The following is a 101265-nucleotide window of genomic DNA, read 5'->3' as shown; positions in this document are numbered from 1 at the left end:
GAATCTGCCCAATCTATAGGATATAAAGTTCTTTGGGAGCAGCTTCAAGTACATAAATAAGCAAGGAAAACTTCTAAAGCTGATGCTAACTGACCCTTACTGATGTGCCCTTAGCATACATTTTCCAGCATAAATCATGTTATATCAAAACGAGTCTTAATAAATGAAGACTAGATTTGGGATGTAGCTTAGTGGTAGTGTTCTTGCCTAGAATATGCAAGGCTTGGAATCCAATATCTAGCACTATAAAAATAAAACACTGCGTGGCCTAGCAGGTGGAGTGTTTGCCTAGCATACACGAAGGCCTGGGTTTGATTCCTCAGTATCACATACACAGAAAAAGCCAAAAGTGGTGCTGTGGCTCAAGAGGTAGAGTGCTAGCTTTGAGAAAGCTCAAGGACAGTGCTCAGGCCCTGAGTTCAAGCCCCAGGACTGACAAAAATATAAATAAAACATTGAATCCTGTAGACTACCTTTTCTGGCAACATAGAATAGAAATGAAGTAGAGAAGGGAAAGTAGAAAATTCATAAATATGTGCAAATTAAACAACATATTCAACCATTGGGTCAGAAATAATGTAGAAAATCAGAACATACGTTGTGACAAATGAAAAAGAAAACAGCATAAGAAAACATATGAGATGCAATGAAAACTCAAGAGAGAAATTTAGCCAAACCTAATGCCTCTTGCTTATAATCCAGCTAATCTAGAGAATCGAGGTTGGTGACCAACCTGGGCAAAAAAGTTTGTAGGATTATCTCAATCAATAATAAATGTTGTGCATAGAGTTATATATCTGTCATCTCAGCTACCTGGGAGGAATGAACGGAATCATAGTACAGACTGGCCCAGGCAAAAGGTGAGTCCCTATTTGAACAATAACAAAAGCTAAAAGGGTTGAGGCACAATAACTTAAGTGGTAGAGGTTCTGCCTAGCAAGTGTGAGGCCCTGAGTTTAGGCCCCAAAACTAAATATATAAGGAGAGAGCACTTAAAAGTTTTATTGGGCCACTGTGTGACCTGGTGGTAGAGTGCTTGCCTAGCACCCTGGGTTTGATTCCTCAGTACCATGTATATAGAAAAAGCTGGATGTGGTGCTGTGGTGACTTAAGAGTTAGAGTGCTAGTCTTGAGAACCCGAGGACAGTGACCAGGTTCTGAGATCAAGCCCCAGGACTGGTAAAAAAAACACTGCATTGTTATTAAAATGGTGATGTACAGAGGGGTTACAGTTACATAAGTTAGGTAAAGAGTACATTTCTTTTTGGACGATGTCACCCCTTTTCTTGGGAGAGATCACTTCTTTACTTTTTTATTCCAGTCCTGGGCTTGAGCTCAGTGTCTGAGAGCTGTCCTTGGACTTCCTCAAGGCTAGAGCTATTGTACCCGAATTTCTAGTACCCCAAAAAGACCACCAGAGACCACAGCCAAAGCTAAAAAGCAGGGGTTCGTTTATTTTCGAGTCCAGACTTGGGCCTCCGCGTACCAACAGCCAGCAATGCTGAAAGGCCCTGAGCAAGAACTTGACACCGCTTTTAAAGGAGAATCACAATTAACCACTGGTCGAATTAGAAATCAGGTGTCTAACTGCCAAGTACCAAGCTGTTATCACCTGGGGTTCAAGTACATGGGCCCTAAACAAGGGGGGAAGGGGTCATTCCCAGAACTTGGAACAATCTTGGCACAACAGAGCTCTACCACTCGAGCCTCAGCATCATTTCCAGCTCTTTGCTATGTATGTGGCACGGAGGAATTGAACCCAGGTCTTCATGCATGCCAGGCAAGCACTCTACCAATAGGCCAAACTCCCAGCCCCACTTTTTTACTTCTATAAGGCTAGCAATACCCCAATGCCAAAGACATTCTAGGGAAATTATAGACCAATATGCCGCATGAGCTTTTACACAAATATCTTTAACAAAATATTAGTAAAATACTAGCAAATAGCTGGGTGTGGTCGCTCATGCCTGTTATCCTAGGTATTAGGAGGCTGAGATCTGAGGATCCCAGTTCAAAGCTAGTCTGAGCACTAAAGCCCATGACATTCTTATCTCCTATTAACTACCAGAATACTGGGAGTGGTGCTGTGGCTCAAGAGATAGGGAGGTAGCCGTGAGCTGAAGAGCTCAGGGTTATTGCCCAGGCCCAGAGATCAAGTCCCACGACTGTCAAAAAAAGATACTCGCAAATTATATTCAACAAAATACTGGATTATGTATCATTGGCAAGTGGGAACTTTTCTGGAAGTACAAGAATGTTTTAATATAAAGAAATCAGCATAATATACCAGTTAACAGAATGAAAGGGGAAACAGATAAGCATATTGTGATACTGAAAAAAAATGGAGGGCCAGAAGTATGGCCTAGTGGCAGAGTGCTTGCCTAGCCTCCACGAAGCCTTGGGTTCATTTCCTTGGTGCCACATATACACAAAAGCCAGATGTGGCACTGTGGCTCAAGGGTAGAGTGCTAGCCTTGAGAAGCCCAAGGATAGTGCCCAGGCCCTGAGTTCAGTCCCCAGGACTAGCAAAAAAAAATGAACACTGATTTTAAAAAACCATTAAGGGCTGGGAGTGTAGCCCAGTAGTCTGGCATGCACAAGGCCCAGGGCTACAATTCCTCAGTACCACATACATAGAAAAAACCATAAATCGTGCTGTGGCTCAAGTGGCATGGTGCTACCCTTAGGAAAGCTCAAGGACAGTGCTCAGGCAGTAAGCACTGAGTTCAAACCCCAGGACTGGCAAAAACAAAACAAAACCCTTCAATATAATAGAAATAGAAGGAAACTTCAACATGTCAATGGCCATACTTGATAATAGACTAAGATCAGAAACAATACCAATATACTGCTTTTACTCGACCTAGTTATCTTCTGGCTAGAGCAGTCAGGAAAGGAAAGGAAGAGAAAAAGACATGCAGATTGGACAGGAAGAAGTAAAATTATGTCTGTTCATAGAGGACATGGTATTATATGCAGAAAATCCTAGAACACACATAGACACACACAGCTAATAAATTTAGCAAAATCATGATATGAAATCCAGTCATAAAACATCACCTTCAAGATACTTTCAAAAGGGTCTTTTATTATTTTGAAAACAAATTCATTGTATAGGGTTTGTCATATTATCAGAAAGTTTATAACTAGGATTCTACTTCAAAGCACTTTTTGTAAGACCCCTGTACATAGCCTTTTTTGCCAGTGTTGTTCTTGAAGTCAAGGCCTGAGCACTGTCTTGGGCTGTACCACTTGAGCCACAGTACCACTTCTGGATTTTTTTTGTTTTTTTTTCCATATATTTTTATTGTAATTAATAGAAGGGTTACATGATATTTTCCAGATAGAAGGTGCATTAATTCACATACATTGATACCCTTTCACATGTCTTGGTCCTCATTTCCCTCCCCCCCACACCCACCCCTCATCTTGTTTTCCCCCCTTCCCTATCCAATTTCAAATAACCTGGATTCTTTTTTCTATGTATGTGGTACCAAGGAATCGAACACGAACCCCAGTCTTCGTGCATGCTAGGCAAGCACTTTACACTAGGCCAAACTCCAGGCCCTGTACATAACCCTAATAATTGTAAAAAAAAAAAATTGAGCCAGGCACGGTGACTCATGCCTGTAATCCTGGCTACTAAGGAGGATGAGATCTGAGGATCACTATTCAAAGCCAGCCCAGCCACTAAAAAGTCCAAAGACTTTTATCTCCAATCAACCATCAGAAAACAAGAAGGGGCTCTGTGGCTCAAGGGGTAGGGTAGACTTGAGCTGAAGAGATCAGGGACAATTTCCAGGCCCAGAGTAAAGTCTCACAACCGAGAAAAACAAAACAAAACAAAACTGAGGGGCCAGGAGTTTGGCCTAGTGGTAGAGTGTTTGCCTACCATGCACAATGACTGGGGTTTGGTTCCTTGATACCACATACAGAGAAAAAGCTAGAAGTGTGTTATGACAAGTGGTAGAGTGCTAGTCTTGAGAAAGCCCAAGGACAGTGCTCAGGCCCTGAATTCAAGCCCCAAGATTGGCAAAAAGAATTTTTTGAACAGCATTTGTACTGTAGATTATCAGTATGTCTACAGTCTAAGTTCTATATAATACAGAAGAATTTGCTTACTTTTAAGGTAAACTATAAAACAATACATTTATTTGTAAAAACTTTGGTTTATTTGATTTGTGCCAGTACTTGAGCTTGAACTTGAGGTTCCTCACTTTCAATTTGCTTTTTTGTTCAAGGCCAGAACCTACTACTTGAGCCACATCTGCAGTTCCAGTTTTTGCTGGCGAACAGGAGATAAATATCTCATTGATTTTGTTTCTCCAGACTGGCTTCAAACCTCTATCCTCAGATCTCAGTCTTCTGAGTAGGGACAGGTGTGTGTAACTAGCACCTGGCTCAATGTTACCTCCTTGAATACGCTGTGTTATTATTGTCTTTAAGTGGTAACTGGAAACCTTGCTTGAATTACCCGGTCATTTGAGTGAGGTGCATGGATGTTGCATACATGTATCCATATTCAGTTGGGCTTGTGTAGGGTATGTCTAAGAGTAAATAACTAGAAACATGACTCAAGAAAATGGATGTATTTATTTTAAATGTGCTTTTTTGTGTGGGGACAATTGATTTTAGAGAAAACTACAATTTTCAAAAATGTCACCTATTTATAGCACAATGAAATATGAAAACATCTTTTTAGGGCATCTATATCATTAAAATTCTAAATATTAATACAGGTCATTTAAAATTTTGTTATGGAGCTGGAAATGTCACTTGGTGGTAAATTTTTTTGTTATGCACAATACAGATTTATTTATTTATTTTGCTGGGCTCGGGGCTTGAACTCAGAGCCTCAGTATTGTTCCTGAGCTTCTTTGTGCTCAAGGCTACCACTCTACCACTTTTGGCTTTTTCTGTGTATGTGGTACTGAGGAATTGAACCCAGGAATTCATGTATGCTAGGCAAGCACTCTACCACTAGGCCACATTCCTAGCCCAATACAGATTTATTTTTAAAGTAGATTTGAGTAAGGGCTTAAGTTGTTAAAAGCAGAAGTATTAATTTACCCATTTACAATCTGTGTATAAATTTAAAATCTAAATGGAAGTGCTAGATTCTATAGCTCAGTGGTATAATTCTTACAATCACTTGTGTGTCCTGGATTCAATCCCCAATGCTTCAAAATACAAAAATATATGGATTGTATACTATCCATTGCTCAGAAAATAAATACATTGTGAGAACTCACCTCAACAATATTTGCTTATGGTCACATATACTTAAATAGGTGAACCTGTTTGACTTGGACATGCATGACACCTGTTAGATAAAGTAAAAATATTCATTGTGCTTTTGAAGAAGGAAGGGGTTGGATGTGTGTATTTGTTTTCATGTTCTTGGGTGATAAAGATCAGTTACAGAATACAGAGTACTTTGTAAACCTGTTTTATAAAGATGATGAGCTCTAAGTGTTCATGAGCATGGTGTGAATTTTAGGACCAGTTGAACAACTAATGAGTTCCTATCATATGCATGGCAGGTACTTCTTCACTAGAAATGAAATCACACTCTGTATTATGTTTGAACAGAAGTACTTATTTTAAATATGTTCTGCTATTACAGCCTAACATTATACACTGTAACGCAGTTAGCTTTGCATTCAGTTTTTATTTTTATTTTTTGCCAGTCGTCCTGGGGCATGAATAAATGTATTGTTTTATAGTTTACCTTAAAAGTAAGCAAATTCTTCTGTATTATTTAGAACTTAGACTGTAGACATACTGATAATCTACAGTACAAATGCTGTTCAAAAATTTTTTCTTGCCAGTCCTGGGGCTTGAATTCAGGGCCTGAGCACTGTCCTTGAACTTTCTCAAGACTAGCACTCTACCACTTGAGCCAGAGGACCATTTCTGCGTCTTTCTGTTTATGAGGTGTCAAGGAATTGAACCCAGGGCTTCATGAATGCTAGGCAAACACTCTACCACTAGGCCAAACTCCCTGTATTCAGTTTTTAAAGATGAGCATATAACTTCATTGAGTCCATTGAGAAAATATTTTTGCTAAAAAATTATTTAGATACCATTCTTTTTTTTGGTATTACTAGGTTTGAGCTGAGCCTCATGCTTGATAGGCAGATGCTCTATCACTAAAGTGTGTCTCCAGTTCTAAATATTAGTTCTAAGGAAAACTAACTTTCAAGGTTTAAACGAATAAAAACTGAATTTTTCAAACTCATAATCAGTCAATGCTGATGATCAGATACATGCTGCTTGTGTCTTTTTGGTAAAAGCATCTCCTGCATTTGAGTACATACAGCTAAAATAAAATTGGTACTAAGAAAAAATACATTTGCATTCCTTTCTCTTTTTTTGCCAGTCCTGGGACTTGAACTCAGGGCCTGGGTATTGTCCTTAGGCTTTCTCATGGCAAGCACTCTACCACTTGAGCCAGAACAGCACTTCTGGCTTTTCTATGTATATGGTACCAAGGAATCAAACCCAGAGCTTAATGCATGCTAGGCGAGCACTCTATCACTAGGCCAAACTCCTGGCTCCACAGTCGCATTTCTGTTAAGACATGAGCAAAAAATAAAATTATGACTACAATGACAACTTAATTATAATAAAACAAAATATTTATGAATAAATGTAATACAGAAGATAAAAGACTACAAAACATCCATGAAATAAATTAAGAAAAGAAATAATGAAAAGATATGTTTGTGACCTGGAAGACATTGTTAGATATGCTACCTATAGTGAATGGCATTCAGTGCAATCCTTATTTAAAAAAAAAATCACAATAGGGCTGGAATGTGGCTTAGTGGTAGAGTGCTTCTTAGCATATATGAAGCCCTGAGTTCAATTCCTCAGTACCACATAAACAGAAAAAGTCAGAAAGTGATTCTGTGGCTCAAGTGCTTGAGTGCTAGCCTTGAACAAAGGAGGTCAAGAACTGTTAAAGCTGGCGCAGTGGTGGAGTGCTTGCCTATCATGCATGAAGCTCTAGGTTAGATTGGGCTGGTAAAAATATTAAACAATATAGATCTTAACCTAAGATCTGAACATTTGAAACTTTTATGGAGAAAACCTGCAAAGACATAGGCATGGAAAATCACTCTATATGGGACTCCAATAGCTTATGAAATAATTGCAAAAAATATCAGAGTATGGTATTAAAGCTTCTGCAGAGCAACAGGAAATGGCAAACAGAGTAAAAAGAACCTACAAAATGACAGAAAATCCAGGCAAGGACTAATGTCCATTGACAGGGTATTAATATCCAGAGTACTTTTACGAACTCGCAGTATGTTGAATATCAAAGGAACAGATAAGACCATATAGGTGGTTCACACCTATAATCCTAGCTGCCTTGGAGGCTTAGAGTGGGAAGACTGAAGTCCAAAGCCAGCCTGGAGGAAAACAATTCTTGAAACTCCATCTCAAACAATAATACACAAGAAAGGGCAATGCAGGGGGTGAATCGGGTCAAAATATACTATGTACAGGGTAGAAATGGCATTGTGTCACCCATTACCTTTTACAACTATTACACAAAATGCAATTAATATACACTAAATAATATAATTTCTCAATATTTGTTGGGTGATTGGATTTTAAGGGATGCTTCCTGAAACCATTTTTGTTATTTAATGAAATTATCTAACATAATTGATGATTAAAATTGTGAGTAGTTATTAGTGTTATATATTTATCTTATTTTACTTAAACATTTTTGTGTGTCACACTGGGTCTTCTGATCATGGTTTGGGCACTGTGAATCAGTTTTTAAGCTCAAGGTTGCCTACTACTGGAGGCACAACTCCACTTCTGAATTTTTGACAGTTCATTGAAATGAGAGTTTCACAGACTTTCCTGCCCAGGCTAGCTTCAAACCATGATCCTCAGATTTCAGCCTCCTGAGTAGCTAGAATTAGAGGCATGAGCTACCAGGGCTAGCTTATTTAATCTTTTTTGAGGAGCTGAAAATGAGATTTATTTCTTAGCACAGGCACGTTATGATAATTTAGTGTTGTTTCTACATTATACAGGATATCCTATTTTATGACATAATATGCTGCATATATCATTAATTATATAGTTTATAATGTGTCATATAGAATAAATAAATATTAAAATACATAATTAAGAAAAGTAATGCAAAGATTGACACATGCTCATAAAATTTGTAGTTTTTAGAAATGGATTTATAGTTTGGTTTTAAAGTTCCTAGAAGTCACTGTATAAAAGGTTGATTAGTATTTCAATTTGTCCGTATTGTTGAAAACCATTACCATCTTAAAATAGAAATCTTTCCATAAAGTTCCTCAAATTTTTATCTTTAAAAGGTACCACATACATAGAAAAAAGCCAGAAGTGGTGCTGAGGCTCAAGTGGTAGAGCTCTAGCCTTGAGAAAGTCCAAGGACAGTGCTCAGACCCTGAGGTCAAGATCAGGACTGACAAAAAAAATGTCTTAAAGAGAATATTGTAATATTCAATATATGTAATACTGGTGTCTTCGTGTATTTTTTTTATTATTGCCCTCAATGTGGATCCATGGCAGAATGAGAATATAAAGATTCCTACCAAGCTTAACTAAATGGAAATAAAATTCAGGTGTCTAGAAGATTGTAAAATAACTAGTCTTTCAAATGTATTCCTTATAAATATGTTTAAATCCATTGTCTACAGGTGCCTAGAAGCACCCCTTGGGTAATAATATTTAATATTATGCCTGTACCTTTAAAGAAATGACCTTTTGCAACATTATCTGAAAGTTCTGGAAGTCTCGTACGTACACACTGGAAAACACTTTACGTTACCCGCCTCTCTAGTTCTCATTCTCGCGTGGATCATGGAGAGTGAAGAGGGAGCACCGATCAGCGTTCCCGAAAGTGAACCAATACATTCTACGTTGTCAGGAATTGAGGACAGAGAACCCCAAGTTCCTGTCGACAGTCCTATCAAGGATGTTTGCGATAGCAGCACCGACATAATGGGGGGCACTGAAGTTGCCGTGGAACATGGCGGCTGGGCCGAGGCCTGTACTAGCAGCATGGAGGACGAGAATAAAGCGCCACCCAGCGAACCACCAAGCGAACTAGAAAGCCAACCACCAAGCGAATCAGAAAGCCAACCACCAAGCGAATCAGAAAGCCAACCACCAAGCGAATCAGAAAGCCAACCACCAAGCGAATCAGAAAGCCAACCACCAAGCGAATCAGAAAGCCAACCACCAAGCGAACCAGAAAGCCAACCACCAAGCGAACCATCAAGCGAACCAGCAAGCCAACCACCAAGCCAACCATCAAGCGAACCACCAAGCGAAGCAGCAAGCCAACCATCAAGCGAACCACCAAGCGAACCAAGCGAAGCAGCAAGCCAACCATCAAGTGAACCACCGAGCGAACCACCGAGCGAACCAACAAGCCAAACATCAAGCCAGCCAGCAAGCGAACCAACAAGTGAACCAACAAGCCGACTGGGAGGGAAAAGTCAGTGTCTTTTTATTTCTCTATTCTAAGGGGAGGAGGGGGGTCTCTGGGCAAACTGAAATTCTAAAAGTGAGCGTTGATCATTGTCCTGTGAGGAATAGAGATTCCTTAGTCACTCAGCTGGGGAAACTCGTGCGGATTACTGAGCCTGGACGCCATATTTATTTAGTGGTGTTTTACGTAGTGGGTTTTCTACGCTGATTGAGTCGTAGCAAATAGATGATGAATCTGATGGAACACATTTTAGAGAACAATGAAATAGGCCGGCTTAGCTGGGAAAACTCTTCACGAGTCCCCAGAGTCGGCCCTGTGTAGAAAGTCATGGGATAGAAAGTAGTGACCTTGCTCTCTAAGCGTCCCCTCCGCCAAACGCCCACGTGCTCCACACATTTTTGTGCCTTTTAAGCTTTCCCGCCTACTGTGAGGAGAATGCTTTGTAGCCACATTTGATTGGCCAGGAGTCTTGGAAGGCGTTTTTTAGTTGGCTCTGAAGCCCTGCGGGCTGGGAGGGCGGGGAAAAAGGACTATTGCGGCTCCAATCAGTTCCTGTGCTGTGTGAATGCTGCACACAGGCCACACCCTTCTTGGCTGAGAGGAACCTGGGCTCCTACAGCCTTAAGAGAATGGCGGCCATGACAGTGACTCTTTAGTCGGCTGACTTTTGCTTTTTTAGTTTTTCTTTTGCTTGTGCCTATCCTTGGGCTTGAATTCAGTGTTTGGACATTGTCCCTAAGCATTTTTTGTGCAAGGCTCGTATCACTTGACCTGCAGCACAACTCCAGATTTTTAGTGGTCAATTGGAGATAATACTCTCATGGACATTCCTGCTAGGAATGGCTTTCAACCGTGATCATTCTGAGTAGCTAGTATTACGGGTGTGAGCCACTGGCCCCTGGAAGGGTAGTTTTTTATATTTATTTATTATTATCATTATTCTTATTTGGAAGTGGCACTGTGGCTCCAGGGGTAGAGTAGTACCCTTGAGCTGAAAAGCTCAGGGACAGCACCCAGGCCCAGAGTTCAAGGCCCACGACTGACAACAAACAAACGAAAATACAGAATATTCGGGCAGGTTGGTTTAAGAGTTGGTTTCAGCCTTTAGTTTTCATTCTTTCCTTCGTCCTAGAAGCCATTTAACTTGTATAAATAGCAACCACTGTGTGGTTGAATTTTACTTCTTAAGAGTCAAAGAATATCTTTAAGTTGGCTAAATCATGTTTCTAGCAGCTTAGCTCATTTGGTCTTCAAATTATTACATCATAGCATTTTGCATTGACTTTGGAAGAACTCTGCCTATTAGAAGGTAGATAAATGACTTTAGGAACAATCAAGACATTACATAAGATATTGGACTTTGGGTAAGGTCTTGCATAATTTAACTATTGACTACTAAAAGTAATCAGCAAAAAGAGTAAAACCAGTTTTAAGTGACTTTCTGTCAATTTTGTTTTCTATGACCTCAAAAACAAGAGACGGGCAAAAGTGTGACCGAACCTCCTTTTGAACTTGAGAACCATTTTATAATGCGTCTGCCTATGGTAAGAAACCTTTCCATCCCTGAGCTAATATCCCTTTACAAAAGTGTGCTTCTGAGTGAATTCACTAACATGTATTTCAAGCCATAAGATCTCAGAATAAAGCTGGGCACTGATGGCTCACGCCTGGTATCCTAACTACTGAGATCGCTGAGATCTGAAAACTGCAATTCAAAGCCAGCATAGGCAGTTAACCACTAGGAAACTAGAAGTGGCACGGTGGCTGAAAGTGATAGAGAGCTAGCCTTGATCAGAAATACTCAGGGACAGCACCTAGGCCCTCAGTTTAAACCCCACAACTGACAAAAACAAAACAAAACACTTTCATTCACAGCAATCATAGTCTATCAACTAGCCATAATTGTTATGTCTACTCTTCTAGGAACATTTCTTTCTGTATGCACCAATGATAACAGAGGTGATTTCCTGGCAGCATATTTGTGATAATGATGGATCCTCTCACTTAGCACAGACACAGCCCATTCCCTGAGCAGCCAAGAGAAAATTCTTGTAAATTATTTTTTCTTTCACCTCAGAGGGACTAGCACTGTCTTCTAAAAGTTCATTACCATGCAGGGCTGCCAGAGCTCATCTAAACATTGTATTTTAAGTCTATTTCCTACTAAGACCTATATTCAAGCATTATTTAGTTGAGCCATCTATGTTTAGGATGGGTTCAGAAAGCTCTTTCTCCATTGAAAATGTATCCAGTAAAGCTTAGCTATTAGAAGTACTTTTTTTAAGGCATGGATGTTTTTCTTTAGTATTGTCTATTCTAGCTTCCAACTGACAATTATTACTTATCAATTTACATCCTTTCTAGGAACATGCTTGTACTGTTAGGAACCTAATACATTCCAGAAGTGTCCCTATGAAGAATAAACTGAAACTTGATTTATCTTGTAAGTAGCTAATATATTTAACAACAATTTATTAAGAGATTATTACATGTCAGACACTGTACTAGATGCTGAAGATATGAAAAAGAACATGATCTCTGTTTTGAAAGACTCATTGTTTAAGGAAACTATTCACTCAATGCCTCATTGTTTTTTGTTTATTTTTACCAGTTCTGGGGTTTGAACTCAGGGCATGGGCACTCTCCTTTGACAGTTGTTTTTTTGTTGGTCATGAGACTTGAACTCTGGGCCTGGGAATTATCCCTGAGCTCTTCAGCTCAAGGCTACCACTCTACCACTTGAGCCACAGTGCCACTTCTGTTTTTTTAGTGATTGGTTGGAAATAGAGTCACACAGACATTTTACTGCTGGGGCTGGCATTGAATCATGATCCTCAAATCTCAGCCTCCTGAATAAGTAGGATTATAGGCATGAGCCACCATGCCTGGCTTTGGATACTTTTTGTTCAAGGCATTCTGCCACTTGAGCCACAGCATCACTTCTGGCTTTTTCTGAGTATGTGATACTGAGGAATCAAACCAGGGCTTTGTGCATGCTAGGCAAGCACTCTACCACTAGGCCACATTCCCAGCCCAATGCCTCACTGTTTTTAAAGGGGAAAGAAAGTAAGAATTATGCAACTTGTGGTAATCATAGTGTGCATAAGGAAGATCTTGGAGATCAATTGCAGTTATCTCATATAGCTGATAATCTATAGCTAGATTCTTTATGATTTCTGAATGTCCAAGAGAATGACAAATGAATATGAGTTCTTTGTAAAAGTCTAGAACTCTCCTTTAAATATTTTTATATTTGCACACCATATGATAAAGGATCAATATCCAAAATATGTAAGTAACAACTCAGTAGCAAGAAAACAAATAACAATGAAAATGGGCAAGAGGACCTGAACATACTTCTCAAGGAAAGAATTGTTTCCTGGGATAGAGGCTCAGGCTTTTTGCCTAGGCCTAGCCTAAGAGCATAATCCTTTTACCTATACTCTCTACATAGCTGTGTGTATAATGTGAAGCACATACCTTGCTTCCTTCTAGAAATAGGGGTTTCATTAACTTTCGTTTTCTCTGAGCTGTAATCTTCCCAATCTCTGCCTCCTTAGGAGACTTTTACAATTAAAAGTGAGCTGTTGTAGTAATTCACTGCGCATTTTTTTCAAGTCCTGGGACTTGAACTCAGGGTCCAGGCAATATCCCTGAGCTTCTTGTGCTCAAGGTGAGCACTCTTCCACTTGAGTCACAGTGCCACTTCCAGCCTTTTCTGTGAGTGTGGTACTTAGGAATCAAACCCAGGGCATCGTGCCATGTAGACAAACATTCTACCACTAAGCCATATTCACAGCCCTGGGTACTCTTAATGCTTGAATATGAAATGTATACACGGGGAAAGGAAATAAAATTGCACCTTATAAGTACTGTGATATAAGTGGAAAATACAGGGTCTCCTAAAGCATTTTATCTTGTAGTATATTCTTCCAAATTATCTTGAGCTGAAAAATATTTGTGTCTGTGACATGTGGACAGACTTCAAAGTTCATTGTGGCTGTTGGATAGAATATAATCATTATATAGATTTATATAGAATATAGCCATTATATAGATTTATATAGAATATAATCATTATATATTTATATAGAATATAATCATTATATAGATTATATAGGATTTTTCCACTTGAAACTTATTAGCACCATTCCAGAACCACTCCTCCTTTCATCCAACCTTTTGAAAGTACACAGAGTGAAGCAGTTGAATGTTTGTTTAAAGGAATGTATTTAAGTGAATGGAATTTTCTTTTTTATTTTTTCCATCTCTTTTTTGGGGGGTGGTGGTGGTTTGAGCTTAGATTCGAATTTAGAGCCTGGACACAGACTGTGAGACTTTTTGCTCAAATCTAGCATGATACCATTTAAGCCACACACTTCCACTTCCAGCCTTTTGATGGTTAATTGCAGATAAGAGCATCACAGACTTTCTTGTCCAGGCTGACTTCCAAACTTAATTTTCTAATTTCAGCCTCTTAAGTAGCTAGGATTACAAGTATGGGCTGCTGGCCCCCAATTGTGTGGGGACTCTGGACCCCAAAACAATTGGAGTTTTCCTTTCAGGACAAAAGTGAAATAGTTTCTATTTGTCTATATTTAATTAAAAAACAACCAAAATCTTAGCTACTTTCCAGGAGGAAACATAAACTGCGAGTGGGGTGGGGAGAGCTCCACATGCTCTCCTTTCATTTTCTCTAAGTTACTAACTTTTATCACTGCAAGAAATAGCAGGCTTCACAGAAAAACTCTTCTGTCCAACCTAACTCTTCATTATTTAGGAGCTTCATAGTTCATTGAGAAGATGTCAGCTTTAAACTTTTCTACTTCATTTTAGCTGATGGACGTCATGGGATAGTTCAGATAGAAAATGTCCGGCTATCTGCTAAGATGGTTGATTTGCCTTGCATTATTGGAAGCTTGAAAACTCTTGATAAGAAAAGCTTTTATAAAACAGGAGATATTTCTCAGGTATGGAATATTGTTTTTCTAAATCATCTTGTGCTGGTTTCAGCAGCAGATTACAGGGTGACAGATGTAGAGATGGCTATGCAGTGATATCTCAGAATATTATTCATTAAATAATTAATATTCCAGTTACCATCAGAAGGCAAGGAATGCGTTGAACTGACAGAGATGATTAAGCTGAAGTTCTTATCCCCAACTCTGCTATAATAGGCTCACATTTGCCCAGGGAAAGCTTATTGAGGTTACAGTTACATTCCAAGGGTGGATTATGGAAAATCAGGAAGCACTTAAGCAATTTTAGTAAAGGATGCGGGAATTTCCTCACTAAAGTAAGTAAATACAGGGACTGCTGTCTTTTGGCAGGAATTAATGCAAACTGTCAAACATTGATTTAAAAAATCCGTTCAGACAGAGCCAGTGGTTTTCCACTGTTATCATTCATACTTTAAACACATAGTCCCCATAGGGCTCTATGATTCCCACATCATTCTCACATCCTTCAAGGAATTCCTTTCATTTCTCTTATTTTCAATATTCCTTTTCACTTGTCGAATGGCTGATGCCTTTTCTATTTTCTAGATAGATTGTACAGAAATAAAATGTCAGAATTCTGGTTCAGTGTTTGATGCTTAACTTTTCACTACCTTGTTTAGTCCAAATAACCTGCAGAACCCTCTTTTGCTATTAGGAGTAAATTAAATTAATTAAAAAAGCATGAGCAATCAGGATGTTATTCTGATGTTTTGCTAGTACCAGTATGTTAAGTAAAGATTTTAATTGGCTCATATTTATCATCTCTACTAGTCCCTCCCTAAATCAAAATACTAAAACATATGTTTTCAACACATTACTTTTGCAGTAATCAATACTGTTAATTAAAAAAATCAGCTTTTTAGTACAAAGCTACTAGAAGTGAAAGGGGAGAGGGTGAGAGAAGAAAATGAAGAGAGAGAAATAGGGAGAGAGGTGACAAGAAGGGAGACTGTGGATACATACTACACAATACTTGGTTTTCCTGGAAATATCAAACATCAGTCTTTTCTGTGTTTCAGGATTTGTGGTAGTAATTATTTATTACTAACCCAAGGTTTAGAACCATAGTAAACTTCTTTCTTTTTGTTAAATGTAGATGCTTGTGTGCAGTGATGATGTTGTTCAGCCTTCTCCAGAGGAAGTGGTTATTTCAGCTAACCATAGTATAACTGGGAATAATGAGGAAAAAAAGAAAAAATATGCCTGGAAACATGGTAGTAAGTCATTAACAACTTTTTCATTTTCGGTGACTACATTTAAATACTCGGTCCTATTCCCAGTGTATCAAGGACCTATTGTCTGGTTCATTAGGCTCTCAGACACTTGTTATGAAGTCTTTTTGTTTATCAAATTCAGAGAGATATGTGACTGCTATTTTTTATGTGTATGTTTCACACTTGTATTTATTGTAGTTGCTCCACCACTTAAGAACGTCAAAAAGAGAAGGTTCCGGAAAGTCAAAAGAAAGGTTAGTCTTATGCTGTTTGTGTATCTGCTGTTGAATTAGATGATTAAGAGTGCGAAGTACAGGCAGGAAGTCAGTTGGGAATTAATTTGTTCATTTGTTTATATGTTCAGTAAACAACTCCAATACTGTATGTTAGCAGTTGTGAATATCTGATGTTTGACAGTATAGGTTAATTAGGGCACTGGAGCTCATGTTTTTAGCTTTCACTTACAAGATTTAGCTTGAAAATGAACATATCCTAGCCAGGCTCCGATGGTTCACACTTGTAATCCTAGCTACTCAGAAGGTTGAGATACGAGGATCATGTTTCAAAGCCAGGTCAGACACAAAAGTCATAGAGACTCTTATCTCCAATCAGATCTCAGCCTCCTCAGTTGCTAGAATTACAAGCATGAGCATCCAGTTTGAGATTGTCCTTTTTTTTAAGTCTTTGTTTAGTCTGATCCTTGGGGCTCATGCCTACAATCCTAGATTTGAGGATTGCCATTCAAAGACAGCCTGGGCACAAAAGTCTGTGAGACTGTTAACCCCAATTAACCACCAGAAAACCGGAAGTAGTGTTGTGGCTCAAAGTGGTAGAACACTAACCTTTTGAAGAGCTCAGGGACGGTGCCCAGGCCCAGAGGTCAAGCCCCATGACTGATTAAAAGAAAAAAGAACATATCAAGAATATGAGAACTGGGACCTGTGCTTATATTTCTAACTTTGCTGCAGGTTGGTAGGAACATGGGCAGGCTATGGGAGTGCTATGATTCTTCTTTCTATAGTAATTTTTTTTGCCAGTCCTGGGCTTGAGCTCAGGGCCTGAGCACTGTCCTTGGACTTTCTCAAGGCTAGAGCTCTACCACTTGAGCCTCAACACCACTTCCGGCCTCCGTGCATGCTAGGCAAGCACTCTACCACTAGGCCAAACTCCTGGCCCTCTATAGTAAACTTTTTAACTTGTAGCACTTGTAAGAATTGACAGAGAGATGCCATGTGCTTTTTTCCCTCAGTTTTCTCATTGTAACATTTTATAAAATTATAGTATAGTATTACAAACAGGTAAACAACATTATTGGAAGTCATTGATTTTATTCACATTTCTCATTCACTTCTACACATGTGTATGTGTATGGTTAATTCTCTGTAAGTGTATATTTGTGCATGCACACACGCACGCAAGTGCACACACACACACACACACACACACACACACACACGTGTGCCAGTACTAAGACTTGAGCTCAGGCTCTGTGTGCTGCTTTTTAGCTTTTCTACTCAAGGCTGACACTCTACCACTTGACCCACGGCTCCATTTCAGCTTACTGGTGGTTAACTGAAGATGAATCTCATGGATTTTCTGCCCAGGCTGGCTTCAGATCACCATCTTCAGAACACAGACTTCTGAATAACTAGGATTAAGGCCAGTTGCTAACTGGCAGTTCTGTGCAGTTTTATCTCATGCATAGGTTCATATGCACTTACTCATTTAAACAATTCCACTACCACAGTATTTCTTGTCTTGTTCTTAATTATTCAAGTTAGAGGTCATTTTGGGAAGAGTTGATATCTACTATTTTTTCCCAGATAAAATGTCGCTTTGGCTTCATACTGTCAGTTAACAGTATTTATTTAATACCTCCTAAATATAAAACTAAGTATAGTTGTAGAGCTCTTTAAACATTACTAAAATATAGCAATTGCAATATAGCTTCATTGTTTATTTTAAAGGTCCCTGATGCCAAGTCAGCTGAAGAGTTGAGCTTTTGTGAGGTAAAGCAATCATAGTGTAATTTCATTGTTTAAATTGAATGTGTTGTATTTAGTATCCCACTAGTTTTTTCATATATTTTTACTGTAATTAATAGAAGGGTTATATTATATTCACCAGATAGAAAGTGCATCACTTCACAAGCATTGATATCCTTTCTCGTGTCTAGTAGCTCACTAGTTTTTAACAAATCAAATGAATTACAAAACTTTTTAGAACCTTTCTTCTTACCTCTAACCCTTGCTCAGGGTATGTATATGTCAAAAACACATAACCTGGATTTTATTCACTGAGAAGTGCACCCCGTGTTTAGTGTCCAAAAACTTCTAGAGAAAACGATACCATTTAGCCAGTGGTCCTTAGTATTACAAACGGATTTTTTTCTCTAATTTTATTTTCAAAGCATAGCCTTGCGATAGCATATATCCACACTATATTGATGTCTATTTGTAGATGATGAACTGGTAGCTGTAGAGACAATTCTCTAAAAGTAGATTCAAGGGAAAACACCCACCTAAGATCCAAATTTTGTAGGAACATTTCTTGAATTAATAATTTGGGGAAATAACTCTGAGATTCAGTCTAAAAAGATCAAATGTCACAAGTGATTTAATTGGAGAAAACAAGCTTACTAAATAAACATATAAGCCCTATTTAAAGATGCTTTTGTAAATAGCAGGGGTCATGGGGCTTGAACTCGGCTTAGGAACTGTCCCTGGGCTCTTCAGATAAAGGCTACCGCCCTACCCTTGAGCCAAGCTCCACTTCTCATTTTCTAGAGGTTAATTGGAGATGAGTCTCATGTCCCTTTGTGTCTGGCTGGCTTTGAATCATGATCCTCAGATCTCAGGCTCCTGAGTAGCTAGGATTACAGGCTGGGTGCTAGTGGCTCACACCTGTAATCCTAGCTATTCAAGAAACTGAGATTGGAGGACTATGGTTCAAAGCCAGCTCAAGAAGAAGCAAAATGCAAGTAGTGGAGGTGTGTTTCAAGTGGTAGAGAATCAGCCTTAAGCCAAAAAAAGCCAAGCAAAGCTAGGTACCAGTGGCTCATGCCTGTAATCCTAGCTACACGGGAGGCTGAGATCTGAGGATTGTGGTTCAAAGTCAGGGCCGGCAGGAAGTCTATGAGACTCTTATTTCCAATAAACTACTCAGAAAAATCTCTATGTGGCACTGTTTCTCCAGTGGTAGAGTGTTAGCCCTGAGCACAAAGAGGCCAAGAGCCTCAGGGATTGTGCCTAAGCTCCAAGTTCAAGTCCAGGAACAGCAAAAAATGTAAAAGCCAACAGGAAGGTATGGTTCTGAGTTCAAGCCCCAGTATTATGTGAACACACACACACACACACACACACACACACACACACACACACACACACACAAAGTAAAACTGGTGATTGGATAAGTATCTAGCAAGACCTAGTTAATTGGAATTCATTGGTTTATAGGAACTGGGTACTTCTCCAAAACACAGAGGGTTAAATGACAGTAGCAGTAGTAACTCCCAAACTCTACTTCAGTTCATTGATTCTCCAGAAGTGGAAAAGGAAGTGAAGAGACTGCTCTTTTCGGATGCTGAAGCCATCAATATACGTATCCTTTACAGCAAATATTTTCCATAGGATCTGTTCCACTCAATGTGCATATAATGATAAATCTAGGATTTGGTTTTTTTGCAGGCCAATGATCAAACTCAGGATCTTGGTAAAGCAAGTTTTTTTTTCCATTGAGTAACATTTTCAACCTTCACTTCTGTTACTTGTGTGCCAGTTTTGATGTGTAGAGAACATAGACATTTTAGAAATGTTCCTTTTTATACAGTACTAGCTCTTGAATTCATGTCCTCATGATCTTTTTCCACTTACTGCTCATAGCTAACACACTACCACTTGAGCTATAGTTCCAGTCTGGCATTTTATTCATTAATTGGGGACAGAGTCTGCCTGGCTTTTCTGTCTGGCTAGCTTCCAAACTCCATCCTCCAGATCTCAGCCTCCTCAGAGTCCAGTATGTATTTATGTGCAGCTGGGTGGGGGTGGCTCACACCTATAATCCTAGGTACTCAGGAGGCTGAGGTCTGAGGATTACAGTTCAAAGCCAGCTTAGGTACAAAAGTCTGTGAGACTCTTATCTCCCATTATCCAGCAGAAAACCGAAAGTGACACTTTTCCACTCGAAAGATATAGACAGAATTGGCTTACATTTGAACTACATTAAGTAACCTTTTTAGTAGAAGAACGTCTTCCTTTGAGTTTTGCTCTCTCCTTTCCTTCTGCTTTCCCTTGACTGCCCTACCTTTTAGGATGGGAAGTTGTTGCTGATGAGGAAAACAAGGAAACAGAATTTCAAAGATGCCTTTCAGACTCTCCAGTATCCCCAGGAACTGGTGACTATAAGGAAGATTATAGTTTATCAGGTATTTCAGTAGAAGCAGAATTGATGCTTCAGGTAGGCCAGATGCTAACTATATATGAGGTGTTTCCCTAGATTCACAGGATAAATCAATAAAAAGGACGCTTTTACCTTTCTTTCCTTTTTTTTGCCAGTCCTGAGTTTGGGCTTAGGGCCTGAGCACTGTCCTTGGACTTTCTCAAGGCTAGAGCTCTACTGCTTGAGCCACAGCACCACTCCTGGCTTTTTTCTATGTAAGTGGCACTGAGGAATTGAACCTGGATCTTTGTGCATGCTAGGCAAGCACTCTACCACTAGGCCAAACTCTCGGCCCTGCTTTTACCCTTCTTCCCTGTTATTGTTCCTCCAGTTGGAATTATAATTTCCCTTCCATCCTAGGTATTCCATTTCCTATGGACCTTTCTAAATAGCTTGAGATAATTTACTTTGTATTTCCTGCCATTGTTTCACGAAGGGAATAATTTCCCTGTTATAAAATTGATTTATAAAATTCTCTGGTTGGTAAGAGTTTAAGCCCCCCCCCAAAAAATATCTCTGGTTGGGCGGGGAACACAGCCTAGTGGTAGAGTGCTCACCTAGTATGCACGAAGCCTTGGGTTCAATTCCTCAGTACTACATACTCAGAAAAAGCTGGACATGGTGCTGTGGCTCAAGTGTCAGAATGCTAGCCTTAAGCAAAAAGTGTCCAAATACAGTGCCCAGGCCCCAAGTTCAAGCTCCAGTACTGGAAAAAAATTCTCTGGTTGCCTAGTAAATTTGAGGGTAAGGAGGAGTTTTATCTGGGGTGGGAGTCATTTGCAAAGCTTCAGGGTAATTTCATCTTCATGCTCAAACTCAATAGAATATGAGAGACTGCGGAAGATGTTCAGCGATTCTAGTAGTACCAGTGAAGATGATGATAAACATGACAAAGAGGAGGGAGACGATGATGATGAACTCATAGAGGTAGAAGAAGAGGAAGATGATGGTTTTGAAGAGGATCAAGAAAGGATACTACGAGCTAGAATTATCGAAGCCAGGAAGTATGAAAAAATAGAAGATATCTGTGAGCTAGGTAAGTCAGTAGAAAAAACAAAGGTATTGAATGGGATGGGTAGCAGAGATAAAGACTAGCTCCCAATATCCATTCCATACAAGTTTGAGAAGTTTTTGGTCAGAGCTTGATTTGGATCTTTATTCATTAGTTTAGGCTATATGTAGTTACATAAAAGTCTCTTCTCTACCTTTGTTAGTTTTGGAACTTCAGAAGCAGATTTATTTTAAGGAGAAAAAACTGCAAAGGATTCAGAACAAAGCAGAAAGACAGAAGACTATCATCAGGAAAGTGGATAACCTACCCCTCAAGGTAAGAACTCTTATTGACTGGCATTGAACACATCCTCATATCTCTGAAAATTCCCCCTTTGTGTTTCCACTCTTGTCACCATTATGGAGTGTTCTTGTCCATTTAAGAACCTAAACAACACCTGAGAAGGCTCCAATGAAGAATTGATGCAGAGTGTGTAAAATAAAATAGGTCGTTTTTGTGACTTAAATCATCTAAAAATCATCACTCTTGTATGGTTGACAGGTTTATTTATTTTTTTTGTCAATTGTGGGGCTTGACCTCAGGGCCTGGACACTGTTCCTGAGCCTCTTTCTGCTCAAGGCTATCGCTCCACCACTTGAGCCACAGTACCACTTCTGGGTTTTGAGTGGTTAACTGGAGATAAGAAACTGACCAGGACTTTTCTGCCCAGGGCGACTTCAAAGCACAATCTTCAGATCTCAGCCTCCTGAGTAGCTCGGATTATAGGCATGAGCCATAGGCTGATTGACAATTTTCTTTCTCTTTCTTTTTTTCTTTCTTTCTTCTTTCTTTTTTTCTCTTTCTTTCTTTCTTTCTTTCTTTCTTTCTTTCTTTCTTTCTTTCTTTCTTTCTTTCTTTCCCTTTCTCCCTCTCTTGGTCTCTGACTGTGTATCTCTGTATCTCTCTGTCTCTCTCTTTCTCTTTCTTTTCCAGTCCTGGGACTTGAACTCAAGTCTTGGGCACTGTCCTTGGGCTTTATCAAGGCTAGGACTCTGCCACTTGAGCCACATGCCACTTTGACTTTTTCTGTGTATATGGTTTGAGGAATCAAACCCAGGGCTTGATATATGCTAGGCGAGCACTCTACCACTAGGCCACACTCCAGGGCCTGATTAATAAATTTTTAAATCAAATTATTCAACAAATTATTCCATATTCAGTTGTTCCCTTTCATTTGACACACGGCATTCATTATTTATACAATTTATTTTCCAGGCTCATTTGCATTGTGTGCTGGAGCAGCTTAGATTACAGGAAAAGGAAAGGCAGAATCAGGTGAGTACTATGTTTATAAACAATAAAATACTTGCTTCAAAGAACCTTCCCTCCAGTGTCATTTGGGTCTTTATATCTCACAAGAATAGAGATCAACAAATGTTCTAAATACAATAGCAAGATGGATCTCTACGGAGTAAAAAGCACTTAATGTACAGTGTGGAATGAAATGCAATCCTTGTCTTTGATAAATAGCTAACAGAACCTGCAAAAAGTGATAGCAAACAAGTTATCCTACAAACATGAAAGTACAAACTGAAGGAAAGTACTGTGAAAAAACAGAAAGTCGCTGTTGTTAATCAGAATAAAGAGAATCCTGAATTCTGTTGATAGATCACGACAAACTTTGAGAGAAGAGTCATTTAAAACCCAGGCCTCAATACAGGGAGGCAGAGAGTGGGATGAATAGCTTTGTGGGCAGAGCATATTTGACTCACTTGGTCTCACTGAAGAACTCAAGTATTTATACCATGGAAGAGATTGGCTTAACCGAACATTGGAAAAAATATGCATAAGTCATAGCAGAGTAGTTCTTCTCAGGCTATGATAAGGAAGATGAGTTTTAGTCCTAAATGGGCTTCAAGAGGTCCTTGAAGAGTTTTTGAGTAGGTGAATTACATCTAATTTAAACTTTAAAAAACTGGGTGGGAGTGTGGCCTAGTGGTAGAGTGCTTGCCTAGCATGCATGAAGCCGTGGGTTCAATTCCTTAGTACCACATACACAGAAAAAGCTGGAAGTGGTGCTGTGGCTTAAGTGGTAGAGCACTAGCCTTGAAAAGGCTCCAGAACAGTGTGTTGGCCCTGAGTTCAAGCCCCAGTATTGGCAAAAAAATATTACCATAGGGCTGGGCATGTAGCTTACTTGGTACAATGTCTGTGCATGGCCCCAAGTTCAAACACCAACACTGAAAAACAAAATAGTTTGCTGGGCATGTTGGCTTCTGCTTATGATCCTAGCTACTCAGAAGGGTGAGATTAGTAACATTATGGATTGAGACCAGCCAGAGTGCAGGTCTGTGAGGCCCAATCTTAACCAATATCTATGTGTGGTAAGGCCCACTTGTCATCCTACATACAGTAGGTATCATAAAAAATGAGAAGGTTGTGGTTTTACGGGTATAGGCCCAATATATCCTGGCAAAGAATAAGACACTATTATTTAAAAAAGAGCAGTACAAAAAAGGGAGGATGATGTGGTACTAATAAATGACAATTGACTAAATGAAGTCATAAAACTTAAGTGTTTAGATGCATTGTTCATGCTTTTCTGCCTTTTCTTGTTTGCAGCTCTTTTTCCTTCAGGAACAATTGAGATACTTTCAGAAGAAGTGAGAAGAGTTCACCAGCTAGTCTGCAGACATGGTGAAACAGTGCATGTTTCTTCAGTTGCCTTATGATGAATCAGTTCCATTTGTTTCTTTTATCTTTTTTACTAGTTATAATACGTTCAAAGATCGTAGTCATGTAGACAGGGAGAAAACATAAATGTAACAGCTTTAAAGATCCCACTCTACCATGAGATTTTGTTTCTTGGTTAATTTGAGAATCTTGCCTGTAATTATCAAAGACAGTCTTTCCTAGAATGCCATATAGCTGGTTAGTATATTTTAAGACATTTTAAAAATCTTTTGTTTTTAAGTGTTTCCTACAAAAAAAAGAAAAAAATTCATTTTGTTTCTGAACAAAGGAAAAAAGTCAGTCCATTCCTATCAAAGGCTAGGACGAGCTACAATTTACGTGCCTGCCTCTCTGCAGTTAATAGTAGGTTCTGTCCTGCCTCTATTCATATAAAAGCTGCTCTCCCACTCTGGGCTAACTTCTTGTTGCTGCTTATCTGTGTTCTATTGTGTAATTTCAACTGTGGCTGGAAATGGTTAGGGCAAAGTGAAGAAATTCTGAGCTGTTCTTATTTTGAACTAACCTGCATAAGAAAATATAAGGAAAATTCAAATGTCTGTTATACCTATGAGAACTTGCTTTTAAAGCCCTGGATTGTTTTGGGGGTGTTTTTCAAGTTACATTATTAGGATTTTATTGTGTGTTTTTGAGCAAAATAAAAAATAAAAACTTTAAAATTCTGTCAACTATTTTGGGGGGATGTTGGAAAGGTTTTGCACATGTTAAGCAAGTTCCCTGGCACTGAGCTAAATTCCAAGCCCCTAATTGCTGGAATATTTTCTTTTTGCTAATTCTGGGGCTTGAACTAAGGGCTTGAGTGCCGTCCCTGAGCCTCTTTGTGGTCAAGGCTAGCGCTCTACAACTTGAGCCACAGAACCACTTCCAGCTTTTTTTGAGCAGTTTATTGGAGATATGAGTCTCACAGGGACTTTTCTGTCAGGTTGGCTTCGAACTTCAATCCTCAGATCTCAGCCGCATGAGAAGCTGGGATTATAGACATTAGTCACTGGCATCTGGCTTGGGTGCTTGGTTTTATTACTAGATGATTTCCTGACACTTCTGAAGGTGTAGTATAAAAAAGATTGTAAAATAGGGCTGGAAATGTGGCTTAGTGGTAAGAGTGCTTGCCTAACATGCATGAAGCCTTGAGTTTGATTCCTCAGTACCACATACACAGAAAAAGCTGGAAGTAGCACTGTGGCTAAATTGGTAGGATGCTAGCCTTGAGCAAAAGTAGTATGAGGACAGTGCCCACGCCCTGAATTCAAGCCTCAGGACTGGCAAAAAAAAAACCCTGTATAATATCTCAGTAATCGTTTTAATTTGTAATATTAATGGATTTTATGTTGAAAGGATTTATTTGGTTATCAAAATTTTGCCTATTTTCACTTTTAAACTATTTAGAAAATTTAAAATCATGCATATGATGTGCCTTTCTTTCTCTTTCTTTCTTTCTTTCTTTCTTTCTTTCTTTCTTTCCTTCTTTCTTTCTTTTTGTCAGTCATGGGGCTTGAACTCTGGGCCTGGGCGCTGTCCCCAAGCTCTTCAGCTCAAGGCTACCACTCTACCCCTTGAGCCACAGCCCCATTTCCTGATTTATAGTGGTTAATTGGAGATAAGAATCTCATGTTCTTTAGTGTCAGGCTGGCTTTGAACCTTCATACTCAGATCTCAGCCTACTGAGTAGCTAGGATTACAGGCATGAGCCACCATGCCCGGCATGATGTGTCATTTCTATAAGACCTAACTCTGTGGACTGGTGTGAGAAATGAGAGGTTGGTGATAGGGAAAGGGATAGAAAATGTTTTATTTTGCCATGAAATGGCATTTTAAAACTCTATTTCTATATGTGAAAATACAACAATAAAACCTGTTAAAATTTCGGAATGGTTTAATCACAATAAAAAATAATTAAAAAAATTTCAGAATGGGGAAGAGGAAAAGGGCGAGTGACAGAGGGGTGAGTTAGGGATACTTTGCATTCCTGTATTGAAGTGTCACAACGAAGCCCTCTTCCATACAGCTAATATATACTAATAAAAAATCATTATTAATAAAAAAGCTTCTGAGCCTAGCACTGGTGGCTCATGCCTATAATCCTAGCTACTTAGGAGGCTGAGATCTCAGTTCAAAGCCTGCCCTAGCAGGAAAGTCTTGACAGTCTTACCTCCAATTAACCCCCAGACAACGGGAAATGGAGCTGAGGCTCAAAGTGGTAGAGTGCAGCAGGGAGTTTTGCCTAGTGGTTAAAGTGCTTGCCTAGCATGCATGAAGACCCGGGTTCGATTCCTCGGTACCACATACATAGAAAAAAAGCCAGAAGTGGTGCTGAGGCTCAAGTGGTAGAGCTCTAGCCTTGAGAAAGTCCAAGGACAGTGCTCAGGCCCTGAGCTCAAGCCCAGGACTGGCAAAAAAAAAAGTGGTAGAGTGTTAGCTTTGAGTAAATTCAGTGCTCAGGCCCTGAAATCAGGCTGCATGACTGACAAAGAAATGTTTCTGCACAGCCATAAAAATGCTTGCCAGAATCAAGATATAACCTACAGAATGTGAGACAAATTTTTGCAAATTATTCATCTCATAAAGGATTAATATCCAGAATATAGAAAAAGCTCCAAAAATAAAGACAAAATAATAATCCAATTAATAATTGGGCCAAAGAATGAAGCAGCAGGTTCTTGAGAAGTACAAATGGCCAAAACAAACAGATACTCAACATTCTCAGCCATAAAGAAAATGCAAATCTAGGCCAGGCATGGTGGCTCACGCCTGTAAGCCTAGCTACTCAGAAGGCTGAAGATCAGTACAAAGCCAGCCTGGGCACTAAAGTTCATGAGGCTCTTATCTCCAATTAACCACTAGAAAACCAGAAGTGGCGCTGTGGCTCAAGGGGTAGGGTGATACCCTTGAGCTGAAGAGCACAGAGACAGTGCCCAGGGCCAGAGTTCAAGTCCCACGACTGACAAAAAAACCTGAAATCTATTTTCATGAGTGTATGTAGTATCCTCATCATGTTTTTCATGTAGAATATGGACCTTAGTAGTAATAAGAATAAGAATAAGATAGGACTGTTGGGAGGGAACTAGTGGGATGGGGCCTTGGAAAAGTAGAGGATGATGGGGGAAATGAAGTTATATGAATATGGAATAGCATAATGAAATTCAGTAAAAACTAATAAAAGATGGTTGAAATTCAGGTAAATAAGAAGGCTTGGAAATTTATCTAAGTATATCATTTACATGTGTGGAACTATCACAGTGAAACTCTATAGTCTACTAAAAATTTTTTCTGGGCACCAGTGACTCATGCCTATAATCCTAGCTATTCAAGAGGCTGAGATCTAAGGATGACAGTTTGAAGCCAGCCTAGGCAAGAAATTCTGTGAGACAGTTGTTTTGTGGGAGTGAGTGAGTGTGTGTGTGTGTGTGTGTGTGTGTGTGTGTGTGTGTGTGTGTGTGCGCGTGCCAGTCCTGGAGCTTGAACTCAGGGCCCGGGCACTGTCCTTGAGCTTTCTCAAGGCTAGCACTCTGCTACTTGGGCCACAATACCACTTTTGACTTTTTTTGTGTTTGTGATGCCACGGAATCAACCTGGGTCTTTGTGCATGCTAAGCAAGTGCTCTAACACTAGGCCACCACGCTCCTGGCCCTGTGAGACTTTTACCTCCCATTAACCACTGAAATGTTAGAAGTAGAGCTATGGTTCTAGTGATAGAGTATTAGCCTTTAGCAAAATGCTTAGGACAATGTCCAGGCCCTAAGTTCAAGCTCAGGACTAGAACAGAAGAATTAAAGGGAAATATCTATCTCCTATCATCCATTTATAGGGACATTTTAACACTAAATACATACATACCAAAATCTTAAAGAATAGATCCTTATTCAATAAATACAACTATATGGAAACTCACTGCAATGCCCTGGTTCCTTCCTTCCTTTTTTCCTTCCTTCCTTCCTTCCTTCCTTCCTTCCTTCCTTCCTTCCTTCCTTCCTTCCTTCCTTCTTTCCTTCCTTCCTCTCTCTCTCTCATGCTTGCTTGTTTGCTTGCTTTCTGTTCTTTTCTTTTCTTTTTGCCAGTCATAGGGCTTGAACTCAGGGCACTGTCCTTGAGCTCTTCAGCTCAAGTCTAGCACTCTACTACTTTGAGGCACAGCACCACTTCCGGTTATCTGGTGGTGAATTGGAGATATGAGTCTCACGTATTTTCATGCTCGGGCTGGCTTTGAACCATGATCCTCAGATCTCAGACACCTGAGTAGCTAAGATTACAAGTATTAGCCACCAGTACCCGGCTGTCTTGATTTTTCTTATGAAGATGGTGGAAAACTCAGATTGGTAAGAATGTAATGTAGGAACCATTACTGTCTAGAATTATTCTGTGAGGTGAAAACTCGCTAATTTGGGGGATGGTCTACCTATCCAGGTAAACATGGCAGATGGGACCAGTGAGGATATCTTTTATTGTTTTTTTTTCCAGGCATGGGGCTTGACCTCAGGGCTTGAGCATTGTCCCTGAACTTTTTCGCAAGGCTAGAGCTCTACCATTTGAGCCACAGCACACTTCAAGCTTTTTTTCTATGTATGTGGTACTGAGGAATTGAATCCAGGCCTTTGTGCATGCTAGGCAAGCACTCTACCACTAGGCCAAACTCCTGGCCCCATGGAGGATGTCTTTTTAAAAAACATTTTTTTTGCCAGTCCCAGTGCTCAGGGCCTGAGCACTGTCCTTGGACTTTCTCAAGGCTAGAGCTCTACCACTTGAGCTTTAGCACCACTTCCGGCTTTTTTTTCCTATGTATATGGTACCGAGGAATCAAACCCGGGCCTCCGTGCATGCTAGGCAAGCACTCCACCACTAGGCCAAACTCCCGGCCCCGAGGATATCTTTTTAATCCTATAGATGTTTCTCTTATCTGGTACCTCGTGTTTTTCAGTGTTCCTGTCCTTACTTGATCCAATCTTTCTTCTCACCCCCAAAGAAGAAAATGGTGTGAACTATTGGATCAGAAGAACTAAAAGAACCAAAGTAAACAAATACAAATTTATTCTTCAAAGCAGAATTCAAGGATAAAGGGAAAAAGCACCACTGTGAGTGGCAATCGAAGTTAACCAATATGCTCCAGCCCCACCTCTTCATCTCCAATCTTTTCTACAATTGCCCATACTTGCCTAGTTCCTTCCCCAATTCTCAACCTTGTGACCAGTTCTTGTAGCTTCAGTTGGCCCTTAGTCCTGCCCTGTGGACAAGTTCTTTTAGCAGGTGCCCTTTCAAGGACAGCAACTGTGGCAGGAGATGGACACTGGAAGTGGAGCCCAGAGTCTTTTGCTCTCCTACAGCCACTGAGGTTAAAACAGTGAGAGATCACTGAAGTATTTCTTTGTTGCCAAGGGCTAGGTTTTGCCAGGAAGGCCCAGAGATAGAGCTGCCTAGCTGAGGAGCTGAGTCTCCACAGCCTTAGGGCAGTGCCTTCAGTTTCTCCCATTTTTGTTAAAGTAGATACATTCTTCTTTGTCTGTCAAATATGTCAAGGGGAATTGGCTGGAATTCCTAGTCAGAAAGGTTCCCAGAGGCTACAATGCTTCCATTGAGAATGTAAGTTCAAAGAATACTCTACCCTAAAGCAGGTTGGACGTGTAGCTCAAATCCATTTAAAACATACACCTCAGGCAGTAGGGGTATTCTTGAAAATAAATCTCAGGACTGGCCTATGCTTAGCTTCTTGGTTCCTTATTTCCTCAGTCTATTACCAAGTTCCTAGGATACGAGAAACTGGAGTATACAATAGAGAAGGGTTTGGAAGAAAATGAGCACTTGCCAGTCTTGAATCCAACTTTTTCATTCTGGAGGAAGGACACATCTTCTAGGGTAGGGTACTTCCTAGGAAATCTTACCACAGCTTAATATCTTCCAGCCAGTTCGCCTTCTCAAACAATTGCCACCAAATGCAAATTCACTCTGCTTTATCTGGAAGCACAGGTAGGCTTACAATGGCTTTTTGGCCCCACTCAAATCCTGTCTAGAATAAATTGTCACTCTGAACTGTTATCTACTATTTAACAACAACTCCAGCAAACATTCATATTCCTGATCACTAAGACTAATTTCACAAGTCAGTAGACTATCAACCTAGCAACTCCATTCACCACCTTCCAGTACTGGGCCATACATTACATAGTACACCCTTGGAAGACATGACAGATATCTAACAACATACAATGCATTTTGGTAAATCCAACTGCAATGTGGATACACTCCCACAGATCCATTTGCCTCACTGCGGGCAGACTGCCCAAACATGCTGCAGCAACTACTGTTAGACTTTAGAGCAGTATACCCACCTCAGGCATTACATGTAAACACAAGACAGCAAAATGTCTGTGACTCCCTTAGAATTCAACTTTTCACCTGCTGCTTCGATTCACCTACAGCACAAATCCTACGTAACAAGATCTATGTCTTTTCTATCATGCCTGACCCATTAAAGTTGCCTCAGGCTCTCAGCAGCCCCAGAGCTCTTGGATGGGGTGGGATAGGGGTTAAAGAAAGAACTTTCTTGATACAGGATTGTTCCATATCTGTCCTTTACAAGTTTCTAATGGCTTACTCTGGCCCAGCTCCTACAAAGATGTCCCACTCTGACGGATACATGTAATGCCTACCTATCTTCTGCTCTCCATGCATGCCTAGAGACCTCACACACAGGGGCAGATGTTGGGATATACGGTGTGACAAGCCTAAACCTGTCGCTTAGTGAAGGAGGCAATCTTTAGCTTCTGGACCCAAGCTGCTGCCTTTCTTTCTCCAGATCATATTGATCTAGGTTCCCTATAGGCTACTGCCTGATTATAACACAATACTCGAGATGTATCACTCTTTGATATTGGTGGCAACCACTGCTTTCTTTAAGTCCCTGAGCTAGATTTTTAGGAACCGAAAGGGTCCAGAAGATGTATACTTCTCTTAGCATGGCTAAGTTTTTTGTTTTTTGTTTTTTCTCTGAATGAGAAGGCGGAAGCATAGATCTTCTCTATTTTGGCACCTGAATCATTGTTAAGGGATATCCAGGAAATTTCATCCAAGTCCAGGTGTCAAAGGAACAAGTTTGGAATGAGTGAAGAGAACAGAATGACTGTTCTGTTGATTCCTCTGTAGCCAAAGGCTCTTGTTACTTTGGTCTTGAGGGCACCTTAGCCCAAATATCAATGCAGGGACCTTCTAGGGGAACAGGCAAGTTGATTAATCTCTTCCTAACTAAAGGCTGAGTCTAACAATGAGCAAGGCAGGACATTAATACTTCAAGAAGTATTAGAATTTAATGTGTGAGTGAGGCTGAGAGAGCACTGATGTACAGTAGTTATATAGAATAGATATGAATGCATAGAAACTCAGGCAAATTAAGTCAACTGCAGGGCTCTGGGGGAAAAGTTCTTGGTAGAAAGCAGCCTAAGTAGATTGTCAGTTCCAATCTTCCAAGCCTATTCCCCGCACCCCCTACTCTCTACTTTGAACAGTTGCTAGGTAAAGGAGTCCCAGTATATGTGGCTTAGGAAGAGTTAGTTTAGTTTGAGGAATGGGTTCACTTTTCAGGGTTATTCACAAGAAGGCCTTGTTGTCATCTGAGTAGAAAGCACCCAGCTTTCTGATTCATGACCAGTGGCTCCTAGGAAGAGACATCTATTCAGAAGGGCTACTTGCAACTGCTCTATGATTAGCTGGGGGGTAACCCCAGTTGCCTCATCTGATTTAGACCTAGATAGAAAAGGGTCAGAGAACAGAGGATGTCAGGCAGCCCAGGGGGAAGAGCCCCTTGCTGAGCAAGCTGCCTCTGACCCCCCAAGTCTAGAAGAATATCAAAGAGTTTGGGCTGAGTTTCCCAAGAATCTCAGCCTCTTGAAATGCTGAGGCCTTTAGGAGAGAGGAGAGTGAGGGAGAAATTCCCAGCCCACACATATTTCTTTAATGCTTCCAAATGTAAGGTGGAAAGAGAAATCAGATGAACTGTTTCCCTCTCATAGAAGGTCTGCCGGGAACTAAGGCAGGAGGATTTGAAATTATTAGAGGAGGAAACAACATGGAGGCAGAATTCTAAGGGTTAGGGCTATACCCTGGAACTGAAGTAACTATGTCCATACTGCCCATACTTCTTTAGGGAACTATGTAGGGGAGTCTTAGAGATATCTTTTCACTTTCCTGAATTAGTAGGGCTGATCTCTGTGAATCTAAATAATACTGGTGCCCTGCAGTCATTAGGATTCTCTCTGTCCATAATCCCATAGAGGGAAAAAATAGGGGCCAGTGATCACTGCTTAGTTCTGCAAAGCAACTTCTCTGTTCCCAATTTGAATGAAAAAGTAGTTTGCTTGGGCAGCAACAGCAAGGTAACATAAGGGACAGGTCTCAAACTTGAGAAAGGACACATTTCTACAGTTGGAGGAATCATGTGTCTTTATCCCTTATCCTCCATCCCTTCTCCACCACATCCACTTCACATACAACAAGATCCCTGTTGCTGCCCAAATAACTCTGGTTGTGGAATGCAGGGCTAGTGGGGACTGGAAAGGGTGGGTGAAAACTGAGGGAAGGCTTTGACCAGAACCAGGAAAGGATTATGGACTACAGGATGGGGGTCATGCTCCATCAAGAGGCCATCAAGGTGTTGGCAGTCACATCAGAACTTCGTACACTGGGAAAGGCATGGCGGAGCTTCTCCATGATGTCCTCCAAGCACAGGCTGACATCCTGGCTCTTTGATCCCACATCATCTGAGTTGGAAAAAAGAGATTGGAGAAAATAATAACCTGATACTCCTTTATGGAAAGGCACAAGACCATAGTAGGACATTACCAGCTTAAGGGCCAACCCAGAGCAGGTACACCTTCCTATTGCAATGACTCTTACATAGGAGGCACTCTCTATCTCCTCTGTTTATAGGAGTGAGTCAGTCAATCATACAATCATCTCTGGCCCTAAGCTTCAACTCAAGATAGACAATTAGTCCCAACCCTAGCAGAACTTTGGGCAGGAAAACCCCATGCAGGAAGGGTCTAGGAGAAGCTGGGGAACTTACCTGCAGCCTCAGTGTCTGGAGTAGTCTGTCCCTTCTCCCGGCGGTGACTGCTTTGTGACTGCTGTGGAGAGGAAGCTAGGGACGAGCCCGCAGAGCCATTGCCATCTGACTCAGTGGGTGGCTAGCAAGAAGTAAGGTAAATTTAAGTGGCTTTGCCTCCCTGACCTACTTTGACAGACTCTTAAGCTTAGAAAGGGCCTTAGCAATCTCATGCTCATCTGTCTACCTTTGGGCTTTGAAAAGCTTTCACCTCCAGCAGTGGCTCCCTCTTTAGGAAACTTCTTAGAAATTCAATTGCCAATTAACTTCTTCCTTTATGTCAAAGGTTCCTAGTTTCTTATGAGATACCAGTACACCTAAAGGTGTCTTTTCAGCTATCTTTAAACTATTTAGAAGCCAATTTTCTCTGGAAACCAGAGTTGTACACCTGGTTTTTGGTTCATGACATACTAGCCTGGGCTTAGAACTCTCTCCAGGAATTCATTTAGAAAATATCCTTTGGAAGCTCTGGAGAGAAGGCAGAAAGCAAAAGGTACTATTGCCTGCTACACATAATGACAATAAAGGGTAACAACATTTATGAAGAGCATACTGTATTTCTGGCATAATGAATTCATTATCTCATAATGAGCAATTGAGGTTATTATAGTGACCATGATTCTGTGAAGTTGGTTTGTAATTATCCCTGCTTTACAGATAAGAAACTGGGTCTGAGTGAGGGTAATTTTCCTAATCCTCTACAGTCACTAACTGGCAGATCCATATTCAAATCCATGGCAGTCTGATTCTAGAGCTACACTATCTCTCAGAGAAGAAAGTTAGAGAGTAACAACGGATCCCTTTATGACAATAATCTTTCTCTTGCCAGACATGTCCAACTTGCTTCTTTCTTTCTTTTTTTTTTTTTGCCAGTCCTGGGCTGGAGCTCAGGGCCTGAGCACTGTCCTTGGACTTTCTCAAGGCTAGAGCTCTACCACTTGAGCCTCAGCACCACTTCTGGCTTTTTTCTATGTATGTGGTACCGAGGAATCGAACCCGGGTCTTCGTGCATGCTAGGCAAGCACTTTACCACTAGGCCAAACTCCCGGCCAACTTGCTTCTTTCTAATGGATGCCATACTAGCAAAATTAATGTTCTGGATGACTTTTGAGGTTTCTTCTATCAATACCAATTCCTAATGGAGTTGTGAAGAAGTGAGTATTTAAAAGTCCTCCCTCTCACCCTAGCCATACACTGGTGGCTCATGCCTGTAATCCTATATACCCGGGAGACTAAGAGCTAAGGATTGTGATTCTAGGTCAGTCTATAATAGAAAACTTCATGATGCTCTTATCTCCAATTCTCCAGCCAAAAGCTGAAATGGAACTGTGGCCTCAAGTGACTGAGCATCAGTCTTAAGAAAAAAAAAAAACCAAAAAACTAAGGGACAGTAGCCCAGGCCCTGACTTCAAGTCCCAACACCTGCAAGGATGTCCTTCCCTCTCACCCAAACCCTTCAGTAGCTTGTGACACATAAGCAGTGTGGAAATTAGAAGAAAACCAACACACACACACACACACACACACACACACCAACACACACGCACACACACCAACACACACGCACACACACACCTTTTAGCCCCTTCCTTCCCTAACTACCAGCCCTGTTCTCTTCAGAAAGTCACATGACAGCTATAGCGGAGAAGCACTTTTTGCTTCCTTTTTGCTTCACTCTCAAGCCCTATCCCCACACCCCTTTTCAGAACTGCTTAGATTCCTTCAGTCTCCAGCCTCACCTGCAAGAGCAATTCCCTCAAACGCTGCAGCTGAGATTCTAGCTGCTTGTTGTGGTCCTCGAGGATCTGCATTCGAGTCTCCAGCCGGCTCTTGTGCTGCCGGAGGATCCTGGCTTCAGCCAGAAGCTCCTCATTGCGATGGTCCTGGGCCTCAGTAGAACCCTCAGCCAGGCTGGGAGCCTCCACCGCCTCCTCATGCTGCCACTTCAGACGCCTCAGCTCTCCCTGGAGAATCCTGCCAAGGAAGGACAAAGAAGTCAAGATGTGTGATCTTAACACTCCCAAGGATGAGAAATCCCTGGGCTTCCTTATCCCACTCCCTGCTCTGAGCCATGCTATTTTTAAATGGCCACTTCCATTTCCTCTCTAGCACATGTATCATGTACTCTGCTCTCCTGAGACCTCTGTGCAGAGAGCTGACATTTCACATAAGAAATCACTCAAGGCTTTGGATGTGCTGCTTCAGGGATTAACTCTGACCTTCAAATCATGCAGAAATATGTTCTGCAACTAAAAGAAGCATTAGGACGAGTGACTCCTTTTCTAGACAGTTAGATTCCAGGGGAAGACAACATAAATAAGAGACCATTCTTCTTGCCTCTTTTCTCCATAACCCTCCTGTATGGCCCACTTTGAAGGCCCATGCTGGATCATCAAGGAAACAATTCCAAAAGAATAGATTACTTTGGGGAACATGACTCTTTTGGGGGGAAGGAGGGTCATTGTAACAGAATCACTGCTTGTCCAACATTTCTAAGGGCCTTCTCCCTGCTACTGTTTTTTGTTTTGTTGGTCATGGGGCTTGAACTCTGGGACTGGGTACGGTCCCTGAGCTCTTCAACTCAAGGCTACTGCTCTACTGCTTGAACCACAGAGCCACTTCTGGTTCTCTGGTGGTTAATTGGAGATAAAAGTCTCACGGACTTCCTTGCCCAGTCTGGCTTTGAACCGTGATCCTCAGATCTCGGCCTCCTGAGTAGCTAGGTTTACAGGCATAGGCTCTCAGTACCCAGATTCCCTGTTCCTCGTAAAGTTTCTCAAACTCTTCCTAGCAAAAAACTAGAATTAGTTTCCTTATTCAATTGTAGAATGGTGTGTGTGGTTCTCTTATACATGACTAGACCCACCAGTTTATATCACCTGTAGCCTGTTCACGATGATTGGTCCTGTAATTACAGGTTTGGACAGCATGGCAATGTCAGATTGTTATAGAAGTTTTGAAAAACTAACTTTTCTTTCTGTATTTAGCTTTGCAGATGTCCTCATTGGCACTCCTCACCCTAAAGAAAGACTTGCCAAGTACACGTTTTCAAGTGTGGGCTGTGTACCAGTGACATGGATATCTCCTGGCAGCCTGTGAGACACAAAGCAACTCAACCCCCTACCTGTCAATCAGAATCTGTTATTTTCTCATTGCTCTGAATGTACAGCTAATGTTTATGAAGTGCTGTTCTAAGAGGTGCTACAGATTCTACTTCATTTTTTTTAAACTGTCTCAAATCTTCTTCAGGTGACTGCTGCCACTTCCACTTTATGGAGATAAATTCCATTCACGTAATCGTCACTTTCCCTCTTCCAGTCCTCAAATGGTGTATGTAATGTCACAGTGTTCTGGGATACTTTATGTGATAAGTATCTCTCTACTTCCAGCACAGAAACTTCTTAGAAACCAGGGATGTGTTATATGCTTTTTGTATTTTGGGAGGGAGGGTTGTTTTTTGGAGGCTTGAATTTAGGATCAGGGCCCTGTTCCTTAGTTTGTTTTTTTTTTCACTCAAGGCTAGTGCTCTACCACTTGGTTAATTAGAGATAAGATTCTCATAGACTTTGCTTCCAGTACTGGCCTTGAACCATGATCCTCAGACCTCAGTATCCAAGTAGCTAGGATTATGACTATCAACCACTGGCACCTGGCTTGTATTTCTGTGTATATTCCCCATTCTTGTATCTAGTAGGAAAAATATCGAGTCCTTGCTATAAGCCAAGCACTGAGCTAACACATTATAGGATGATTTAGTCTGGTCTTCACAGATGAATTTGAGTTCAGAATGATTATCATTATCCCCATTTTACAAATCACGAAATAGAGGATCGTGGAGTGTAAGTAACCAGTTACACTACTATGATGCGGAAGTGCTTAGCTTTAAAATGAAGCTATCTGCCTCAAGAATTTATGCACAGTCTTGCCATGACCATACCTACCGGTTCTCATCTTCTAAGTGGGCCAGGATCTTCTCTAGCTCCCCCTTGCTCTCTGTGCCCATGCTGCATGGAACCTGCTGTCCAAAGCCTGGCTCCCGATCTGTGATAGGGCTGGAGTGTCTTAGCAGGTACTGGTCCTCATCTCTGCATAGGTGTGGGGGAGGAAAGGAAGTAACCAAGCATTGACTAGAGAAACCAATCAGGGGCTCAGTTCTCAGTTCCCAACTCAGGATACATGCCAGATAATTGGATTTCAATTCCCATAAACAGGGACATGCCTCAAGATTGTCCTTGGGGAGGGTGGAAGTGTTCAAAGGTGGCAGCAGCTGTAATTTGGGTAATGCGAGAAAATATTTCCAGAACTCTGTCTGGGGCTTTGAGCTCTCCTGAAATATACTGAAAAAAAATCGCATCCTCTTCTGCTCTCCTTTGCTTACCCACCTCTGAGAAGGATCTGATTCTAGTCAGGATCAGATCGTTCCATGCAACCAGCTGTCTCTAGATCATCTGGGCAAGCCAGGGACCTCCCCTAGAGGTTCAGAGCTCCTCCTTGGGACTTCCTTTGGCCATACTTGAGTCACATTGCTATGGTACTAGATGTTGTTTTGGTATCTTGAGCAGAAAAAAAAACACAGCTGCTTTCTGTGACTTAGATGAAGTTCTAATCATTCCTTGAAGTTGGCAGAGAATGTCTGGGTAGATGGCAGGGAGGGCATCCATCATTTATTGTTGATGGAGGGAAAGACTGCTTCTCTTACTAAATGCTGTGCCTAGGAAGCAGCCCATCTTCTCCCTGGTTCCCATAGCCCTAGGGATACACCCTTCCCAACCAGTGGCAGAAGGGTCCCAAGAAGAGCTATTTCAGAAAACATAGCAGCTGTGGAAACTCACATGCTGTCATCTGGGGACAGGCTGTCATTGAAGAAGGAACAATTTTGACTTTCCATCTCAGCAAGCCTGGAAAGAAAGGGTAGAAACAGGAAAGAAAAGTAGATACAGGGACTGCTTGCATCTCAAGCATCTTAACCCCACAATAAAATCACTGGATTTCAGGAGCTACCTCAACCACCCCCAAGTGTTTGGCCTTATTGTCCAATGCTTATCTTACTATATATACCCACTAGTCCTTATTCAATTCTCCTTCTCCTGATTTAAAAACAAAAACCAAAAATCTCTCTGTGGCTTTCCAACAACTCTACCCCTACCCCAACACATAATCCAAACCTACTGGTACCTGCTAGCAAAATGCTCAATTCGAGAGTGTGTGTCAGCATGTGGCAACATTGGGGACGAAGCTGGCCTGGAAGAAAGAAGCAAAGACAGAGGATGAGACAAATGGATACAGCCTGTTTCCTCATGACTCCCACTGACTTTGTTCCACATAGTAGAGATGGGCAAGTACTAATGGAACAAGAAAATGACTGGATTCTAGTCTATTTCTCAGGCCCTACTCTAGGTTACACCCAAGTTGAATTGCTTTGACACTGATGGGATTTACCCTGGAACATCTGTGAGCTCACCTAAGACTCAGCCCCTACATAGTTCATACACCATCTCACTGAGAGATCATCTCTGCCTGCAGCCCCTACTCAGCCACCTGGTACTCACATCTCACTGCAGTCGGCCTCCAGCACTGATTGCACAGGCAGGTAACCTCGCTGAGGGTGTTTGCTGAAATAATGCTTGGAGCGGAATTTGTTCTTTAAGGTTGTAGCAAAGTCCCTCATGTTTTCACTGGATGTGGTCTAAGGGGTGAGATAGGATAGAGAGACTCATCTTGGTGCCTTCCAGATGTTCTGGGAAGTTGTGTCTGCTCCACCAGAGCAGATAGTGAAATTAACATATATTTTTCCTATTTTTTTCCTTTTTCCCTCCTTCTACCTCCTCCTCCTCCTTTCCTTTCCTTTTTCCTTTCCTTCCTTTCTTTCATTTTCTTTTTTCTTTCATTTTGTTCATTCATTTGTTCTTTCTGTGCTGGAGATTGAACCCAGAGCCTCATATGCTCTATCAATCACTTGAGTTTACACCCCTACTATTTTGTTTGTACTTCTAAAAATTTCTATGTCGGTAGTAGGGTTCAAATTTAGGGATTGGATTTTGTCCCTTACTCTCAAGGCTGGTATGCTACCACTTGAACTACAATTACATTTCTGGCCCGTGATTAATTAGAGATAAGAATCTCATGGACTTTTGTGCCTGGGCTGGCTTTGAACCTCAATCTACAGATCACAGCCTCCCAAGTAGCTAGCATTATAGGCATGAGCCACCAAGTACCTGGCTGAGCATTTGTTACTTTTTAAGGTTTCTTTTCTTTGTGGTACTGAGATTTCAGCTCAGGGATCCATGCTTTGGCAAACACTTTACCACTGGTGCCACACTTTCATCCCTTTTCTGTGTTGGTTACTTATGGTATAGAGTCTTATATTGTGCCTAGGCACACATATGGCCGAAAATCTGCTATCATAGCTAGGATGACAAGTGCATGCCAACAAACCCAGCTTTCTTCTACTGAAATGGAGTATTATGGACTTTTCTACTTGGGTTGGAATGGAACCATGATCCTCCTGATCTCAGCCTCTCACATAGCTAGGATTACTGGCACAAGCCACTGGCACCTGGCTTAAATAATCTTTTCTATAAATTCTAAGAATGTAGAAGCAGAGCAGGAGGTAGAGAATCGGTAGCTTACTGCTACCACCTTTAAGCAGTTTTCTGTTTGACATTTCCAATGATTTCTTTAAAGTGATAAGAAAAAAGCAAAGGGCATTGACTCCACTCCCCTTGGGTTGCACATGTTTCTGTCCTGACAGAATTTGGAGAGAGAGGACAACTTGGAAAGCTAGATTATAGAGAAAGAGACTGAAGGATGGGAAGGTAGGGAGGGAGAGCAAGCTAGAGGTTGACAAATGGAATGTGTTTGGGGACCCTGGGAGAATCTGTGGGGCCAGAAATGGATAAAGACTTTGAGAGAGCATAGTCAATTTCTGAAGCTACATATGGAGCTAAGGATCTTGAGTGCAGCACTGGAGCAATTGTGTGTCTGGCATTCAGGAAAGTTGATTAGCTGGTTCTGGTGGCTAGTTGCCAATGAAATTTGTGAGCAAGCTAAAGACTATCTTTACATTTTTTTCACTGAAGGACTGTCTAATGAATTTGGTAAGAGACTTTGCTGTTAACTATAGGCATACAGGAGATAATGAAGAAGCAGAAAAAGATCTGGTAAACTTTTCTTGTTGCCAGTCTTGGGGCTTGAACTCAGGGCCTGAGCACTGTCCTTGGGCTTTCCTCAAGGCTAGCACACTACCACTTGATCCACAGTACCACTTTGGGCTTTTCTATGTATGTAGTGCCAAGGAATGGAACCTGGGTCTTTGTGCATGCTAGGCAAGCACTCTACCACTAGGCCAAACTCCCAATCCAGGTCTGGCAATCTTTAGAAGCAATATCAGAAATGGGCATAGAAACACTAAAGTCAGCAAGGGAAATTGAGGAGTCTGGAACTGCCTTGCTCAGTTCTATTCCTTAAACTTTTCTCTACAGTATGATAATGGGTACTTCTTAAAGGAGTAATGTGGTACAAGAGAGAGGGAAATTTTATTGTTTTTAACAAGTATGAAAAAAGCCAAGAAGCAACCAACAAAGCAGTTAAGCTTCCCTCCATTTAAATACTAAATTACAAGATCTAGGAGACCTAAAAGGTACCTAGCTATCTAAAATTGCCCCCTCCTTCAAACAGTAACAAGTTGTCAATTCTATCAATGAATAGATGTAGTAAGCTCATCTGAGAAAATAAAGCCATAACGGTCATTCATTGTCATGCTTAGAGACATCTCCATATTTTAGAATAATAAGTAACATCCAAATGATTACTCAAGTTCTGAGGATTTCTAGAAGGTATAACCATAATGTATTCCTCCAGCTCAGAAAGAGCAAAGACAGCAACTAACAGCTGCCATTTTGAATCTTTAGCTCCCATTCCTTGCAGGAGGAACAGGAAATATTTCCTTCTCTTTCTCTCTGCTTTACTCTTATTTTTACTAAAATAAACCTTCATAAAATTTTTACCTTGGAAGTCTCTCCTTACAAAAAAAAAAAAACATTTTGTGCCAGTCCTGGGACTTGAGCTCAGGGTCTGAGCACTGTCCTTGGGCTTTCTCAAGGCTAGTGCTCCATTACTTGACCACAGTACCACTTCTGGACTTTTGTAAGTATGTGGTACCAAGGAATTGAACCCAGGTCTTCATGCTTGGTATGCAAGCACTCTACTACTATGCCATGCTCCCAGCCTGTCTGTCCTTTTTTATAGATACCCTGAAATGCTTTCCACAGGAGGATGTCAATGACCTATAATATTGTGTAGAAACTGGGAAGCTGAGGGAACTCCTCATTGGTTCTCCAGTAACACTAAGAGTTCCTTTGGCCAACTGCAGTCTTAGCTTGGAGAACTTCTGGTACAAGAATAGAGACCTCATTCCTCAAGGTCTGAGAATTTCTGATATGAGAACAGAACACAAAGAATCAAGGCTGAGAAAAGTAGGTGAAGCCCTAGTGCCTGAATCTGCTTGCTCCTCCTTCCTTGCCCAGGAGAAGCCCCATACCGGTGTATAATATTCCATGATGGGGTAGTGCAGCTTGTTGCCTTTGCTGGCCCGGCCTGTCAAGAAGCAGGTCTGGCAGATATCCACATTAAATTGTTTCAGACTTCGGTACCTTAGGGAGAGGAGACATAGAAGGAAAGATAATCCAGTGTGCCATAGTAACCTTACCCATCCCCTCTATATCCAAATACATACACATGTGGAAAGGAGGTAGATCATGGAGTCATAATATTCTCAGTCTCCCATACAGAGCAGGGACTGAGCCTTATGCTAAACACCATAATCTCCATGAAATCACAAGCAGAGTTTCCTGGGAAATGGGAGGAAATAGAGCAGAACAGCCTATATATATATATACATATATGTATATATATATATATATTTTTTTTTTGGTGGGCCATGGGGCTTGAACTCAGCTCAGCCTGGGTGCTGTCCCTGAGCTCTTTATCTCAAGGCTACTGCCCTACCCTTGAGTTAAGCCCCACTTCCTATTTTCTAGAGGTTAATTGGAGATAAGAGTCTCAGGTCCTTTTGTGCCCAGGCTGGCTTTGAACCTTGATCCTCAGGTTTCAGCCTCCTGAGTAACTAGGATTACAGGCATGAGCTACTGCACCTGGCCAGAACAGCCTATTATTTAAAGGGTTGGAAGATGAACAGTGGCTCCAAGGCTCCATGACCCAAGGTTCTACCACCTACCTCAGAGAACTTAATACAAAGGCAGCATATTCTACTGTCTCTGGTTAAGATGGATGAAAGTTAGTTCCATAGGGTTTTTTTTATAATAATAGCTCTATTATTTCAGAGTATAGAAGAGCCCTTCATATTTACTTCCAAAGGCAACCTAATTTCCCAGACATAGCAGCACAGAAGAGTAAAATGCCTTACCTTAGAGCAGTCAGGTGAGCCACTATCTAGTTCTAGTGCTACCACTACTAACTGTGTGAACTTGGGCAACTCATATCCCACCTCTGTCGCTTGTTTACTCATCTTATTTAGAGCAGAGTGCTGGAGCCAGGAGTTTGGCCTAGTGGTAGAGTGCTTGCCTTGCTTTCATGAAGACCCAAATTCAATTACTTGGTACCACCTACATAGAAAAGCCAGAAGTGGTACTGTGGATCAAGTGGGAGAGGTCTAGCTTTGAGGAAAGCCAAGCACAGTGCTCAGGCTCTGTGTCCCAGCCCCAGGACTGGCAATCAATCAATCAATCAATCAATCAATCAATCAATGCAGAGTTTTGGCCAGTGCTGGTAGGTCATGACTGTAATCCAAGTTACTTAGGAGGCTAAGGTCTGATGATGATGTTTGAAGTTCCTGTAGAAAGGAAAGTCCATGAGAGTCTTATCTCCAGTGAACCACCAAAATCCAGAAGTGGACCTGTAGCTCAAATTGAACACCACTCGCCTTGAGCAAAACAGTTCAAGGACAGTACCTAGGCCCTGAATTCAAATCACAGAATACACACACACACACACACACACACACACACACACACACACACACACAGTAGTTGTACGTTATTGCTTTTAAAAGATAAACAAATGAGTTTTTTTTTTTAATGATGAAAGCCAAATTTAGGATATGGTTACTTTTGTGGAGGAAAGGAGAAGAGTGAAATCAGGGAACAGTTCAAATATAATCCTTGTTATAATCCTTCAATTTGGTTGTGGGTTTACATTGAGGGGTGCTGTTATAACTCTTACCACTTCACCAGAGCTAGCTGTTAAAATTTCAGTTTTTCCAAGTCTGCTGTAAAATACAGCCATTATTAAAAATTAAATTATAAATGTTCACAATAAATAACTGATGTGAGAGAGACAGTATTTAGAATTCATCTCTTCTTAATTATTTTAGCATTTTCTACCTTCTTGAAGCTATTCACTATAAGTTGAGGATCCTTTTATTTGAAATGCCTGAGACTAGAATAGCTTCAGATTTCAGAGTATTTCATTTTTTTGACTTATTTGTACAGACTGCTGATTAAACATCCCTACCTAATTTCTGATTGCTGGCTTTGGGATATTCAACTGGTATCTCTATGGTGCAGACTCTATAAAGATTATACATCTGTACGTCTTTTCCTGGTCTCTGCTCAGGAGCAAGCAGGTAGGGGGCTTCCGTAACAGAAATGCTGCAACTCACTTTTCTTTTTTTCTTCTGGGAAGTTGATTGTGGAACACTTGCTGATACACCATTTAATACACTGACATTTTTTTTATGATGTTCTCTATGCACTTTTGTAGGTCTATAGTAATTCAGATTATAACCAAAACATAATAGGACATCATTTCAAATTTTAGAAAATGTCAGATATTCCCCTCTGAAAAGTATTACTTCAATGTTTACTAACACGTAAAAAATGTGTGTCTTATCAATTATAATGATTAAACAATGTGTTGTTGTTGTTGTTGTGTTATACTGAATTACAGGTCTCATAACTTTTTGCTAGTCTTAGGCCTTGAACTCAGGGCCTAAGCACTGTCCCTGAGCTTCTTTTTGCTCAAGGCTAGCATTCTACTACTTGAGCCACTGTACCACATCCACCTTTTCTATATAATGAGGAATGGAACCTAGGGGCTTCATGAATGCTAGGCAAGCACTCTATCCCCAAGCCACATTCCCAGCCCTCTCATGATTATTATGATGATTATCACAATAGCAAGTATTGTTCTCCCTACCTGAACCCTTTGATGGGACACTGCCTACAGATAGAGCACTTGGTTTGATGCTTCACTTGCTCAGCAATGGTTACGCGATGCAGAACAGCCAGCCACACCATGGACTGGGGCTCCAGGTTGACCCACTCCAGGAACTGGGAAGCTTCAATGACTGGCTTCCCAGTGCTCTAGGGAAAGAAGAAATCCCATGAAAATCACTGAAGGCTGAAGTATCTTTTCCTTAGCTCCTAAAGAATCGGGGAAACCATAGCCGGGTATAGTGGCTCATGTCTGTAAACCCAGCTACTCAGGAGGCTGAGATCTGAGGATTGCAGTTCAAAGCCAGCTTGGGCACTAAAGAACCTAAAGAATGTGAGACTCTTATCTCCAATTAATCACTAGAAAATGGGAATTGGGGCTGTGCTCAAGTGATAGGACGGTAGCCTTGAGCTGAAGAGCACCATAACTCCCCTCCCCCACAAAAAAAGAAAGAATCAGGGAAATCAGAAGAGCCGAGATCAGCGTGTTCTCCAGAGCTGTCCACCTTCAGTTCTGTCTTACATAAGCTGGTATCCTTTAAGTTAGTAGTCCAACCCAAAATACCAAAGAACCCTCAGTCCCATCTTTTCACTCCCATGAACTATCCTACCCGTGAGAACTTCAAAACATAGATTTGGGTCCGTTCCTCCATCCCTGTTTATTTCATACTCACAAAACGAAAACAACTACGGACACTGGGCTCCACATTGCTTCCCCCAAAGGCCGCGACTTCACCCAGCTGACGGGGCACCTGAATGGCCTCATGAAGTAGGACACCAAGATGACGTTGGTCACACTGGCTGCCAGAGTTGGCCACTTGGCTGAAGAGGTCTGTTAGCCCATAATCAAGAAATGGCACATCCAATGTAGAAATGTCAGGAAAATAAGATGAGCGGATGAGTAGAAGAGGAAGACAGGGGAAGAGAACAACCATTGAATTAATGACTATTTATGGGGATGAAAGCAACTGGAGAATCTAACCCAGGATTACTGAGTGATTTCCACATCCATATTTGCTTTAAAAATTTTTAATTCAAAATAGGTTTACTGGTCCAGGAGGTTGGCTTAGTCATAGAGTGCTTGCTTAGCATGCATGAAGCCCTGGGTTCAATTCTTCAGTACTACCACATACACAGAAAAAACTGGAAGTGGTGCTGTGGCTCAAATGGCAGAGTGCTAGCCTTGAAAAAGCTCAAGGACAGTGCCCAGGTCCTGTGTTCAAGCCGCAAGACTGGCACGAAAAATAGGTTTACTAACTTTTACAGCTTGGCTTTGAACATAAAATCCTTCTGCCTCACCCTGATGAGTAGCTGGAATTACAAGTATGTGCTATCAAGTGCAAAATATATGGAGGTCCATCCTAGAAGTCAAGAAGGTTTTAAAAGGACATTCTTTGAGTTTCAGGAGCAAACATAAAGAAGAGCATGAGCCAGCTGCTGGTGGCTTACGCCTGTAATCCTAGCTACTCAGGAGACTGAAATCCGAAGATGGTAGAAAAAGCTGAAAGTGGCATTGTGGCTCAAATGGTAGAGTGCTAGCCTGGACCACAAAGAGATTCAGGGACAATGCCCAGGCCCAGAGCTCAAGCCCCAAGACTAACAACAACAAAAGGAGCATGAGAGAGAATGTGAGAGAGACAAAAAGAGAGAGAGTGTGTGCACACTGGCTATAACAGTAATTACAGACACAACAGATTCCTGAAAAAAAAAAGATGAGAGCCATGGGCTCCAGAATCCTTGAACCTACATTAGCATCAGATTTGCATCTGTTCAGGAGAGGGTATCTTCATGTGGCTCGTATAAAATGACACTGATAATGTCTCAGTTGTCCATACATAAGGAAGTAATGACAAGGATAACTGAAGAAGAAGGCCTAACTTAAAAGCATCTGACCATCTTAAATGACCTCCATGTGATTTCAGAATATACCACGGTGTGGGTAATTAAATAGAGACTATACTGGTCCTTTTAGGACTTACTCAATCCCAGGTCAATTTATGTGAATTTCTCCAGACCTTACTATCTTTCTCATATATTAGGTAAGGTTCAGAATATACACAGAAGCAAAAGGCAAAAATTTAGGTTTGAGCTCTGGATTCATTACTAACTAAATGTAGAATTTGGAGTTAGTCATAAAGCTCACTAAGGGTAGTTTCCTTGAAATTTGATATAAATAATCACTGCCTACTTCATATTTTTTGCTAGTCTTGGGCCTTGAACTCAGGGCCTAAGCACTGTCCTTGTGCTTTCTTAAGGCTAGAGCTCTACCACTTGAGCCACAGAACCACTTCCATTTTTTTTATTGTATGTATGGATATATACATAGAACCTGGGTCTTTGTGCATGCTAGGCAAACACTCTACAATTAGGCCAAATTCCTGGCCTCTGCCTATTTCACCATAAAGGGATATTGGGCAAAGTAAGTAATATCCTAGCTATCAACATGCTTGGAAATGTTCCTCTCCATAGAAATGGTTAGCACTTCAGATGTAAAGACAGCTATGCCTGATAGGCCATGGGGACAAGAAGAAGGAAGTCAGGACCTCCAGCAACTCAGTGCAGCATCTGACTAAGCACATGCATCCTATCAGAAGAAACTACCCCTGCCCCTAGCTTACAACAGCAATAAAAACCAGCCTTAGGCCCATCTTGGCCTTTGGCAATTATGTACTCTTTGCAATAGCCAGCATCAGGAAGCAGTATAAGGTGTACAAGCACCTGCTTTGTGAAGACATATTACCTTTCTTCTGCTTATCTTATATCCTTTCTCCTCCTTGCAATAACCCCTCCCAACAGCACTACTTAGGACTCTGGTTGTACTCACACTGAAGTTTTTCCTTCACTTCTGTGCCACACAGACATGCAATGCCAGTCTTAAAGGACAATGCCCGCATCTTTCCACTGCGACCACTAGGTTACAAAGAAAAGAATGAGAACATGAGAATATGTAAAGGGTTAACATGTTGACAGTCATTTTCTTGACTGAGTTGTCTCCAGTAGGACTCAGACTATCTGTGGCCCATGCTGAGTTGGGTCTAAATTCACCATGGCAGCAACACCTTCCCACCAGGATCACGGGAAATGGCTCATTGAATTTATCCAGAGGTCACAAAGACCTGAAGTCATTACCTATCAAACACATTGAGGAGCCAGTTGAGACTCATGTCTACACATAGTGGCACATTGACTAGGATTCCTCTCTCTTCCTCCAGTCGCTCATATAAGGCAGTCAGGCAGTGAATGACCTCCACCACATCCATAACATGTTCACTGGCTTGCAGATCATGCTCATTGAAGATCTCCAGGGCTGTAGTTAATGTTACCAGATCCACTGGAAAGGGGATGAGAGATGGACAAAAATGGAGCCCAAAGTAGAATCTTGGGGAATAGACTGAGATATAAAGATACCAGCAGTCCCAAACTTGAAGCAAATTTTAGGCCAATCATTTGCAAATATGGAAGAATGACATGTCTTTAGCAGTGAAATGGATAAATCTCAAAAATTATGTGAATTAGGTGAAGTAAGTCAGGCTCAGAGAGACAAAGGACACCTTTACTCTCAAATGTAGAAGTTAGGTCTAAATTATAAATATATGTATAAATATATATGAGGTCATATGCATACATACATAAACATGTTAACTAAAGAATAACATATACAGGAAATATTTCAATGGTATAACTTGTTTGAACAACTAACTCACAGTTTAAAAAAATGAAAACCAGGAAAAACAAACAGGGTGGGAGTATGATTGAGAGGGGGCAGGCAAATGAATGGAGAGATGAAGGATGACCAAATGCAGTCCTAATATTAAATGTAAATATGTGAAACTGAACTAGGTAAATTGAGAAAATGCATGGGAGTGAGAAAGATGGGACAGAATGATGAAAGTGGTGATATTATTTGGGGTGTATTGTACTTACAAACCGGTATGTTTACTTGAAACCCTTTTGTACAACTACTTAAGGATAATGATATGGGAGGGAAAAACATGGGGAAGGATATAATGAACAACAAGAAATGTACTCACAGCCGGTGCAGTGGCTCACACCTGTAAGCCAAGTCCTCACTACCTTAAATGTGTAATTGTAATCCCTCTGTACATTACCCTGACAATAAAATTAAATTACAAAAAGAAGAAAAGTATAATAATAAATAAAAGTTTTTCCTTTACCAAGGAAGGGGGAGGAAGTAAAAAAGTCCTCTAAATTAACCCAATATACTTCTTTCTCTTTTTCTTTTTTTTTTGTGGGTCATGGAGCTTGAACTCGGTCTGGGTATTGTCCCTGAGCTCTTCAGCTCAAGGCTACCACCCTACCCTTGATCCAAACCTCACTTCCCATTTTCTAGAGGTTAATTGGAGATAAGAGTCTCAGGTCTTTTACTGCCTGGGCTTGATCCTCAGATGTCAGCCTCCTGTTTAGCTAGGATTTTGGTGTGAGCCACTGCACCCAGGGTTTGAATTCAGGGCCTGATCACTGTCCCTGGGCTTCCTCGAGGCTAGTGCTCTCCCACTTGAGCCGCAGCACCATTTCCAGCTTTTTCTGTATATGTGGTACTGAGGAATTGAATCCAGGACTTCATGCATGTAGGCAAGCACTCTACCAGTAGGCCATGCTCCCAGCCCAACTCAACATATTTATATGTTATAGGTGAATAAACTCATTTCCCCACATTGTACAGACTCCTAAGAAATCATATTTCATCTTAAGTTTCTCTGTCTTTATACATATTTCAACTGTAAATAGGTTTGTCCCTGAATTTTATAGATACTGGCTGTGAAGGCTCAGGTATGGCTGGGTAAATGTGATGTGTAAGAGGCCATTTTCATTTTCTCCAGTGCTAACAGCCTAGCCAGATATTCCTAGGCCAGGAAGTTTGAATGAAAAGTGCCTCTAAGGGGCCGGGAGATTGGCCTAGTGGTAGAGTGCTTGCCTAGCATGCATGAAGACTAGGGTTCAATTCCTTGGTACCAGATACATAGAAAAAAAAGCCGGAAGTGGTGCTGTGGCTCAGGTGGTAGAGTTCTAGCCTTGAGAAAAAAGACAAAGGGCAGTGCTCAGGCCCTGAGTTCAAGCCCCAGGACTGGCAAAAAGAAAATTCCCTCTGAGAAAGGGCCACATTGCCTTCAAAACCATTGGCCACATTGCCTTCAAAACCATTGGCATTTGCTGTTAGATCAAATAACTCCATTAAGGCACAGCATGAACTTGAGTATTTCCTGTCAAAAAGCAGTTGTTTGATTTTTTCTTCTCTTTTTGAGTGCCAGTACTGGGACTTGAACTCAAGGCCTTGCACTCTTGTTTGGCTCAAGGCGGTTGTGCTAATACATGAGCCATAGCTTCATTTCCTGCGTTTTGGTGGTTAGTTGGAGATAAGCCTCTCATGGACTTTCCTGCCTCACCTGCTTCAAACTGCAATCCTCAGATCTCAGCTTCCTGAGTAGCTAGAATTATAGGAGCAAGCCACTAGCACCTAGCTGTTGCTCCATTTTCCATGTTGGTCAAGGAAAGAAGTCAAGGAGTTAGATGGCTATGGGGTTAATTTTGAAACAAGTCTGTGGCTTGAGGAAAATGAAAGAATCCTGGAAAAAGCACATGTCTATTCCCAGCATAGTCTCCAATTTTGGATAGTTCCCATCAATCCATTCAACACTCCTGGGTAAGATGAGATGGAAGTCGGGGAAAAAAATCCAGGTGACTAGCAGAAGGATGTGAGTATAAGCCACAAAAGAGAGGGAATGGGTGAAAATGAGGGAGGGGGTAACACTGTTCAAAAAGAAATGTACTCATTACCTTACTTACGTAACTATTACCCCTCTGTGCATCAGCTTTACAATAAGATTTAAATTAACACAGGAAAGTAAAAGGGACACCTACAGCGCAGGGCCTTCTGGACTCGACGGAGCTTCATGGCAGTGCGATATGCCGAGAACTTAATGTTGTTCAGATCAGCTGCAAAAAATGGAAAGAGACACACTCAGATCAGGGAAATGCAAATTAGAACTACATCAAGATACCATAATACACTCACCAGACTGGCATAAAATGTAAGTCTGATGCTAGCAAGTGTGAACAGGATATGCATAAATGACAACTGCCAGTGGAAGTGTAAACTAATATAATCACCTTGGAAAACTACCTGATATTATCCAGTAAAATGGAACACTCACCTATCCTTCTACCGAGCTATACACAGCCCAAATGAATAATTTGTAAACATCTTTGTAATCAAGACTCACTGTAGAAAGTTCATTTTCTATCATGAACTAGTGTGTACATATATATTTCAGAAAGCAATTCATTAATAGATTTAATAAAACAAAAATGTAAATTGAATACCAAATCTAACATTTGGTAAAGATGTTACACACTAATATTTCCTATTCTATTTTAGTTTTTTCAAAAGCTTGTTACAACCCATTGAAATGTTTTTATTTTTCTTCTTTTTTTCCAGTCCTGGGGTTGATCAGGTTCTGTCCTTGGGCTTTCTCAAAGCTAGCACTCTACCACTTGAGTCACAGCACCACTTCTGGCCTTTTCTGTGTATGTGGTACTGAAGATCAAACCCAGGGGTTCATGCATACTGGGCAATCACTCTATTGCTAGGCCATGCTCCTAGCCTATTGAAATGTTGTGTGACCTGCAGACCAAAATCATGCCTTGAAGAAACCCTTGAATCCAGGTAGCAGAAGACATGTACAAGAATTCCTCCACAACATTATTCTTTGAACTCCAAACCAGAAACCTATGTATCTACCATCAGTAAAATGGATGCAGACACTGCTGTATCTGATGACAGCAAAAATGAATGAACTACAATCACATGCATCAAAAAAGACAAAATTTGTCTTGTAACATTTTTTGTAATACCAGGACTTAAACTTAGGGTCTCACACTCACACTTGGCTTTTTTTGCTCAAGACTGACTCTACCACTTAAGTCATACCTCTACTTCTGGCTTTTTGCTGGCTAGTAGGAGATAAGAGTCTTACAGATACTTCTGTCTGAGCCGACTTTGATCCATGATTCTCAGATCTCAGCCTTTGGAGTAGCTAGGATTATAGGCATTAACCTCCAGTTCCTGGCTTTAGGCTGTATTTTTATAGGGTCTCACGTTTTTGCTACGGCCAGCCTCAGACTGTGATTCTCCTATTTATGCTCTCTGCTTAGCTAGGAAGACAGGAACATACTTCTGTCCTTGATTTTAGATTGAGATGGAAGTCTTGTTACTTTCAATTTCTACCTCCCAAGTAGCTTGGATTACAGGCATGAGCTGTAGTATCAGGCCATGAATTTCTCTTAGGAGGCAAAGTTAAAGCAGCCAAGATTCACACTCATTGTCCTCTATTTTCTTTCAAGGGGAAAAAAAAGAAGGAAGACTGTGGAGTAAAGGACAAGGCATTTACTTCCACCCCACTTGTTTACTGACAGAAATTTCCTTCTATTCTATTCTTTAAGTTACTTCATTGTAGTATGACTGGCACCGAAAAAGCTGTACAAATGTAATACATACAACTTGGTGAGTCTGAAAACACTATCATCTGCAAGTCATCAAACTGTCATCATCTGAAAGTTACCTCCAGTCTTGTTATTATTTGTGCATCATTAAAGCATTTAGTGTAAGATCTACTCTCTTCAGATTGTAAAGATAACAATAATATTGTTGGTTGGGAATGTGGCTTAGTGGTAGAGTGCTCACCTAGCATGCATGAAGGCCTGGGTTCTATTCCTCAGTTACACATAGAAAGCTGGAAATGGCTCTGTGGCTCAAGTGGTAGAGCCCTAGCCTTGAGCAAAAGAAGCTCAGGGACAGTGCCTAGGCCCTGGGTTCAAGCTCTAGGACTGGCAAAAAAAATAATGTTACTTGTAAGCACTAAGTTATCTAATAGGTCTGTAGGACATATCCATCTCTGTGGCCTTTGATGAAATTATTTCCATATCCTCTCCTTTTTAGCCTGACAACCACTGTTCTACTCTGTGATTCCATGACTTTGACTAAATGTATTTTGGTATTTATTTATTCATTTATTTATTTTTGTGCCAGTCCTGGAACTTGAATTCAGGTTCTGGGCACTGTTCCTGAGGTTTTTGTTTTTGCCAGTCCTGAATCTTAAACTCATAGCCTGGGCACTGTTCTTGAGCTTTCTCAAGGCTAGCGCTCTACCTCTTGAGCCATAGCACCACTTCTGGCTTTTTCTGTGTATGTGCTATCAAGGACTAAACCCAGTGCTTCATGCATGCAAGGCAAGTACTCTACCAGTAAGCCACATTCCCAGCCCCCTAAGATTTTTTTTTTACTCAAGACTAGTACTCTACTACTTGAGTCACTTCCAGGTTTTTGGTGCTTAATTGGAGATAAGAATCTCATAGACTTTCCTGCCCAGGCTGGCTTTGAACCATAAACCTCAGATCTCAGCCTTATGAGTGGCTAAGATTAAAGACATGAGCCACCAGCACCCAGTAAATTCGACTATTCTAGGTCCTGATTCTTTCTCTCTTCCTTTCTTCCTCTTTCTTTCTTTCTTTCTTTCTTTCTTTCTTTCTTTCTTTCTTTCTTTCTTTCTTTTATTCTTTCTTTCTTTCTGCAAGTCCTGTGCCTTGAGCTCCCAGGCCTGAGCACTGTCTTTGGGCTTTCTCAAGGTTAGAGCCCTACCACTTGAGCCACAGCACCATTTTTAGCTTTTTTCTATATATGTGGTACCGAGGAATTGAACCTGTGTCTTTGTACATGCTAAGCTAGCACTCTTACCACTGGGCCAAACTCTCAGCCCTAAGTTTCTTTTATAAGAGGTATCATGTTGTATTTTTCTTTCTGAGTCTAGCATATTCCACTTAAGTTCAGGCCCATCCCTATTGTCGTATATGTTGTCTTAGGGTTAAGAAGTATTCAATTTTGTATCTATAATGAATTTTATTTTTTCATCTATCCACACTGATGGACGTTGTAGGACAGCTGTACAGAGACCCCCACCCACACAGGAACCCCACATTCTTACCTAGTGTTTGGTATAATTCAGTCATCTTGGGATGATCCCAGCATGTGGTTTGAGCCTGGTGGCTACAAACAAAATCATCAATAGCACCAACATCCCCACACCCAACACCTGTGTGCACATGGCAATCAGCAATAGATTGGATGCAAGAGGCTGCAGGTGAACTGTCAAGATTCCAAAGCACAAGAGTTCACCTTACCCAAGTAGAATCTTGGGCTCTTGAGATAAGTAGGAGGAAAACTAGACTGGATGAAGAAATCCCCATGGACAAGAACTAACAGATGGTTGGCAAAAAGACAAACAAGGGTGGAGGTAGGCAGGTGATTGACCCATTTCTGATTCTGATGATCACTTACTTGATGTAGTAAGGAACTTTATTAGGTGAAATTGCTCTTTCCCAGGGAACCTGGACAGATGCTAGTAAAGAAGAGAGAGAAAGCTGGCCATTGATATTCTTCAGGCCTCCTGGCCATTGCCCTATTATTCTATGTTCCCCAAAAGGTGGTCAGTCCCCAAAAGAGATATCTGACACTTGCTGCAAACTGTTAATAGCCTCAGACGATAGGCTAAACCCTTCTTCTTCCTTTTTTTTTGTGGGCTGTGAGGCTTGAACTGGCCCTGGGCGCTGGTCCTAGCTCTTAGGCTCAAGCTACCCCTCTACCCTTGAGCCAGGCCCCACTTCCCGTTTTCTAGAGGTTAATTAGAGATAAGAGTCTCAGGTTCTTTTGTGCCTGGGATGGCTTTGAAACTTGATCCTCAGATCTCAGGCTCCTGAATAGCTAAGATTACAGGCATGGGCCACCACACCAACACCCAGCTTAGGCTAAACACTTCTAATAAACACTTCTCTCCGTGATATTAGAGAGAAGAGAATGAAGAATTTGTCACTGATGTCCTGACCTATCAGTGACATGGCTAAGGCATGGACAAAAATATTTGGCTGTGTCTCTCTAACATTCTTCTCCCTAAGCAAACTGCCATTTCCTCCATTCAACTGCAGGTTACTCCTGTGGATAGAAAATTTACTTTCCTCATGGGACTCAAAACCTTTCTCCTAGACCAATCTTCTCAGCCTTGAGGGACAGAGGGAAATGGTAGTACCCTTTTCTCTCTCATGGGGAACTCTAGAGAGTCATGCTCCCTTGGTCCTGAGACTTCCTTTCATGATCTTCCAAGAGAGGCTCCGAGTATAGTAAATGTAGGTATGGCTACATATTACTAATTGAAATAGTAAGATTCTACCCATTGTTAACATTTATTGAGCCCCAGCTATGTGCTAGATACCATACTCATGTTTTGGAGAAACATATCTGCTTTTGCTTTTGGTGTATTCTCTTGATCTGGGCCACCATCATTCTTCATCTAGATTACTGCAAATAACATCACAATACTCTCTACTCTCATTCTTGCCCCTCAGCAATCTATACTTAATAATCTATTCTTGAAGCATACAATTTATGATGTCATCTCTCACCTCAAATCTCAAATGTTCTCTTTTTTTCTCAGTCATGGGGCTTGAACTCTGGGCATGGCTCTTTAGTTTAAGGCTACTGCCCTACCACTTAAGCCACAGCATCACTTCCAGTTTTCTAGTGGTTAACTGGAGATAAGAGTCTCTCAGACTTTAGTGTACGGGCTGGTTTTGAACTGTGATCCACAGATCTCAGCCTCATCAGTAGCTAGGATTACAGACATGAGCCACAGCACCTGGCTCAACTGTTTGTTATTCCACTTGAAACAAACTTGCAGGTTCTTACTCTCACCCTCAAAATTGTGTTCTGGCCTCTCTGCTCTTGTCTCTGCTCTCTTTCACATGGCCCTCCTTGCTGTTCCTCAGCATGTTCCTGCTTTGAGGAACTGAAATCACTGCCTGGAATGTTCTTCCCTTTGAGATCTATATAGTTCAGACTCACCTCCTGTATTTCTCTACTCAATTAATTATCCTCCCAGGAAGGCCTCTGCAACACCACTTCCCTTTAAATCCACAACTATCTATACGTATATGCCTTCATATCTTTAATTTCCCCACAATACTTTCCTATAATTGACCTTATACATATTTTATTCATTTGTTTCTGAGCTGGTATCCTTTATTAGAATGTAAGCGGTCCATGTCTAAGCATTTCTGTCTGTTTTATTCACTAACATGACCCCAATACCCAGAAAAGTACTTGGTCCACAATAAGTATTGTTGAACAAATAAAGACATTTAATTTCTATATCCTAGTGAGCTAGGTAAAGTTCTCCTGTTTGCAGATGAGAAAATTGAAACGGGGTTATGTTATTTTTTCAAGTTTGCACAGCTATTAAGATACAGTGACTCCTTTCAAGATCTCTGTGAGGAGCTTGCTTTTTTCATCACTATACTGCATTGCTTTATCCTTACCGCCCCAGGGAACAACAGTGGCTAAGGTTCTGCTAAGTGAAATTCAGTTTGGCTCACGTACAGGAAAGGAAGTGCTGGGACCCAGGACCAAAGTCCCGGTGAGCATCCTGGAGCTGCTTAAGCCTTTCACCAACTGATGCCTAGGGAAAGAACACATAGGAAGGCTGTGGATTCATGTTAGCAATTTAGCATGCACTGTGTAGGTACCTCTGGAATCTTTCTGAGCTCTCATAGGTTGATTATTCTCCCATTTCAGCCCCTCCCATCCTCCTCCTCCTCCTAACCCTCTTTGGGCAGTTCCAGTAAATGCCTCTCTAATTTCAGTTATTCTTCTCTGGCATCTGTCTGTCCTGAGTGCCAGCATGTAGGTAAGCCCTTCTACTTCCTTAGTTCAATCACTCCTTTTGACTTACAGGTTAAGAAGTTGTTCCTGGGGCTGGGAGTTTGGCCTAGTGATAGAGTGCTTGCCTAGCATGCATGAAGACCTGGGTTCAATTCCTCAATACCACACACATAGGGAAAAAAAGCCAGAAATGGTGCTGTGGCTCAATAGTAGAGCCCTAGCCTTGAGAAAACCCAAGAACAGTGCTCAGGCCCTGAGTTCATGCCCAAGGACTGGCAAAAAAAGTTGTTTCTGGCCCCCACATTTTGTACTAATGTTTTTCCATGTAGGTTTTAGTTCAGCAGTTTTCCCCAAACCTAATTATATCAAGGTGCCTTCTCATGGCTCCCAGGCTGTTCTTCTACCTGGAGTTGTTTCCACCGGATGTTGATCTGCTCCAGAGCCCGTGAGTTCTCCATTGATAAGTGTACATCAGAAATGGCAAGTTGGTGGGCCAGATCATTCACCAACTTAACTCCATCTTTCACAGGGGAGAATTCTTCTTTGAACAACTGGAGAACCAGGACCCAAATGTCACAATAGACAGAGAGTGGGAAAGTGGGATTTAGTCATTCAGCTCAACTCCTCCCTTTCCATCCAAAAGTTTTCCTTCTACAACACAATACCAGTGTTTGGCTAGGCAACTAGACTAAGAAAACCAGGAAAGGAGAAGACACTACAACAGTGAGGACTAAAAACAAATCAGCCCCAAATCTAGAACATAAATTAAGAAAGGCCAAGTTATAGGAGGCCAATAATGGAGACTCAGCAGGAGGAATATCATAAAGTGTCACTGGGGATTGTAGCCAGGAGAGGGATCTGCATACCTTAATTGCCTGGATATGTTCTGGGAGTGAATCAATGAAGAGATCCCCAATGGGCTCCCATGTGGCTCGGACTCCCTCAGCTTGGGTCAGAGTAGTACTCAACTCTTCCATTGCTGCTTGGATCTCCAACAACTGTTCTAGAGTGCGCTCGATGTGACGGTGCTGGTCCACACAACGGGCTGTCAGCTTCTCCCATAGTTCACTAGCTACTGTTGCCTGCTTCCACACAAAACGGCTAAGATTCTGGATCCGCTGTCTGGGGGAGGTATCTGCAAGTGCAGGCAGGAAGCCAGGTCAGGCTAACCAGAGAAAGGAGACCCCAGGAAAAGGCAGAGATAAAGACACCCCTTTGTAAAATATGGGTATATGTGTGCTTATTTGTGTATACATTCATACTTAAAGAAATACATATGTTCCATGAGTGAACTCTGATTACTCATTTAGATAAAGACAAACTACATATTTTCACACTGTAATAGGTTCCCATGCAATTGTAAGGGATAGCACAGAGATCTCATGCATGCTTTACCCCAAATTGGTAAAACAATATTATGTCCCACTTACCTGTATTCATTCTGGGGGTGTTTGTGTATGTGCGCATGAATATGTAGTGTTATCGCATGTTGGTTAATATATCCATGACCACAGTCAAGAGACAGTTTTTTTTCAGTCATGAGACTTGAACTCTGGGCCTGGGCACTGTCCCTGAGCTCTTCAGCTCTAAGCTACCACCCTACCCTTTGGCCTGGGCATTGTCCTTAAGCTCCTCAGTGCAAATTTGCCACCTTACCCCTTTAGCCAGAGTGTCCACTTCAGGTTATCTGGTGATTAATTGGAGATAAGAATCTAGTGGAGTTTTTAGTGCACAGGGCTGGCTTTGAACCAAGATCCTTAGATCTCAGCCTCCTCAGTAGCTAGGATTACAGGCGTGAGCCACAATGCCGGGCAAGAGACAGTTTTGCTTTTTCCTTCATCCTATATTATGGAGGTTTTCCTTACATTAAAAAAACATTGCAAGGCTGGGTACCAGTGTCTCATGCCTGTAATCCTAGCTACTCAGGAGGCTGAGATCTGAGGATCATGGTTCAAAGCCAGCCTGGGCACAAATGTCAGTGAAATTCCTATCTTAAATTAACCACCAGGAAACCAGAAGTGGGGCTATGGCTCAAAGTGGTAGAGCACTAGCTTTGAGCTGAAGAGCACAGTGACAGCATCCAGGCTCAGGAGTTCAAGCCCCAGGACCTACAAAACAAAACAAACAAAAAAGAAAAAAGAATATGGCAAGACAGTGACAACATATTAGAAGAGGTCTAGAAAGACAAATGATGTAATTCATATCTACTGTTGATTTAATATTCAAAGCAGGGAGGCATTTTATTAAGTCTTAATCTAGGAGAGATTGGAGAGATTGGTATTCATATCTCCACCAATTCCACTTGATTCAGCTTTAGGTTTCTTCTTTGTCCCTCAGACTCCCACTTCCAAGAAGATTCAGAGCCCCAAAGCTCTAAGCTAATTGGAATTATCTTCCTGTGTATTGAACTTGTCCTGAGGCCTACTGGGCAGCAAATTAAGTACTAGCTCTCCTATTGAGAGGCTAGAAATAAACTGAGAAAGTAAATGGAATTGAGAAAGGGCTCAATCAATAAAGGATACTTTCCATCTTATTCACACTTATTTCAGAGGGTTCAGAATTCTCTCTGGAGAAAGGACCACCATTTAGAACTTATCTTCGAGAGTTCCACCTTGCCACCTTATTTGATTCTAGTCATGGTGCTTTTATCAAGTGAAAGACAAAAATCAGAGCCAGTATCAAAGAACAACAATTACCTAACTTTTTGGATTTTAAGACTATTTTTTTTGTTGCTGGCTAATGACTGCATCACCACATCTATTTATTTTGGAATATAGCAAATTTTTATAAGAACTATAGCGCTGATGTTACTCATTGAATCTGTTCATTTCATTTGATTTTAAAACATTTCTCATGCTTTATTTAAAAATAGCTGGGTGATCCTGGCTCAAGCCTGCAATCCTCTCTACTCAAAAAGCTGTGATCTGGAAGACTGCAGTACAAGACCAGCCTGGGCAAATAAAGTCTGTGGAACTCCATCTCCAATTCACCAGCCAAAAGCCAAGTAGGGGTGTGGCTCAAGAGACAGAGTCAGCAAACAAGCAAGCTGAACAAGTGAGAGCCCCTGAATTCAACCCCAGTACTATAAAAAAAAGTAACAAAACCCAATCAAACAAACAAACAAAAACCAACATCTCACATGTGATATTCCTAATAGCCTCATATAGCTTTGGGTGACATACTCACGACTTCTGCTTCAGATTCTGCCCTCTTTACCTTATGATTTTGAATTTTGCTGTTCCCAACTCTGGATTCATAAAACAAAACTATTTTTCCAGACATCTGGTGAGAAAATGAGTCTGGAGAAAGCAGTTCATAAAGAAGAGGGTGAAGAGTAGAAGACCACCTACCTTTGCTCTCAGAATTAGGCTCCTCTAGTTCCTCAAATGGGTGCTGGGACAGAAAGGCCTGCGCTGACTCGAGCACAGAGTAGATGTAAGGGCCTCTAGACTTGACTTCTTCCATAAAGGCCTGTGAAGTTTAGCAGGATGGACAACAAGGTGGAAAAAAAGTGTCTGAATTGCTTTAAATTTCATCCTGCAATTAATAGTCTTACTTCTCAGTGGATTATTAGATAGCTTGGGAAGAAGTGGTATAACCCTCCCTACAGGCCCAAGAATAGAGAATACTGGAATTGAGTCTGACCATGCCATAGGGTAGAGAGAAATGCAGAGGGAATCTTTGTTGTCTAGAAAAGGCATACAGATCCCTCTATGGTTTGCAGAGCAATTATAAGCCTGATAGGCCAGATAGGCTGAATTTCTACTAAGATTTTGTTTGTAGTTTGGGGTTTTTTTGGGTTTTTTTTGCCAGTCCAGGCTTGAGCTCAGGGCCTGGGCACTGTCCTTGGACTTTCTCAAGGCTAGAACTCCAACACTTGAGCTTTGAGCCACAGCACCACTTCCAGCATTTTTCTATGTATGTGGTACCGAGGAATCAAACCCGGGTCTTCGTGCATGCTAGGTAAGCACTCTACCACTAGGCCAAACTCCTGGCCTGTTTGTAGTTTTTGAAAATGCAAATAGTACACACAAATCCAAAAGTGTTCAGTTTGTTGAATTCCACAGAATGAATTTCACCTGTGGAGCATGTATTAAGACCTGGATCTACATCCTTTCCAGTCCTTTCTCTATATCTTCAACAGAAACATGCAAAAACTCCAGTTAGTTTTGTCTACTTCTGAACCTTATTATCATCACACAGTGTACCCATTTATATATGCCTTTTACCCAGTCTACACACTGCCTGTTCTCTCCAACGTTGGGTATGGAATGTTTGTTGTGAGGACCATGTAAGGCTTGTGAAATTATTTGGTCTGGTCCCATCAAGGAAATCAAGAAAACTATAGGTGGTACTAAAAAGTCAATAAACTACAGAGGTTTTTTTTTTCCCAAAGCAAAAGACAATAAATCTAGGTCCATGAATGATATTATTATAAATATGCCATTTTCATATTTATAACATCATATGCCTGGTAGCTCACACCTGTAATAGGAATAGAACCTGGGTCTTCATGCATGCTGGCAAACACTCTACCACTAGGCCAAACTCCCAGCCCAAGGGCAGAAAGACTCATCTCCAATAAACTACTCAGAAAAGGCTACACATGTATACTGTAGCTCAAGTGGTAAAGCTCTAGCCTTGAGCAAAAGGAGGTTCAAGGACAGAGTCCAAGTCTTGAGTTCAAGCCCCAGAACAGACAAAAAAACATACAAATAGGTAAAATAAAACATAATACAAAAAAAATGAATAAATGTGTCCAGGAGTTTGGTCTAGTGGTAGAGTGCTTGCCTAGTATGCACAAAGACCTGGGTTCAATTCCTTGGTACCACATACCTAGAAAGAGCCGGGAGTGGTTTTGTGGCTCAAGTGGTAGAGCTATAGCCTTGAGAAAGCCTAAGGACAGTGCTCAGGCCCTGAGTTCAAGCTCCAGGACTGGCAAAGGAAATTAAAAAAAATAAATGTACAAATGGTTTTGCAGAATGAAATTTCCCAGCCATTGTAAATGATGTGATACCATGCAGTTATTTGTGTTTTTTATTTTTTGTGTGTTACATTCTGTATTCATTATATAGAGGCAATATACACCATAGAAACATTAAAAATGAACAAAAATATTAAAAATAAAATTAAAAAGAATTCCAATTTCATCACCTGAAGTTAACCATGACTATCATTTTGCTATAGGGTCCCTTCTTCACACATTCATACACATTTTATCTAACTGAGATCCATCTGCATGATTTTACTTAACTTTATATTGCATTCATTTCCCCATGTCCCCACCAAAATTCGTGTGTGTGTGTGTGTGTGTGTGTGTGTGTGTGTGTGTGTGTGTGTGTACTGGGGCTTTTCCTAAGGGCCTGAGTATTTTCTCTTGCTAATTTGCTCTATGCCCACCTTCACATCTGGCTTTTGCTGGTTACTTGGAGATAAGAGTTTCACAGACTTTTCCTCAGCTAGCTTCAAACCCCAATCCTCAGATTTGAGCCTCCTGAATAACCAGGATTACAATTGTGAGCAACCAGCACCCAGCTAAGGGAAGATTTTAACTAGGATAGAAAGACCTGTGGTATATTCCCTATAGACTAGCAGAACTGTAGGCCACCTTGTACTCCTTTAGGTGTCAAAGCAGAGCTGAGGGCCTGACTGTCAGGGTAGGGTGGAAAGGACCCCTTCACCACTGAGAAGCTACACATCATGTTTCCATGATTCTAACCTACCGCATGTGTTTCCTTCTCCTGCTGCACCAGGGATACATCCCCTTGTAGTGGCAGCTGAGCCGACAACTCCTCATCCTTTTGGCTGAGCCAGTCAATAATCTCTTGGAGTGGGAGCTGGAGCTTTCCACTGTGGTCTGAGAAGGCCTCTAGGCGAGCACTGCATACAACAGGGAAGACTAATGAAGGTCAATCTTCTTCTTAAGTGGCAAAATATTTTTGCCACTTAAATGCTTCTGTGGAACCTTAACACATAAAATGAATTCAAGAGTGTCTGCCCTAGCTGAAATGGAAGGAACCGCCCCCCTCGAAGTACCTGAGGTCCCTCTGGGTGGAGTGCAATGTTAAAGTCAACCTTTTGGCCTATAGGTAGGTATCTATCCCAAACTCAAATGGTTTAAAATGATACATTGGAGCGCAGTTACTTCTACTGAATACCCAGCAGTAAGCCAGGGAATGTAGAAAACTGAGGAAGGACATATAGGGTGAAAGCTGTCTGGTTTCCCACTTGCCCTGAAATATCTAAGTTGCATCAAACTGCTTCCCTGGAGAGGCTGCTGCCAACCTTGTGTGAGCAAGAGAGAGCGCAGTACTTGGGATGGTCAGGATGAGTGGTTAACAATGGGCACCCCAAATAGCAAGGATGTGTACAACTCTCAGTAGCTTGAGGGATCCAAAGGGTGACAGAAGCATTGGCTAGAGACATGCAAGAAGAAAAATGTATGCCATGTATTCATCTTTGTCTGCCTTCCTTGATCCGTAAATAAAACTTGATATGAAATCCAAGTAGTAGGCAGTTGACTGTGTGCAACCCTTAACTGGCAATAACAGCTATCTACCTTTGCTTTCCCTCTACCTCAGCCACCCACTTATCTAAGTTCAACCTATACTCACAACGACCTTCTGGAGTTGGTATTACTATTATCCAGAGAGATTAAATGGCTTGCCCACAGTTACACTGCTAAGCCACTGGCAGATCTCTGATCTGAACACAGGTTTATCTGACTCCTCATCCCACCAAAACCTACAATAAGCCAGAGGCTTTGGTGCTAGGGGGTGGAGAGGGAAGATGATAGGCATACACATAGGGATAGGGAAAGTGAAAAAAGTGAATAACATGTAGAGATTGATTTTAGGACCTGTTTTGTTTGTTTTTTGTCGGTCATGGGGCATGAACTCTGGACCTGGGTGTTGTCCCTGAGCTCTTCAGCTTAAGGCCACTGCCCTACCCTTGGAGCTACAGCACCACTTCCAGTTTTCTAGTGGTTAATTGTAGATAAGAGTCTCTTGGTCTTTAGTGTCAAGCTGGCTTTGAACCGCGATCCTCAAATTTCAGCCTCCCAAATAGGTGGGATTACAGGCATGAGCCACCATTTCTGGCTAACCTGAGGATCTAATGGAGTTGAACTTAGCAGAGCTAATAGCCCATGAATAGGATTAGAATATATAAAGCAAACACTAAGACCCATCAAGGTAAAAGACAAGTGTAAGACAGAGAGGAGCAATCACCATCACTCTCACTACCACGTTGGCTTATTTACATTTAGAAAGTACTTCTTTTTTTGCCAGTTGTGGGGCTTGAACTTAAAGCTTGAGCACAGTATTTGAGCTTTCTCAAGGCTAGTGCTTTACTACTTGAGCCACAGCACCACTTCCTGATTTTTTGGTGCTTGTAATGAGGAATCACATCCAGGAGTTTGTGCATGCTAGGCAAATACTCTACTACTTGGCCATACCCTTTGGAAAATGTTTCTAACTGTTTCTACCTTGTGGCTACACTGTGAGCTAGTGAGGTCAGGCATTATTCCTCCACTCATTTTTTTTTCATAAAACAGAGAATAAGTGGAAGCTAAATTTCTGAGAACTCAAACAACTTACCCAAGATTTAAAACTGAGGCTCAAGTCTATATTTCATGATTTCTAACTCAGAGTTCTTGCCCTAGTGCTGGGAAAAGGATGGGGAGAAGTGAGTGATGAGTCCAAGAAAAAGGGGATCCACAGACTGAGTAGAGTATGGCAAGTCACAATAGACAAAACAAGCTGATACTGTTTCATTCCCTAAGGTAACAGATTTGGGGGGGCCAGGCCTTACCGGAGATTGTGAGACTTCTTTTTTATTTCATTCCAACACAGATTCATGGCTGATGGTTCCAGGGGGGCAACGGCACCAATAGAGCCGTTTAGCAGCTGTGGACTTAGGCAAGGGTCCCCAGCACCATCCCAAGGAGGCCCAGGGGCAGCAACGGCAGCTCTAACCTAGAGAGAAACACAGGCATTCTGTGATTCCTCGTTCTGTGCCAACCCATGGGTGGGACAAAAGTGAAGGAGGGTCGAAAAATCCTTGTGTCGTGTGTGTGTGTGTGTGTGTGTGTGTGTGTGTGTGTGTGTGTGTGTGTGTGTGTTCATGGGGAGCAATATATAAAGACTATATGGCATTATTCTCTGCAAGGTCAAAGTCAGTCACACAGATATACTTCCTATTGTTATTATTACTCTAATTGTTAATTCTACCAGGACCACTGACCAGAGGGGATCCTGAAAGTGCTTTTTTTTGCCTGTTTTCTTTTTCTTTTTCTTTTTATTGTCAGGGTAATGTATAGAGGGGCTAAAGTTACATTCGCCAGATAGCAGGTGCATTACCTCTCACACATTGATACCCCTTCTCATGTTTTTTTTTCCCCATTTCCTTCCCCAAACCCCTCCCAATCATCTTGTTTTTTCCCCCTTCCCTTCTGAGAATGTTTTTGGCATTAGGTAAGAAGCTAGTTCTGCACATTGCAGAAGGATTGAGCGCTATAGACCACCCAGGACTACATAGTAAGACCCCATCTCAAAAAGGAGAAGAAGAAGAGGAGGAGGGGGAATAAGAAAGAAGAAGGTGGACAGTCGGGAGAAACAGCAAAAGGGGAAGAGAAGTAAGAAATGGAGGAAGAGGAAGAGGAGGAGGCAGCCAGAACTGGCACAAGGTAGACAATTATCGCCTTCAAACTAAGTTATAGAGTTACACTCCACGCTCTGGGTTTCCTGAACCTTTTATAAAATAAAACTAAGGAGCTACCCCATAAAAGCTCAGACAGATAAAAAACCATCTCAGATTACCTTAATGGTGGGTGTCCTACCTCTCAAATGGACCTGGGTCTTAAGGTCATCTCCCTCCAACTCCCTGTACCTCCCATCTTATGAAAAGGGGTCATGAAAGGGAAATGGATTGAGAAAAAAAAACTAAAGGAGTATCCTAGATCCTGATAGCAAGAGGACAAGCCATGAAGCATGTTAGTGTCTTGCCTTCGGCTCTCTGACTCACAGTGTGTCACTGGGAGCTTGATAAGGCCCTGTCTGAATATTTCTAGGACTAGGAACATGATAACTAAGGAGCTACCAACAGCACAGCACCGAGCATACAAGGTCAGGTGACAGAAGTAGATGGAGGGAAGAGGAAATCATTCTGGAAATCTCAGTCTGGCTGCTCCAAATCAGTTTTGGGAGACCTACATGCTTGCCTGCCTGTTTACTACTGGCCTTCCTTATAGAAATAAGCTAGCCCTGCTAGTGACTGAGACTTCTGCAGTATCTCCTCCCCATAAACCATAACTCCCTCCCAACAAAGACTCTCCAAGCCTATTTAGAAAACCTATCACCTCGTCGAAACCACTAATCTCAGGCACATCATGAACGGAAACTGAGGTAGCCTCCAAGTTCCAGGCACCAAGATCAGAGCTTAGATCCTGTGGCCTGTAAGCTGACCCTACCTGTGCTGCCTGGGGAGTACATGGCAGGATCAGGTAGCTCCATGATTAACCCTCAGCAGGAATTCGGACCCAGTGTCTGGTGAGCTGCAGTCAGGTTGAGTCGTGAGCTGCTCTGAGCAAGGGCAGCTAAGGGAGGCAGGCAGAGTGGAGCCAGGCCAGGAGGAGGGAGCTGTCACCCTGTTTGTTTACTGACCCCCCAGGAATCTGGAGGGGGCGGCTATGTCAGGGCCTGACCAGTGAATCAAAGCTTTGTTCCTGGGGAATTCCGGCTCTCTCCCAACTGGGACCAACACCACCAGCTCCAAAATAGCACTCCCAGCCTGGCAAGGATGGCGGGAGTGAGACTTGGCATTCCATGATTTTGAGGAGAGCCTGCTCCTATTGATTAATTTTTCCTTTCCATGAAAGACCCCAAAGCTCTTTCTACCTCCAGGCCCCATTACTCCTCTGAAGTGAATGAAAGAATTTGGCCACTTTGACAAATCACTGATAAGCAACTTCTCTAAGACCTGGCAGGAGGATGTGTTTGGGAATAAGCAAGATCCTCAAGAAAATCACTCAATAGGCCTACTGAGACACCTGGGACAGTGCCATAAAATGGCAGCATCAGGAAGCTGGGGTATCACAATCCTGAATTGGATGATCTTTCACAAGTCCAGAGTCCAGAAGGTTCATCAGTGCTTATTGTAAAAACAAAGGAGTGCTACACACTACCTTTGAGAGAAAAAAATATAATCCGCAGATGCTGAGCACAGATCAAAATGGATGATCTTATAATCCTATGGGCTTGCCTGCCTGCCTGCCTGCCTTCCTTCCTTCCTTCCTTCCTTCCTTCCTTCCTTCCTTCCTTCCTTCCTTCCTTCCTCCCTCCCTCCCTCCCTCCCTCCCTCCTTTTCTCCCTCCCTCCTTTGTTTTTTTTGGGGGGGTGGTACTGGGATTTGAACTCAAGGCCTTATATTTGCTAGGCAGACTTTCTATCCCTTGACCCATGTCTTCATCCCCTTATGAGTTTCTACAGGAGAGGAAGACAGGACAATAGAACAGAGTAATCCTGTGCAGGGAGCCAGTGTGACAGGCACTGGCCTGTGCTATGCTAGGCGGGGCTAAGGGAAGCCCTTTTCCCTGAGCCAGAAACCTAGAGGCATCACTACTTCTGGAAATAGGCACGCCTCTCCCTCTCTAGCAGACTTGCCTGGGGGAAAGGTTAACATTCCAAAGCTGGGCCCTCACCCCCCAGTATTTTGGGAAAACACTTTGTTTTTACCAAAGAAGAGTTCTGTTCCCATCCTTATTTATCTCCCACAGTCTTCTGGGCTTTCCACAGTCCACATTGTTTCCGTGCTGAGGCCCACCTACAGGAATAGTTGGAGCAGCTGCCTGACCCTTTCTAGGGGTCTGAGTGGAGCCAACTAGGGTGGCAGGGGATGACAGGCTGGGAGTGGGAAGTGGCACTAGTTTCAAGCTGCAGCTTCTCTTGTGCTGAGGTAACTGAGCTCATGCCAAGCTCTCAGTCTTCTGGACTAGAAAGGTCTCATCGTTAGAAAAGGCTTCCTTGAGACCTAGGCATGACCAAGCTATCCTAGCTGTGTCGGGTAAAGTACTCACAAAGAGGACAATAGACTTGAGAGGAAGTCAATGCCCTGAGAGCGCTGCCTAGAGGTTGGGAGGTATGGCAGAAAGAATCCACGGCAATGGAAGGACCTGTTTTTTTCCTAATCATGTTTGCCTAGGGCGGCCAGAACTGGCATCCACCCTGCTTAGTGGGCCCTTTGGGTTCCCCAGACCAATGCCTTTCCTTGATCTACAACACCCCCACCCCAAACACACACACACACACACACACACACACACACACACACACACACACACAATGAGTGGTAAAGATGGGTTTAAAGGATGCTCCATGCTATCTAGGACGAATTATGTCAGTACAGAGTATTCCTAAGCTAATTTAGGAAACTTGGGCACCCCAAGTGCACACACTTATCCCCTCTCCTCTCTTTCTCCACCAATCTCTCTTTTCCTCTTACCTGAGGCTGAGGGCTGGTGCTTCGGAGGCTGCTGCTGTGCTGGAACCGGTCAGCAGCCCGCCACTCATGACATCGTGGGAAGGTATAAGGGCATCCCTGCATGACCATAGGTTGCATCAGAACCAAGGCTCATGGGGAGGTGAGGACAGGAAGTAGACAGACTATTGATCATTAAGCACCTAGAAGATTAACAAGGACAGTTTTATTTTTTAATAGCAAATTATTGTATTTTATTCAAGTTTTGGGACACAATCAAATGGTTTCCAAACCTGTCCTTCCTTCCATCCCCACCCCATCTCAGTGGTGGTGATCAATGAGTGTACAACTTGAAATGGAAATGCTGGGAGCAGTGGGATTTGTTTTGAATTTTAAAAAATGTGTGATTTCAAACAGGAGAGAAAAGAAAGATTGGAATATATACCATATATATATATATATAACAGCTAGAAACAATTTTTATATTTATGTCCAAACGGGGGATTGATCTGTATCTAAATATTATATATGTATTTGTTCTACCACTTGAGTCAAACTTCTGCTTCCGGCTTTGGGCTGCTTAATTGTTGCCAAGACTTCAATGGACTTTTCATGCTTGGGCTGGTTTGTTATCTGCAGATCTCAACCTCTTCAGTAGATAGGATTCCAGGTGTGAGCTACTGGCACCCTGAGGGCTTTATGTATTTGGTTTTTGTTGTTGTTGTTGTTGCTTTTATTTTTATTTTTATTTTTGGCAAAGACAGTTTTAGAGTCAAGACCAAGAAAAGACCTATGTGCTGATGTTGCATGCCTATAGTTCTAGATACGTAGGAGGCTGAGATTGGGAGGTTCCAAGTTTGAGGCTGGTCTGGGCAGAAAGATTCTTTCTCAACATATAGCTAGGTGTAGTAATATGTGCATATCTTCTCAAACCACATAAGAGATTCATATTGAAAGGATTGTGGTTGGTGTCAGGCCAGTCTAGGCAGAAAAATATTTAAGTCTCAGTCTCCATGGTGGAAAACTAAATGCAGTGGCATGCTGCCTGTGATTCTAGCAATGATGTGAAGCCAAAAGTAGACAAATCTCATGGCTCAGGCACATGCCTAAGCAGAAAGGGAAACTATATCACAAAATAACCCATGGACAACAGAGATGTACCTTGGCAGTATCATACTAGCTTAGCAAGCATGAAGCCTCAGTACAAATAAAAGAAAAATAAAGACTTATGAATCCTGTATCATCTCACAGATGCATGGACTAGTTATGTAAACAAGTACTCAAAGCTTACTGATCTATCAAATAGTTCTTTCCAGGTCACCACATCTCAATAAGAGTTTAATTATTGGTCAAGGGAGTATTTATTGTTTGTTATGCTTTGTGTTAAAGCCACAAAGATGAATCAGTATTGGAGATTTGTGTAGGAGGCAGTCAGGTAAGCTAATAATTATAAAAGAATGCTTATGTGGTAAATGCTGTCACTGAGATTGGACCACAAGGTGAGGGGAGTGCCAGAGGGAGGAACAGCTAACTTGGAGACGACACACAGATTTAGAAACATTGCCTATGACATAAGTCTTGACAGATGAGTATATCTGCTTGCCATATAAGAGAAAGGGAGGAAGGGAGCTTGGCCTCCTCAGAGACTGACCCACCTGAGCAAAGGCTCATGTCCTGAAGTCATATGGCCAGAGTTTAGGTGGCACATGGAGGAGCAAAAACATAGGGCCTGCCCCCTATGAGTTCACATAGAGAGAAAACAGAAGGAAAATAATGACCTTAAAAAAGTTCTTTGATCAAAATAGAAGTATTACCTGGGTAATAACACACACCTGTAATCCTAGCTATTCTAAGGATTGTGGTTTGAAGACAACATGAGCAAGAAAGTCTGTGAGATTCCAATAGCCAGAAAAAAAAACCAGAAGTGGAACTGTGGCTCAAGTGGTAGAGTGCCTGTATTGAGAAAAAAAATAAAAGCTTAAGGATAGCAGCCAGACCCTGAGTTCAAGCCCTAGTACCAGCACAAATAAAAAAATAGAAGATGGGCCGGGAGTTTGGCCTAGTGGTAGGGTGCTTGCCTAGCATGCACGAAGATCTGGGTTCGATTCCTCGGTACCACATACATAGAAAAAAGCCAGAAATGGTGCTGAGGCTCAAGTGGTAGAGCTCTAGCCTTGAGAAAATCCAAGGACAGTGCTCAGGCCCTGAGCTCAAGCCCACGACTCGCAAAAAAAAAAAAAATAGAAGAGATGGAGTAAAGAGACAGATGAGGTTTAAGTAAGTTGTATTAGGTTCTGTTAAGAAGTTTCCCTAAAGGATATATACTTGAGATAAGTTGCAAAAGGGAAGTGGGGTTGCCATGAGATAGAGGACATAAAGCAGAACCAGAGCATTCCAAATAGTACAAAACGAAAATGCATGGTGTGCTCTGTATGATCAGAGAACAAAGTAGGTGTCTTTTGAGGCATAGCAGAAGATAAAGCTGGCAAATGAGGCTGTCGTCAGATTGGCCCATACCCTGATTAACAAGCCTAGAATTCTAGGCTTTATCTTTTTAGAAAGATGCATTGCACTCAAAAACTGACACATTGAATTGAAACTCCTCTGTATGAACACTTAAGGAGAATAAAATAAAAAAATTAAAAAGAATCAGAAGCAAGAACCCGCTGCCTGCCATGAAGAAGCTGATGGGATAGGTAGGCAATAGAAGGGATGGAGCAGTCAGCTCAGTGCTGAGACACGCTGGACAGGTGAAAATCAAGGCGGCTTCAGTGATAATTGGATGTGAAGTGAGGGACATGAAGGAGCCCAAGTTTCTAATTTGGGAACTGGTTGGATAATGTTGCCAACAGCAAGAGCAGGAAGATAGGAGAAGGAACAAATTTGGTATGGTAATGGGTGGAGAACATGATTACATAATAAGCTGTGCTGGAGACATAGTTTTGCATCTCAGCAGTTAAGGTTAGGGAAGAAAGGCTATCAACAAAACTTTTAGAGGTATAAAAACAATTGAGAAGCCAGGAATACCAATAGCTCTTAGTTGCTGTTCTAGCTACTTAGGAGGCTAAGATCTGAGGATCATGGTTTGAAGCCAGCCCAAGAAAGAAAGTCCATGAGACGCTTATCTCCAATAAGCTACTCTGAAAAAAAACTGCAAGTGGCACTGTGGCTTAAGTTGTAGAGCACTAGTCTTGAGCACAAAATGGCTCAGGGGCGCTGCCCAAGCCCTGAGTTTAAGCCTCAGGACTGGCAAAATAATTAAAAAATAATAAAATAAAATAAATGGATGGTTTAATGAATATACACAAACATCATGAAGATGGTGCTTACAGATGGTAAAGCCATCTCTTTTAATTATTAGCAAAAATAAAACCTGATCCTAAGGACAGGAACTGGTCATCTTTGACACTTGATACTAATGATCTAAGAGCCACCATGTTTAGACTCTATTTAAGTAGCTCCAGACATTTCAAGTATAAGTGTCCCTTCTTTGTGTGTGTGTGTGTGTGTGTGTGTGTGTGTGTGTGTGTGTGTGTGTGTGTGTTACTGGTGCTTGAACTCAGAGCTGGGCACTTCCTTTTATATTTTTCTTCTCACAACTGGCCTATTACCACTTGAGCCACACCTTCAGTTCAGGCTTTTTGATGACTAATTGGTGGTGGGTCTCCTGGACTTTCTTGCTCAGGCTAGTACTGAACATTGATCCTCAGATCTCTACCTTGTGCGTAGCTAAAATTACAGGTGTGAGCCATTGGTACTTGGCTATAAAGGCCTTTTCTTAAAATTAAAAAGAAAATCTCACTTCACCCACTCATTCCCACAATAGTAAGCTGTACTTTTAGAACTGCCAGAGTGAGAACATCACTCTTACATTTAGATCTGTGGTCTCATTTCAACTACTCTTCCTTTGCATCAGGGGTCCACAAGCCAAAACTCCAGGACTATTACAAGTTATGAGGGTCCAAGAGTTTGTGTTCTGAAAGGTACTTTCATAAAGTCAACATCCCTAGAGATTACATAGTTATGTAGTTTCACATGCCTACAAAGATCCTCAAAAAATAGCAGAAAAGGGAGCACCTCTGTACTTATACACAAGTGTACAAAAAGTTGGTAACAGATTCTTGTGTGTGTGTGTGTGTGTGTGTGTGTGTGTGTGTGTGCCCATTCTCAGGCTCTGAGCCCATTTCTGGGCACTATTCCTGAGCTATTTTGTCCTCAAGGCTAGTGCTCTACCACTTGAGCCATAGTTCCTCTTCTGGCTTTTAGGGTACTTAATTGCAGGTAATGGTCTCATGGACTTTAATGCCTGAACAGGCCTCAAACTTTGATACTCAGATCTCAGTTTCCTGTGTAACCAGGATTACAGGCCTGAGCTAATAGCACCTGGCTGGTCACTCAATTTTTTTTAAAAGTTTTCTTATGGGCCAAGAGTGTGGCTAGTGGTAGAGTGTTTGCCTAGCATGCACAAAGCCCTGGGTTTGATTCCTCGGTACCATATAAACAGAAAGAGCCGGAAGTGGCTCTGTGGCTCAAGTGGCAGTGCACTAGCCTTGAGCAAAATATGTCCAAGGACAGGACAGTGTCCAGACTCTGAGTTTAAGCTCCAGGACTGGCAAAAATAGTTTTCTTATGAATGTGTTATTGGCACGAAATCTACACCTACCCTCAAGTTACACTTCAATTTTTACATAATGTATACTGAATGGTGTAATGACTACTTTTGGCCATTCTTTCTCTCACCTTTTGTATGCTCCTTCATTGCCTTCTCCTCCAAACATATTGTCACTGGTATTCGTTTTTAAGCAGTCCTTTGGTTGTTTAGAGGTGTTACACCTTTGGATTCCACGTTAAGTCCACTATCCTTTAGTTAGTTTGTGTGTATATGCATAAAACCTGTACATGTTATCATGTATTCTTGTCTTTTTAAATCTAGCTTCTTCATGTGGGAGAAAATATGCACCACTTATCTCTCTAAGCCTGGCTTATTTCAGTTAAAATAGTTGTTTTCTAGGTTCATCCCTTTTCCTGAAAATGAAATAATATGATTCATTGTAACAGATGAGTAAAATTTCATGGAATATATGTACCACATTTTTTGAGCCACTTCATCTGGGCTGTCTCCATAACTTGGCTATCACAAATAGTGCAGCAATGAACGTGGATGTGCAAGTGTCTTTACTGTATAATATATATTAGTGTACCTCTGGCAACCATAAATGTTACATATAATCACTGTTGTATAGTATTCCACTGAATGGTTTATTTTATTAATTTATTTTTGCCGGTTGTGGGGCTTGAACTCTTGGGCCTGGGCGTCGTCCCTGAGCTCTTCAGCTCAAGGTTACTGCCCTACCCCCTTTGAGCTACTTCTGGTTTTCCAGTGATTAACTGGAGATAAGAGTCTTTCAGTCTTTAGTGTCTGTGCGGGCTTTGAACTGCAATCGTCAGATCTGAGCCTCCTTCCTGAGTAGCTAGGATTACAGGTGTGAGCCACCGCTGGTGGTAGTAGAAGATGATACAACTTTCTTCTGAGCCATTTAGAAGTAGGTGCTACAAGCCTGAAATTGGTTATGTAATTTTAATTCAGGAATTATCAATATCTCAGCACACTTGCCAGTGTTATATATTTCTATTTTATCTGCCTATTTTCTGACTGAAAATGACATCTTGAGGGTTATTTTGCATTTCTTTAATTAATAGATTTAATCCCCCCTCCCACATTTTACTGGCCATTTGGATTTCCTCTTTTATGAAATACCACTTTTTGTCCCATTCCAAAAGGCAATTTCTCTATTGGTAATCCTTCTTCCATCTTATTTCTCTACTGCCAAGATTCCAGGTTGAGGTTTCACCAGCCAAAAATAAAATAAACCCAGCAATCAGAGAAGTCCTAACTTCTAATCCCAACACAGGCAGGCAGAAAAGGATAAATGCTTTGGGTTCCATAGTCACTATTGTCATCTTTCACACTTTGCTCCTATTATTACCTCAAGTAATTTCACCTCTGTAGGCCTTCATTTGCTAATTTGTCAAATATTAATGATTAAGGGGTGTGGGTGCCAGATGTCAAAACACTATTATTCCTTCTCTCATGTGTTTGTAATCTGCTGGGCTATTGCTCCTTAGAACATTGTGACAAAGTTCACATGGCCATAATTATCATCCCAATTTTATGAGATAAAGATGCAGAACTGTAAGTAAACCTAGGCCTCCCGATTCCTCTGCCTCCTCCCCTGTCACTTGCACATACTGATCTCTCTAGGCTTTCTTTATATTTGCAGAGACTCTAAGGAAAAGGAGGCAATTCAGATTTGACCTTCAAACAGTGACATATAGGAAATAAGACACAGAAATTTAAGGCAGAAACAATTCCTATTCTGTGTGGGACCCAGAATTCATGCTATAAGAAGTCACAGAGGAGTAAATGTTTACTCCTAGATAGAGGAAATTAGGTTGGATTTATGGTAGAGATACGTTTGAGCTAACATGAGACATTTGACTTGTCATTGAATGGAAGGTGCTTTTTAGGTGGAAATAGCCTTTAGGAATGCTGCTAGATATCAAACTGTGGCTTTTAGAAATACAACATACTAGAAATATGCTTGGTTCTGGAAGACAAAAACAGACTTTTCATCAACAATTCAGGAGGAAATGGGGCCGGGAGTTTGGCCTAGTGATAGAGTGCTTGCCTAGCATGCAGAAAACCCGGGTTTGATTCCTTGGTACCACATACAAAGAAAAAAAAAAGCTGAAAGTGGTGCTGAGACTCAAGTGGTAGAGCTCTAGCCTTGAGAAAGTCCAAGGAAAGTGCTCAGGCCCTAAGCTAAAGCCCAGGACTGGAAAAAAAAAGAATTGAGGAAGAAAGACAGTTTTTCTGGGAAATCAAAGAATTGTGGTTGGGGCATGTTTGTAATCCCAGTATTCAGGAGGCTGAGGCTAAAGGCCAACCTGAGCTACATAGTGAAACTCTAGCATCGATTTGATAAAGAACAAGATTCTTGGCTCATGAAGAACAAGATCCATGCTAGATATTTACGTATAGTCTATACATGTTTAAACACAATGACAGGCACAGTACGGATACATAGTGAATTTCTCATGACTTGAAATTAGTTAAGTGCAAAGGTCCTTGATTTTTCTGGATAAAATTCAGAAGAAAGGCTTTAGGTATAGGTTTACTTGCATGCATCTAAGGCAATGATAGTATTTGAAAAAGGTTGAAAAGCCAAACAATTATTTAAAAAACCTAAATTCTCATTATTGGAGGACCAGCTTGATACATAATAATATGCCCCTACAATGGAATTCTATATAACTCTTTAAAACAGAATTAACTAGGGGCCAGGAGTTTGGCCTAGTGGTAGCGTGCTTGCCTAGCATGCACGAAGACCCGGGTTCGATTCCTTGGTACCACATACATAGAAAAAAAAGCCAAAAATGGTGCTGAGGCTCAAGTGGTAGAGCTCTAGCCTTGAGAAAGTCCAAGGACAGTGCTCAGGCCCTGAGCTTAAGCCCAGGACTGGCAAAAAAAAAAAACAAACAGAATTAACTATTGGACCAGGCATGGTAGTACACATTTATAACTACAGCTACTTGAGAGAAATATTGATATGATCATGTTTCAAGGTCAGCTGATGGGAGGAAAAAATGAGACTCCATTTTTACAAACACAGTGGGCATGGTGGTACATACCTGTGCTCTCACCTATATGGGAGGCATAGATAAGAGAATTACATTTCAGACCAGCCCTAGGAAAAACCATAATACCTTATACAGAAAATAACTAAAGGACTTGGGCAGGTTCAAGTGGTAGAGTACTTACTTAGCAATCAGGAAGTCCTGATTTCAAAGCCCAGTACCTCCAAAAATTAAAGAACATAATTAACTTTTTATGTGTCAGTGTGGAGTACCACATATATGTGAATATATGTATGTGTGTATATATGCTTGTACACATATACAATGTATTGGGTATTGAATCCAGGGCTTTATATATGCTAAGGTGTACCAGTGAGCTACATTCTCAGTCCTTTTTCTTTGCTAAAGAGTCTCTCTAAGTTGCCTAGTTTGGCCTTGAATTTGAGATCTGCATGCTCCCATGCCTGTCTAAGGCAAAGTTTTAAATAAAAAGAAACCAGTGTAACATAGACATTCACAAGACAATATGTTAGAAATGAACTTTACAACTTAGGAGAGGGTAGGGGAAGGGAAGTGGGAGAGAAACATGGGAAGGGGTAACAATGTTTGAGAAGTAATGTACTCACTACCATACGAATGTAACTGTAAGCCCTCTATACATCACCCTGATAATAAAATAAAATTTAAAAAAGAAAAAACATGAAAAAACCAATATAGTCTATATTTCTGTACAAAGAAAGACATATGCTTGTATTTGCAATAAAATACATTTTAGAAGTGTATAACCTATTACCACTGGAAAAGGGGAACTGAATGGTATATTAATGAAGAGGGGAAAGAGGAAATATAATCATAATATTCAGTGCATTTTCTACAAAATCAAGAAAATTAAGGATAGGAGTGTGGTTGGGAGGGATAGGGGAGAATGATGAAAGAGGTGGCTCTGACCAAGATTCATTGCCTTTATATACTACTTTGTTAAGAGGCCATTATTTTGTACAATTACATGAACATAAAAATAAAATTTTTTAAAATGTAGAGTCTCTCTTCCTTTTGGGATCTCCTCCCAAAAGATAAGCAATGCATTTATAAAAACTGCATAAAGCATATATGTAAAGCATATTGGGTTATAATAAATTAAGTCTTTATTACACTTATAGACACAATAAACAAATAGACATAAAAGCCCTGTGTCTTCAAGGGAGTGGAACTAAGGAAGGAATTCAGAGCCTGGGGACTATTCCCTAGCTTTTTTACCTAAGGTTTTGCTCTACCGCTTGACCCATAGTTCTAGTACTGGCTTTTTGAATGGTTAATTAGACATGAGTATTTTAGACTCCTTCTAGGGCTGGCTTTGAACTGAAATCCTCAGATCTCAGCCTCCTGAGTAGCTAAGATTACAGGTGTGACCCACTGGTAGATGGCAGAAGAGACTGTGTGTGTGTGTGTGTGTGTGTGTGTGTGTGTGTGAATTTCTTTTTCTTTTTTTTCAGCCAGTCTGGGCCTTGAACTCAGGACCCGGCTCTGTTCCTGAGCCTCTCTATGCTCAAGGCTAGAGCTTTACCACTCGAGCCATAGCATCTGGCTTTATCTGTAGATGTAGTACTGATGAGTTGAACCCAGGGCTTCATGCATGCTAGGTAAGCACTCTACCACAAAGTCACATTCCCAGCCCTTAGGTGAATATCTTTTTGTGCTGATAAATTTTTGAACCCTGTGAAATACTACTTTAAAACAGCTGTTACCTCCCTTCTTCTCCAGTCCCTTCAAAATGACAAGGAGATCTTCAGCTGGTATGTTAGTTCACACCTACCATGTTGCATCTTTACATATGTTAAGCAGTCTACATGCATTAATTTACTTCATCATCCTGGACAGCCCTAGGAAGTAGTTCTGTTAACCACAAGTTTCAAAGAAAATGGGAGGCACAGAAACCATGGCTAACTTGTTTCACTGTACCATTATACTGCGAATATGCTGAAGAGCCAGGTTTTGCTTCTGTAAACTCTAACCCAGCCATTTAGACAGTGCAGTCACTGACCTTCTAGCAAGTAGAGTTTGGGCTGTGGACACAAACTCAGTCATGGCACTACCACACAACATTTAGGAGGAGGCAAGGTGCAGGGAGGCTGAGGTCTCCACTAGCACCAGGCCAGTAAACTCTGCAAAACACTTAGGTGACCAGTATATCAGAGAAGTAAAATTCTATCCAACTTACATAATTTGAGCCCTGACCTTGCCCAGTGCCTGGAGATCAATAAATATTTTTATTTAGTATTTTACTACTTGGGCTTGAACTCAGGGCCTCATGTTCTTGCTTAGTGCTATTCACTTTACCACTTGAGTTCCAGCTTTTTGGTGCTTAATTTAAAGTAAGAGTCTCATGGACTTTTCTGCCTAGGTTTTGAACCATGATCCTCAGATCTCAGCCTCTTGATTAGCTAGGACTATAGGCACAAGCCAGCCAGCACCTAGAAACAGATTTGAATGAGCTTTTTCCACCTAAAAACTGGGTATCAGAAACCCTCACTACAGAAAAAGACTTCCCAAAGTGACAAGGCTACCCACTACAGTATTGTTTGCAAAAGCACAAATTTGCAAGCAGCTTCCATATCCACCAGGAGGGGACTGGTCAGTGGACTATGTCTGGGAAACAGTGCCGCATGGTCATTAAGGGTACAGGCACAGAGCCAGGATGCTCATGCTTGCATCTGGCTCTGCCACTTATAGCATAGATCTGGAAAGCTCCCTATCCTTACTGTGTACCAACTCCTAGGTCTATAAAACAGGATAACAAAAAGACATGCCCCATGGCCTTGTAGCAAGCATTCATAGTGTCTAGCATGTTATCTAGTATATTAGACTCGCATACAGTAGAATGTTATATAGCTGCTAAAAAGAAAATGGTAGGCCTATATACACTGGCTTAGCAAATGTTAAATATATGTAAGTACATATTAGGTAAAGCAGAAAAAATGCCAGAATACAATGTCTAGTAGAAGTCTTATATAGGAAGAACATGTTTAAAAATCCATGTGTGTATACATGGAGAAATAAAACCCAGACAGATACCAAGAAAACATTAATTTTTCAGACTAGTATGAAGGGATTCTCTCTTTTTAATATTTAATTTTTTGGTGTTGAACCTTTGGCTTGAATTCAAGATCTGGATGTTATCCCTGAGCTTTTTTCACTCAGGGCTAGTGCTCTGTCACTTGAGCCACCGCTCCACTTTTGGCTTCCAAGTAGTTAATTGGAAATAAGAGTCTCACGGACTTTCCTGCCTGGGCTGGCTTCCAATTGTGATTCTCAGATCTCAGTCTCAGTTCCTAGAATTACAAGCATGAGCCACCAGGGCCCCATTTAACTCCCAGTTTGACATTCTTTTTTTCTGGCCTTTTTTCTTTATTGAGCTGGAGTAATTACATACATAATCATTTTTACATTCACACTGATAAGGATCATCATTCTGATTTACAAAGTTCATGAATAATGAAAAATACAAAGACTTCAAGTTTTTTTTTTTGCCATTTGTGGGGCTTGAACTCAGAGCCTGATCACTGTCCTTGGACTTTTCTCAAGTCTAGAGCTCTACCACTTGAGCCACAGCACCACTTTCAGCTTTTTTTTTCTTCTATGTATGTGGTACCAAGGAATTGAACCTCGGTCCTCGTGCATGCTAGGCAAACACTCTACCACTAGGCCAAACTCCTGGCCCTTCAAGTTTTACACTGGAAAAAAGTTTAACCCTTTAAACATGAATGATAAAATTATTTCTTCCTGATCAGGTGATGTGTACATTTCTTTCCTGTTAGTTTTACCTGGGATTCTCCTTTTTACTTTAGATTTTATTTTGTTTAAAAAGTCTTTGTTCAGCGGGGCACTGGTAGTCCATGCCTACAGTCCTAGAATCCTAGCTACTCAGGAAGCTGAGATCTGAGGATCATGGTTTAAAGCCAGCCAGGGCACAATTATCTCCAATTAACCATCAGAAAACTGGAAGTGGTGCTGTGGCTCAAGTGATATAGTACTGATATTATAGTAAAGACTTTAGGATAGAGAGGTGTGGGAATACAGCAGTGGGATATGGGAAGAGAGCCCCATCCCAAAGGGTTTACAGATACCTCTTCCCAGCTCAGGGGAAATGCCTAGTTATCTCCCCACTCACAGCATGGCTTTCCACCCAACAGTAATAAAGGAGACACACCTGTTTCATTCATTCCACATGCCATTGTGTGTTCCTAAAAACAGCTCCTATGTTGTAAATGAAAGGTAAGGTTCTTTTACTTGTTTGTTTTCTTTTTTTTTTCCTGGGCTTGGGCTCAGGGCCTGAGCACTATCCTTGGGTTTTCTCAAGTCTAGAGCTCTACCACTTGAGCCACAGCACCACTTCTGGCATTTTTCCCCATATATGTAGTACTGAGTAATCAAACACCGGTCTTTGTGCATGCTAGGCAAGCACTCTACCACTAGGCCAAACTCTCGGCCCCCTAAAGTTCTTTTTTGCATACACTTAATGACCAAATCAGAGAAACCCTCCTTTATTTACAAATGGAAAACAGGAAATATATTACTAAAAAGATTGTCAAACAATTTTAAAAAATTAAATGCATCTGCCAGTGGGGAAAAAATCAGAGATGCATCCCCACAAGTGAAATTTTTATTGTAAAAACCAATTAATGAAGTTGTAACCTTTCTACACTCTAGTCTGATTATAAGTTAGTAAACCATTAGGAGAACAAAGTGACAATAGCTCCCATAGGTCATAATCTGTGAGGGGACAATTTCACTCCAGATTACTTCTTGATGGGAAATAATCACAAAGGAACACCCACACAACAATGATTACAGTACCCCTGTGACAGCCTCAAGCTAGAAATAGCCTAAATGTCCATCAATACCAGAGTGCGTAAATGAATTATGATATGTTCATAAGTAAATCAGTGAAAACTCATTCAATTAGAGTTCCATGTTATCCTATGGTCACATTTTTTTTGCCAGTCGTGGGTCTTGAACTCAGGGCCTAAGCACTGTCCTTGGGCTTTCCTCAAGGCAAGCACTCTACCACTTGAGCCATAGCACCACTTCCAGCTTTTTTCTATGTATGTGGTACCGAGGAATTGAACCTACGTCTTTGTGCATGCTAGGCAAGCACTCCACCACTAGGCCAAACTCCCGGCCCCCTATGGTCACATTTTTACAAATATAATATTATATTTGAAAAAAAAGTTGTAGAAAAATACATAATATACCACTGATATGAACTTTTAAAGCGTTTGCAGCAGCATACGTTGTTGAAAGGAATATGCATATGTTGTAAAGTATGAATAAATGCATGGCAATAAAGAATATCATAACCAGAATGCTGTTTACTTAATGGGGAAGGAGTGTTGGTTATGACGAACAGCGGCTGGGAACTCCGTTACTGACCTTTCTTCACCCAGGTGTTAGGCACTCTGATTTTTCTCTTTGCTCTGTTAAATACAAGATATTTCATGACAATGTTCTTGAAAATGTAACAAATCCCATGGTAAAATGAAAGTTCATTTTCAAATATAACAAGGTACTAAAAGAAAGGCCTTGAATACAAATATTGCACTGAAGATTAAAGGATTATTTCTTAAATTTACCTTATTTTCCTGGGTCTACTTTCATAGGATGTAATCTGCTAGAGAACCAGTGCTTGGATTCACTCAACTGGGAATTCAGAGAGAATTTCAGAAACTTGCCATGATAGGGAAGAAAAATTTTATTTACTAATTGAGTTTTCATGTGTAAAAATACATAATTGATAGGTGGGTGGCTGGCTCATGCCTGTAATTCTAGCTACTCTGGAGGCTAAAATCTGGGGATTATGGCTCAAAGCTACCCCGGCAAGAGAGACTGTGAGACTCTTACTTCTAATTAAATACCACAAAAGCTGGAGGTGGAGCTGAGGCTTAAATAGTTGAGAATTAGTCTTCAGCAAGAAAGCTTGGAGATTGCAACAAGCCCTGAGTTCAAGCCCTAGGATTGGCGTGCGCGCACATACACACGCACGCACGCTTCATCAGGCAGATTCATTTCACAATTTTTTCATGTGACTGATTCTCTGCTTAGTAGAAATTCCCCCAAACGATGTCTACAATATGCTAAAATGCTTTAAATACAGAAAATTATTCCCTGGTCAAATGAGTTTTCTATATACCAGGTTGAACAAAATTACATGGATTAATTCATGTTAGTTCTTTATGGGGCCTTTTATTTATTTATTTAATTACTTACTTACTTTTGCCAGTCCTGGGGCTTGGACTCAGGGCCTGAGCACTGTCCTTTGGCATTCTTCAAGGCTAGCACTCTACCACTTGAGCCACAGCACCACTTCTGGCTTTTTCTGTGTATGTGGTACCCAGGAATCAAACCCAGGTCTTCCTTCATGCTTGGCAAGCACTCTACCACTAGGCCACACTCTCAGATCCATATGGGGCCTTTTATATGGTTTGTTTTCGTTGTCACTGTCCAAGAGGAGCATTTAGTTAAGTATTTTCAAAAATTATTGGACCACAGAACCTCTCTCTGTCTCTCTCTCTCTCTCTGTCTCTCTGTCTCTGTCTCTCTCTCTCTTTCTCTCTCTCTGTGTCTCTCTCCACACACACACACACACACACACACACAGAGCAACACTTAAAACAGAATCTATTAACATTCTCCCAGAATAGTGTTGTGCAGAACAGTGCTTTGGTAAATGCTGTTCTAGAAGGATTTACTTGCTATTTTAGATGCCAGTGTGTTTCAAATCCTTTCCAAGGGAAGAATATAGTTTCACGGCATAATTTCCACTGGCTAACGTTTCTCTGAGTGTTCCCAGTAAGTTTATAAAGCTGTGTTCTTAGGCTTCATTAAAATATCTATTCTAGCTGGCATTGTAGCAGATTCAACACCAGAAACCACTGAGCATTTGATGTGTTATGAGGGTTGCTTCCCATATGTGTTCTCTGCAGCTGGCTATTGCGCTTTTGCTAAGTTTGCTGCTTCAAACTACACTCTCCTTCTGTACATGATAGCCAAGTGAAGGGTTTTCCAGGCAGGAGCTCAAAGCTTCTTAGGTCGAGCAGATGCCTGGAGAAACAAGTCTTCCCATGTCCCCTTTGTCCCCTTTGTAGTTAGCAGGAAGCAGGACTCCAACACAGAGGCCTGCCCACGCTGGGGAAAAGGAGCTACATCTTCTTTCAGGGACAAGACATTTACTTCAACTTCAAGCACTTCCTTTTGCAGGGCTGGGGCTGGATAGCTTTGTTAGAATGCCCTAAGAGTCTTCCGAATTACCTGCTTCCCCCCTCCCCAACCTTTTGAGAGAAAAATCTCCTAAGGTCTTTAGGTTCCACAGAGCCCTTTGGAAAGACAATTAACTCAAGGCTCTTTAATCTAGAAACAACAATTCTTTTGAAAAAGTCAGTCACTAAGGTGAAGTAGACTTGGTGAATTCCTTTGTTCTTTCAACCCATCAAAAAGAAAATATTAGAGGAAGTATGTTCTCTACATGACAGAATGCACCAAGCTCTCAGCAGCTGTTAATATCTTTCCTCCTCTGCCCCTCCTTAGCCACCCTATCCCTGCCACCTGCTTAGATCCAGGAGGTCTGGCTACCAAGCTGCAGAATGACGAACCTCAACTACCCACCCAGTCCCAGGCCCATTCACCAGGCTGGGGCATACAACCTGAGTCTGGGAAGGGTGGAGAGACAGTAGAGGGTAATGAAGTGTTGGATTCCAAGAGAAAAGAGCCCTATTTCAAGCCACTCCAACCTAGATTGTCAAGAGTGGAATGACGACTCCTGGTTTATAGGGATTAGGAGAGAATACAAGTGGGGAAATGCATCAGGGAAAATGAAAGAAGTCAGCATAGTGAAACAGAGAGGAGATAAGTCTTTCAGACCCAGGTTCTTAGGTCAGAGCCCAGTTTACTTCAGGAAAGAACTTCCGTGTCCAGTCTGGTAGCTGGAATAGGCATTTGCCTAGTGTATTTGCTGGCAGGTCCCGTGTTTTCAGTCTTCTTCCTTTCTAGCCAATGTTTTCCATGCACCTTCCCTTCCCATTCACCAGGAATTCTATCTACCCTTGGACAAAAAAGCATGGCATTAAGCACCTAAAATAAATAATATTCCTCTCTTATTGAAGCAACATATCATGCTCTTATTCATTTTTTTTTTCAATCCGTTACTCAAATTGGCTTGAATTCCTATTCCTGGGCATCTTTTTTTTTCCTTCATGAATCCAAGCAGTGAGTACTTCATTATAAGCATTTTTAATGCAAGTTTTCCCCCAAAGGCACACATAAACAGACAGGCAGACAGGCACACGCACATGCACCCTCACACAGTACCTCGGGAGCTTTTCCTCCTTCAGTCATCTCCCTTCTGCCAGCTGAACAAGGGTGAGGCTGGAAAATAATTTCTCTGTGGCCTACCTTCTGATTCCGGCAGGTCTGAGAATCAGGCTGGAAGCTGAGAGGCTGGGGCTGCTTCTGTGAATCAGCAAAGAAGTCACTGAGACAGGGATGCCGACAGCTGCTGTGAGCACACTCTCTCTGTCTCTCCCACCTCTCTGCCCTCCTCCTCCTCCTCCTCCTCCTCCTCCTCCTCCTCCTCCTCCTCCTCCTCCTCCTCCTCCCCTCCCCCTCCCCCTTCCCCTCCTCCTCCTCCTCCTGAAGCTGCTCTGTGTTGCTATGCAATCATCACCAGGACTAACAGCATCATTCCGACCTCGGGCAAAGATACCCTTGACTGGGCAAATGCAGAAAGAGCAAGGACAGTTTACTAAAACTACCAGAGCCAAAGCAGCTCTCAGAGATTTCAATTCATTAGAAGCAGAGCAGGGAAGTGGAAGAGCCTGGGAAGAAGCGAGAGAGGGAGAGAGGGAGAGAGGAGAGGAGAGGAGAGGAGAGGAGAGGAGAGGAGAGGAGAGGAGAGGAGAGGAGAGGAGAGGAGAGGAGAGGAGAGGAGAGGAGAGGAGAGGAGAGGAGAGGAGAGGAGAGGAGAAGGAAGGGGAGGGGAGGGGAGGGGAGGGGAGGGGAGAGAGAGAGAGAGAGAGAGAGAGAGAGAGAGAGAGAGAGAGAGAGAGAGAGAGAGAGAGAGAGAGAGAGAGAGAGAGAGCGCACTACTGGAGAGTAGGACAAAAGAACCCCAAGGATCAATACAGGCTGCTGAGCTGAGTGAGGAGCCTGAACAGCCCCAACTTCCACAAAGCTAGCACAGAGTCCAAAGCAACTTGAGAGCCAGAACTGGCAGGGGCCCTTCAGCAGACAGTCCAGGATTCAGTTTCTGTGCTGGGGGATGAAACATTGTGCTCTACAGCTGCCATTGGCATTGGTACTCAAGATACAATCTTGGACACAGAGCAGGCTGCCAGTGACCTCTGAGTTCTGTAACTCTTTTTAATCTTGAGATGGAGGGGGAAAATACATAATAAATAGAGGAAAGGAAAAGAGCCTTGAATGACTTGAGGGAATAGATTTAGCTCGCCCAATGATTTACCCTGCTTTTATCCAGACCAGTCAGTAAGCTCCTCATAGCCACTTTTGCATAACATTTGAACCCCAGGAGATAAGCCATGCTCAGAAAGACAAACATCACATTTTCATTAACATGAGGGATTTTCAGCGAACAAAAACAATAATACTAGTACATGATAGGAAAAATGAAACTGAGAGAAGAATTGGTAGGAGAAAGAAGAAGAGGATAGCTATTTTTTTAAATAGTATACTAAAACCTTTTAAAACTTAAAAATTGGATGGGGAGAAAAAAGGTAAAAGAAAGAATAATATAGATGAGGTGAATTGGATCATATTATTTGTATGTTTGTAAATATCATAATGAAACCATCTTTATAAGCTTGTTATGCTAATAAATGTTCTTTTAAAAGGTTCGACCTCCAAAATGCCTGAGAGACCTGGGAGAAGCCAAGATCATGATGAGTATTTTATATGCCTTCACTGAGTACCCAGAACAAAGCAGGTTACTTGATACATATGTGTTGACATGTGTGGATATACAGAGCCACTAAGTCTTGGAACCAGAGCAAAGGATGAGACATTCTTATCTTCTCCCTTCCTTTCTTTTTTCTTTCTTTTTTTGTCTGTTATGGGACTTGGACTCTGGTCCTAGGCCTTGTCCCTGAGTTCTTCAACTCAAGGCTACCACCTTACCACTTGAGCCACACAGACACTTCCGGTTTTCTGGTGATTAATTGGAAATAAAAGTCTCATGGACTTTTTAGTGCTCCAGGCTGGCTTTAAACTGCGATCCTCAGATCTCAGCCTCCTGAGTAGCTAGGATTACAGGTGTGAGCAACCACACCAGGCTTTTCTCCCTCCCTTTCTTAGAACGGAGTATGTATGAGAGAAAACTTCACTGATGATCCACCAAACACTCTATGCTCTGCCAGTACTGCAGCTTACGACACAAATTCCTTTTTGGTCCTGAGGATCTAGAACTAGTATTTAGAAACAAAATAACTAAGGATTGTTTTAGAGTTGCAAATTTTTCCTTTTGTGATTTTTTTGCCAGTCCTGGGGCTTGAATGCAAGGCCAGGTTACTGTTGTTTTGTTTAAGGCTACCACTATACCACTTGAGTCACAGCACCACTTCCGGCTTTTTCTGTTTATGTGGTACTGAGGAATTGAACCCAGGGCTTTGTGCATTCTAGGCAAAGACTCTAACACTAAGCCAGATTCCCAGTCTCTTGTGATCTTTTAAGGAAATGGCAGGGCTGGGAGTGTGGCCTAGTGGTAGAGTGCTTGCCAAGCATGCACAAAGCTCTAGGTTCAATTCAGGAGTACCACATGCACAGAAAAAGCCAAAAGTGGCACTGTCACTCAGACACTAGAGCTCTAGCCTTGAGCACAGAGAGGTTCAGGGACAGTGCCCAGGCCCCGAGTTCAAGCCCCAGGACTGGGAGAAAATTAATGAAAATAGCATTCTTGTTTTTTATTTTAAAAGATTTATTTAAAAGGGGAGTCTACTACTACTACTGTACAATGTCAATGTCTTGGTAAAAGTTAGAAAACAACCATAACATTAAATAGTAACATATGATCTTTCATTCCATATGTTACCTACATAGAAAAATATTTTACTTCATAGTGGAATGCAGGCAGATCTGAATGAAATTTTTATTTTTACTTGACAAATATTGTGTAATATGTTTATAGAGTATAGCACAGCACTTTTATGTCTATATATATTATAGAATGTGTCAGTCCAGATAATTAACATATCATTATGTCACCAATTTGTCACTTTTACATGGTCAGCATGTTCAAAATCTATTCTTTCTGTGGTTTTGAAATACATAATACATTATTATTAACTGGGGTCACATGGTTCAATATTATCATTATTGAAGTTTTCATTATTACTATTATTGAGAAACTTCCATAGGAAGTAACTAGTGTGTATGTGAGTGTGCTTTCTTTAATATGGTATCTGAAAATGTTATGCTGCTGGTTTCAGTAAGTGGATAGAAATGTCTTGATCTCCTCTTTAAAACAAGTCAAATGGAATTGGGCATGGTGGCATGCCCCTGTAATTCCAGCACTTGAGGGATCGAAGCAAGAAGAATGGGAGCCTTTTTAAAAAGAAACCCAAAGAGGAACACGCTTCCCTTCTCCCAAGCTTTCAGAGCTATGTGAGTGGCCTCCTATCTGTCCCAAGGAGTAACCCTGCTCCCATGTATAGAAAAGGCATTGCATTTCTGAGGAGTCTTTCTGAAGCACATTCAACTTCTCAATCTCTATTCCTTCAACAGAACAGTTATTAGCGACTAGCTCAGCACAGGCCTGACCCTGTACTTGGCTTCAGCAGAGACCTGGCACTGTCCAGACCCAGGGCCCTAGGAGTCTTTTACAATTGACTTAGAATGACTTGAGGGGGAAGTTGGCTAAGAAGAAAGACCAGAGGGAACATTCTGAGAAATTGTTCAGGCTGGCACAGACATAGAATGACTATGACAGATACACCCCAAACACAGGGGAGCCTGACTCATTGCCTATCATTGGCACCAGTCACTAGTACATCCCACAAAACCATTGTGAAGACCTACAGGGAGGAAGGACAGTGAGCCTAATGGGGTATGTGTTCCTCACTTCAGTGGAAGTAAGACTTTTCTGGATCACAACAAGCACTTAGAGGCCTGGAGGTGTGGCTCAGTCCTAGAGCATATAGGACACACAAAGCCCAGAATTCAAGTCCCAGTTCTACCCGAAGTGAAAAACTAAGAAGCATTTGAAATAATCTTTTTCCATTTCCTTTTTTTTATTTTTAGAGAAAGCATTTAGACTGCAGATACGAAAATACTCCATCTGGCCAGGAGTGTTGCCTAGTGGTAGAGTCCTCACCTACCATGTACAAAGCCCTTGGTTCGATTCCTCCGTACCACATACACCAAAAAAGCCAGAAGTGGTGCTTGGCTTGAGTGGTAGAGTGCTAGCCTTGAACAATAAAAAGCTCGGGGCCAGGAGTTTGGCCCAGTGGTTGAGTGCTTGCCTAGAATGCATGAAGACCCGGGTTTGATTCCTCGGTACCACATACATAGAAAAGAGCCATAAGTGGTGCTGAGGCTCAAGTGGTAGAGCTCTAGCCTTGAGAATGTCCAAGGATAGTGCTCAGGCCCTGAGCTCAAGCCCAGGACTAGCAAAAAAAAAAAAAAAAAAAAAGCTCAAGGACAGTGCCCAGAGTTTATGCTGAAAAAAAAATAGTACATCAATTTCCACGTGAATAATCATGCTGCGGGGTATAATAAAACACTCATCACAATATTTTCCTGTAGAATATCAGAGTAGAAGAGCTATTCCCCCTTCATTTCTTCCATTATGGTTTCTAAGGGCCTTGGTGAAAATGAGTATATTACCTTTGAGCCAGAAAAACATTAAGCCATTATCAGGTGACAACACCTAGGATTTAATTATATTATTATTCCTAATAATTCCAGTATTATTGAACATTTACTACAAGCTAGTCATCATTAGAATCACTTGGCACATGTCAAAGTACCTCAGCTTATCTTCACTATAAATAGCTTCCTACAGATCAGGGTGCTGTGCCACAGTGAGTGAGGTTTGGTGGCCTGTCTTAGGTCTTACCACTAATATGTTATGGACATTACACTAAAGATAGGTTTCTCTGAGTACCTACATTATTAACCACTATGCTATACTGACTCTATTCATCTAAATGTGGTATGGTACACTGAGACAAAGATTGTCTCTTGTGTTTTTCTTTTGCCAGTCCTGGGCCTTGAGCTCAGGGCCTGAACACTGTCCTTGGGCTTTTTCCTGAAGGCTAGCATTCTAGCACTTAAGCCAGAGCACCACTTTCGGCTTTTTTCTATATATGTGGTACTGAGGAATCAAACCCGGGTCTTCATGCATGCTAGGCAAGCACTCTACCACTAGGCCAAACTCCCAGCCCTCTTTTGTCTTTTTCTTACTCAAAATATTTCCCTATCCTTTAGAATTCAAAAGGCATAGGGACCTCAGAGACAAGATTTCTCTCTTTGAGGATTCCAATGGGAATAGACGATACAAAAACTCAACTAAAGCCATGAAGTATGAAAGGAAAAGACAGGTGACATTCAGATAAGGTAAAGCACTCCAGGTTGCCATGGTCCCCACACAGCAACCCCCCTCATTCATTACTTCATACTGCTTGTTTAGGTCCCAGGAGCAGGGACACTGTGTGATCTTACAGCCCAGTGAAGGAGCAATCCCTACTACTATGTTATTTTCAGGTATTTGGATGAGGATTGTTTGTTTTAGTTGTGGGTTGTTGGAATGAATAAGATATCTATCTGTGTTTTAGGAGATACACTTTTGTTTTGCTTTACCATCACAACTGGGCAGAAAAGTTCACCATCACATTTAAACCCTAGGGAGACTCATTTTCACCCAAGAAACAGCTGAGCAAAACAAAATAAATGCATAGACTCATCTCAACTATTTCTCTGAGGAGAACAAGGAAAAATAAAAATAGATCACACCACAAGCTTTGACTCCAACTTATCTTGGCAACTGGCAAGAGGAGGTGTCAGACCCACTGTGGTCTCAGTGAGATTTTGCTAGGTGGATAGGATAGGTAAGACATTTCAGATAGAACATATATATATATATATATATATATATATATATATATATATATATATGCACAAAAACGAGAGACTACCGGGTGCTGTGGCTTACTTCTGTAATCCTAGATTAGTTACTCAAGAGGCTGAGATCTGAGGATTGAGGTTAAAGCCAGGGCACTAAAGAGTGTGAAACTCTTTTGGCCTCTAAAGAAAACAAAAAAAGCAGTTTTTTGTAGGTTATGGGTTTTGAATTGTGGGCCTGGGCGCTCTTCCTGAGCTCTTTAGCTCAAGGGTACCCCCCTACTCCTGGGCCTGGCTGTTGTTCCTGAGCTCTTTAGCTCAAGGCTTTCACCCTACCCTTTGAGCCACAGCCCCATTTCCCATTTTCTAGTGGTTAATTGGAGATAAGAGTCTCACGTTCTTTAGTGTCCGGGCTGGCTTTGAACCTTGATCCTCAGATCTAAGCCTCCTGAGTAGCTAGGATTACAGGTATGAGCCAATGTGCCTGGTGAAAAAAAATTAATGGAGGGAAAACTTGAATAAAGCACAAAAGATGGATAACCTATCCAGGAAATGCCATATTTACTATATCATATCATGTATTATGTGTTAGAACTCTTGAGGTTGGGCCTTGTGTAAACATGTAAGCAAACCCCACAAAACTGTGCTAGGGCTATGAAGTATATACATGGAATATATCTATATCTATATCTATATCTATATCATACAGAGGCTCTGAAACTCCTTAAAAGTTGCTCTCAGCTTAGGAACAATCATTAAACAAATACTGGTAAGGGCAGTGAAGGGTGAAGGGTAGATGGGAGAAGAGAAAATATGGAAATGGATGCATGGTAAGAGGAAGTTACATACTCATCTGAAAAGGGTCTGAAGAGAGTTGTTGTTAGTGAGAGTAGGAAAAAGACACTCAACTTTCTTTGGAAGAATCAGCTTCGACCCCTCATGACCATTCTACAACCTTATTCCTTATCTGCATGACCACATTTTCCAAAAGCATTACTTGAAGCCACTCTTCCTTAACACAAAACCATAGCTCAGTACCTCAGCAAATCACCTCCATCCTTGCTTTACTGAAAAGGTAGATGCTATCCCTGAAAATTTCTCTACCTCAGGCTTAAAATCAGGGCTAGAGCACTGCTCCTGAGCTTTTTTTTTTAATCAAGCCTATCACTGTATCACCTGAGCCACAGCAACACTTCCCACTTTTTTGTATGTATGTGGTACTGGGGAATCAAACCTGGGTCTTCATGCTTGCTAGGCAAGCACTCTACCACTAAGCCAAACTTCTGGCCCTGTTTGGACTTTTTAAAGCTCTATTTTTTCTCTTTTTCTCTTTTCTTCTTTTAGTACTAGGGTTTGAATCTAGGACATTGCACTTGCTAGGAAAGCATTTTGCCACTGAATTACATCCCAGCTCTCCCCATCCCACTATACTCAGATCTCAGCCCCCTGAGTAGCTAGGATTACAGACATGAGCTACTGGTGCCAGCCCCCTCAGAATTTCTTCCAGTCTTCCATTCCCATTACCTCCAGGCAAGATTAAATCCTTTATTTAAAACACCTTAAGGTTGGCACCTTTACCCATGACCCAATAGCAGTCTGTCCCTTATCTATTTACTTATTCTCTCTCTCACTCACTCATATGTTCAACGTTTCTATTGTTTCTGGTATTTTCCCTGTTGTCTCAGAAATGTGAAGAGAAGCTTGCCAAGTTCTAGGATCTGGAAATTGGCTAATATGTTTCTCCACTAGAGAAAGTTTCCACGAATCAAACCCATCTACCTCATACCCTTGTCAAGGCTGTGTCACTGACCAGCCCTAGTGGCTCAGACCTGCAGTTCCAGATAATTGCATGTAAAGGAAGGAGAACTGTAGTCAGAGGTTAGCTCAGGCAAAACCATGAGACCCTAGCTCAAAGACAAACTAAAATCAGTGTTGGAAACCTCGCTCGGCAGTAGATTGCCTGAATAGCAAACACAGGGCCCTGAGTTCAATCCCTAGTTAATACAAACAAAACAAACAAAAATTCCAACATCTGCCCAAAATATTTTGAGAGGATTGGGCTTTTGGCTCAAGTGTAGAATTCTTGCCTGGCAAACACAAGACCCTAAGTTCAATTCACGTATCATTAGGAAGGAAAAAGAAAAGACACTGTCACTGATAAGATGGAGAACGTTTGAACAGTAGTAACATCATCCAAGCAAAGAATTTCAAGACTTCAGGTATGTTTAGGAAGTAAAAAAAAAAAAACCGTACAGGTAATAACAATAAATTTTGCTATTGTTTTCAGAATGTTTCGGTCATAAAATTTTCTTGCAGAAGCAGAGATTGCTTCCAGTGAATGGGGATTCCATGCAGTAGATTTAAAAGGGTTAAAGAGGCACAACAAGAATACCAAATAGGCATTGGAGTGGGAGGATGAGTCTTGGTGAGAAAAGTTTCACCAAGGTTGCCTGCCATAGGTGAATGAAGCAGGAAGTTGGGATGGAAGTTGGAGGAGTGGATTGGAAACATAGGAGAAATAAGGAATATTGAAAACTATAATACACTCGGGGTTGAAGACTCACACTGTCCTGCATTTTCTTCATTGCTTATGTGCGAATATCAAAATGGGGAATTCAACCACACACATGGATACCTCCTACCCTCTTCTGCAGTTCTTCAAACTTCGGCTAAAACAGACCCAACAGCTGAGGAGTTATGTAACAAATGTTATGTTCGATTTAGTTTCTTTTTCAAATGTATTTTCCATTTAGACCCAACCTAATCAGGCGATAGCACACGTAGGGCAGTGGTGCAAACACTGAATTGGGGGTCAGAAGACAAAGGTGTGTATCCCAACTTGATGGCAAGAGCATTGTTAACCTTGCTGAGCTTTACATTTTTCTCCTTACCAGAAAGGGGAGAATATCTGCTCTGTTTGCCTCACTTGATTAGATTGAGAATCAAGTGGGATAATGGGCGTGAGTATGTTGAATGTATTGAAATTACAAAGTGCTCTTTAAATGTAACATTATTATTTCCATTGCTGGAAGATTCTGGTGGTTTCCCTCTCTACAGAAGACATAAAGACCTAGAGTTGATTATAGCAGTTTGGGAAATGGTGCCAGGAATGTAATTAGCTTGCTGTGCCTATGCTGGATCAACTACTATAGTTCTTTAGCTAGACATTACCTGCAATGCCATGTCCGGCCACACAACCCATAACCCTCCTTCCAGCCCAAACTGCTAGACATATGTGCACTGCACAGCAACCTGCCACAAAGGAGCTTTTGGGATAAGGCATAGAGCTCAATAAGAGTTACTAGGGCTTTCTACTAAAAAAAGTTACTAGGGCTAAAGAGAATGGTCCTGATTTACTTTTCTACTGTTTCATTTGCTGAGCCAAGATGGGCACTTAACCACATTAAGAAGAGTGAGTGAGGCTGGGAGTGTGGCTTACTAGTAGAGTGCTTGCCTAACATGTATGAAGCTCTGGGTTAGATCCCTCAGTACCACATAAACAGAAAAAGCCAGAAATGGCACTGGGGCTCAATTAGTAGAGTACTAACCTGGAGCAAAAGGAGCCCAGGAACAATGCTAGGCCCCGTTAAGCCCCAAGGCTTGCAAAAAAAATAAATTAATAAAATAACAAGGGAGAAGCAGCAGGAAGCTCCCCATAAAAGAAAAGAGAGAGTGGAGCTGAGTGCTCATGACACATACCTAGACTACTAGCTACACTTGGAAGGCCAAAATCTGAGGATCCTAGTTCAAGGCTAACCCAGATAAGAAAGTCTGTGAGATTCTTCTCCCCAGTTAACCAACAAAAAGCCTGAACTGGAGGTGTAATTCAAATTGTAGAGTGCCGGCCTTGAATGAAAAAGCCAAGCAAGAATACAAGGCTTTTAAGTTCAAGGACAAGCTCTTGTACCAATGCAAAAAAGGGGGGAGGGCATTAACTTTTTGGAGTATTGTATGTATGCCAAACACAGTGTGAGATCCTTGATATCCATTACCTCTTGCAATGTCCACAATACTTTAGTGAGGTTAAGATTATGATTCCTACGCCGGTTAGGAACAAGCTACTCCAATGCCTGAGATTTCAGGATTAAGGTTGGACTTTGGCCCAGGCAAACAAATCGGAAAGATTCTTATTTCCAATTATCCAGAAAAAAGCCAGAAGTGTAGGTATGGCTCAAGTGGTAGAGCACTAGCTTTAAACAGGAAAGGCCAGATAAGAGCACAAAGCGCTGAGTTCAAGCCCCATGTACTTATGGATGCATACACACTAGATTTTTTTATTCCCAACTCCACAAACAAGGAAGCATCATCTCAGGGATGTTAAGCTACTTATTGAAGTTTAAAAAATTAATAGAAATAGAAACTTGCATTCACTTCCAAATCCATCTGATTCCAAACATGATGCTTTTCTCTTCTCAACCACTTTCAGCTTAGTCATTAAGATTAAAAATAGAACATATTCTATGCTTTACCAACTCATAAGTGTTGGAACACATTAGTTTAACATCTGGAATGAATCTTGGCTATCAACTAGTATAGCCCTCTTTCAGGACATTTAGAAATTCTGAAGCTGCTGAAATCTTAAACCAGCCTGGGCCCTGTATGATAATATCCTTCCCCCTCCCTTCCTCCCTTCCTCCCTTCCCCCTCTTTCTCCTCTCTCTCAGGTTTTTGTGGTTATTAAGCAAGCACTTTACCTTACCAATTGAAGTATGTTTCTAATCATTTTTTGCTGTCATTATGTTTTTGTGTGCTGGTCCTAGGGCTTGAACTCGGGGCTTGGGGCTTTTCCTGAGCTTCTTTTGCTCAAGGTTAGTGATCTACCATTTGAGCCAGAGCAACACTTTCAGCTTTTTGAGGGTAGTTTTTTTGAAGATAGGAGTCTTACAGACTTTTCTTCCACGGCTGACTTCAACAATCCTCAGATTTTAGCCACTGGAGTAGCTAGAATTATAGACTTGAACCACTGGTACCCTAAAAGTTATGGTTATGTTTGAGATAAGTTTTGCTTTATCCCAGGTCCAACCTAGAACCATAGTCCTATTTACATTGCTTGGAATGGCAGGCATACAACCTCATGCTCAGCTTTTTCCTCCCATGATAGGGGTTGTCAATATTATTTTTGCCTAGACTGGCTTGGAATCACCACCCTGTACATCTCAGCCTCTTATGTAATTGGATGACAAAAATACCCAACTATTAGTTGAAATAGCGTTCTATAAAGCTTTTCCCAAGGATGGCCTCGAACTGTAATCATCCAGATTTCAAGTATGAACCACTGGTACAGAGTCAAGACCTGTCTTTTTTAAAATCTATTATTGGCTTAATATTTTAAAGGTATCTGCTGGGTGGAGGCAAATGACAATTTCGACATGAGAACCTGCAAGTAATGAAAAGATGTCTAATACACGGTTACCTAGATAATAACCAATCAACATCAGAGCTGCCCCATGGGGCACTCCGGAGATTAACGCTTAAATGCAGTCTTAGAGGAATGAGTAGTTAAAGGAGGCACATACTTGGTATGATTTTAGGAAGAATGGAATGCCATCATTAATCAAATTCCTTCTTCCACTGACCCTACCAAAGTGCCTTCATTTCCCTGTCAGTCACGTCCTTCAGGTTTAGGCAACTAATGAAATGTAAGGCTCACCTTTAGTCGTTACACATTATACCCATTAGGTTGTGACTTTCATTCTAATCACTAGATAGGAGACATGGGGAAAGTATCTTCGAAGGGAAGGTAGAAAAGGAAACATTCAATGTCCTTTATGATGCATAGCTTGTGTTCAGCATGTACAGGTAATACCTTTAGAATCCAGAAACACCAAAGGGATAATAGTGAAAAACTTATACATCCATATATGATTCTAAACATAAGTAATGCTAACATGTAAAACAAACATTAAGGATTTCACAACACACAGTCATTCGCCCAATGCCTACATCAATCATTTTCACGGCAATTAAACTTTAAAGTATATAGTTTAAAGCCCGAGGGTAGTTCATGCCTGTAATGCTAGCTACTTGGGAAAGCAGAGATCAGAAGCATGGTATTTTGAGGCCTGCACAAGAGCTTATGTAAATTAATGGGGTTGGTGGTCCACCTCTGTCATACTAGGGAAGTTTAAATAGGAATATTGTAGTCCAAACTGACCTAGGCATCAGTACAAGACCCTGTTTGTAAAATAACTAAAGCAAAAAGGGCTAGAAGTGTAGCTTTAGTGGTACAGCACTTGTCTAACAAGTATAAATCCTAGGATAACAAAAAGTATAGAATTCCATGACTTTGTGTATATTGGGGATTATACATATATCACATTGTTATTATAAAAGTAATGTACAAAGGGGTTATCATTTCATAATCCAGGTAATTTGTACATTTCTTTTAGGACAGTGTCACTCCTTCCTTTGTTCTCTCCTAGTTTTCCCTCCTATCCTTACCCACAAGTTTTTTTTTTTTTTTTTTTTTTTGCCAGTCCTGGTCTTGAGCTCAGGGCTTGAGCACTGTCCTTGGACTTTCTCAAGGCTAGAGCTCTACCACTTGAGCCTCAGCACCACTTCCGGCTTTTGTCTATGTATGTGGTACCGAGGAATCGAACCCGGGTCTTCATGCATGCTAGGCAAGCACGCTATCACTAGGCCAAACTCCCGGCCCTCTCACCCACAAGTTTTATAGATTATTTTCAACATAGTTTCTACTACTGCATTGGTTCATCTTTAGTGCCTTCATTTTTTGTGCCCCTCTCTCCCGACCCCCAAAGACAAAAACAGAAGGCTGTCAGCGCCTCCGGGAAAGCCAACTCATCTCTCCTGCTCAGAGTGAGTTAGTTGGCAGCAGTTGCTGGAACTTCCACCTCCACATGGCCCAGGGAGCGGAACCGGAGACCCAAGGTGCATGTGTGCCCTTCCATCCATATGCATAGGCAGCAGAAGAGGGGTGGCGGCAAGCCATGGCCAGGACAGCCATCAGACCCTTCAGAACCACCAGCAGCTCTTACCTGATCCGTGTCCTCACTTCGAAGCAGAATGCCAAAACTCTTCTGAAGGGCCAGTTCAACCTTGATCACCCCGATGCCTTTGACAATGAACTCATCTTCAAAACACGCAAAGAAATTACAGAAGGGGAAACAGTTCAGATTCATGTGTATGACTTTGTCTCCCACTCCAGGAAGGAGGAGATGATCACTATCTACTTTGTGGATGTGTTGCTGTCTGAAGGGATCCTGGCCTTCTACTCCTAGGAGGTTCAAGTCCTCTTCCAGATGAAGCTTTCTGTAGATGCAGATTCGGACACCCGGCTCTCCTGAAGAGACAGAGAAATATGCTGATGTGATCATTCCACGAGGTACAGACAATCATGTGGCCATCAACCTCATCATGTACCACATCCAGGACATCCTCAACCAAGGGGTCTCCAAGTGGCAGACCTATGGCTATCTCAACGACTACACCCCTTCATGCAAAGAGGCAGGCGTCAGAGTTCGGCAGCTGGTCACATTGACCCCTGTCTTCTTCTGACCCCAGCCTTTAGCTCCAAGAAACAGGAGGGGCCAGGAGGCATCATTCATCTGTACATACCGTTTCCTATGACATGGCCGTATTTTAAGAAAACACGAGAGATGAAATGCCTTGATTTCCAAACCCCCTTTTTGTACTGTAGAACAGCGAATCAAACAGCACTTAACCCTGAGCTTAATGATGGACTGTGCCAACTACTACTGGTGATGCCTAATTATGAATCCAACATGTAACCAATTATAAATACATGCATACATATATACATATATATAAATAAAATGATCTACTTTGTGGTTTAAAAAGAAAGAAAAACAAACAAGACAGAAAAAAAGAAAACAAAGCCCTCTTTGTTTGCATTTCCTGGAGTTCATTGGATAAACATATGATCAGATGCACAGAGCCATTGTATCTTTGTGTTCCTCTCCTGAGAGTGTCTATCCATCTTTGGTTACACTGTGTGTGAATTCCTAGAGTCCTGTGTAGTTTATCATGTCCTGGTGTATTTCTGCATATGAGAGAAAATATGTGCTGCTTGTCTAAGCTTAGCTTACCTTACTTAACATGATTTGTTCTAGGTCCATTAATTTTCCTGAAAATGACATAATATACTTTGTAATAGTATGTAAAATTCTACTGTGTATAAGTACCAATTTTTTTTATCTATTCATCTAATTGTAGGGTATCTAAGCTATGTCCATAACTTGGCTCTTGTGACTTGTGCAGCAATGAACTTGGTTATGAAAGTGTCATCACAGCACCCTGGCTTGGTAGATGGCCAGGAGTGGTATGTTAGTTGTAGGTAAGATCCATGTTTAGTTTTTTGAGGAACCTCCAGACTGCTGTCCACAGTGGTTGTACTAGTTTACATTCCCACCATAAATGCCAATAGAACTCCTTTTCTCTATTTTCCCTGCCAATATTTGTTGTTATTCAAGTTCCTGATGTTGGTCAATCTAACTGGGGGTGAGATGGAATCTGAGTTGTTTTGATTTGCATTTCCTTTGTGGCAGGAGTTCACGAGCATTTCTTATATGGTTTTTTTTTGGCCATTCTTACCTGTTCTAAATCGTTCCTTAGTTCATTTGGTGATTGATTTAGAGTTCCTTGTATATTTTGGATATTAGGCCTTTGTCAGATGTATTGCTGGTAAGATTATTTCCCTGTCTATTGCCTGTCTTTCTAGTTCAGTAATTAGGTCCTTTTTATTTGGTTGTAATTCCCTTTGTCAAGTCTCTATCCTATCTGCTGTGCCCTGGGACTGTTTCCAAAACGTTTCTGCCTCACCAGAGCTTTCCTGTTTATGTGGTACTAAGGAATCTAACTCAGGGCTTTGTCATGCTAGGCAAGCACTCTGCCTACCGTAAGCCACATTTCCAACCACTAACTCTTTTTTTGTCAGTTGTGGGGCTTGCACTCAGGGCCTGACCACTATTCTTGAGTTTCTTTTTGTTCAAGGCTAGCATTATACCACTTAAGCAACAGCACCATTTCCAGCTTTTTCTGCTTATGTGGTGCTAAGGAATCAATCCCAGGGCTTTGTGCATGCCAGGTAAGCAATCTAACTTCTGTTAAGCCACATTCCCAGCCTCTACCTCTTTTGTGGCAATAATAACTCTTTACTTATAAATAATTGATCTAAATGGCTTGAAATTGCCTTATCTATAAAATATAGACAAGATGATACAAGAAAACATTTTTAAAAAGAAAAACCTTTGAAATTTAAAATACAATTGCTAAAACAAGAAGGAATATGTAGTAGTATACATAAATTAGTAAATGACAAGATAACCCAGTCACAAGAAATCTTGAACATTCATGCCTGTAATCCCACCTACTCAGTAGGCTAAGATTTGAGGATCCTAGTTTGAAGCCAGTCCAGGCAGAAAAGTCCATGAGATTCTTTTTTTTTAATTGTAATATATAGAGGGGTTGCAGTTACATTCGCCAGATAGTAAGTGCATTACATCTCACACATTGATACCCCCTCTCATGTTTGTGTCCCTATTTCCTTCCCCCACCCCCTTCCAATCATCTTGTTTTCCCCATTCCCCTTCCTATGTCAAATAAATAAACGTATATACAAATATGCCAGATAACAAAGTCAGTACCGTAATAATATGAGATTAACCAAAGAGCAATAAAGGAGAAGAGAAATAATATAGAATATTAAGAACAACAATCACACAAGATAAAGCTCTTGTTTTCATATCCTGGAGATCCTTTCATTTAGCCTCATCCTATATGACCTTATGTCTACCTCTTTTTTGAACTCAGGGCCTGGTCACTGTCTCTGAGCCCTTCAGCTCAAGTCTAGCATTCTACAACTTTGAACCACCATGCCACTTCCAGTTTTCTGATGGTTAATTGGAAATAAGAATCTCATGGACTTTTCTGAACAGGCTGGCTTTGAACCATGATTATCAGATCTCAGCTTCCTGAGTAGCTAGGATTACAGGTATGAGCCACCAGTGCCTGCCCTCTGTTTTATTAATTTTTTCAATGAAGTTTGTTATCCAATGGACATTCAAAACAACCTTGCCAACAAAAACAGTTTTATAAATTAAGAAATGTAAGGAAGTTGAGGAGAAGAGCAGAACCCAAAGAGGAGGGGACTGGCCAATCCTTTTATCCTTGTATCCAAATGTGTGATTAGGACCCTGCTGTAATGAAGTGCAGTGATAAAAAGGAGTGACAGTAACAAGGTTGAGTAGAAGAGTTTATTTTGTAAATATATCTTAGCATAGATTTTAAAAAGTGTATGTTGGGGAAAGTTTTAAATTGGATTTATGTATATATATATATATATATATATTACATATCCACATGACCCACATTTTGCATAGCCCACCAAAGAAAGTGTTTGCACAATCAATTCTTGAACATTTCAAACACTGTCTCCAAAAACTTCATACTCTTCATGCCCCTCCAGCTCTAGGCAGCCACTGCTCCACTTTCTCTTTCCATATAGTTTCCTGGTCCAGAAAATAAATGATCTGTTCTGTCTAGTTTCTTATTATAATGTTATCAAAGTTCTCCCATGTTGTAGTAAATGTATTTTATATCTTTTTTAGAGGGATTAAAGAACAGATTTATTATTATTATAATTATTATTATTGGGGTTTTTACCAGTCCTGTGCTTGAGCTCAGGGCCTGAGCACTGTCCTTGGGTTTTCTCAAAGCTAGAGTTCTACCACTTGAGCCTCAGCACCACTTCTGGCTTTTTTTTCTATGCATGTGGTACTGAGGAATCAAACCCGGGTCTTTGTGCATGCTGGGCAAACACTCTACCACTAGGCCATACTCCCGGCCCGTATTTTACATCTTTTAATGGCTGAATAAAATTCCTATGTATAAGTACACTGTATTTATCTATTCATCACCTGATGGATATTTAGGTGGCTTCTACCAGTTTATTATTATGAATCATTGTTACTATGAATATTTGTGTACAATTTTTCATGTGGATATTTTTTCTTGAATTTTGTTTGAGTCAGGATCTTACTATGCAGCCTCACTTGATCTTGAACCTTATGATTCTCTCACCTCAGCCTCCTGAATACAGAGATAACAGGTGTGTACCATTTATTACCCAGTGTTTTTTTCAGTTCTTTTAAGTGTATGCTTAGGAGTAGAATTTGTGAGTTCTGTAGTAGGTCTATATTTAACATTTTGAGGAACTGACAGTCTATCAGTGTTTGCACTATTTCACTACCAGCAACTACAATAGTTCCTATTTTTTCTCATATATTTTTATTGTAATTAATAGAAGGGTTACATTATATTCACCAGATAGAAAGTGCATTACTTCACAAACATTGATACCATTTCTCATGTTTTGGTCCCCATTTCCCTCCTCCCATCCCGCCCCTCATCTTGTTTTCCCCCTTCCGTATCCTATTTCAAATAACCAAATACGTATATATCCAATATATCAGATAATAAGGTGAAATACTGTAACAATATGAGATAACCAAGGGACAGCAAAAGAGATTAGAGATAACATAGTACTTTAAGGACAACAATCACTCATTATATGGCTCATATATATACATATATATCATTCATATATACTTCTGGCTTTTTTGTGTGTATGTGGTACCAAGGAATCGAACCCAGGGGTTCGTGCATTCCAGGCAAGCACTCCACCACTAGGCCCAACTCCTACTTTTTGGTTTTAATTACCTTGTTCCTTTATTTTGTCATTCCTCCCTCTCCCCGACCCCCGCCTTTTTTTCTGCCTTCCTGGGGCTTGAACTATGGGCCTTGGTACGGGCCTTGGTACGGTCTTGTGCTTCTTTTGCTTAAGGCTAGGGCTTAACAACTTCCAGCCTTTTCTGAGTTATTTGTAGATAAGAGCTTCAAGAACTTTTCTGCCTGGGCTGGCTTCAAATCATAATACTCAAATTTCAGTATTACAGGAGCCACCAGTGCCCTGCTTGTGCCTTACTTTGACTCTTCATAACCTCCTAATGACCATAATTGTAAGAAGCTCCTTAAAACTGCTTACTTTCTTCAACTGTTCTTCTTAAGTAGCCTTCACACTTCACATTGAGGGGGGATCCAGAATCCTCAGTGTGTCTTCC

The 101265-nt window shown here is 41.3% G+C and overlaps 2 protein-coding genes across 4 annotated transcripts; one reads left to right on the top strand and one right to left on the bottom strand.

Annotated features, from left to right (window-relative positions):
• The first annotated feature begins 8844 nt into the window (after positions 1-8844).
• On the top strand, positions 8845-24524 carry Taf7l (TATA-box binding protein associated factor 7 like). 2 transcript variants are annotated; one of them, XM_090325641.1, is made up of 13 exons: positions 8845-9502; positions 10973-11040; positions 11861-11939; positions 14333-14466; positions 15593-15713; positions 15909-15964; positions 17678-17719; positions 19166-19310; positions 20020-20103; positions 20971-21183; positions 21362-21474; positions 22414-22473; positions 23761-24524. In XM_090325641.1, the coding sequence occupies exons 1-13, from the start codon at positions 8863-8865 to the stop codon at positions 23803-23805; spliced, it is 1800 nt and encodes a 599-aa protein (XP_090181767.1). In that variant the 5' UTR covers positions 8845-8862; the 3' UTR covers positions 23806-24524. The 2 variants fall into 2 exon arrangements, with proteins under 2 accessions (XP_090181767.1, XP_090181766.1); XM_090325640.1 differs by having other exon boundaries at positions 20020-20133.
• A 4376-nt stretch (positions 24525-28900) lies between these two features.
• Drp2 (dystrophin related protein 2) lies at positions 28901-83899 on the bottom strand. 2 transcript variants are annotated; one of them, XM_090327225.1, is made up of 24 exons: positions 83770-83899; positions 83405-83545; positions 67430-67608; positions 63743-63906; positions 61654-61810; positions 59281-59401; positions 56797-57065; positions 56335-56481; positions 55649-55727; positions 53558-53618; positions 53205-53266; positions 50086-50160; positions 47335-47536; positions 47030-47115; positions 44880-45037; positions 44189-44355; positions 41514-41625; positions 38524-38660; positions 38150-38215; positions 37807-37872; positions 36916-37059; positions 34714-34948; positions 32936-33056; positions 28901-32630 (listed from the first exon to the last, which is right to left on the bottom strand). In XM_090327225.1, the coding sequence occupies exons 3-24, from the start codon at positions 67544-67546 to the stop codon at positions 32506-32508; spliced, it is 2871 nt and encodes a 956-aa protein (XP_090183351.1). In that variant the 5' UTR covers positions 67547-67608; positions 83405-83545; positions 83770-83899; the 3' UTR covers positions 28901-32505. The 2 variants fall into 2 exon arrangements, with proteins under 2 accessions (XP_090183351.1, XP_090183352.1); XM_090327226.1 differs by having other exon boundaries at positions 83489-83545.
• Positions 83900-101265: the final 17366 nt, after the last annotated feature.

Source organism: Megascapheus bottae, chromosome X (assembly GCF_031878675.1).
Source record: "Megascapheus bottae isolate mThoBot1 chromosome X, mThoBot2.hap1, whole genome shotgun sequence".
NCBI lineage: Eukaryota > Metazoa > Chordata > Mammalia > Rodentia > Geomyidae > Megascapheus > Megascapheus bottae.
The sequence above is the reverse complement of the archived record's forward strand: the minus strand, read 5'-3'. Positions and strand labels throughout refer to the sequence as shown.

Excerpts from the sequence above, each read along its gene's own strand:
- Drp2 (XM_090327225.1), bottom strand. The coding sequence starts at position 67,546 with ATGCAACCTATGGTCATGCAGGGATGCCCTTATACCTTCCCACGATGT. Across the intron at positions 34,949-36,915 it reads CACTTAGAAGATGAGAACCG|GATTCTCCAGGGAGAGCTGA; the intron begins GTAGGTATGGTC and ends CTTCCTTGGCAG. Across the intron at positions 33,057-34,713 it reads TGAGGGAATTGCTCTTGCAG|CCACCCACTGAGTCAGATGG; the intron begins GTGAGGCTGGAG and ends ACTTCTTGCTAG.
- Taf7l (XM_090325640.1), top strand. The coding sequence starts at position 8,863 with ATGGAGAGTGAAGAGGGAGCACCGATCAGCGTTCCCGAAAGTGAACCA. Across the intron at positions 11,940-14,332 it reads ACTGAAACTTGATTTATCTT|CTGATGGACGTCATGGGATA; the intron begins GTAAGTAGCTAA and ends ACTTCATTTTAG. Across the intron at positions 17,720-19,165 it reads AAGAGTTGAGCTTTTGTGAG|GAACTGGGTACTTCTCCAAA; the intron begins GTAAAGCAATCA and ends ATTGGTTTATAG.